Below are 139,936 nucleotides of genomic sequence, written 5' to 3'. Positions count from 1 at the left end.
ACAAGCTTTGAATTTCTTTGTAGCTGAATTTGACTTTGATCTGATCTCCCTGCCTCTTTGGTCCTGGGGTCGCAGGTCTGTGCCACCGGTGCATTGTCTCTAGTGCTTGGGGATACAATCCAGAGCCTCTTACACTGTAGGCAGGTACTCTACCAGCCGAGGTGTAGCCCTGGTCCTTTTGTTTTGATTAGACCGGGTCTCACTATGTTTCTTGGCCCGGCTGGCCTGGAACTCTTTATATAGACTTGGCTAGCCTTTGTTTACGGCTCTGTTTGGCAATGTAAACCTGAGAGGGCAGGGTCTCTAAGTGAGACAGACTAAAGTCTCATGCAATAGGCAGCTTTAACTCAGATCCTCAGGCAAATTACACTCTGAGGGTTAAGGAGCATAGCATGGGTGAGGTGTTCAATTATAAGGCCACACGTGGCAAAAAAAATGTTTTTCCATAGAAGTGCATGAATAACAACAGCTGAAGTAAATGCACTGCTTGTCACTACACTTAGGAGAGGAGCATGAAAACACATTCCAGGAACAGTTCTGTGTTTTGAAGAAACCGAGGTCACAGGAGTCATGCCTTGTTTTCTTAGAGCACTCAGAATTCTCCCACAACTCCATTCTTGCAGTGTGTTCCAGCAGGCCTTGACTTCATGGAGCTCTGCAAATGCAATGCAGGCTGCTGCAGGCAGTGCCGCTCTAGACCTGGCCGTAGATAGGCATCTTGTGCCACTGTGCTTGATCACTAGATTAACTATTTTTAGGATATTAGAATATTAGCTATTTTAGCCGGGCGGTGGTGGCCCACGCTTTTAATCCCAACACTTGGGAGGCACAGGCAGGCAGATTTCTGAGTTTGAGGCCAGCCTGGTCTACAGAGTGAGTTCCAGGACAGCCAGGGCTACACAGAGAAACCCTGTCTCGAAAAACAAAAAAAAAAAAAAAAAAAAAAAAAAAAAGGATATTAGCTATTTTTAGGATTTTAGGATAACTATTATTATGTAGCCCAGGTTAGCCTCAAACTGGATCTGTAGCTAAGAAAAGGAAGAAGGAGGGAAAGGAAAGTGAGCAAGCCCAGCAGGCGCCTGTCATCCTAGAACTCAAGAAGTGGCAGCAGGAGAATTAACAGTTCAGAGTCACCCTTGACATGGTAGAGCCTGGGCTACATAAGACCCTGACTCCATAAAAAGGACAGAACTTAACCCGAGTGTGGAGTTTCGAGGTGATGTCATTGAGGGGTGACTGAGACACATGAAGTCTTCAGAAGGGGGCCCAGTTATTGAATACTGGTGGCTTCATACGAAGAGAAGAGGCAGAGGCAAGCATACCTCTTAGAGCTGAAGACCAGCCTGGTCCATCTAGCCTTTTCCAGTCCAGCTGGAGTTACATAATGAGAAATCCTGTCTCAAAAAGTGTGTGTATCAGGAGGACCCAGAGGACATGTTCCCCATCCCTCGCCATGTGATGCTTTGCACTTACTGGGCACTCTGCCAGCAAGAAGGCATCACTCAGTGTTGAGGCTTTGTACCTCCAGAACATACATTAAGCTGAATGAATCCTTTTTTATAAAGCTACTCAGTCTTGGACATTTCACTATAGTAACATGAAACAGATTAATACACCCAGCCAAGGCAGAGGTAGATCTAAGGCCTTGATTTCTCTCTGCCAACCCCTTACTGCTTAGTTAAGGCTGTTCAGTGAGAGATAATGGGCATGCTACTGACCTTTCTATGACCTTTTGGACTATGGCTTCTTCCTTAGTTACTTACTATACAAGTAGGGTGTTCTTGCTGGGTGAGACCAGGGATCAACTTCAAGGGACCAGTTACAATGTTACAACTTTCTCTTTGTCTTTGATGGTTAATTTTTAAAAGATTTTATTATTATTATTATTATTATTATTATTATTATTATTATTGACTATGAATCCCTGACTAGCCTGGAACTTGCTATGTAGACCAGGCTGGCCTTGAACTCACTAAGATCCACTACTTCTGCCTTCCAAGTACTTGGATTAAAGGTCTGTGCTACCAGGTCCAGATAGTTCTGTTATTTTTATTTATGTGCGGTGTGTGTGTGTGTGTGTGTGTGTGTGTGTGTGTGTGTGTCTGCATATGAGTATGTGCACTTGTGTGCAGTGCCTGTGAAGGCCAGAAGAGGGCATCAGATCTGAAACTGGAGTTACAGGCAGTTGTGAGCTGCCTGCCATGGGTGCTGGGATCTAAAGTTGCTCTTGCTTGCTGGCATTGAAGGCACATGCAACACTTAAGTGCAAGCAAAACACTCATGCACATAAAACTTTAAAATGAGTAAAGGCTTTAAAATGAAAAGGTACCATGGGGCTTCATGTGTAGTTTAGTGGTAGAGTGCTTGCTTAGCATGCACAAGTCCTTGGGTTCAATTCTCATTACTACCATTTGAGAAACAACCCCAGAGCAGTGATGTAGTGATGTGCGCCATGTAAATGCGTTTGCAGCCCGAGAGCTGACTGATTCCCAGGACTCACGGTAGAAGGGGACAACAGATTCCCACGTGTTTTCCTTTGCTCTTTGCATGTGTGTCTTGGATCGTGCTTGAATGCACTCATGCAAGTATACAAATGTAATAAAAAATTTAAAAACACAGAGAGCTGAGGAACACAGCCCTGAGTGGCTGATCTAAACAAATGCTTTCACTGACACCTGTGTGTCCCTTGTACACGATATCGAACACAATTATATTTGTGCACATTCATATGCACATACAAACACATGGGAGCACACATACATGAACAACTTTAAAAAATGTTAACATTGAGGCTGGAGAGATGGCTCAGTGGTTAAGAGCACTGACTGCTCTTATATTTGAGGCCCCAGGTGTCTCTCTTTATCACACAGTCCATAAAATAACCCTAGGAAAATAGTAGAGAGTGCTGGCAGCCAGAGGACCATGCTTCCCATCACCAGCCATGAGTCATGGTGACATCACATACCCTGGGTATGACGCACACAGAAGGCACATGGTCACCTCTCCAGTACTCTTCCCAAAAAGCTTCAGTCAGGGCCAACTTATGAGACCAACTACATAGAGAATCACTGCTGAGGGGTTGGCACGGGGGTCAGGCTCACAATGACTGGAGAATCTACAGAGGTGTGAGACTAAAGGCAAGGAAGGCTCTTAGCTACAACAAGAACACAGTGTGAGGAAAGGACAGAAAACCAAACAGAACCGAGCCCCGAAGCAATCCTCATGAGCCTGTAGCTTAGCAGATAGAGACATTTTCCTGAGCTGGAGGACGTGGGGGTACATGCCTATAATCCCCAGAGTTAGGATGCTGAGGCAGGAGACTTGTGGGTTTGAGGCCAGCCTCGACTACATAATGAGATCCTGTCTCAACCAACTAAACAAACAAAACAAAAAGTCAATTTATTTTTTTTTATAGCAGCTGACATTAAGGGATGGAGAGATAGCTCAGCAGTTAAGAACACTTACTGCTGTTGCAGAGAACCCTAGTTTGGTTCCCAGGACCCCTGTGGTAGCTCACAACCACTTGTAACTCCAGCTCCAGGGATCCAATACCTCTGGATACTGCATGCACATACATACATACATACATACATACATACATACATACATACACGTGCACATACAAACACATAGGAGCACACACACATGTACAACTTTTAAAAATGTTAACATTGAGGCTGGAAAGATGGCTCAGTGGTTAAGAGCACTGACTGCTTTTCCAGGGGTCCTGTGTTCAATTCCCAGCAACCTCATGGTGGCCTACAACCATCTGTAATGGAGTCTTATGCCTTTCTCTTGTAAGTCTGAAGACAGCTATGCTGTACTCATATACATAATTTTTTTAAATGTTAACATAAGCATCTTGGAATAAGTATACACAAGAATCCTGTAACTGGTTTTACAACTCTTCTCTAAAAATTACCAGGTGTGTGTGTGTGTGTGTGTGTGTGTGTGTGTGTGTGTGTGTGTGAGATTCGTATGGGTACATACATGTGTATCAGGTGCCTGTGCCCTGCATGTGCACTGAGGAATCCAGAGGAGGACATCTGGTGTCTTTCTTTATTGCTGTCTTATTAACATAGAACATTAACATGGAACTTGGGTCCCCAGGTTAAGTGAAGCTAGCTACTGTTGTTGATAGGCTGGCTTGATCACCCAACTACCAGGATCCTCCTGTCTGTGCCCAGCTCCTATCCCATGCCTGGCTTTTATTTATCTGTGTTGTTGTTTTGAGACAAGGTATCTCTATTATGTAGCCCTCACTGTCCTGGAACTCAATGTATAGAGCAGGCTGGTCTTGAACTCACAAAGATCCATCTGATTCTGCCTCCCAAATGCTGGGATTAAATGTGTGCACCACCATGCCCAGCTGCTATACCTAGTTCTAATATGGATTCTAGGGATTCAAATTCAGCTCCTTATTCTTAGTGGGTATAAATGCTTGTACCCACTAGACCAGCCTAGAAGGTAAAGGCACTTGCCACCAAACCTGGGGACCCAAGTTCCATTCCTGGGACTCGCCTAATGGAGGAGAAAACATTTCTGCAAGTTGTCCTGTGACCTCCACATACACCAACACACAAATATATGAATGAATGAATAAATGTTAAAAAACGGTTTCAAACAAGCAAGCCTGAGAAGAACCATTCCGATACCTATTACAGAAGGAAATGGAGATTCAGAAAGGTGAGGACAGCTGACCAAAGCCAGGGGGTGGTGCGGGGGGTGGTGGTGGTGGTGGTGGTGGTGGTGGTGGTGGTGGTGGTGCCCGGGTGGTGGTTCTGGGGGGTGGTTCTGGGGCTGGTGCGGGGGTGGGGTGTGGGGGTGGGAGGGATGCAACTGTCATCCTGTCACTCAGAAGACTTAAGCTTAAGTCCATCCTTAGCTACATGTTATGTTACATTTTAAAAGTATGTGACTTTATTTATTTGGGTGGGTCCCGTGTGCCTTGGTGTGCACATGGAGGGCATTAAACGAGTTGGTCTTCTCATGGCTTCTAAAGATAAGATTGAGGTCTTCAGGCTTCATATCAAAAACCTTTTTACCACTGAGTCATCTCAATGGCCCCCATATTGAGTTCTTAATCAGCTTGGGCTACCTGAGACTTGTATTTAAAAAAAAAAGAAAGAAAGAAAGAAAGAAAGAAAGAAAAGAAAAAAGAAAAAGAAGTCGATCCAGAATAAAATCAAGCCGTCTGAGGCCATGAAGCCATGACGTTGGCACACATCCTCTTCCTAGTCGCTGTTTTATTTCTGTGAAGAGACATCATGACCAAGGCAACTTATAAAAGAAAGCATTTACTTGGAGAGCTTGCTTACGGTTTCACAGGGTGAGTCCATGACCAGCATGGCGGCAGACGGGCAAGCGTGGTCCTGGAGCAGTAGCTGAGTGCTCACAGCTGATCCAAAAGGTTGAGTCAGAGCGACAAAGTCTGACATGGACTTTTGAAGCCTCAAAGCCCACATCTAGGGACACACATCCTCCAACAGGGCCACGCCTCCAACAGGGCCACGCCTCCAACAAGGCCACGCCTTCCTAAACAGCTTACCCGCACCAAGCATTCAAATATATGAGCTAATGGATGGAGGCCATCCTCATTCAAACTTCTGCAGCCCCAAAGAGAGCAAAAGATGAGGAGTTCTGTATTTGCTACTGTGCTGTGGCACCTCCGTCTGGGTGCAGCGGAGGCTGTGTGCCCTGGCCCCATGTTTGTGTCCCATCTTCCCTGTTGATGGATGTATGGGAATCACACGGGCACAGCAGTTGTTCCTGCACACATTCACGGCTCTCTATACCCACACTTGGACTTCTTAAGACTACTATGAAAGAAGGCAGCTTGGGTCTGAAGCTGAGGACTTCTGTCAGATGAACTGTCTGAAAACTGCTCACACCCACCAGTAGCATCAGATAGCCTCCGTGTTGCCCGTTGCCACGGAGCCTTGCCTTTCTCTGTGTGAGAGTCACCTATCTTACAAAAACTAAAAATCTGGCAGTGGTGACATGGTTACATGGGGAGTTCAAAACCAGCCTGGGCTACGTGAGACCCTATCTCAAGAAGGAGAAGGAGGAGGAGGAAGAAGAGGAGGAGGAAGAAGGAGGAGAAGGAGGGGGAGGAGGGGGAGGGGAAGGGGAAGGAAGGGGAAGGGGAAGAAGAAGAAGAAGAAGGAGGAGGAGGAGGAGGAGGAGGAGGAGGAGGAGGAGGAGGAGGAGGAGGAGGAGGAGGAGGAGGAGAAAAAAATTAAATGCCAGAGAGCAAGCCTGCGTTTGAACCGCTAGACCTCATAATAGGAGAGAACTGACTCCCACAAATTGTTCCCTGACTTAAATACACACACACACACACACACACACACACACACACACACACACACACCAATTTGTGTGTCATATAAAATAAATGTAATTTAAAAAATTAAAATACAGTCAGGTATGTAATCCCAACATTCAGAAGACAGAGTCAGGAGGATCAGAAGTTCAAGGTTATCCTTAGCTACATAGAAAGTTTAAGGTCAGCCCAGGCTACCGGAGACTGTCTCAGAAATTAAAAGAAAATAAAGTTAAATACAAATAAACTCTCTTTGCTCTTTTAGACAGCATCTCACTATGTAGCCCTACCCAGCCTGTAACTCAAATTATGGAGACCAGACTGGTCTTGAACTCACAGAGATCCCACCTGCTTCTGCCTTCTGAGTCTTGGGATTAAACGTGCACACCACCATGCTTAGTAACCAAGTACTTTCTTTCTCTCAGTAATTTCCTGAAAACCCTGCTGCCTATGAGACTAAGAGATATAGGATGTTCTAGAAAAATGCCAGTCACAGGTCGTGACCCAGTCCCTGTGTGTGCCTCCAGATGCTCTTCTAGGGAGGGGAGAAACAGAAAGTACAAAGCACTCTCACAGCTACTCCCCTTGGTCCCCGCAGTGATGGGAAGCTACACCCCACCTGGTGTGCAGCTCAGAATCCCTATGTCAAAAGTGGGTGAGTGTGAGACCCACATCTCCCACTGTTCTTGCATTTAGGGATGAAATCTCCCTCTATCCTCCCCCAACTTGATCCCTGCCCTCCCTAGCCCCTCCTCCACCCACCCCCTTCCATCCATCCCCATGTCTGTTCTCTTCCCCCTTCTGAGTGAGATCCAAGCATGCCCCCATGGCCTTCCTTGTTACTTAGCTTCTTTAGGTCTAGGGATTGCAGCATGGTTATCCTGTACTTTATGGCTAATATCCACGTACAAGTGAGTGCATTCCATGTTTGTCTTTCTGGGTCTGGGCTACCTCACTCAGGATGATATTCTCAAGTTCCATCCATTTGCCTGAAAATCTCATGATGTCATTGTTTTTAATAGCTGCGTTGTAATATTCCATTGTGTAAATGTACCACATTTTCCTTATCCATTCTTCAGTTGAGGGACATCTGGGTTATTTCCAGTCTCTGGCTATTATGAATAAAGCTGCTATGAACGTAGTTGAATCCTTACGGCTTGGTAAAGCATCTTTTTGGGTAAATGCCTAGGAGTGGTGTAGTTGGGTTTTGAGATAGAACTATTCCAAGTTTTCTGAGAAACTGCCAAATTGACTTCCAAAGTGACTGTATAAGCTTACAGTCCCACCAGCGATGAAGGGAAGGATGCTTGCTTGCTGCATGTCCTCTCCAGTGTGTGATGTCACTTGAGTTTTTGATCTTGGCCATTCTGACTGGTGTCAGATGGACTCTCAGAGTCGTTTTGATTTGCATTTCCCTGATGACTAAGGATGTTGAACATTTCTTTAAGAGAGGGCTGCCAAGAAAAACTGGTGTAGTGGTGTTTAATCACTCAACACACAAAAGGTACCAAAATATGTTGGGAACTGTTTCAGGGAGTCCCCTCAGGCCTAGGGAAAACAACAGTTTTACCTTTCCACCTTTCCTACTTATTCATTTAATATTTATTTATTTATTTAATATTTAATATTTATTTGTTTGTTTAGCTAGTTACTTTTTGAGACAGGGTTTCTTCGTGTAGCCCTCACTGTCCCGGAACTTGTAGATCAGACTCCTTGAGCTCAGAGATCTGCTTGCCTCTGACTCCCCAATGCTGGGATTAAAGGTGTGCACCACCACTGCCTGACTTATTTTTAAAAAAATTTTTAAATTACATTTTTGTTTTGTTTTGAGACAGGTTATCATGTAGCCCAGGCTACCCTGGAACTCACTATGTAGTCCATGCTGACCTGAACTCCTGATGCTCCTGCCTCTACCTCCGGAGTGCTGGCATCACAGCTGTACATCAGCAAACTGAAAGATTCCCAAGCTTCTTCAAGGAATGGGAAACTGAGGCACAGTAGCTGCTGTGGGCCTGTGGTTAGGAGGTCAGGGACCAGGATGGGACCAGCGATGAGCTCCAGGATCAAGACGCCAAGGGAGGCCTACAGAGCACCGCCCCTGGGGTAGCCGGGCTCCCCACCCACCGCCCCCTCAGCCTCCGTGCCTGCGCTCTGACTTCAGAGCTCGCAGGGATTCTATAAATGGCCAAGCCGCGGCGGACCCGGGAGCCCCGCGAATGAGTCAGCGCTGACGTCAGCCGCTCGCCTCGGCGCAGTGCCCTGGCCACCAGGGGGTACCAGACCTCGCTGTAGCAATCGCAGCTCTCTCGGTGGAAGAAGCTTTTGGTTATGAATTAACTCAAATTCCACTCTACTTCCTTCAGGCTATGTGACCCGTACAACCGACTACACTTCTCTCTGTTCCTCCTGCAGGACCCTCCTTAGAGGGCTGTTGGCAGGCACGGGTTACTGCTATCTTATTTGATGCTATTTGATCCTTAGCCCACTGGGTCTCTCTCTCTCTCTCTCTCTCTCTCTCTCTCTCTCTCTCTCTCTCTCTCTCTCTCTCTCTCTCTCCCTCCCTCCCTCCCTCCCTCCCTCCTTTCTCACTCCCTCTCTCCTTCTCTTCCTCCTGTCCAGAGCCTCACTATGTAGCCCTGGCAGGCCTGGATCACACTATGTAGACCAGGCTGGCCTCAGACTCAGAGATCCAACGATCTCCTGAGTGCTGAGATTACAGTTGTGTGCCCCCATGACAAACCATTTCGCTTTTATTTTCTTGTTCTCTCTCTTTTTAATCTTACTAAATTTTTTTGAGATAGGATCTCTCTCAAAACTCAATATGTAAGTTAAATATGGCCTTGAATCTCTGACCCCCGCGCTGCTGCCTCCCAGTGGCTGTGATTAGAATGGCTCTGCTGTGCCTGGCTTGTGCCGGGCTGGGGATGGGGCCCAAGTATTTTATTTTGAGACAGGTCTCTATGCATTAACGGCAAGCACTGTACCAACTAAACCGAATGTTTGGCATTTCATTTTATTTTGTTTGTTTCTGAGACGGATCTCAAGTCACATAGCCCAGGTTGGGTCACTCTGTAGTTGAGGAGGGCCTTGAACTCTTGACCTCCCTGATTGATTGCAGGCATATATCACCAGATATCAAATGGCAACAAGCTGGGTACCCATCCCTCCTTCTCAAGGTTCATTTGACAATGTCTGTACAATTTCTGTTTGTCAACTTATACAAGGTCTGTTGCTGTACACCTGAAACACTAGCACTCAGGAGGCCAGCCTGGGCTACATTGTGAAAGCCTGTCTCCAAAAGAGGAGAGCAGGTGCTACTGGCATTTCATAAAGGCCTGGGATGCTGTTAAAGTCACCGTGTTCAGGATGGGATTACATGGCAAAGAATTATCCAGCTCTAAGCATCAGGGTAATGGCCGAGACACCCTGTTTGAATCTCACAGGATTAGGGACAGAGGGTGAGTTCAAATTCTGCTGTGACATTGACAAAACTATGTGACATTCCTGCAGAAAGGGATTCCACACCCCTGCCTGTGCCTCCAGTCCTCCATCTGTAAAGTGCCCATGAGAGGGCGCTGGAGAGATGGCTCAGCGGTTAAGAACACTGGCTGTTCTTCCAGAGGTCCTGAGTTCAACTCCCAGCAACTACATGGTGGCTCACAACCATCTGTAATGGGACCTGATGCCCTCTTCTGGTGTGTCTGAAGACAGCTACAGTGTACTCATCGTATACATTAAACAAAGAAACATGTTTAAAAGTGCCCATGATAACAGCATCGGCTAAGGAGGCACGGTGATTATCGAGTGGGCTGTATGGTCACAGTTTGGACAGGGCTTGACAGAAAAGCTGTTGGCAAAGTCAGGTTAGGCAATACATGTCTGTAATCCCAGCTACATAGAAGGTGGAGGGAGGCAGATTCCAAGTTCAAGTCCAGCCTGGGAATTTAGTGAGACCTTGTCTCAAGCAAGGTTTTCTTTTTTCTGTGTCTATGTCTCTGTGTGCAGTGACCTTAAAGGCCAGGACAGGGCATCGGATACCTGAAGCTGGAGTTTCAGGAGGTTGTGAGCCACCTTATATGGGAGCCAGGAACTGAGTTTGGGTCCTCTGCAAGAACAATGTGTGTTCTTAGCCACTGAGCCATCTCCCCAGCCCGAGAAGGTTTTGTATGTTTCTTTGTTTAATAATTTATATGATATGAAAGCAGACATGGGACCATTTGGGAAGAGGAAGACAATCAAATATAAAAAGGTGGAGCAGGGAGGGTAGTGGTGGGAGAGTGTATGCTGATGTGCCTGATGTGCCTGGGCGGGATTGTCCATGACTGGCATTTCAGTGCTGGGCTTAGAGGAAGGAGAATTGGGAATTCAAGGTCATCCTTGGCTAGATTGCAAGTTTGATATCAGCCTAAGACATTGTCCCACTCACTGCCAAGAAATGTTGGAATAAACCTTTGTATTTAACTCTTTGTGTGTGTGTGTGTGTGTGTGTGTGTGTGTGTGTGTGTTCACACATACCCCGCCTTGTGTGTGGAGGTCAGAGAACAACCTTCATGTTTCTCCTTCCATCATGGAGTTCCCAGAAATCAAACCCAGGCCATCAGGCTTGGTGGCAAGTCCCTTCATCTGCTAGGCCACCTCATTGGCCCTTCTGTTCCCTGTTCTGTCCAGCATCTGGAAGCGTCTTCAGTCTGCGCTGTACTCCTGCAATGCTGGCAGTTATACTGGAAGATTTTCACATGCTGGGTAAGGGGTTGTCACTGAGTCTTTACCACTGACATGTGTGACCAACCCATTATCAAAATAAAAATGTATCATTATTATTTATTATTGTTTTGAGACAGGGTCTAACCATCCAACCTTGGTCTGGATCTTTCTGTGATCTACCTGCCTCTGCCTCCTGAGTGCTGGGATTAATGGTGTGGACTTTCATGCTTTGCCAGATGTGTCCTTTATATGTGGCCAGGAAATTGCAGGTTCATAAAGTATCATTAATGTGTAAAGATTGATGGCATCTACATGTCACTATCCTGTCTATGTTCCAGATGAGAGCTGTCTAGCTAGGAATACTTACAGGTGTCCAATCAGACCAGCCTGATTTGGATAGAGACTGGGGAGTGTTCATGGCCCAAGATCTGTTAACCTGGGCCACAGTGGCTCAGGAGGCCAGTGAATGGATTTTGGGAACAGATCCAGGATATGTCTTTGTTTGTTTTTTCATTTCAAATAGCCCAGACTGGTCTTGAACTCAGTATGTAGCCAAGGATGACCTTGTACTTCTGAACATCCTGCCTGTACCTCCCGGGTCCTGGGATTACACACATGAATTACCAGGCTTGGATTATGTGGTCCTGGGGATTGAGCCCAGGGTTTTGAGCATGCAAATGCTCTACTAATAGACCTATAGACCTATGTCCTAGCCTCACCTTTTAAAAAAAATTTTCATTACATTTGTGTGTGGGGGTTGTTGGTGGAGGGAGGGAAAGAGAGAGAGAGAGAGAGAGAGAGAGAGAGAGAGAGAGAGAGAGAGGAGAATGATTCACTCTCAAGCCCAGGCTGTGCTGGAATTCTATGTAGCCCAGGCTGGCCCCCAAACTCTTAGGCTTCCTTTTGCTCCAGGTTCTCAAGTGCTGGGATTGCAGGCATGGGTCATCTACGAGCTTAGATCTAGGTTCTTTGCTGCTCCAAGTCCTTGTGAGGGACCAGAGAGGACAGAACTGGGTACCAGATTCTCCGAAGGAAGAAAGCTTTGCTGAGGCTCTCCTTTGTGCCAGCCTTTGTATTGGGCACCCTGGAGGTGACATCTTGCCCCTGACCTTTACTACACCACTGTGAAGCAAGCTCTTTCATTAGCCCTTCTAGAGATATGGCAATAAAGACTGGTAGAGGTGAAGGTTATGTGTAGAGGGGTTGGTGTGTGGAGGTCACTCAGATCATCTTGCAGCGCTAGGGGCTTGGGGTGGGGGTGCAGCAGTCCTGCCTTGGGACTGAAGGAGATCAATGATCTCTGAGGTAAGGAGTCTCAGAGATGGGACATAGACAGTTGGCATGGGGAGACTTGTGGAAGAGGGGTGGGCTGTATGAGCAACTCCCCCCCTCAGACTTCAGCCCCCTAGGTGGAAACAATGACACAGTCAGCTCCCAATACCAAGGCTCTGACATCAGGAGGTGGGGGTGGCCAGAGTATGTGTGGGGTGCCACGCCCCTTGGCAAGCCCCCGTGGCCAATGGGACAGGCTTGGAAGAGTCCAGGGCTGGCTTCTGGAGCTTCAAAAACGCGTGAGGAGGGAAGAGGGTGCAGACGGAGGCTCAGCTGCCTGTTGCGCTTGTCCTGGCACCTCCGCTTTGCCAGAGCCCCTGGCCAGCATGTCGTCTGCACATTTTAACCGAGGTCCTGCCTACGGCCTGTCTGCTGAAGTAAAGAACAAGGTAAGGCTGGAAGGACTGACAAACACCCTGCCGGGACAGAGCCCAGTTCCCTGAACCCCCTCCTACCTGTGTCACGTGTCCTAAGTCCTGAGAAGAGAAGGAAGATAAGGGTAGGGGCTGTTTTTCTGTCCTTGCAATATCCCAAAGACCTCAGTTACTTGAGGGGTGAAGTGACGGGACCCCACAATCCAAAAATAGAAGTAATTGGAGTGCTGCAAAGATTCCCCACCTGCTCAGAGTCCTTGGTCAATCTTCTTGTTCCTGGGAGGGATGTAGGGGGAAAGGACAGATTCCCTACCAAAAAAAAAAAAAAAAAAAAAAAACTCTGCCGGACTGTAGAGCTAAAAGATATTGAGAGACAGCATCTTCCTGCTGGTGGGTAAACTGAGGCTTAGAAAGGAGAAACAAGAAACTAGGGCACCAGGTAAAGCAAGTGCAAAGCCAAACTATCTCCACAATGGGATGGGCAAGCTTCTCAGGACAGGGGACTGCGCGGAGGGGGAGAGGCAGTCCCATTTGACAGAAGGGAACACTGAGGTACTTTCTTTCCAGGATCCCACAGCAGGAGCTGTGGGGAACGAGGAGCAGGGATTGGGACCTGGATCCAGTTGGGGTATCCTGAGGGCTGGAGTTCAGGGAGTGTGGGGGGCGGGTGCTCTGCCGGAGACTGATGGCAGCGCCGCCCCCTCCCCCCAGCGCCGGCCCCAGAGTCACAGAGGAGCCGCCGCGCCTTATAAGGCGGCCTTGGGCAGCCCGGGCCCGCGCTATATAAGGGCCGGTTTGCTTTATAAAGCCGGGCTGGTGAGGAGGGGGGCGACAGGGCTGGGGCCAGGTAAAGGGCTGCATCCCTCCTCTCCCCATGCAGAAGTGAGGCATCTCTCCATCTCACTACCACCAGGGGCTGGGAGGCTAGCATGCAGGAGGATTGCAGAAAGAACAGCGAAGCAGCCTTGGAGACTGGAGACAGGAGACAGGAGAGCAAGCCAGGAGGGAGATGCGAGCTAAGAGGTTGAGAAGGGAGTGTGTGGAATCCCACCCCTACCCGGCAAGATGGGATCAGAGCGGAAGCTTAAAAAAAAAAAAATGAACAGGGGACAGTCTTCAGAGATGGGACACTCCTCCCCCCCAGACTGAATAAAAGACAATGTAGAGAGTTGGGAACAACGAGAGAAGAGACCAAGTGGGGCTGAGGACAAACCTACAGAAACAGCAGGCGAGGCTTAGGGGGATAAGATGCTCTCATTTCTAACTAGAGATTGTATGCATGATGACCTGGGACGCCACTGAGGGAGGTTTCCCAGGAAACCAGCACCCAGGGGGCTTCTTCTTAGGGCTCCTCCCCACCCCCAGTTTAAGGCATTTCCCCTTCCAACAGGAGAGTGGGGAGGGCTAAGCCCCAAGTTTGGCTTGGAGGGGAAACCGAGGAGCCAAGCGCCTCCCCACCCCCCACCCCCACCCCCAACTTCAAGGATCTGGCTTTCCAGTCCCCTCTTGTCTATTCATTGGTGCCAAACCTCAGAATGCCCGGAATGGCCCCCTGGGCAGGTGCCACCTCAACCCTGGCCCTCAGCCTGCCCCCAACACCCCTCCCCTACTGTGGACACTGAGAAAGGATTGCCTTAGTTGGGATGAGGTAGGAGATCCTGCCTATCTGGGCTGGGCTGGGCACCCAGAAAGCCAAAGCCTCTCTCTATTGCCCGGGTCCTCATCACCTGCTCTGCATGTCTGTCTCCTCTTCAGCTGGCCCAGAAATATGACCATCAGCGCGAGCAGGAGCTGAGAGAGTGGATTGAGGGGGTGACAGGCCGCCGCATCGGGAACAACTTTATGGATGGCCTCAAAGACGGGATCATTCTTTGCGAGTGAGTGAGGTTCTTAGGGTGCAGGCCCTGCCTCTAGCCCAGCAGTCCCTCTCCAAAGAGCCCCTCAACGTCCCCGTGATGGTACTGAGCCTGGGGCTGGAGTTAGACACTGATATTTGATGCCGCCCCCATTCCTTGAAAGGCCGAAGAGATTCACCCTATGTTGGTTTCACAGGCAAAGATGACAAGAGTCAGTCAGGTTAAAAACACAGTCAGGTAACACGGAAGCCCTGAGGTGTTACAAGGGCATTATCCAGCTAGCCCACTCTACAGGGCAGGTCTGTCTATGGATTCCAGCATCAGAGCTAAATGGCAGTGGGCAACAGTGGCTGTTTATCACCAGTTTAAATGTCGTTAGGGTGGTGTCACAAGAATCTGTGTAGACCGTGGTGGCTTCCCACTGCCCTCATCATTGGGGAAGATGAAAATTGTCCCCATGGCCTGGCATACGCTCAAGCCTCAGCACTGACAAAGCTGAGGAAGATTTCAGAATTCTAGGTCAGCCTAGGCTGCATAACAAGACTCTGTCTTCTAAAACAAGGAAGGCAGAGCTCTCCTAGCATACAGGAGGCACTGGGTTCATCTCTTGCACAGTATAAAGCCAGGTGTGGTGGTACAGGCCTATAACTCCAGGCACGTTAGAGGTGGAGGTAGGAGAATCAGAAATCTGATGTCACCCTGGCTCCACACTGAGTTTGGGACCACAGGCTACAAGAAAGCCTGCCTTGCAAAACAGAACAACATAACCCCTACACTAGGCCTGGAGAGATGGCTCAGTCAGGAAGGCACTTGCTGTATAGGTCTGAGGACTTGGGTGTTAAAACAGAAGGCAGGCTAGAGAGGTGGCTTAGCGATTGATAGCTCTTGCTCCATGATCAGAAGAACAGAGTTGGGGTCCCAACATCCATGTAGCGGGTCAAACATCCCTGCAAATACCGGCAACCCTGGCTTGGAGGGTTGGGAGGACAGGAAGAACAATGGGGCTTGATGGGTTCCAGCCCAGCTAAGAGAATGTGAGTCCCAGGCTCCCCAGCCTATTTGGTAAGCTTGTCTCAAAAACCAAGGTGGGAGCTAGAGAGACGTCTCGCTGGGTACAGGCGCTGCTGTGCAGGCCTGGCAGTCTGAGCTCCAGTGCTGATCTACAGGAAGATGGAGAGACAGGATGGAATCGACACAGCTCTCCTCTGACTTCCACCCCATCACAATGCCCCCCCCCATCACCAAGGTGAATGGCACCTGAGGGGTCACAGGGGAGACTGGCCTCTACATAAGCTGCACACATGCACACATGCACATACAAGCACACAGCAAGGGTAAACACTCTTGCAACTCCTAGCACCAGGTACAAATTCTTTTTTGTACATGTGTCTGTGAGTGTGAAATGCAGTGCACATATTGTATGTGAGCATATAGCGATGTCAGAGGGCAAATTGTGGGAGCCAGTTCTGTCTTCTTACCCAGGATTTGGGCTGAAGTCATCCGGCTTGGCCGCAAGTGGCCTTACCCACTGAGCCATCTTGCTTGCCCTCTTTTTTGAAAAGCAAAACAACCAAACCTACCTTATTTATACATACGGGTGTTTTGGCAGCGGGTATGTGTTCCCCTGGATGAGTACCCAGTGCTCTTCACTGCTGAGCCGTCTTTCTGGTTCTTTCTTTCTTTCTTTCTTTCTTTCTTTCTTTCTTTCTTTCTTTCTTTCTTTCTTTTTGTAGACAGGGTTTCATGTAGCAGAGGCTGGCCTTGAACTCCTCATCCGCTACCTCCACCTTCTGAGTACAGGCTAGCATGACCACACCTAGACATCCCACTTCCCCCTAACACTGGGCAAGGTCCTGAACCCAGCTGGGGCCTGTGTGCTTCTGAGTCTGACACTGTGAGTTACTGCTCCCCCTTGGAAAGTTTCTCAGAGGTGCAGTACAGCTCAGCTTCTCCAAGGCCAGATGCTCAGAGGTGGGGCTATTTATCTTCTTTCATTCCTATCTACAAGAAACAAGAGTCCAGGACATGCTGGTCCTGGCTTACAGAGAGCTGGCTCGGGCCTGAGTACAGAGCCAGGGTTGAGCTCCTATGGTAGAGGACATACACCTAAGCAAGGGCGCCTGAGTTCCCTCCCCTGCTAATGGACCGACCAGCCATTTCCTTAGTCATTCATGTAATAAGCATTTATAGAAGTCCTGGTATACACAGGCCTTTGCTCAAGGCATGCGGAAAGTGAACCAGACTCCGTGTAGAGCCTACGAGGGAGCATTGGTAGCAGTGGGAGAAACCGTGCTGGTTCCACACCCAGCAATATTATCACCGTGATAAGAAATGGTTATCAACCAACCGACCAACCAACCAACCAGATACTCACACTCATGCTTATAGCAAGAGAGTACAATGAAGAACACCCAATGGGGGTGATGATTGGCTCAGTGGGGACAGACACTTGCCACCAACACCGCTGATCTGAGTTCAATTCCCAGGACCCACATGTTGGAAAGAAAGAACAGACTCCTAAAAGTTGCCCGCCGACTTTCACACGTGTGTGGCTGTCACAAGGATTTCCTGGCTGGCAACTGGGTCTAGCTGTCCATAAGCACGTGCTAGGTACAAAAGGGTCCCCTTCCAGCTGGCAACTCTTCCACCCAGCCTGCATCCTGAAGCATCCCCAGATGCTCACCTACTCCACTCCCCGCTTCTCTTTGTTAGATTTATCAACAAGCTCCAGCCGGGTTCTGTGAAGAAGGTTAATGAGTCAACCCAGAACTGGCACCAGGTAAGTTCAGACACATCGTACTCGTTTGTTTTCTGTTTTAGTGTTGAAGATTGAACCCAGAGCCGTGAGTGCCTGCTAGGCTGGAGCTCCATTGCCTAGCCATGCCTCAGCCCCTCACTGGGGGATTCCAGGCAGGGGCTCTACCTTAGAACCACTCAACCCAAGATTTCCATCGCTGGCTTTGACAAAGCCTCCCCTCACCGACAGAGGACTACTCTGGTCTTGGCCCTCTCCTACTTGTTGACAAAAGGTCTCCATCTCTTCACTGTTGTCCTCTGGGACCAGGCTGGCAGTCTGTCAAACTGAGGACTCTGTCCCTGCTTCTGGTCTCACCTATAGGAGTCCTAGGATTTCAGACATTCATGCCGTGTATGTGGCTTTTACTTGGTTTCTGGAGATTCAAACTCTGATCCTGACACTTGTACAGAAAGTGTTTGCTTATTTTGCTTGTTTGTATTTCTTACCAAAATCACCTTCTTGGCTCCTACTTTTTATTTTGAGACAATGTCTCATTAAGATGCCCAGGCAGCTGTTGAATTTGCAATCCTGCCTCAGCCTCCTCAGGGGGATTCCTTTTTGTGTTTATTAGTGTGTGTGTGTGTGTGTGTGTGTGTGTGTGTGTGTGTGTGTGTACACTTGTGTGGACAAGTGCCCACAGAGGCCCGGAAGAGGCACTGAATCCCTTGGAGTCTCATTCAATCCTTTATCTCCTACCCCCTCAGCCCTCTGACCCACCCTCTCATCTCTGACATGGTCTCTTCTCCTACAGCTGGAGAACATAGGTAATTTCATCAAAGCCATTACCAAGTATGGGGTGAAACCCCACGACATCTTTGAGGCCAACGACCTGTTTGAGAACACCAACCACACACAAGTTCAGTCCACTCTCCTGGCTCTGGCCAGCATGGTGAGTGTGGGGGCTGGGGCTGGGGCCTGACATACATAGGGACACTCAGGCCTCTGAGCCTCACCAAGGGTACAGAGTCACTGAGGGGAAGTGAGGCCTGCTGGAGCCTCATGTCCTCCTTTCCTCCATGCAGGCCAAGACAAAAGGAAACAAAGTCAATGTGGGGGTCAAATATGCAGAGAAACAAGAGCGGAGATTTGAGCCAGAGAAGCTGAGAGAAGGCAGGAATATCATTGGACTACAGGTACGGCCCCTTCTTCACATGGGCTGCTCTGGGCTGCAGGGAAGGTAACCCAGAGCCTGGAGGCTTCGAGGGTCAGAATATTAGTGTGGACTGGGCAGGACACTGGATGGCGTTAGTACTTTCTGTTTACTAACATGGTCCCTCTGCCCATAGTCCTAAGTAGTTCCTGATTTTACAGACCCTTAAGATATTTTATTTATCTTTACGGGTATGAGTGTTTCACCTGCATGTATACCTATAAATCACATGTGTAACACACCTAGGCCAGAAGAGGGCATCAGATCCCCTGGAACTGGAGTCATAGACCACTGTTAGCAGCCATGTGGGTGCTGGAAAACAAACCCAGGCCCTCTGTAAGAGCAGCCAGTGCTCTTAAACACTGAGCCATCTCTCCAGCCTCTAGATCCTTTTTTCAAACACTTTTTAAAAAAAAAATCTTTTTATATTTGCCTGTATGCATGTATGTATGTATGTGCACCATGGTGTGTGTAGTACCCCCAGAGATAACAAGAGGATGCGGTGTCCCCTGGGATTAACTACTTACTTGTCGTTAAGGATTGCTGTGGGTGCTGGGAGTGGAACCTGGATCCTTTGGAAGAGCAGTCAGCGTTCTTAACCACCGAGTATCTCTCCATTTTTTTTTTTTTTTTAATACAGATAGAGAAACTAGGGTTTGCAGACGGAAGCACACTATTCTTCGTCAGTGTTGGGGATTGAGTCTAGGCAAGCACGCTGCCTTAGTTACGTCTCCACCCCCATTCACTTTTCCTTTGTGTGAATGTGTCTGTGTGTGTGCCTCAAGGTCAGAGGTCTCAGCCACTGGCACTCCTCAGGAGACATCCACTTTGTTTGTTTTGTTTTGAAATAGGGATTCTCTTTGTAGCCCTGGCTATCCTGGAACTTTCTATGTAGACCAGGCTGGCCTCCATCTGCCTCTGCTTCCAAGTGCTGGGATCAAAGGTGTGCGCCTTCACATCTGGCCATCTTGCTTTTTGAGACAGAGCCTCTCACAGCGTTTTCTAGTTTGTGTTCTGATGTAATAAAACACTAACCGAAGCAAGTAGTAGGAGGAAGGGGTTTATTTGGCTTGCGTTTCCACATCATAGCACACACTGGGGAGAAGTCAGGGCAGGAGCCTGGAGGTAGGGACTGACGCAGAGACCATGGGGAAACATTACTTACTGGCTTGCTCTCTGTGGCTTGCTCAATTTTCTTATCTATCTCAGAACCACCTACCTAGGGATAGCCCACTGACCTGTGGCCTGGGTCCTAGGCAAGCACTTGAGGCAGGGTCTCCTATAACCCAGGTTAGCCTTGAATTCACTATTCAGAGCTAGCCTTGAGCTTCCATTCTGATCCTCCTGCCTCTACCTCCCCAGTACAGTTTTTATCCTGACACAGGGTCTTGGTGAGTTGGCCAAGCTGATGGCCAGTTTGCTGGAGGCAGGGCAGGCCTCTACCTTGCCATCCTCCTCCCGTGGCCTCCCCATCAAGTAGCTAGGACTATGGACCTATGCTGGCAACCCCAGCTTGATCTACCTCTCTTTCTCTTTTCATTTATTTTATTGTTTGAGGCAAGTTCTCACTGTGTGGCCCAGGCTGGCCTGGAACTCAAGCCATGTAGACCAGCCTGGCTTCAAACTCACGGAGATCCACTTGCCTCTGCCTTCTCGGGTTCTCTCCTTTCACTATGTGGGTCCCATGGGTCAGACTCAGGTCATCAGGCTTGGAGGCAAGACCCTTTACCCACTGAGCCATCTGTCCCTCGGGGCTGGAGCTTAAACTTCTCAACCTCTTGGGGTTACAGTTGAAGTTCCCTCCAGCCAGCATTCCAGCTGACACGATGTGGGCCACATGTTGAACCTAAAAACCTGCTCATGTAATATCCCCACTGTTTCTGGCCTCCTGCTCTTGTGTCTCACAGGGACACTCTGTAATCCTTATTGATTAATTAATCTCTTTCCTAGATGGGCACCAACAAGTTTGCCAGTCAGCAGGGCATGACGGCCTATGGTACCCGGCGTCACCTCTATGATCCCAAACTGGGTACAGATCAGCCCCTGGACCAGGCGACCATCAGCCTGCAGATGGGCACCAACAAGGGTGCTAGCCAGGTTTGTGTCGTCAGTGGGACACCCGGTGAGATGCGGGGGGGTTGGGGGGGGAAGTGGAGCTGCTACCCCTGTGGCTTGACCACTGTTCCATCCTTTAGGCTGGCATGACTGCACCAGGCACCAAGCGGCAGATCTTTGAGCCAGCTCTGGGCATGGAACACTGTGACACACTCAACGTCAGCTTGCAGATGGGCAGCAACAAGGGGGCCTCACAGAGGGGCATGACAGTGTATGGGCTGCCTCGCCAGGTGTATGATCCCAAGTACTGCCTGACCCCGGATTACCCAGAGCTGGGTGAGCCCACCCACAATCACCACCCGCACAACTACTACAACTCTGCCTAGGCTCCTCCCCCAAAAGGCTGGCTGCTGCTCTTGGCTGGACCCAGCTGGCCCAGCCAACCCCATCTCCTGCATGGCGTCCCCCCAGCCCCCTGGCACCTGCCTATAGGGTTACAGTTTGGGGAGATCAGGCCGAGGGAATGGGAAGAAGGGGGCCCCTCATCCCTGGAGCTTTTGCAGGGCCCAACATAGAAATGGGTGTCCCCAACCGCGCCCAAAGGAAGCACTGAGTAAAGCTATTCCAGCTGCCCCCCTTTACTCCCTCACAAGTGAGTACCTCCCAGAACCAGAAACCCTTCAAGCAAAGCCCCCAGAACCCAGGCTTGGCCTGACCCCTGCCCCATTCCTGCAACGGGAGCAGAATGCATGCCTGGAAACGCAGTGGACACACGCAGTTTGGTTTTGCAGTGACTGGCGTTGGTGGATGTGACAGCAGCGTTTGTAACTCGAACACTCTCTTTTTCTATTTCACTGGAGCACAATAAATGGCTGTGACATCATCGGAGTCTTGGGGCCAGTTGTTTAGGAGCGTGGCTTAAATAATCTCCATCCTCCCACACATATAGGAGGTATACAGACCCTCCTATATACACTAGGGCCAGTGAGATGGCTCAGAACTGATAAAGGCACTTGACACCAAGTTTATGACCTGAGTTCAATCCTTGAGACCCACATGGTCGAAAAGAATCAGTTTCTGCAATCTCCTCTGACCTTCACACAGGCCATGTGATACATAGCCTTCCTTAAATAAATATTTAAAAAATTAAGTAGATACACCTACAGACCTCACACCACAACACAGGGTAAGCACATTGCAAATGCCACATACATTTAAACAAAATGATCAGGAGTGTCCTGGGAGGGGTCCCAGATTGTGTGCAAGTGGTGTGCACTGGTACTACTGGGCCAGGTAATGTACCCACTGTTGGCAGAGATGTTGAGTGATTTACCTTGGGGCATGGCTTTCTCTCTATGCCTGCCTTGTACCCAGAAGTGTCTCTCTTTTTTCTCCTCAAAACTGAATCTCATGGGCTGGTGAGATATCACAACTGTAAAGACATGTTACATGAAACAAAGGTGTTTGCTGCCAAGTCTGACAACTTTGAGTTCAAACCCTAGGTCCTACTCGATGAAGGACCAACGCCATTAAACTGTCCTCCACCTCTGCCACAGCACGCATGTACCCACCCACACTTTTTTATTTTTTGCTTTTTGAGACAGGATGTGTGTTTGTGTGTGTGTGTGTGTGTGTGTGTGTGTGTGTGTGTGTGTTGGGGGGTTAGTCCTGGTTGTCCTAGAACTTGGTTTTTTTTTTTTTTTTTGACCAGGCTGGGTTTGAACTTACAAAGATCTGCCCACCTCTATCTCCTAAGTGCTGGGACCACCACCATCCAGCAATAAATGTCTTTGAAACAAACAAACAAACAAACAAACAAACCCAAAAACTGAGTCCCAGAGCTGGCCTAGGATCCTGAAAGTGTAGACAGGTCTTTGACATTACCTTGCTCAGCAAACAGAAACAGGTCTCAGCAAAGACCCTGTTCTCTTGAAGAAGGCTCTAGATGTTCTGCCTGAAAACTACCTGTCTGCTGGTCAGGGCTTCAGAGAATGCAGAAAGATGGGAGGGAACCCAGTCTCTTCCCTACTCCATCACTTCCAGGACAGAGGTTGAGGCTGTAACCCTGGGAGATATCTGAAATTTTACAGACACAAAGACCATGGCCTCACCAACTGGACTCCAGGCACCTTAGCCCCCTTTGTTCTGGGGAAGCTGTGCTGAAGGCATGAGCTTAGCCCAGGCTTGGCCTGTCAGTCAGATAAGGTGGCAGAGGCACCTGTCCAATAAGAGGGCTCTGATGCCAGCTCTGGGTGTCCCATCTGCTGAGGATACCAATCTAGAAGCCTACCTACCATTGTTGCCTGGGGACTATAGCTCTGGCCAAGCCTAAGGGACCTCAGTGCACCAAGGGGCATATCACTGAAGGATGAATCAGGAGTTATGATCTAGCAGCCCAGCCCAGCAGCCATCATTTCTGGGTCAGCTTAATACCTGCTTTGGCTGTTTACCTGCCCTGGGGTGGCCACAGAACCACCTGATGCCAGGTTCTGCCACCAGCCCATTCAGCAGGACTCCGGCAGTTTCCATGTGTGGAATACACAACTACTTGTGTAGGCATGTGCATGCATGAGCACGAGGGCAGAGGCTGATGTCACACCATCCTTGGTTACCCTGTATTTTTTTTCTGGAGACAGGGTCCTCTCTGACCCCAGAGCTCACTGATGTGGTGAGGCTGGCAGGCCATCAAACCCCAACGATCTGATCTGTCTGTCTCTCCTGTCCCAGTGCTGAGGTACAGAGACGGGCTTTTACATGGATGCTAGGGACTTGATCTCAGGTGAAGTACTTAACTGGCAGCCACCCCCTGAGCTCTCTACAAGAGCTCAACCATGAGGAGCTCTAAACCACAGGTGAGGAGCTAAGTCCAGGTCACTTGGTACAAAGTCTCCCATCACCCTGAGACCCTGTGAGGGCATATGGGGCTCTCACATACTTACCATAAGAGTGTCCTGGCATAGCTTCCAGCCTTCAAGAACCCTCACCACCCTTAGAAAGTATCCCTTCTGTGACCATTACTTTTCCAGTGGCCCAAAGTACCCGGGGCTTGAGACCTCAGCCCAGGATCTGGACTTAGGAATTAAAATGGTGTGTTGTGAAGCCAAGCTTCCTGAATTCAAGGTCCTCCTGTTCGTTTAAGGATGCAGGAACTTGGGCATCGCCTCCTCTCTTATCTAGGCACCTGCTTCACCTTCACAGGGTGACTGCCAGCACACAGCAAGATATCCACTGTAGGTACCAACTTTTGAGTGTCACCTCCTTGGTCACCTGTGGATGGACAAGTGTGCCAGAGGTCAACCTCAGCTGCTGATCCTCAGCTGCTGATCCACGTTTTCTATTTTTAGAAAAGTTATTTTGGGCTGGAAAGATGGCTCAGTGGTTACGAGCACTATCTGCTGTTGTAGAGACCCAAGTTCAGTTCCACGTCAAGCAGCTCATGACTGTCTGAAACTACAAGTTCACGGGACCCAACGCCCTTTTCTGATCTTCAGGGACACATTCATGTGTCACAACCACCTGAAACTCCAGTTTGAGGAGATAATACTTCTGGACTCCTCAACACTGTATGCATGTGGTACAGGCACCAGGAAAACGTCATTACACATAAAACCCTTTCTAAAATGTGTACAAAATTTTAATCTTTCTTTAGCGTATGGGTGCCACAGAACATGTGTGCTCAGATCCCCAGAAGTTGGTTCTCCCCTCCCACCACCACGTGGGGCTCGAGGACGGAGCTGAGATTGTCAGGCTGACACAGCAAACGCTGGCCAGCTAAGACCTTTGGTTGGCCTAGTGTTTGAGATTTTAAAACAATTTTGTTATTATTTAGTGAGTGTGATGTGTGTGCTGCAGGGGTTTTGTGTGCTACAGGGCATATGTGGAGGTCAGAGGTGATAGAAAGTTCAGGAGTCAGCTCTTTCTTCCCAACATGAGGGTCCTGGGGACTGAATTCAGGGTACGGCTGAGACATCTGACTTTTTTTTTGAGACCAGGTCTCACTGTGCAGCTTTGGCTGGCCCAGACCATGCTGTGTAGACCACACTTGCCTCAAACTCAGAGCTTCCTACCTCTGTCTCCTCCCGAGTGCTGAAAACCGGCCTGGTGGTTAAGAGCACTTGATGTTCTCCAGGGGGCCTGAGTTCAGTTCTTAGCACCCACGTCAGGTCACCCAGAATGCTCTGGGCCTCTCAGCTCCAGGAGATCAAACACCTTTGACCTCTTCAGGCACCTTCGCTCACACACACAAGCTCATACACGTGTATGTGATGAGAATAAAACCCCAATCTTTCAGTGTGTGCTACCATGCCCAGCACAATCATGCTTTTTTTGAGACAGGGTCTCTCACTGGCTCAGAACTAGCCAACTAGACAAGGCTGTCTGGTGGGGAGCCCCAGGGATCTGCTGTCTGCCTCCTCGGCACTGGGGTTACAAGTGCACTCAGCCATACCCAGTGTTTTGTGTGGTTTCTGGGGATCACCTGTGGCCTTCATGTTGGTGGAGTGAAAGCTTTACTGCCTGAACTGTCTCCCTAGTCTCTGTGGTCTTTACTGCTGCTGTACATACAAACCCAGATGCCCGTCTGGTTCACTGATGTCCTCAATACCCAGAATCATCCAATTGTGCAGTGTTTGAAGTGGTGTTATATCTTTAATTTTGCCACTTAGAAGGCTGGGGCAGAAGGATGAACTTGAGACTATTCTGGGCTGCAGTGAGATCTTGTCTCAAACACTACCACTGGTTGGGTGTGGTGGCTCACACCTTTCATCTCAACACTTGGGCAGAGGCAAGCTGATTTCTGAGCACGAGGCTAACCTGGTCTACAGTAAGATCCTTTTTCACCTCACCTCCCTCCCCCAAACCAAACCAACCAACTAGGAAAAACTGACCAAGCCATGTATCATAGAGCCACCATGATCTCTCTTGAATGCCTCAGCCCTGAGTCTCCCACTCCCCTTCTGACACCAGGGCTACCTCATGACCCAAGAAAGTACAGGGAGGCAGGGATACACACTGGCTGCTTTATTGACAGGCTCATGAGTGACAGCTGTACCCCAACTAGCCCCTACCTTTTCTACAACAGCAGAAAAAAATGGTGCTCCCCAGCAAAGCCCAGCCAAGGCACCTGGGTGGTCATTAGCCTCGACTCCCAGACCACAAGCACTAGGAGGCTGGGAAGGACAGAAAATCCAGGTCCCCAAGGGCAAGGTGCTGGTGAGGTAGCTGAGGAGACTGGAGGTTCCACAGCTATTCCTTGCCTGGGATGTCAGGAACCGTCACCAGAGAAGACAGGAACCTGAAGCTTGGGGCAGGGTGGGAGCAACTCCAAGGCTTTCAGTCATCTGAAGTGTAGGGTTCTGTGAGGCCACCCTGGGCTGCTTGGTGAGGCTCAGCGTCGCTCACCTCCGTCACATCTGCAGCCATGCACATCTACTCACTCACACCCACTCCATACACACAGAGGGAGGGCTGTCAGCCCTGGACCTACACCCTGGAGCCCTGGAATGTCTCTGGATTGGCAGCCAGATCGGGGGCTGCAGAGGAGCAGGTCCTTGACACTGCTACTGATTGGCTGCCTCACAGGCGTCTATCCAGTCGCTGTACACATCCACCGGTTCCGACAGGTACGTGATGGGGGTCTGAAACTCCTCTAGGCACACGGTACAGGAGATGACTCCAGTGTTTCGAGCACGGTCCCTGCAGTGAGACAAGGTCATGTGTGACAAGCGAGCCCTGAGCCTGTGGAGGCCACCTTGATGGCAGGAAGGCCCAGGATGAGCAAGGAGGGGGACAGAGGCCTGGATGCCCACCCAGAATCCCACTTACATCTTCACATCACAGGACTTCTCGTGGTTACAGAAAGGGCAAGTGAACTGGGTCTCTAGGGTGCCTGTCATCTTCTTCTTGGGGGGCGGCTTCCGTTTGGACTTCCTTCGGCCCATAACTACAGAGGGGATAAAACCTGTGGTGCAGAGGACAGGGGTCAGAGGCTGGTAGCATCTGGCCACTCTCTGTCTCCATCCCCTAGAAGCAGGACAGAGGCAACCAGCAGTGGTCTGTGGAGAAGGAAAGATGTATACTCTGTCATCACCCAGGCTCCTGGGCCTAGGCACAACAGTCCCTGTGTACACTCTGGGCAACAGGACCAAGAACAACCTTTAACCTTGGTTTCCCAACTTCCTGTTCATCTTTAGGTAGGTCACTTATGGTCTTTGTGCTCAGGTTCTCAGGAAAAGGTACGGGTAGATAGCTGGCTGGAGAAAAAGCAGGGACAGAGAGAGGGCACTGATGTAATGATGCATGCTGTTAAGAGATGAGGGAGGTAAGTCCCAAGAGTGAGTAAAGATGAAGTCAAGGGCAGGAAGATGGCTTAGTACCAACCATGACAACATGACAACCCTAGTTCAATTCCAGGAACCTATACAAGGCCAGGCACAGTGAGTCAAATCTGAAACCCCAGCAGGCTGACTTAGAGGTGGAAGGCGTTGTCTGGGAACTGCTGACTACTTAGCCTGGACTACATAGGGATGGGCCAAAAACAAGATGAAAGGTGAAGACAGACTCCCCAAATTCTGTTCTCTGACCTCAACGTGCACTATACATAGGACGTGTGCCTCCTCTAACCAAATACAGTCTCAATTAGTGCCCTACCCCAGCCTCCCTTTGAGACCGTCTCACTGCAGTGCAGGGCTGGTCAGGACTCACTATGTAGGCCTGCCTCTGCTGTCCACGCGTGGAGATTAGAGGAATGCATCACCACACTCAGCTGCTGCTTTATTGAAACAGGGTCTCACTGTATAACTTTGATTGACCTAGAATTATCTATGTAGAAAAGGCTCGCTTCAAACTCAGAGAGATCTGCCAGCTTCTGCTTGGGATTAAAGGTGTACATGTGTTATCACACTTGGCTTTTGTATTAAAAATAAGAAATAAAAGAAAACACCAGCATGTTAGCATATGCCAGAACCCAGGAGGCTCAGAGAGGAGGGTGGAAAATTCCTATCAAGTTGGAGTCTAGTCTGAACTAGCCCACCCCACACTGTAACCCCAGCACTTCAAATCACTGAAAGCTGGAGGTCAGCTTGGGCAATAAAACAAATTTAAATCTACTGTCCAAAACAAAACAAAGGAGTATACAGACATATATGTAGGCAAAGCATCTATCTATCTATCTATCTATCTATCTATCTATCTATCTATGATAAAAAATAGATTTAAAAATCCATGTTAATAAAGATGTACAGTTCTTAACATGAAAACTGGCCTCGAACTCAGAGATCCGAGTCCATCATCCACCTGCCTGACTCTCACAAGCTGGGATTAAAGGCACTAGCACCACCATCTGGTAACAGGTGCATGCTTAACTGGATGAACTCAGCTGGTTGGAACCGAGCGTGTATAAGGTTCTAGGGCAGAGGTCCTCAACCTGTGGGTTTGGGGGGGGGGGGAAATATATCAGATATCCTGAATCCAGATATCCCAGACATAAGATAAAAATAAATAAATCTTCAGAATATCTGTATTAATAGTTACAGATGACAGCTCTTAAGGACACTTGTAACTGGATGGATCCTATTTCTATGAGGTTATTAGAGTTAGATTTCTAAGGTGGGGCTACTTTGAGTGAAGGGACATCAGGAAGGACCTTCTCTTCTCCAGTTATTTCAGATGAAGCCTGGATGACAGAAGGCAGCTTTGATGCCAAGACGGTCAGGAGGAGGGGTGTATCTGAAAAGTCTGAGCCAGATGAAGGGTTTTCTCATTGTTTTACTTCAGAACGAATGGCTAAGGCTCTGGGAGCAACAGGGATAAAGTGTGAAAGGCTCAAAAAGAAAGGCCAGACCCTGACGGTGAAGCATAGCCTGGTCCCCAGCTCAGTTGTCAACTATGTAAGCAGATGTGTTTGTGTCCCCTCCCATTTGGACCTGGCAACCAGCTACAACGGAATCACGGACTGGACATCTTGGTCGATCCTGTCTCAGTTGCTACAGGCATTGCTGCTAAGCCTGAAAAGCTGAATTTGGTCCCTGAACCCACGTAAAGGTAGTTGCATGTTGTCAATTAACTTCTATACACATTCTACATACATAGAAAAAATATAGGACAAAAGATTTCTAAAACTTTCAAAACAGGGCAAGGAAGATGGCTCAGCAAGTGAAGATGCTGGCTGCCAAGCCTGATAGCCTGAGTTCATTTCCCTGGGCTCTCACGGTGAAGAGAGAACCGACTCCTGTAAGCTGTCCTCTGTATACACACACACACACACACACACACACACACACACACTATTCAAAACAAACTCACGATCACTTTAAAACTCCTCCGCCATCTGCAACCCTGCCCATCAATCTCTGAGGAGGGATTTCACTCGGTCACTGCTCGATCCCTAGCACCCACAGTGCCTGGTAAACCTTATGCACTTAGTAACTACTTGTTGAACGAATCAGTGAGTTTTCCTGAATCTGTCTCAGTGTGGCCCCAGAATCCCACCGGCAAACCGAAGCCTACGAACGAGCCATGGTGTCCCCGGGCGACTGGGACGGCGGGAAGGGGTCTCGGCGGAGGAGGGACGGCGTCCGCCTCACCCAGGCTTCGGTGGCGCCGCCCGCTCGCCCAGCTGCAGGGGTCCAGGGGTCAGGTTCCCCACGCGGCCGTCCTCAGAGCCATGCCTCGGCCAAGCCTCCACACACTGATCTAGAGAAGAGCGCCTGTCCCGCCTAGCCCAACGCTCGCCCGCGAGACCCTAACACTTACTTTGTACCAGTCCTGCTTCTCAGTCAAGGCCGCTTCACCCAGGAGACGCTAACTTCCGGTCCCTAACGGAAGCGGAAATCTCTCTTTGGGTTTCCCGCCCACTTCTTAACCAAGTAAAAGGATGTGTAGACCCCGCCTCCAACTGGCTGGCTCCACGTAATTGTTACGGCGCATGCGCCACCGTCCCGCTCTTTCGCGAGTAAATTCCTGGGGGTGTCGGTGAGCAGTGGCTCCGTCTGTACTCTTCCTGGTTAAGGTCCTCACCTGTAATCATCTTCCTGGATTCGTCTCACTTGTCTTACCCCCTTGAAACCCTAGATTTTCCTAACCTCCATGCTCACTCCAATATCCTAGCCCTAGAAGAGACTAGGAAGAGGCAGGAGATCAGTGGGCGTGAGAGACAGGAGACCCCGTAAGGGGATTAATATGGTCAAAATACGTTGTATTAGTCAGGGTTCTCTAGAGTCACAGAACTTACGGAATGTCTTCAGTATTGAGGGAATTTATTGTGATGAGTTACAGTCTGTAGTCCAACTCCCCAACAATGGTCAGCTATGAATGGAAAGTCTAAGAATCTAGTAGTTAGTTGCTCAGTCCCACGAGGCTACTTGGTTCATCTGGTCTGCGGTAGAAGTAGGTTCCAACAGATGTGCTGCTTGCAGTACATGCACGCAGGCGAAGAAGAGTGTCCTTATGCAGGCCTCCAGCAGAAGGTGGGGCCCAGATTAAAAGTGTGTACCAGCCATGCCTGGATCTGGGACTTGCTTCGTCCCAGGCCGATCTTGAACTCAGAGATTTCTTTGCCTCAGTCTCCTGGGATTAAAGGCACGTGTACTGCCTTGCCTGGGCCTAAGTTTTTCATGGCCACTATGCCTTAAGATCTCCATGCAAGGATCCAGGTCAGAAACTTGTGTATTCCAGCCTCAAGATCTGGATCACAGGTGTGCCCTCCAATTCTGAATTTTAGTTCGTTCCAGATGTAGTCATGTTGACAACCAGGAATAGCAATTACATTATATACATACATGGAGAAAACCTGTTATGTATGACTAATATATGCTAATGTAAAACGCAAAACACTCCAAGGTGAGAAGACATAGGTTTTTAAATCAGATCTTTCCCTCTCTCCCTTCCTTTCTTCCTCTTGCTCCCGGCCCCTGCTCGTACTGGGACCCGCTTACTCTGGCCCAAAGTACATTGTAGCTGTCTTCAGACACCCATATGAGGGCACCGGATCTCATTATGGATGGCTGTGAGCCACCATGTGGTTGCTGGGACTTGAAGTCCTCCTGAAGAACAGTCAATGCTCTTAACCACTGAGCCGTCTCACTAGCCCTTTAAATCAGATCTTGAGGCAGGAAGACATGTGCTTTTGATCCAGATCTTAAGGCTGGAAGACATAAGCCTTCAATTCAGAGCCTACCTTTTTTTTTTTTTTTTTTTGGTTTTTTTGAGACAGGGTTTCTCTGTGTAGCCCTGGCTGTCCTGGAACTCACTCTGTAGACCAGGCTGGCCTCGGACTCAGAAATCTACCTGCCTCTGCCTCCCAAGTGCTGGGATTAAAGGCGTGTGCCACCACCACCCATCGCCGTCAGGTTTTTAAATGCGATAAGCTCATGTCTGTAATTATATCAATTATTGCACTATCAGGAGGTGTGGCCTTGTTGGAGTAGGTGTGGCCTTGTTGGAGTAGGTGTAGCCTTGTTGGAGTAGGTGTGGCCTTGTTGGAGTAGGTGTGGCCTTGTTGGAGTAGGTGTGGCCTTGTTGGAGTAGGTGTGGCCTTGTTGGAGTAGGTGTGGCCTTGTTGGAGTAGGTGTGGCCTTGTTGGAGTAGGTGTGGCCTTGTTGGAGTAGGTGTGGCCTTGTTGGAGTAGGTGTGCCACTGGGGGTGTGGGCTTAAGACCCTCACCCTAGCTGCCTGGAAGCCACTCTTCTCCTAGTTCAGGTGAAGATGTAGAACTCTCAGCTCCTCCTGCACCATGCCTGCCTGGATGCTGCCATGCTCCCACCTTGATGATAATGGACTGAAACTCTGAACCTGTAAGCCAGCTCCAATGAAATGTTGTCCTTGTAAGACTCGCCTTGGTCATGGGGTCTGAGGTGGAGAAGGGAGACACAAATCCTCATTAACTCCATGGACTGAAGTGCACATGAAGAGTGCACTAGGCAACGTCTGTACAGCAGGGAGAGGCATGCGGGGCTCTGAACATTTGATGCTGGTAGAATAGCCAGGCCATTGGAAAGGAGGAGGCTTGGGGCTCACAGACTGATGTTCAAGTTGAAGTAGAAGCCCCAGGAAGAGTTGACTAGGCAGAGGTGACAGAGTGGAGGAGAGGATCCCCAGGGCAAGGTGGCTACCCAGATGAGGTGAGTTCTGGGTTCAAGAGAGACCCTGCCCCAATATGAAAGATGGAGAGATGTGAGGGTCTGGCTTTTACAAGCAGACCCTCACAAATATACCTGCTGAGGACATACTTCTTTTCTTAATTAAAGGCTTCTGGCCAGCAAGATGGCTCAGCAGCTAAAGGCACTTCCTACCAAGCCTGTCAGCCTGAGTTCGACCCCTGGAAGTTACATGGTGGAGAGAACTGACTCCTGCATGTTGTACACTCACGCATGCACACGCGCAAAGTGCTTAGCTGCGTCACACATCCCTTGTGCTTTAAAGAGAATGAAGGAAGTGTGCTGAGTGTTGGCGTTGGTGAGTGTTTGCCCTGGGGACTTGACCAAGATTTATATCTTTAGTGAGTTTCTGGAAACAACTTGTATTTATTTAGAGTGGATGGATCTCCAAGATGCCCTATAGGGGGCAGTGTCATCCTTGGAACTGCCTTTTTCTGAAGACCATTTCTCTGTGTTGGCAGCTTCTACTCACACAGAATGGGAATCGGAGTGTAGTGGCTCAGGCCCAAAATCCCCACACTCAGAAGGCAGAGACAAGATCTTTCCTAGTTCTAGGCCAGTCTGGGCTATAAGAATACTTCAGAGCTAACCTTGGCTACAGTGTGTGACCCTGGCGCTCTCTCTCTCTCTCTCTCTCTCTCTCTCTCTCACACACACACACACACACACACACACACACACGCACACACACGCACACACACGCACACACGCACACATGCACACACACAAATACAAACGCACAAATGCACGGAGGATAAGTCAGTCCATGTATGTTGTCACCCTGTGCTGTCTTATTTGCCCTCATCGTCAAGGCACATGCAAACCTCTTGTTTTCAGTAGTTGTTCTGGTTAGTTTTCATCGGCTTGATGCAAGCTAGAGTCAGGATCTAGATGGGAAACAAGCCCCTGGGCGCATCTGTGGAGGACTGTCTGGAATAGGTTAATGGATGTGGGAAGACTGACCGTGAATGCGAGCAGCACCTTTTCTGGGCTGGCGTCCTGCACAGAATAAAAAGAAAGCGAGCTGAGCACCTGCATCCATCTCGCTCTGCTTCCAGATTGCCGTTGATGTGATTGGCTGCCTCAGCCCCTGCCTCCAGCCTTCCCAGTCACTACAGACTGTGCCCTTGAATTGTGAGCCAGAAGAAACTCGTCCACTCTCATGCCGCTTTAAGCAAAATATTTCATTACATCCACAAATATATACCATGAGGCATGACAGCTGGCCAAGGGCACCAGCATCACAGTCCTTGTGGTTAGGTGTCAAAAGCCAGGCATGGTTGAACACACCTGTAATCCCAGCTCAGGAGGCTGAGACAGGAGAATTACATTGAGTCAGAGATCAGAATGGGCTACATAAAGAGACTCTGCCAAAATAAAATCACAGAATTAAAATAAACAAGATGGTTTCTTAGCCTGGCTTGTTGTAGGCTGTCATTCCAGCCACTGTGGAGGCTGAAGCCAGAGGCTCAAAAATTCAAGGTCAACCTGGGCAACTTAGATCCTGTCCCCAAATCAAAGATAGGCATGGTGAGTCGCTCCTTTAGTCTCCACACTCAGGTTGTGGAAGCAAGAAAATCTGCACAAACCAGAGGCCAGCCTAACTTCATAGTGGGCTCCAGGAAAACCCAAATAATACAGTGAGTTCTTGTCTCAAAAAAACATGGGGTGAAGAGACAGCTCACAGGGTAAATAATTGCCCTGCATTGGCTCAAGTTCAATCCCCAGAGTTCATAGTAGAAGAAGGGAACCAGTCCTTGCAAGTAGTTCTCTGGCTTCTGTGTGTGTGTGCAGTGGCGTATGTGTACACACACAAATACACACACACACCAGTAATAATAATCTGGGTGTGGTAGCACACAGAATCAAGGAACAACCAGAGGCAGGCAGAACTCTGTGAATTTGAAGCCAGGCTGGTTTACATAGTTAGACCATATCTAAGAAAAAAAAACACCCAGGGACTGTGGACTGCATGGTTGAGTGCTTGCTTAGCACGCACAGGGCCCTGGGGTTCATTCCAATTGCAGGGGACAAACAGCATTGACCTCATAACCAGCAAATGGTAGCTGCTGTCACCTCAGTTGGACAGAAGTCCATCTGCAGGGGCACAGCATAGCCTCCAGTGTCCCTCTCCGTGTCTCTGAGAAATCTTTGTAACATTTGGTGCTTACTGGGATAGGGAACTTGGTTTGCATTCTCCATGTGACATTTACGATGTCACTTCTCCTTTCTAGACCCTGGGAACAGGGACACTGGGTGAAGCTGACTGCTGATTCAGAGCTCTGACTGCCAGGAGCCTCTGAGTCAGTGGGAAGAGGCTTGTCGGCTGAGAATTTCCAGGATGGTTGAGGTTAACACGGAGGGCCAGACTGTTCACAGCAGGTTGGCAACCGGTGTTGGCTGGGTGCTTTCTTGTTTTGTTTTTGTTTTCAACTTGACACACAACTAGGGTCATCTGGGGACAGGGAACCTTGATTGAGAAAACACCTCCATCAGACTAGCCTGCAGGCAAGCCTGTAGGGCACTTTTTTTATGACTGATGTGGAAGGACCTGGCATACTGTGGGTGGTGCCATCCCTGGGCAGATGGTCCTAGGTGTATGACAGAGCCATGGAGAGCAAGCCAGTGTGCAGCAATGCTTAACAGCTTCTGCTTCAGTTCCTGCCTTGACTTCCTGTCCTGACTTCCCTCAGTGATGGACTGGGGTCTGAATGTAAAAAGGCAAATAAACCCTTTCCTCCTCGTGTGTTCTTGCCCAGAGTGGTTTATCACCACAGTAGAGAGCAAACCAGGACAGACATGATGCTGAGACCTGTCTGGGTCTCTGTAATGTCCTAGGAGAAACAAGGATGAGTCTAACCTTTGCCTCAGGGTCAGGGTCAGAAATGATTTCTCTTTAAGGACAGGGTATCACGTACTCCAGGCTGGTTACAGACACACCACTCTGCTGTTTGACTTTTTTTTTTTTTTTTTTTTTAAATTAACTTAGTGTGTGTGTGTGTGTGTGTGTGTGTGTGTGTGTGTGTGTGTGTGTGTGTTCACAGGCACGCTCCTGTAATTTCAGGGACTGAATTCAGGTGGTCAGCTTGGCAGCACACTCCCTTACTATCTTAAGTCCTCTCACTACCCAACCTCTCAAAACAAGGTTAGGGAGGCCAGCAAGGTAAGTTTTCTACCTCATAGTCAGACAGGCCAAGTAACCTCCTGCTGGAATCAGCTCACAGTTGACGCAGGGTCGGATCCCTTCCCTGTTTTGTTTTGAACAGGATCTGTGAGACAGGGTCTGTGGTGATAGTTTTCTGAAAATATCTCTTCCCTTCAGAGGGACTGAAATTTTTGCAGACCTTGCAGCTAAGCTAGTAATATGCTTTGAGATCATTCAAGACATGTAGTCAAACTACGATCCTATTGTGTACTCAGCCCGTTTCCAGTTAAGCTGTTTTAAGAAAATGCAAACATTTTACTGTCCATTGCATTTCCCATGTAGTGAGCTTTTACAACCTAAACTAAATGCATAGCTTTTAATCTTTAACCATGTCTTTTCTCATGCCTCTGATGAGAATAGTGTGGTGCCTGTGTGTGTGTTGTTATGTGTGTTGTGTGTGTATTGTGTGTGTATGTGCATGTGTTGTTGTATAGTGTGTGTGTGGTATATATATGTATATGTTGGGTGGTGGGTGTGTGTATGTGTTATGTGTATGCATGTTGTGTGTATGTCTGTGTGGTATGTGGGGGTGGTATATATGTGTTGGATGGTATGTGTGTGTGTGTGTATGTGGTATTGTGTGGTATATGTATGTGTGTGGTACATGTGTATATGTTGTATGTGTATGTGGTATGTGGTGTGTGTATTCTGTGAGTGTGGTGTATGTGTGTGTATGTCTGTGGTATCTATGTGTGTGTGGTATGTATATTTGGTATATTTGTGTGTGATATGTGTGTATGTATGGTGTGTGTGGTATATGGTGTGTATATGGTGTGTGGCATATGTGTGTGTGTATGTGTGGTGTGGTGTGTGTGGTGTATGTGAATTGTGTGTGTATGGTATTTGTGTGTGTGTGGTATGTGTGGTATATGTTTGTCTAGTGTGTGTGTATGTGTGTATGTGGTGTATGTGGTTGGTTATATGGCATATGTGTCGTGTGTATGTGTAGTATATGTGTGTGTTGTTGTGTGTGATGTTTGTGTATTTACTGTGTGTATATGTGGTGTGTGGTGTATGTGTGGTATTATGGTATGTGTGTGTCGTGTGTATGTGTAGTATATGTGTGTGTTGTTGTGTAAGATGTTTGTGTATTTACTGTGTGTATATGTGGTGTGTGTGGTGTGTGTGGTATGTATGGTATGTGTGGTGTGTGTATGTGTGTGTGTGGTGTATGTGTGTGTTGGTGTGTATGATGTGTGTGTGGTGTGTGTGTGTGTTGGTGTGTATGATGTGTGTGTGGTGTGTGTATGGTGTAAGTGTATGTGTAGTGTGTGTGTAGTATATGTGTGTGTTGTTGTGTAAGATGTTTGTGTATTTACTGTGTGTATATGTGGTATGTGTGGTGTGTGTGGTATGTATGGTATGTGTGTGTGTGGTGTATGTGTGTGTTGGTGTGTATGATGTGTGTGTGGTGTATGTGTGTGTTGGTGTGTATGTGTGTGTGTGGTGTGTGTGTGGTGTGTGTATGGTGTAAGTGTATGTGTAGTGTGTGTGTAGTATATGTGTGTGTTGTTGTGTAAGATGTTTGTGTATTTACTGTGTGTATATGTGGTGTGTGTGGTGTGTGTGGTATGTATGGTATGTGTGGTGTGTGTATGTGTGTGTGTGGTGTATGTGTGTGTTGGTGTGTATGTGTGTGTGTGGTGTATGTGTGTGTTGGTGTGTATGATGTGTGTGTGGTGTATGTGTGTGTTGGTGTGTATGATGTGTGTGTGGTGTATGTGTGTGTTGGTGTGTATGATGTGTGTGTGGTGTATGTGTGTGTTGGTGTGTATGATGTGTGTGTGGTGTATGTGTGTGTTGGTGTGTATGTGTGTGTGTGGTGTATGTGTGTGTTGGTGTGTATGTGTGTGTGTGGTGTGTGTGTGGTATGTATGGTATGTGTGGTGTGTGTATGTGTGTGTGTGGTGTGTGTGTGTGTTGGTGTGTATGATGTGTGTGTGGTGTGTGTGTGGTATGTGTATGGTGTAAGTGTATGTGTAGTGTGTGTGTAGTATGTATGTGTGTCATGTGCTAATCATTTACTAAGAGCAGCCAGTGGGTTGAAAGCAATCTTAAACAAAACAAATATCTCATAAATGTTGGCAGCAACTTGAGGACATAGACTGGTAACACCAATGTGGCATTTAGTGCTAGTCTAGGTTATTTAAAGTTAGTAAAGTAATTTCCCTTGCAAATTCTGCAAACCATCTCTGTAAGGATCCCTTCTTCCTTTCCCATGCCATGTCTTCTGTGCTATTCAATAGATGCAGAACAGAGGCCCTTGCTTGGGACAGACACAACAAGACACACAGGCACAGACAACAGGGTCAGATCAGACGCACACAGCCGACAGGCTGGGGACTGGCTAGTAACCAGACTATAGAAACGTGGACGACACAGGGAGAAACATGGAGAATTCAAATTTGGGCTTATTCTTGGTCAAAGTAATCAAGATTACTCTCTATTTATTCCTTAATGTGACACTGATGCAAGGGCCACACTGTAGCCCAGGCTAGCCTGGAATTCCTTTTGTAGCCTGGGCTCCTCAAACTCACAATGATGATCTTCCTACATTAGCCTTTCAGGTGTTATAATTACAGACATGAGCTTATCGAATTTAAAAACCTGACATCGATGGGCAGTGGTGGTGCACACCTTTAATCCCAGCACTTGGGAGGCAGAGGCAGGTGGGTTTCTGAGTTTGAGGCCAGCCTGGTCTACAGAGTGAGTTCCAGGACAGCCAGGGCTACACAGAGAAACCCTGTCTCAAAAAACAAACAAACAAACAAACAAACAAACAAAACCCCAAAAACAAAACAAAAAAAAAAAAAGAAAGAAAGAAAGAAAGAAAGAAAGAAAGAAAAGAAAAAAAGAAAAACCTGACATCTCAGGCAGTGGTGGTACATGCCTTTAATCCCAGCATGCAGGAAGCAGAGTCTCTGAGTCTGAGGGCAGCCTGGTCTACAGAGCTAGTTCCAGGACAGCCAGGCTATATAGAGAAAGCCTGTCTTCAAAAAGGAAATTCTTTCTCCCTTTCTCCCTTTTCTCTCCCTCTCCCTCTCTCCCTTTCTCCCTTTTCTCTCCCTCTCCCTCTCTCCCTCTCTCCCTCTCTCCCTCTCTCCCTCTCTCCCTCTCTCCCTCTCTCCCTCTCTCCCTCTCTCCCTCTCTCCCTCTCTCCCTCTCTCCCTCTCTCCCTCCCTTCCTTCCTTCCTTCCTTCTTTCCTTCCCCCTTCCATCTCTCTCAGCTTAAGGAACATTTTATAAAGTCAGAGAGAAAAATAACAGGGCAAGCAAGCTGTAAGAAATCACCTCTCAGGAGGAGGAGGAAGATAAGCATGCTTTTTATCTTCGGGTTCAGGAAGGCAGGCAGGATTAGGAAAGGAGGTCGCCAGCAGCTGTGTGGGGTTGGATGTCTTCAGAGAAACAGAAAAAGGCTAGTTAGACGGAGCTGTAGAAGCAGACCACTGCAGAAACTGTTTTTTTTTTTTTTTGTAAACAAACAAACAAACAAAACCCAAACAAACCCTTCAGATATTTATTTTATTAGTAGAAGTTGTATGCAGGTGAAGGTCAGAATACAATTTGTAAGTTAAATCCCTCTTTCCACTGTGTTTGTGCCAGGCATGGAATTCATGTCCTCAAGCTTGACTGCAATCACCTTTACCCCCTGAGCCATCGCCTCTGCTCCGCCCCCATCCCTTTCTGAGACACAACTTACAATATCTTGTGTCTCAGGTTCAACAGTACCAACACAGGGTAGCACATGATAGCTCCTCTGCCATGCTCCTCTGTGGAGGAAACATCAATGGAATGCTGTCGTTTGTCACTTGACTCTGCCAGGCAGCAGACAACCCAGCACTCCTGTCGTGACAGTTGAAGCTGTGACTTTCCTCCCACCAATGGTTTAGGCAAATATGTCTGCCGGCAAATGTTACTCAATTCCCCACAGAAGGGAACTGGGCTCCCGGTGGCTGGCAGACCAGCTAGCTTTTTGTGTTTATTCTTTTTCCTGTCTATCTCTGTCTCTGTCTTCCTCTCTTTTTCTTTCTTCTTGAGATATAGTCTCACTATAGCCCTGAAATGCACTATGTAGACCAGGCTAGCCTTGAACTCACAGAGATCCACCTGCCTCTGTCTTGAGTGCTGACATTGAAGGTGTGCACCACCAGCAGGCTCTGTATTCACTCTGGGCGGGGCTGGGAGGGTGGTTTGTGAGCAGAGTGCTTGCCCACATGGGTGAGGCTCTGGAGTTCATTCCCAGTGCAGTCAAAAAGAAGCTAAAATGACAGTGGTTCTTCCAGGAGCAAATCCAGTTTATCCAGAAGCAAGTCTGAACACAGAGGATGTGAGTACACAAGGCAGCCCTTGCAGTACTGTTTGCAGGAAGATTGCAAAATGAACCACAAGCCACCCAAGAGATCCTTGCTAGATGGAGGGTTAGAAGTTTAGGATCAGGTCCCTGTCTCTAAAAGAAAGATCTCCAGTGCTCTCCCACCAGCAGCTGGGGCAGATCTTCAGATATAAATCGTACAAACATTAAATTGTAAAAAGAATTTTGGAGGGGCTGATGAAAATTCTGGGCTCTTTTGTGTGTGTTTGGGATTAGGGATGGAACCCAGGAACTCAAGGATGCTAGGCAGGTGGTCTACCATGGAACCATCTCCATCCCTTACTGGGGGATTCAAGGCAGGAGCTCTGCCACTGAGCCACAACCCAGCCCCTCATCAGAGGCAAAGGCTCTATTGCTGATCCATATTCCACCGAAATGTTACATGTGGTGGATTTATGACTTTGCCAAAACTTACCAGAAGGGTTGGTGTAGATCAGTTGGTAAAGTACTTGCACAAAGTCCTGGGTTTGATCTGATCCCCAGTATCACATAAACTGGGTGTAGCTGGCACAGCCCTATGACCTGAGGTCTTTAGAGGTAACAAAAGTGTGACAGGCACCAAGAACCACATGCAAATACAGATATCTTTTTTTAAAAAGCAGTTTAGGCCAGCTGGCGAGGGGTGTGGTTAGGATAGAGTGGGTACTTAGTGTTCTCAAGGCTCTGGCTTGATAGCTGACATGCACGCACACATCAGCATGCATGCATGTATGAAGGCATGCACATACACACTCAAGCATGCATGCATGTACGAAGGCATGCACATACACACTCAAGCATGCATGCATGTATGAAGGCATGCACATACACACTCAAGCATGCATGCACACACCTTGTAAGACGGTACATTTAATGAGTTTGAATTATGTGTGTGAATTACACGTCAAAAAAGTGGACTTAGAAGAAAAGGAAGGTTAAAAAAACAAAGTGTGGTTCAGTGGGTAAGAAAAAAACATATTCTGGTTTGTTTCCGTTTTCGTAAAAAAGTGTACAAACGAAGCTAGGTAGAAGGACACGTACTTCGAGTCAAAACTTGAGAGGCTGGGGCAGGAGGGTGGAGTTGGAGGCCCAGCGGGGCTGCATGACAGACAGTGAGAGCCTCTTCCTATGGGGAAAGGGAGGAGGGAGGGAGAAAGGGAGAGGAGAGACAGAATGATTATGAGATGAACAGAAAGGGAAGCAGTTTCCTGTCAGGATAGAATAAAGAGGCAGACTTGGAGAGTGGAACACGGTATACCTTTTAATTTTATATTTTATTTTAATATTTACTTTGCCTTAATTTTTATCACACTCATTTATGTGTGTGGAGGGGACATGCATGTGTCACAAAAGTGTGGGGGTCAGAGGACATTTGCAGGATTCAGTTTTCTCCTTCCACTTTGTGGGCCTCGGGGATTGAACTCGGGTCGTTAGGCTGTGTGGCAAGCAGTTTTTTTTTTTGTTTGTTTGTTTTTTGTTTTTTTGTTTTTACGATTTTTTGTGTTTATTTTATGCACGTGGATGTTTTGTCTGTGTGTATTTCTGTGTACCTTTCACATGCCTGATGCCTGTGGGGGCCAGAAGAGACTGTTGATCCCCTGGAACTAGAGTCACAAGCAGTTGTGAGCTGCCATGTGGGTGCTGGAAATCGAACCTGAGTCCTCTGGAGAGCAGCCAGTGCTCTTAACCGCTGATCTGTTTCTCCAGCCCAGGAGCAGGCACTTTTACCTAGCTGGTTCCTTGTTTTTTTTTTTTGTTTTTTTTTTTTCCCTAGGATGACAGACATGCAAACCCAGCCAGCCAGTTGGTTTTATATAGTTCTGCAATGGAACCCAGGGCTTTGTGCATGCCTAACAAATGTGCTAGACTCCCAGCCAAGAGTTTTCTTATTTCTAATTTTTGGTGTTTTTGAGACAGGGGTTCTCTATGCAGCCCTGGCTGTCCTGGAGCTTGCTGTATAGACCATGTTTGCCTGAAATTTACAGAAATCCACATGCCTGTACCTACCGAGTACTGGGATTAAGGTCATGTACTACCATCCTGCTTTACATATATGTTCTAAAACAGGGTGTCATGTAGCCCAGGCTGACCTCAAAGTTATTATGTATCAGAAGATAATCTTGAACTTCTGATCCTTGAGACTTGACTTCCTGGGATTATAAATCTGTACCCCCAAGCCCTGCTGCACTTTCCTCTAAACTTCAGATCTTTGAATGTGTGAATATTCCCAGCTCCATGTTGAACGGTCAAAAGTTAATGTGAAACAAACCTGTGAAGAACTGTGGTAAAGTAAAGGGACCTTGAATAGAGAGCTGTGTTCACCTAGTGTCCCTAACTGTGAAGAATGAGCGCTGAGGACAGGTAGCAGAGGAAAAGAAAAAAGAGTGGTCTGGGGTGTCGCTTAGTGGTAGGGTGTTCAAAAAGTCTGAATTCCACCCTCAGTACGGAGAGGAAAATGGAACCTGGTGCTGTGTGGTAAATTACACGCTTAGAGTCTCAAAGCCTTCAGTTTGATTCCCCAAAGCCCCTTAAACTTGGAGCCTTCGATGGTGGTATAGCTGCTATTCTGGCCCTCGTGAGATGGAGGTAGGACAATCAGGAATTCAAGCTCATCCTTGACTACTTAATGAACTACTTGGTGGCTAGCAAATGCTTGTAATTCCAGTCCTGGGGGACTCAACGCCCTTTTCTGGCCTTCGTAGGTACCTTCAAGTACAAGGTATACATATAGACAAGCAGGCACATGCACATACACATAAATAAAAATAACATTTAACAATAATAAAAATAATTTTAAAATTGGACTAGAGAGACAACCTTGTTGGTGGGGTGCTTGACAGGCATTGGCAAAGCCCCGGGCTCCATCCTCAGCACCACTGAAACCAGTGTGGTGTGGAGAGCCTGTCAGTCCAGCCCTTGGGGATTGAAGTAGGGGGATCCAGAGTTCAAGGTTACTTCTGCTATATAGCAAGTCTGAGCACACAAACTTTATGAGTCCTTATCCTCAAACAAGCAAACAAAACAGGGAAGTGAGGATGGCTGCAGGGGGAGGGTTCTGCCTGAGGGAGGGTGGCCATAGACAGGAACTTGGAAGACTTGCTAGGTCCTTCTTTCTGATGGTAACTGATTGACTGATACATTCATTCATTTTTTTTTGAGACAGGGTCTCACTATAAGCACAAGTTGGCCTGGACCTTGACGTGTAGGCCATGGTCCAAAGGCATGCCATACCAAGCTGGCGGCTCATTTTCAGCAGGACCTCGATATGCTGCCAGGCTGGCCTGGGGAGATCTAGATCCAATGGTCCTCCTGCTTCACTCTCCTGTGTGTCTGGGAAAATCACATCTGCAGCCAGACATGATGGTAGTTGCCTATAATCTCAGTGGGAGGTTGGGGGTGGGGAAATGGGTGTGTGGATCAGAGACAGGAGGATCTGAGTTCAAGGCCAGCCTGTGCAACGTGAGACCTGGCTTCAAAAGAACAAAGGTGAAGAATGTAGTTCTGTGGTAGAGCGACTGTATAGCATGCAGGAGGCCTGGATTCCACAGCTCCTGGATTTCTCAGTCTCATAACTGGGGAAGCAGGGTTAATGTCCAGGTGTAAAGTTAGTTGGCTATGTAGCAGACTAAGAGATGGAAGAGGGGGGCTGGAGGCATGGCTTAGCAGGTGACGGCACTTGTCATCAAGTGGAACCTGTTGTGTTTGATCCCTGGGACCCACATGGTGGCTTTTAACTTCCACATGCCCAATGGGGCTGCATTTACCACATGTGTACACACACGCATTTTAACTTTGATGACACACCCATTCTGGAGACAAAGTACAGCCTTGTCAACTATTGTTTTATTGAATAGCAGTGACAGTAAGATGTTTGACTTAAAAGGAAGCCCCACTCCCAAGAAAGCTCTACCCTAAAACCTCAGGGGTGAGCCTGGCTGTGGGGGGCCAGTGGTGTGTGCATACTTCTTTCCTGTAGGTGAGCCCCTCTGTTCCCCTTCCCACTCTGCCAGAGTACCAGGGCACAGATAAAGCTGCCGGTGGGTGAGGTCCTCACAGGGCCCACCCACCATGCTTGCAGAGGCTTCCTCCCTCAGACCCATTAGGGGACAAGCAGGACCCTTGTAGGTGTTCAGGGTCTGGGTCGCCTTGGGAGGCTGGTCTTGAAGAGTGATTTTCCAGAGGCTTCCACATATGTGATGCTCATTTCTTTGGGGCTTATCTCCACGTACGTGAAGCCACCCAGGGAGTCCTCAGATCCATAGTGAAAGCGCAGGTAGCCATTGGGAACCTTTCGTTGATGGCGCACAGAAGGATCCATGAAGTTGCCGGCCCCACTCAGCACATAGCCCACACCGTTCTCATCCTGAAGATACTGGGGGCAGAGGATACAAGGTTGGTCATGCCAGCCCTGGCTAGGGGATGAGCAAGGACTTCACCTAGATCTGCCTCAAAAGCAGGAATAGGTCCACCTCTGACCACAGAGCTACCTTGAGCAAGAGGTGGATAGCCTCTCTTTGCTTCGGTTTCCCCGTCTGCGGCAGTGGATCCTACTTCACAGTCACAACTGGGAGTTACTTTGGCATTTAGGGAGCCTTTTTGGTTTTGGCAGTGTTAAGGATGAAATCTGTGGCTCCCTGCTTGGTAACAAGGCAAGCACTCTATTTCTGAGTCCCAGACTCAGGCCCTCACTGGAGGATTCTAGGTAGGAGCTCTAACACTGAGCCACACCCCCAGCTTCTCATTGGGGGATTCTAGGTAGAAGCTCTAACACTGAGCCACACCCCCAGCTCCTCACTGGGGGATTCTAGGTAGGAGCTCTAACACTGAGCCACACCCCCAGCTCCTCACTGGGGGATTCTAGGTAGGAGCTCTAACACTGAGCCACACCCCAGCTTCTCATTGGGGGATTCTAGGTAGGAGCTCTAACACTGAGCCACGCCCCCATCCCCTCACTGGGGGATTCCAGGTAGGAGCTCTAACACTGAGCCACACCCCCAGCTCCTCACTGGGGGATTCTAGGTAGGAGCTCTAACACTGAGCCACGCCCCCATCCCCTCACTGGGGGATTCTAGGTAGGAGCTCTAACACTGAGCCACACCCCCAGCTCCTCACTGGGGGATTCTAGGTAGGAGCTCTAACACTGAGCCACACCCCCAGCTCCTCACTGGGGGATTCTAGGTAGGAGCTCTAACACTGAGCCACACCCCCAGCTCCTCACTGGGGGATTCTAGGTAGGAGCTCTAACACTGAGCCACGCCCCAGCTTCTCATTGGGGGATTCTAGGTAGGAGCTCTAACACTGAGCCACGCCCCCATCCCCTCACTGGGGGATTCTAGGTAGAGCTCTAACACTGAGCCACACCCCCAGCTTCTCATTGGGGGATTCTAGGTAGGAGCTCTAACACTGAGCCACACCCCCAGCTCCTCACTGGGGGATTCTAGTTGGAAGCTCTAACATTGAGCCACGCCCCCAGCCCCTCATTGGGGGATTCTAGTTGGGAACTCTAACACTGAGCCACGGCCCCAGCCCTTCACTGGGGAACTTTAGTCCAGTATTCGGCAGAGGCCCTCTGAACAAGAGTACAGCTATGTGGCACCTTGTAGTATAGTAAGAATTCCTTGCTAGATTCCCCATCCTATCCACAGAACACTCACCTGCAGGTTGTGGTCATGTCCACACAGGTAGGCAGTGACCCCGTATGTGGCCAACAGTGGCCGCAAGTTCTTGACGAGGCAGCGGGTAGGCCCATGCTCAGCGATGGACCAGATGGGGTAGTGGCCGGCCACCAAAACATAGTCTTCCTTGGCTGCTGCCAACTGCTTTTTGAGCCAGGACAGCTGAGTGCGGGCCACTCCCAGGTCTCGGGGCATTTTGGGCTGTTGACTCGCAAAGTCATCAGAGTTGCCACACAGCATCACTGTGTCCAGCATGAAGATGGCCACAGTTACATTTGTACGTGGAATTTTGAAGCGCAAACGGTAGTAAGGGCTGGGGAAGTTCCTGTGGAGGAGACAGAAGCCATGGGTAAAACATTTTAAGCAGAGACACACTAAGGTTGGTTCTGTCCAAAGGACATCCCATTTTAATTTTTTTATTTTTTTTTAAAAAATCTTAAAACATTTCTTTTTAGATTTTATGATTTATTGTCTTATTTTACATGCATGAATGTTTGCCTGAAAGTGTGTCTGTATATCCCGTGCACCCTGTGCCTGTGAAGGCCAGAAAAAGTTCCTTTGGGACTGGAGTTACAGATGGTTGTGGGCTACCATATGGGTGCTGGGAAGCAAACCCAGAGGCAAAGGACCTCTTTTTAAAATTTGTTTGCTTGTGTGCTCACATATGTTCATGTTTGCACATGTGCATAGGAATCAGGGTTGTCAGAGTTAGCTGTTGTTTCTCCAGAGCCGTTCATTCATCTTGAGTTTTCTGGTGCCTTTCTTTATGTGTGGTGGGGCAGACACACAGATGCATCCATGGAAGCCACAGCGGGGGTGGGGGGTGGGGGTGGTGATCAGTGTCCTCTGTCACTCTCCACCTTGTTCACTGGAGACAAGGTCTCTTGTTGACCCTGGCCTGTATCCCACCCCAGACTAGCCTGAACACCAGCAAGCTCCATCCATCCATCCTCCTACCCACCCCACCTACTTTGTTTGTTTTGGGTTTTTGTTTCCATTTTTTGATTATTAGGATGCATAGATGAGGGTTACAGGACAACTTTTGGTAGTGGGTTCTCTTTTCAAGGTGGGTTCCCAGGATTGAACTCTGGTCCTCAAGTTTACAAGGCAGTGCTTTTGTATCCACTGAGCCACTTCACTCAGCCCTCAATCTTGGTTTCTGAGGCAGGGCAACTCACTGAGTTGTGGGGCTCAAGGATTCAGCTAGGCTGGCTCGCCACTGAGCCCCAGGACCCTCTGCCTCCATCTCTCAGCGCTATGATGACAGGCATGTGTCTCCACTCAGCTTGTAACCAAGTGCTTTCCTGACTGCGAGTGCCCCTCCGCCTCACAAGGCTTCTTTGGCTGGGCACAGTGGCACACACCTGCCATCTCAATACTTTGAAGGCTGAGGCAAGAGAACATAGCAAGACCAGCCAAGACTACATAGCACGATCCCATCTCAAAAACAAGCAGCTAAGTGTGGTGGTGATTGTCTGAAATCCTACCCCTCAGGAGTTGGAGACAGCAGGATCAGGAGTTCAAGATTATCCTTGGCTACATAGCCAGTTCATGGCCAGCCTGGGCTACACAACGCCCTGTTTAAACAAAACAAAACAAAACAAAACAAAACAAAACAAAAGAAAACACAGACCTTCTGAGGGCCTTGTCATGGTTCAGTGAGCAAAGCACTCACTGTCTGATGACCTATACTCCATCCCTGGCAGCCATACAGGAGGAGGAGAAAACAGATTCCCATAATCTGTCCTTGGCCTGCACACATGTATTGCCCCTCCCGCATAAATAAAACACAATTTAAAAAAAAAAAAAAAAAAAACTCTCCCCAAAGCCAAAGGGACTCTTTGTCTCAGAGTGACAACCTCTTCAGGGAAAGAGGGAAGGCTCACCAGCGCTTGGAGATCTTGGAGTAGGCAATTTGTGCCGAGACATTGCCTAGGTGATCGTGGTTTCCAGCCAGCACATACCAGGGGATGTTTCGGAGGGCACGGTCAGAGAACACGTCCTCAAAGGTCTCCTGTGACGGACAGTAAGGGCACCCTCCTCTGGGTCAACAGCCCCTCAGCTGCTTTCCAGTGGAAGGAAACGACTGGATGCTCAAGTTACAGGTAGGAGTCCTGCCTTCTGCCCTCCCCAGAGGAAGGTCCCAGTGTGGAGTGACCTCGCCACTATCACCTCTGACTCTGTTGAGCACATACCTGGAACCTCTTGTCATTGGCATCATGCACTCCGGTGAAGTAGAAATTGTCCCCCAGGGACATGATGAAGTCAGCACCCATAATCTGAACGGTTCTGGCAATTTCTTTAGCATTGGCAATTTCCCGGGCTGTGTGGAATGGGGCATTGGGGACTCCTCCCCAGTCACCCACAGCCACAAATCTCAGGGTGGAAGTGGGGGCTGTACAGTGAGCCAGGAATGGGAGCGACATGATTTGCAGGCCCAGCAGCACCATCCATGCATCCATCTGTGAGGAAAGAGATGGAGTCTGGAGTCTGTGGTAAAGACAGAGAGCAAGACCCTGAGAACCCCACCTTCCCTGGTCCAATCAAAGACCAGCCAGCTAAGCCTAGTCTGATGGTGCATGCCTATAAACTCACGGAGGTGGAGCAACAGGATCAGAAGTTCAAGGCCAGCCTCAGCTACATTGGAAGTTTGGAAAATGGAAACAGAAAGCCTGAGGTAAGAAAGACATAAGACAGGTCCCAATTCAGGACACACACACACACACACACACACACACACACACGCATGCACACACACACAAACACATGCTAGCCATCTACAGCTGTCAGTTCCATGGACACACCAGCAGCAGTTGGGCCTGCAAAGAGCTGAGGAGGTAGGGAAGGTGGCCCCCCAGGCCTCTTCCACCATCTTGCTCCTCTGGGACTCACCCTGGTGGAAGCGCAGGTGGTCAGAGAGGCTGCAAGAGGCAATTAAGCTCCTGAAACAGAAGCGGTGATCACTGAGTCTTTATTCTCTGGGGCAGACATGCATCATTAGGAAAGATGATGCATTTTCTCCGAGGACTGTCCAGAAGCCCTCCCCTTGGGTCATGTGAGCACTGGACTTCCCCAGACCTGGAAATGGGGTGGGGGTGGGGGTGCACCCAGGCTAGGCTGGGCCGTGAGAAGTTTCTCGAAGCTAGCACAGCCTGGGGCTGCAGGCCAGCCAGGGTCTGATGGTACTATGTGCTGGGCATCTGTACATTGTGTTTGACTGTACTCTAGGCTGAGGCTGTTCTGGGCCTGAACTGAACATCTGTGCTCTTACACCCTTGGCAGCCTGTAACTCGCTGTCACTTTTTCTGAATGGGTGTCTCTAGCATGGTAACCTCAGTGGCTTGCCTGTGACATACATACCAATTCTATTTTTGTTGTTTGTTTGTTTGTATGTTTTGAGACAGTGTCTTAAGAAGCCCAGGCTGATCCCTAACTCCCTCCCTATGTAGCCAAGGATGACCTTGAGCCAGTGCTTTCAAGTGTTGGAATTACAGGCCTAAATAATTCCTCTGTGGTGCCCTGTCTCGTCTGTGTTCTGTGCTTAAGTCCTGCTGTATCCCTAGTGTAAAATGTGTATCTGAAGTCATCTAAGTGTGGGACTGTCTCTGAGTTCCCCCTCACCCCCATAAACAGTAGCGACGATTGTCTTTTCCAGGAAGTTCTCTCCACACTCTTCCATGGCCTTTCCCACGCCCGGTTTCCAGCCTGAGGAACTCCCAGAAGGCACACACCACGTGGTTGTAGCCTTTTGACCTTGGCACCCACAGCAGCCACCTGCAGGCCCTTTTGGCCGCAGAGCCCAGCGCCACACCAGTGGTAGGTGTGGCCAGCTTCCCACCTCCTCTCCTCCCTCCTAGGCGTCACACACCGCCTATTCTTTCCAGACGCATCCCTTCAACACTCACCACCAATCCCTCTGGTCCCTGCACACAGGGATTCCGATTCCGTGCGTTGCATAAAGGCTCAGAGAGGGTCGGCGACTCACCTCGGGTTACCCAGCGAAGGGTTGCTATGCATTCCCCACTCGCACCTCTCAGTAGAAGCGAACAGGAAGGAAGTGGGGTAGCCTGAACAGACAAGAGACCCCTCCCCCGTGGCAGGCAGAGCGAGGGCCTGGCCGGGCGAGTCTCACCTTGGCGGTAGGTCCAGGGTCCAGGACAAGCTGTGCCTACCCAACTGAGCTGCGGATCCGCGGGCGGGTCGCTCGGGGCTGCACGAGTTGTGAAGAGGCGGCGCCCGCCAGCCCTCGCCCACGGCTCCCTGCCTGCCCTACTGAGTCCAGAGTTGCAGAGGGCGGGTGCCTCGGTTTCCCCGCCCCAATCCTGCCTCAGCCATTACCTGGCGCCTCGCCGCCAAGGTTCAGAGTCCCAGGAGTTGAGGGGGTCCCGGGACCTGACTTCAGTACCACCTGCCTTCGACTCTTGGGGTGCTCACAGCCTCTGGTGGCTGCGCTGGGGAGGTTCAGCCACGGACTGAGCCGGGCTAGTCAGGTGTGCTGTCTCTAATGGCTCTCCGGGTCTTTAAAATGGGTGGGAAGGGGCTAGGGTGGCAGGTCAGCGGCGGAGGGCTTGCCTGGCACCAGAGCGGCTCTAGGTCCATCCCAGCAGTGGGTTTGGGCGCGCGGGGGTGCGGTGGGGTGGGGGTGAGGGTGGAGGCGTGTGATCTGACTGCTGTAAGTGCCAGGTAACAGCCACCTGTAAAACAAGCCTCACGATCGATCGGGAGAGGAGGAATTTAGGCAGAGAGGGACCCAGAGGGGCGGAGCAAAGCCATCCTCTTCCGCACACTGCAGGTCTTTCCTGTTACTTCAAACAAGAAAATTTTGCCGGTTTGCAGGGAGGCTGAGGATGTGACTTGCCAACTCGTAAGAAGCCCTAGGTCACAGACGCAGGTCGTTATAAATCTGGTGCACACCTGTAACCTTGGGCCGTGGAGTGACCCAAGGGGGTCAGAAGTTCATGATAGATCTCAGCTCCACAGCAAGTTGGAGACATGAGACTGTCTCATTCATAAATAAATAGGCTGTTTTTAGAATTCCAAAGAATAAAGCTGGGTCTGCATGGGGCTCACTTCTTTAATCCAATCACTTGAGAGGCAGAAGCAAGCAGATCTAGCAAGTTCCAGGATAACCAAGGCTACGTAGAGAAACCCTGTCTCTAAAAACAAAACAAAAACCAAACCCAAATAACAAAGGAATCCCAAAGAATAAAGTCTGGGGATGGACGGGCCTTCAAGATGGCTCAGATGGCATTTCCTGGCAAGTCTTGAGAACCGGAGTTCCATCAGGTGGAAGGAGGGAACCAACCCCCAAAGGTTGTCCTCTGACCTCCACCTATGGGTTGTTGCCCTCCCAATAATAAATAGTAAATAAATGTAATAAAGATTTAAAGAGTCCTGGTGTGGTAGATCATGTCTGTTAATGGCAGGAGGATTGTAGTGAGTTTGAGACAGCTGGGGTAACTAGGGAAGACTGGGTCAACCTGGGCTAAAGTGTGAGATCCTGTCTAAAAAAAAACCCTTCCCAAAAAATGAATTTCTGAGAAAAAGAACATCCCAGGGGCCAGAAAGATACACCAGTGGTTATCTTTCATATAACCCAGTACACTTATAACTGTACACTGCTCTTGCAGAGGACCAGGTTTGGTTCCCGGGACACATTCCAGGCTGCCCACAACTGCCTGTAACTCCAGCTCCAGGTCAACTGATGCCCTCTGCTGGCCTCTGAAGGCACCTGAACTTATGTGCATATAAACTCACACAGACACACAAGTGAAAAACAAAAATCTACACAGGCCGGTAGTTAACCAGAACTGGAGGATGGAGAGGTGGTTTCTTCAGTGGTGAGGTTTCCATGCTCCTGTAAGCAAGCCTAAGGAAAGTCACTGGGATACACACACACACACACACACACACACACACACACACACACACACGCCCCTACTGGGGGAAGTCTTCATCTGATATCTCAATGATGTCATGTGGCTTTGAGCTAAGGTGTGAGTTCCCCCACCCCTACCCCTCCTACCCCTCATTCCCCCCCCCATGCCTTAACCCCCCTCCTCCCTGTGTGCCTCCTCCTGAACTCCACAGCTGCCACTGATGAGAAAAATACCAGCTAGGGCTGGTGATCTGGCACAGTGTGTAAAAGTGCTTGTTGGTGAAGATAGATCGACAGAACGGGCCTCCAAGTCGTGTACACACACACACACACCTACACTGTCGTACTTGCAATATGAAGCAAATGGCCAGAGACCAAGCTGGGCGAGGTGGCCACACCTGGGATCCATGAGCTCCAGGCCAACGAATTCCAGACCACCAAAAGGACACGTGTAGAAAGCTGGTAAAATCTACAGACATTCTTGAGACCAGGCTGGCCTCACTTCCTGTGCAGTTAGGGATGACCTTGAGCTCCTGGTGCTCCAGAGCACTGGGATTACAGGTCTGTGTCGCAAAACCTGCTTGTTTGTTTGTTTGTTTGTTTTTAGGCAGTGTCACGGGAACTTGCTGTGTAGACCTGGCTGGCCTCCCAAGTGCCGGGACCAAAGGCATGCTCAACCATGCTGTGCATGCTCAACCATGCTGTGCATGCTCAACCATGCTGTGCTCGGCCTAGTAGATGTTACATGCTCTTCATTTGTAGTTTTTGAGATTATGATTTGTAGTTGGTCCAGGCTGCCCTGGAACTCCTGGCCTGAAGCCATCCTCCTGCCTCAGCCTTCCAAGTAGCGGAGACAACAGGTATGGCTCAATGTCTATTCATTTTCCTGTGCCTTAATTTGCCTTCAGGGAAAAGCAGGGCGCCATTTCATAATTGTCTTTTTGTTTTTAGCTTTAATGACCTGAATTGTATTTAAACGCACTAGATAGCAGAGGCTGACCTTGAACTCTGCCTCCACCTCCCTAGTGCCAGGAGTACAGGAAGAACAACCGTGCTGGCTCCCCATCTAATCCACCCCCACCCTGCACTGCCAGCCTCAGAGGCCGACACCCCGTGCTGGAGCTCCTCTCCAGCTGTATGTGTTCCCTTCCTCCTCCTGTCCTTTCTTTTTCCACTGTCTCCCAACCTGGCTTCTCTGATTCACCTTCCAAGGGAGCTGCTGACCTCTGGCCTCTGACCTCTGGCCTTTGACCTCAGGGCCTTTGCCCCCAATGTTCCACCCACTTGAAGACTTGAAGGCTCTTCTTCCAGTGGTGCTTCAGGGTTCCTACCCTGTCACTCCTTTGACTTTCTTTCTCTCCCTCCATGCTCCACCCCCACCCCCACCCCCACCCCCAAGTGCTGGCTGTGGAACCCAGGGTCTCTTGATCTACCGTTGAGCCACACCCAAGCGCCCAGACTTATCATCTTGCTGTAGTTTTTCTGTACAGCATTATCAATGCCTGACCAGTGTTGTGTGTAGTTATCTTTCTTTTTCTCCTTCTCTCCACCTGTGTGGCTGTTTCACAATAACTCTTTCTGCCTGTGAGTTTTGTTTCTCTGTTTCTTTGTTTTGGCATTTGAGACAGGGTTTCACATAGCCCAGGCTAGCCTGGAACTTTGTGTAGCTGAGTATGACCACCTTCTGGTTCTCCTGGCTGGGATTCTAGGGATACCCCATGGCACTCCATCCTTTCTCTGTGGCATTTCTGGCTGTGCCTCTGGCATCTCTCAGGAGCACACACAAGTGTCTTTGGCACTGACAGGATGAAGCGAAGCCTTTTGAACACTGTTTTCTCCATCCTCCATCAAGCCTGAATATGCAGCGTCCTGGGCACCTCTTAACTCCTTCCTCACAAAGGTCCTCTAGGGGAACAGAACGGAGTGTGTGTGTGTGTGTGTGTGTGCGTGTGTGTGCGTGTGTGTGTGCATGTGTACGTGCACATGTGTGTGCGTGCGTGTGTATATGTGCGTGCACGTGTGTGTGTATGTGTACATGCGCATGTGTGTGCATGCTGTGTGTGTATATGTGTGTGTGCATGTATGTGTGTGTACATGTGTGTGCATGCGTGTGTGTGTGTGTGTGTGCCTTAGGGGATTTCATAGCTGAAGCAATGGCTCAGTGATTAAGAGCACTGGCTGTTTTTCCAGAAGGTCAAGTTTATGGTGGTTCACATCTGTATGAAACTTCAGTCCCAGGGGATCTGATGCCCTCTCTGCCCCCACAGGCATCAGGCATGCACATGGCACACATACATACATGCAGCCAAACACTCATCAACAGAAAATACATCTTAAAAAATCAAATAAAAACACCCAATGTGACTCACATGACGGAGGCTTGCTGTCTCACTCCGGGGAGAGGGAGATCCAGGTGGCTGCTGCAGTGTACAGGCTGAAGGAATGCTTCAGAAGTCCCAGTCTCGTGGTGAATCCCTGGGCAGCCGCTGGCCTGTGAAAGGTGGAAGACAGAAGACGTGGCCGTGACAACATCAGCAATGGAGGCACTCAAAAGGAAGGAGAGGCAGGCGAGTGGGAGAGCAAGCAGGTGGGTGGACGGTGGGCAGCTTTCCAGATCTGGGCCACTGCAGGAAGGCACCACCCATCCAGGTGAGAGAAGGGTTCCCGACCTCTGGTAACCCTTCCTGAAAACACAGGTTTATCCTGGGGAGTCACATCTTGGTCCAGATTCCATCAGGTTGACTTGAGGAGTTCATTTTTCATATCCCATTTTGTCTCTACACAGAAACTAGGCCGTGGACCATTTGCTATCTATTCTGGGTGAAAGGTACTCTGCAGCTGACTCTCTGGCTGAGTCACTTGAAGTCTGGCTTCTGAAGCCTCCTAGCATCTCAGAGTGACACAGCGGGAGGCTAGGTAAAGCCTCCAGGGAACTGTGATTCTCAGCCCTTTGTTCTCAGTTCTTGGATGACTCTCAGAGCCTGTGTTCACGTGGCAAAAAACTGCACTGTGGGTCAGCACGTAAATTCAGTCATAAACTGAATATGAGGTTATAACAGAGAATACCTACATGTACGTCCACTAGGAGCAATTATCTGGCTTAACTTTGACCATTTGTTACTGGCTTGCAGGGTCACGGAGAAGTTTTAGACTATAACTAAGCCATCCTTGAAGTTTTGCTTAGACAGACCCAGTCGGCATCTTATCTCCTGTTTTCGCACCTGGGGTCCCGTAATGTACATCTTCTCTATGACCTTCAGTTAGTGATTTCTGCAAACCCTTGGGATGTGCCCTAAGTTTTAGAAGTCTGATGTTATCGCAGAAGCAATTAAGTGGACCCATTATAAAAGAGACTCAAATGTCTCTGTGCCAGTTGCCATTTGGAAACAATGGTAACCCTTGCATGCTCAGCCTTTATAGACTGTCAATCCAGTTGTCTGTCTAGGACAGTGGTCACACTTACACTGGAGTCTACCGCCTCCTACCAGCTTGACCGTATTTTTTTTATTTTATTTTCAGGCAGGGTCTCATGTTCCTCAGCCTGACTTCAAACTTACACTATAGCTGAGGCTGGCCTTAAACTCCCAATCTTCCTGTCTGTGCCTCCCAAGTGCTGGGATAGCAGGCAGTTGTCACCTCCCACTCCTCACACTTAGTTCACAAGAGTGAGTATGCACAGACGGTAATCTGATGGCCGTCTGGAAAGTAAGGACCTACCCAGCTTGGCATAGAAACAACAGAGTCGTTTTCATTTTAACCAAAGGCTTGAAGAAAACTGTCTCCAAAGGTATATTTTATTTATTCAGTTCTAACTTATTTTATGAAGATAAAGTCTGGCTTATAGGTCAGGCTGTCCTGGTACTCAGAATCCCCCTGCCTCCGCCCCAATGCCAGGCTGTTCAGGTTTTTTTTGTTATTGTCATTGTTTGTTTTTTGATCTTTTCAGTACTGGAGATGGAACTCGGGGCCTCAAACACGCTAAGCAACCACTCTACCTCTGAACTGACCTCTTCCTCTTCCTCCTCTTTCCTTACCTCCTTCCCTTCTTCCTCAGTAAAGGGAAATTAGAGATGACCGGCAGCCAGAGTTCTTGTAACTGGCGCTCTGGTCTGCCCACTGCTGCCCCATGTGGCCAGTGTTGGAACTGCAATAAATTTAATAATCCAGATTTGTTCTGATGAATGACTAAATACCTAGTGCTAGGCAGGAGCAGGTGGGACAAAGTCCATCGTATAGTAGAACCAGACAAACCCAGAGTGGTAGTGTTAGCATTCTGTCTAAACTCCACCCCCACAGTTACCTGGCAACAGCCAGGTAGGCCTGGCCCACTATGCCCCCTCCTCTCTCTCTTGCTTTCTCTTGCTCTCTTGCTCTCTCTGTCCCCTCGCCCCTTCCCTCTCTCCACATGTTCATGCTCTCTCTCTCTCTCTCTCTCTCTCTCTCTCTCTCTCTGTCTCTCTCTCTCTCTCTCTCTCTCTCTCTCTCTCTCTCTCTCTTTGCCTCTACTACCTCCTGGCTCCCCTCCCTATACCCTGAATAAACTCTATGCTATACTATACAGGGTGTGGCTGGTCTCTCAGGAAGAAGAGATGCCTCAGCATGGACCTGCTGAGACATCCTCTTCCCCCACACCTCACCACATGCCTCCACAGGGCACACTCTCTCTTTATCTTTTTATAAACACATCAGGTAGTGTAAGCTGCCATCCTACTATTGAGTAGGCAGGGGAGGCAGGAGATCAAGGTTATCCCCTCCTGATTCAAGGCCAGCCTGGGCTACTTGACATACTGTTTCAAAAACACTAAAGAGGTTAGGTATGGTGCTGCGTGCCTTTGATCCTTTGATTCCAGTGCTTGGTAGGCAGAGGCAGGAGGATGTCTGTGAGTTTGAGGGCAGCTTGGTTTACGTAATGGCAGGCCAGCCAGGGATATATAATGAGATTCTTAGAAAGAAAGAAAAAAAAAGAAAGAAAGAAAGAAAGAAAGAAAGAGAAAGAAAGAAAGAAAGAGGGAGGGAGGAAGGGCAGGTAGGCAGGCAGGGAGGCAGGCAACATGGCTCAGTGGATAAAAGCTTGCTGCCAAATCTGAGACCTTAGTTCCAGGTCTTGTAGAAGGAAAAATTACTCTTGCAAATTGTCCTCTGACCTCCATATGGGCATTATGGCGTGCGTGCATGCACAAGCACACACACAATACATATACATACACATATAAATGTAAATTAAAAATGAAAAACTCCCAAAAAAAACCCTCTAACCATTGAACACCAGTTCGCAGGTGCTCCCCCTTGAGTGAAGCCTGAACTCACCCATGAGCCTTCAGCCTTCAGTTCCTGGACATTTACCCTGGTTCTGTATCTTTCCCATCTGTTGCCTCCTCACACTTTCCTAGGACACCCAGGACTCTGGCCAGCAAGTTCTTAAGCCTGGACCTGAGGCTGTAAGACCTGTCCACATCTGACTTACTGCTACAGACAACTTTAGTCACAGGGACTGGCTCTGTTCTTTCCACTGAGGGCTCACATGGAATTAAGACAAATTCCAGGCTGTGGGAAGACAGCTTTACAACAACTTATTTTGAGAGAGGATCTTCTGTATTCCAGGCTAGCCTTGGGCTCCCCGTGTAGCCAAGGATGACCTTGCTCTCTTCTGCTTCCCCCTTGGGTGCTGGGGTGGCAGGTGTGTGTCACCGCAATCTGGTTTCTGTGGTACTGGGGAATGGAACCCAGGGCTACATGCATAGTAGGTGACTTAGTTAGGATTTCCATTGGTTTGATAAAACACTACGACCAAAAGCAACTTGGGGAGGGAAGGGTTTATTCCATGTATACCCCAGGCAACAATCCATGATGGCATTAAAGGCATGCACCATCACACCCACACACAGTCCAGCCAGCTTTCTGACTCACTCTCTCATTTGTTGGCCGTGGGTCCCCGGGATCTTTGCTGTCTCCACCTCCCCCGTGAGGCACTATAGGAGTGCATCACCACCATATCCAGTTTTTATTACTATTATTCTAATATTATTTTAAATTATGCATGTGTGTGTGTGTCTACACCCACATGAGTCCATAAGCAAGCCATCTGACCTCTTGAAACTAGAATCACAGCAGTTGTGAGCCACCCAGCATGGACTCTGGGAACCAAACTTGGGTCCTCTGTAAGAGGCTCTTAACTGCTCCTTTAAATATTTAAATAAGTGAGTGATTAGGGTTCTTGAGAGTTTGGCTTCTCACCGTGCCCATGGCAGCTCACAACTGCCAGCTCCAGCTCCAGGAAGCTCATGCCTGCTTTTGACCCTCATGGGTACTGTGGGCATGGGATGCACATTAAATTCTGGGAAACACACACACATACATATGCATACTTAAAGCCAAAATCTTTTAAAATTATTTTAAAATCTTTGTTTCTGTATTTGTGTGCTCACACACCACGGCATGTGTGTGGAACTTGATGGGTGACTTTGAGAGACAGTTTTCTTCTTTCACTGTGTAGGTCCCAGAGATGGAACTCCAGTTATCAAAAATTGGTGGCAAAAGCCTTTATGGGTGGGGCATCTTACTGTCCCTCCTGTGTCCTGGGATCCAGCTCAAGTCTATGCATAATAAACACTTTGTTGACAGAGACATCTCCCATCTCTTCCAGAAAAATGTATTTGTGCCTCCCTATATATAATTGGTTATTGTATTTAATCTGTTATTATATGTAACCAGTAACAGGGCAAACATGTCTTGTTAGTGAGAAAGTCCTGGGGTGTCTGTAGGAAACTCCTTTTCCTGTAGTTTTTAAAGTCTCTTTATATGCACGCAAATTTTATGTACTCTTCTAGAACAAACACTTGGGAGGGGACATGTTCTCATGTAGCTCAGGCTAGCCTCCAACTCCCTATGTTATCAAGGATAACCTTTGAACCTTTTTTTTTTTTAAAGATTTATTTATTTATTTTATGTATATGAGTACACTATTGCTCTCTTCAGACACACCAGAAGAGGGCATCAGATCCCATTGCAGATGGTTGTGAGCCACCATGTGGTTGCTGGGGATTGAACCCAGGACCTCTGGAAGAGCAGTCGGTGCTGTTAATCGCTGAGCCATCTCTCCAGCCCCCAACCTTTGACCCTCTTATCCTGGGATTACAGGCTGTGTGACCAGACTTGACTAGCTACTCACTAAAAATAAAAGAACTGTGGCTGGAGAGATGGCACAATGGTTAAGAGCACTGGTTTCTCTTTTAGAAGACCCAGGTTCAATTCCCAGCATTCACAGGGCAGCCATAACCATCTGTAACACCAGACTGAGGGGGTTTGATGCCCTCTGCTGACCTCCTGAGCACTAGGCATATATGTGGTCCACAGACGTACATACAGGCAAAATACCTGTATACATAAAAGAAAAAGAAACAAATGTAAAGAATAATTTAAAAAGAGAAAAGATAAACCATATAGTAGAATAATAATACCACGAGGAGGACTTCGGTTTCATAAGAGAAGCCCAAGTGAACGGTGTCGGCTTTACACCCAGCAGCAACCGTTATTTCTGTCTATGTATTAACCTCACCAAGGCTACAAGCATGGAGGTTCACGTCTGTAATCTCAGATCTAGGGAGGCTGAGACAGGAGGATTACTGAGTTTGAAGCCGATCTGGGCCAAGCAGACAAAAGTTTTCTCTAGCAAACTGCTTTGAGCCATTTCTCTGGAAGAGAAAGGGAGCTAGCGCCCTCTTGTGGGCGGTACCATCCCTAGGACAGTGGGTTTGGATTGTACAAAAAAGGTAGCAAACACATCCTCCGAACTGGATGATGGTTAGCGCCGAATCCGAGTACCCTAAACCAGTGACAGGGTAAGAAGAACAGAAGCAGGATAAATGGATGTGGCCCTACCCCAGATATCACAGTCCATTCTGGAAGGCAAATTCACATTAATCATTTATTGATTTATTTAGCTTATGGCAGGGTCGCGGGACAGGGAGCTGGAGAGATGTCTCAGCCATTAAGAGCACTTGCTGTTTTTGCAGAGGACCTGGTTTCAGTTTCCTGAACCCAAACGGTGACTCACAACAGCCTGTAACTATAGTCCCCGGGGGCCTGACCCTTCTTCTGACCTTTGGGTGCTCCTGCATGAACATATAACGCACATGCATACACTCAGGCACACAAGCATAAAATAAATATATAAATCTTTTAAAAATATTGGCCTGTGTATATATTTGTGGATCATTTTATTGATTTCTAGTTGATGTAGGAAGGCTTGTCCACTGTGGGCAGCACCATCCCTAGGCAAGTGGGTTTGGACTGTACAAAAAAGGTAGCTGAACAAAACAAAGAAAGCAAGCCAGTAAGCAGTGTTCCTTCCTGGCTTCTGCTTCAGTTCTTGCCTCTGGGTTCCAGCCTCTGCTCTGGCTTCTCTTGATGAGGAACTGCAGCTTGTAAGCCAAATAAACCCTTTCCTTCCCCAAGCTGGTTTTGGTCAGTGTTTATCACAGCAACAGAGAAGAAAACTGTCACAACCCCTCCAGGGGGTTTCACAGGAAGTGAGCTCTCGGTGACATGGTTATCCTCTGGTAATAGGAAGTGACTTAAAGTTAAATCATATGTGGATAAAAAGCATTGAAAATGAACAAAATTGCATAGCAAAAATGTACTTCCAGGGAAAATTTATCAAATTATACAAGGATGATCTAGTTTATTGGCAGTTACTCAAGGATAAAAAATTATTAAAACCTGGAACACGACTTTACTCCCAGCACTTGGGAGACAGAGGTAGGTAGGTCTCCGTGAATTTGAAGCCAGCCTGGGTCACACAGTGTGGTGGTCTGTTTCCAAATAAGGATAGACAATGACGACAACAGTGGAATCCCCACCAGCCAGGGCGGTTACAGTTTGGAACCCGTGATACAGCTGGTACCACTGAAATGAATTGTGCCGTGTGTCTAAAACCACGTCACGACACAAGCTTGCTGGTTTGTGGTGACCACTCAGAATGTTGGACTTTGAAAAAGCCAGAGCAAGTACAAAGTACCCCTGACATGAGGAGCCTTCTGGAGGACCCCTGAGGCCCAGGCCTGTGGAATCCCTCTGTGAACTTGATCTGTGAGTGAGGGATTCCACAGATGAAGTCCACGGACTGTGACCTGACTTCTTGTTCAGTATCAGAAAGACGAAGTTCAAATCTAGTTGGTTTTCTTTTATAGGTTTTTAAATTGAAAACAATTTTTCACACAATATACTGTGATCACCCTTCCCCTCCCACTCTTCCCACCTCCCACTCACCCAACTCAATGCACCCCCTCTTTAAAAAGCAAATAGCTGGATGGTGTTCTCACACACCTTTAATCCCAGAACTCTGCAGGCGGATCTCTGTGTTCAAGATCAGCCTGGTCTACAGAATGATTTCCAAGACAGCCAAGGCTATGCAGAAAAACCCTGTCTCAGACAGACAGACAGACAGACAGACACAAAGAAGACAACATAAAAAAAAACCATATGGGCAAAAGACCAATAAGACAAAAATGCTCAAACAAAGCAATTTGAGACAAACAGTCTCTAAAAATACAACTGAGTTCATTTTGTGTTGGCCATCTACTGGGGAACAAGTGGTCTACCGTAACGTGTGGTTTATAAGCTCAGTAGATTTCTTTGAGCATCAGTCAGCCACACAGTTTCTTGAGTCTTGAAGGGAGGGGCTTGATGAACACCAAGTATTCCAGAGTCTCTCGACCCCTGCACACTGTCCATTTATGGGTCTCTGTTAGTTCCCACCGATTGCCAGAAGCTTGTCTGATGATGGCTGAACAAGGCACTGATTTATGGGTGCAGCAGAGTGTCATTAGGAGTCGTTTTATCACTGCCCTGTCTCAGGTTCTTTGTCAGGCATGTCAGGTTCCATCTTGTGGAGCGAGCCTTAAATACAATCAGAGTGGCTGGTTACTCTCACAGTGTTTGTGGCCCTATCGTACTAGCATATCATGCAGGTATCCACCGCAGATGGCAGGTTTTGCGGCTAGACTGGTGGCTCCCTTTCTCTTCTGGTAGCGTGTAGAGTGCTTGCTGTGAACACCAGTCAGTAGGGGTGAGGGCTTTAGGTAGACACCAGCTCAACTTCTCTGTGTTCAGTGAGTTTTGTGGGTGTTAGTTTTAGCAGTAGGACCTTCCCATTAGTTTGTAGAGAGTAGCCAATTTCCTTGTCAATAGCTTGAGATGTTTGGGGATTCCCATGGGGACAATCTGACTAATTATTCAACAAGGTGTGATCCACTCCTGGCACTGGAGGTTTCACTTGGTGGGGAAAGATGTCTATTTGGGGTATTCTCCAGTATTTGACGACTCCATTTAGATTTCTTTCATATATATATATATATGTTTTAGGAAGCCTCTACAGTAGCAGGGTTTTATATGGCCCCCAAATGGCCCTTAGTACTAGTTGTCCCTCCCCACAGTCCCTCTGTCACTCCTCCACATTGAACCACTCCACTCCAGTCCCCCCACCCCCACCTGTAACTGCTTATTTTATTTCCCCTTCCCTGGGAGAGCCTCCCCTCCCTCTTAATCCCTTACTCCGTACCTAAGTTCTGTGGATATACAAATCATAGCACAGATAAGGCAGGCTTAAAAGCTCACACACATACAAGAGAAAACAAAAAGACAGCATCTGTCTTTTGGGGTCTAGCTTATCTCACTCAGGATGATTTTTTTTTCTAGTTTTATCCATTCACCTGTGAATTTTGTGATTTCATTTTTCTTAACAGCTGAATAATATTTCATTGTGTACACGTTCCACGTCGCCACCATCCATTTGTTAGTTGATGGACGTCTAGGCTGTTTCCAATTTCTGGCTCTCGTGAATGGACCAGCAATGAACATGGGAACAAGTGTCACTAGTAGGATCTTGAGTTCTTTGGGTATATGTCCCAGAGTGGTACAGCTGATCTTGAGATAACTGATTCCCAGCTTCTTGAGGAACCACCACACTGATTTCCATAGCAGTTATACAAGTTTGCAGTTCTACCAGCAATGGATGAATGCTTCCTTTACCCCACATTCTTGACAGGGTAAGTAAGCTGTCATTTGATACTAACCTTCTGTCAGATGTATAATTAATAAAGATCTTTTCCCATTCTGAATCCTGACTCTTTGCCTGAATGATGGTGGTTGTTTCCAAAAACATTTCAGCTTCACAATATGCCAGGAGCCTCCCGGTCTGGAAAGGGCTGGACCGGGCACAGAGTAGGATTCTAGTGTGGCTTTAAAGTCTGAGGGTCTCCACATGTTCTAGCTCTCTAACTGTACCAAAATGCTGATGATAACTTCTGGAAAGTCCTAAAAATTTCTCGCTCTTTTTGAGGGTAAAAACTGCCGGCTTAGGCGACTGACACCTGAAGAGTGTGCAGGAGGGGGACAAAGTAATGTGGCCTTTGTTCTATCTCAGCAGGAACTTCGATGCTCTAACTTTCAGCCTGCTAGTCTGAGGTCGCAGGAAGCAAAGGGGACACTTGGAAAAGTGATTAGAGCATTTATTACTAAGTTGTAAATAGTTTCCTACGAAAGATATTTAAGAAAAGGGGGGAAAGTAGAAAGGTCCTAAGTGGGACAAGCGAATTTTTTTTTCTCTTCTCTTTGTCTAAGAAGTGTTCTGTCCAAAAAAGTTCTCCTTGGCTCAGTTCTTCTGACTCTTCAATTTGTCCTCAGCACTTAAACATTTTTCAAAATGTTTCAAAATACATGATCACATGGTAAAAGTTCATCACAAGTTCACAACATAAAATCAAATCATAAGTTGAAACACAAGTTTACAACAGAGAGTGTTTACATGCATGTCCATTAGGAGTCATTATCTGGTTAAACATTCATCACCTGTCACAGTTCCAAAGGTTCATGGAGAGTTAAAAACCATAATTAAGTTGTTACTGAAGTTTTGTACAGATAAACCCAGGCAATATTTTATCTTCCGTCCTAGCACCTATAATAAATCGTTAGCTCCCTTTTTATGACCTTTGGTTAATTGTTTTACAACCTCGTTGAACGTGCTCTGAGTAGTAGAAACTCTGGTTACTATCTAAGAGGCAATTAACCGGAAACACAAGGGGGACTGACAGAGTTCTCACTGCAGTTTTGACTATCAGAAAAAGATCTAATAGCAGTCCCACTATAAAACAGCTTAATAATCACTGATATAATTTTAGTAATTCTTATAGGATCATCATAAAGAATTAAGAAGTCATCTATTTGTTTATATAGCATCACTACAAAACAGTACATCTTTGTAGATCTGCAGAGATCTGCTCAAAAGGGTGAGCTAATACCTAGTGATTATCATATGTGTTTAATAATAACAGGAAAAGCACATTAATAGCAGGAATTTTTCCTAAAATGATTTTCTCCTGGGCCTTGCCAACGGAAGCAAATCTGTCGTGGATTACAATCCGAGGCAGACCATCTCAGGAAGGTCACCTGCTAGTTATGACCTCGTCCCATAATGGCTCCTGACAACATCATATACTAATTGTTGGTCGTGCACTATTGGTGTTCTGTTTAGAAAGTCGTTTCCTACCAGAGAGTTCATACCTATTCCCAAGTTTCCCTTCTATTAGATTCAGTGTATCTGGCCTTATGTTGAGGTCTTTAATCCATTTGTAGTTGAGTTTTGTGCAGGGTCATAAATATGCATCTATTTGGATTCTCCTACATCAGCCATCTAGTTTGAGCAACAGTTTTTGATGGTGCTGGTTTTTTTCCAGTGTGTATTTTTGTCAAAAACTAGGTCCTTATAAATGTGTGGACTTATATCTGGGTTTTCAATTTGGTTTCATTGATCGACAAGTCTGTTTTTATGCCAATACCATGTTGTTCTTATTACTGTGGATCTGCACTACAGCTTGAAATTGGGGATGGTGAAATCTCAGCAGTTCTTTTATTATTAAGGGTTGTTTTAGCTATCCTGGGTTTTTGTGTTTCCAAATGAAACTAAAAATTATCAGTTCAACTTCTGTGAGGAATTCTGTTGGAATTTTGATGGAGATTGTCTTGAATCTGTAGAGTGCCTTTGGTAAGATGGCCATTTTCACTATGTTAATCCTAATGGTCCATTAGCATAGGGAATCTTTTCATCTTCTAATGTCTTCTTCAATTTCTTTCTTCAATGTTTTTATTATACAAGTCTTTCACTTGCTAGGGTATTGTGAAAGGTACTGTCTCTCTGATTTTTTTTTTTTTTTAGCATTTTGTCATTTGTATTTAGGAGAGCTACTGATATTTGGGTGCTAATTTTGTATCTTGCCACTATCCTGAAAGTGTTTATCAGCTGTAGGAGTTTCCTGGTAGAATTTTGGGGGTCACTTATATATACAATCATATCATCTTCCAATAAACATATTTTGACTTCTCCCTTTCCTATTTGTAGCCCTTTGACCTCCTCCAGTTGTCTTATTCAAGTGGTATACTGAATAGTTATGGAGACAGTGAACATCCTTGTACTGTTCCTCATTATAGCGGGAATGCATTGAGTGTAGATTGATAATGACTGGCTCGCTCTAAACAGCCTTAATTATGTTGAGGTATATGCCTTGTATCTTTAGTCTCTCTAAGACTTTATTATGTCAAAGATATTTTCTGCATCTAATGAGGTGATCATGTGGTTTTGGGGTTTCAGTCTGTTTATATGGTGGAATACATTTATTGATTTCTGTGTGATGAATCATCCCTGCATCACTGGGATTAAGCCTATTTGATTATGGTGGATAATTTTCCTATGTGTTCTTGGACTTGGTTTGCAAGTATTTTATTGAGAATTATTGTATCTATGTTCATAAGGGATGTTGGTCTGTAACTTTTTTGTTGTTACTGTGTCTTTGTGTGATTTTGGTACCAGTGTAATAGTGTCCTCATGAAAACAATTAGAAAACGTTCCTTCAGTTTCTATTTTTGTGGAATAATTTGAGCAGTATTGACGTTCTTTGTAGGTCTGGTAGAATTCTGCGCTGAATTCATCTGGGCCTGGCTTTTGTTTACTAATTTTATTTCACTAGAGGTTATAGGTCTGTTTAAATTGCTTATCTGATCTTTATTTAACTTTGGTGGGACACACGCACACACACACACACACATACACACACACACACACACTCTCTCTCTCTCACAGATAAATTAATCAATTTCTTTTAGGAATTTCCAGTTTGGTAGGATATAGATTTTTTTAAAAATATGTTTTTAAGATTCTCTGGATTTTGGGAGGCTATTTTTGTAACTCTTTTTGTCTCTAATCTTATTAATATGTATCTTCTCTCTTTGTCTTTTAGCTAATTTGGCTAAGGGTTTGTCCCCCACCCCCACCCCACCCCCGACAGGGTTTCTCTGTGTAGCCCTGGCTGTCTTGGAACTCACTCTGTAGACCAGGCTGGCCTCAAACTCAGAAATCTGCCTGCCTCTGCCTCCCAAGTGCTGGGATTAAAGGTGTGTGCCACCACCGCCTGGCAGGGTTTGTCAATCTTACTGATTTTCTCAAACAAGAAAATCACAAAATGCTTTGTGTCATTGATAAGTTCTTTGGCCAGTTTCTCCCTATGACGTCACCACAAGTGAAGCTAAACAGCACAATGTAAGGTGAGCCAAGACACTCATGTGGTCAGTGAAGAACAGTGAATAGCAGAGTGGAGCAAAGCAAACCAACACCCGAGCTCCCACCGTCTGTGGGGTCATACTTACGTGTCCTCTCACCTGTGTGCCCCAGCAAAACATCATTTGACATAACTGACTTTCCAAAGAAACCAGAAGTTTCCACTTCAGATTTATCATTTCTTTTACCATTTTCAATGCTTGAGATTCCCTCTTCCATGTGTTGTTCTGTTTGTGAGTCCTCTTCTGAAGTTTTTGTTTGACATCCTATACTTTAACTTTTCAGTTTTACTTCAGCTTGGGTTTTCTTTAGTGAGTGTATTTCTACTTTTATCTGTTGTCAGGATATCAGCAGCTCGGTTCACAGGGGTCAGCAGCAAAATCCACTCACAAACACCATTCAGCTATTCATGAACCAGCAATGGCAATGGCAGTTTCATTCAGAAGAACCCCCCAGGCTCTGCCAATTGGCCTGAGTCTGCAGAAGCTGCAACCAACTGCCAGAGCACCATCAGAAGTTCCTTGATGTGTCGCTGTCTACGAAGTCATGATAAACATTGATCAGCAAAGAAGGCAAGGTGAACCAATACCATGCAGCATGTCAGTGAAGACCAGCGTCAGCAAATCCCGATGAAGATCAGCAAGGAATGGTAGGGCAACTCCACTGTCTGTTGGGTTATATTTATACCCTTTCCAAAAATCACAGTCTCCAACTTATTGAGCTGCCTGCAGGCTCAACAAGCCTAAGCTTCCAAGCTTTTGTGACACTGTTTTACTGCTGTGAGCAGACACCATGACCAAGGCCACTCTTATAAGGATGACATTTAATTGGGGCCAGCTTACAGGTTCAGAGGTTCAATCCATTATCATCAAGGCAGGAGCATGGCAGTGTCCAGGCAGATATGGGGCTGGAGGAACTGAGAGTTCTACATCTTCATCTGATCTGAAGGCCACTAGAAGACTGGCTTTGAGGCAGCTAGGACAAGGATCTTAAAGCCCACACCCACAGTGACATACCTACTCTAACAAGGCCACACCTCTGAATAGTGCCACTCTGTTGGGAGACAACTTCTAGCAGAAATCGGCTATCATCTTTGCAGCCATCTCAGGCCATATACCCTGACAAGAGACTTGATTTTTAACAGCCCACAACAGCTGGGCACACTCTAATAAACATCTTGTTTTTCTCACATATCTTGTTTTGTTGTATAGTGCCCACAGCTACAAGGTGCACGTGGTATCCACGCCTGCAAGGCACGTGGCAAAGTGTCTTCAGCTGTGTTCCCCTGCTTGTGCCTATAAATACCCAGGATTTCCTTTCAATAAAAGGGACTTGAACAGACTCTCTGTCTTGTCTTCATTTTTTTCGTCTCTTGTCCCTCCATCCCCACTTTCTCTCTTGCTAGACCCTGTGTTGACTGACCCACGGACCGGAGAACTTGGCCCCCAAGTGGGACAGCACTCCCTGGCCCAAGTATATACAAACCATCACAGCCACCCGTGCTGGGATGAGCTTTGGTGATGAAGTTTGTTAGCAATCAGGCATTTCCACCAGCCTGCCCTCAGGGCCCTACAGGCAGCTTATGTTACCCACAGGTAAGGTGTACAAAAACCCCTAGCCACCACAGATCTCTCTCCCTCTTGTTCACTCCCTTCTCTGTCTCCCTGATGTCCACATTCTCCTCCCTCCCCCAATAAACCTCTTACACCAGATCTGTTGTGTGGCATCATTTCTTAGTGGCACGGCCCACCAAAGGCACTCTGCCCGTGGCTTCATCCTATCACACTTGTTTCGAGTAATTTCTACACCTGTAAGTAACCCCAGACAAACTCATTGGTTCACCACACAGGTGCTGTCTGTACTTTGGTTTGTAGTGGGGCCACTTTCTGGAGAGAGTAAATGTGTGTGTGTGTGGTATCTGCACAAGAAAATCCTGTCACACAAGTACCAAGGTCTTTCATTCTTAGCCTAATGACATCTGTCAAACACTGAGGTGTATTTATTTAATGTGTGTGTGTTTCTCTCCACGCAGAGGCCAGAGGGCAACTTGGAGGAGTCAGGCTATAGGGACTCTAGTCATGGCAAGCAAGGCTCTGGCAGGCCTGGCCCTTTTATTCCCATTCCTCCTGCCTTTCTAAAAACCTCTACATTACATTCCTCAAGCTAGCCACCAAGGACTGTTCCCTTATTTGGCCACTTCCTCTTCTTGAGGCTGACCACCAAGGTCCAGCTGCCAGAGTACTGGATCCAGCAATCTAAAGCTCCCTTTGGCTGCCCTATGTAAAACGCCCAATTAAAATTAAATTCCTTATCCTAACACGGGTTTTCCCCTTTATAAACCGCTATTTCCCTGTGTACCACATCTGTCTCCTCTCTATCCAGGCCTTTGTTGTGTTGTCATCATCCTGTTTGCTGTGCACCCCCCTTCCCCGCCCCCATCCTCTTTTTCCCTGCCCTTTGTCCTTTGGGGCAAATCTCCTCTGTGCTGAGAACTTGGTCTTGGGACTCTTGTGCCAATACTGGCCCCTTCACAGGCTTGTGTAGTGAGTGTCTTTACCTCTTGAACCGTCTTTCTGGCTATTTTTGTTCCGATTTTAAATTTTTTTAATTAAAAAAAATGTTTATTCTCTGCTCTGTGTAAACCGTAGGATGGCTTTATCCTCAGCTCTCTCCTGCCACCTTGTGGTTGCAATAAAAACTTCATGGACTGTATACCTCTGCAAAGAAAACTTTCTGATTTATTTGCTGGAAGATTAAGGGATGGAAGCCCTTGTGTAGTACTGCATAGAATCCTAGCTCAGCCTCATTTTTCTTTACGCTGGGATCGAGATAACACTGTCTTAATAGGCAAAGCAGTGGCCGGCCCTGTGGACATTTACGACCTCCCTGCTCCGCGCCCCCCACCCCCATCGCCTTACTATGTAGTCCCAATGACCAGGATCTTGCTATGTAGACCCAGGCTAGCCTCGAACTCACAGAAATCCTCCAGCTTTTGCCTACTGAGTGCTAGGATTAGGAGTGTATGCCACCATGCTTTTTGCACTTTTTGCGCGAGTACACGCAGGTGTGCCACAGTACATTCGTGGAGGTCAGAGGAAAGAAAATAGGTTCTCCACAATGTGGGTCTCCCCAAGGATCGAACTCAGGTCGTCAGGCTTGGCAGGAAACGCCTATACTCGCTGAGCCATCTCATAGGCCCAAACTATTATTTTGACATTCACCGATTCATACGTAAAACAACGAATCAGACTCCTTTCCTGCTGCTTCAGAGGCTTGGTGATGGTGGCTGCGGCCAGGTGCGATTCAGGCTTCAAGTTTATAAATTAGAAGTGAGCTCCAGAGGGAGCGCCGTGAATAAAACTGCGGCAAATACGTTTGTCTCGTTCGTCCAGCAGGACTGGAATACAGGACGCCCAGCCGGAGGCGATGGGGACGGCGGCAGGGACAGATCCTTATCTATCAAGGTCCTCAGAGCCATTCTGGCTTCACTCAAGACCAGGGGCGGAGCCTGAGCGCCGGAGCGAAGGCGTGATGCGCTGCCCAATGAGCAGGGGCGGATTGGCTCCATCGCGGGATCTGGGTTTCTCGCCCCGCCCCTTCAGGGATTTGATTGGGCGGCTGGCCGAGGTGGCCCGCCTTCGTGGAAAGGTGACGGTCACGGTCAGGTGCCGCTGGGACCCGGACGTCTACAGGCCTGCGAATGGTGAGTTCAGGGTCTCGAGGTCCCGAGATACGGGCGGAGGAACTGTTGGGACCGGCTGGGACAGGACTCGCGCCAGCTAGGCGTCTGCGCCACGGTCGCCGCCGGTTCCGCTTGCCTAGAGTTCGCTTTCGGCTTGGCCGGGCTCCCCTCTGCCCTGCTCGGCTTGGCTCGGTTTTTTCCGGCTCGGTTCGGCACGGTTCGGCACGGTTCGGCTCGGCTCGGCTCGGCTCGGCTCGGCTCGGCTCGGCTCGGCTTGGCTCTGTCCTGCCCGGCCCCGCTCGGCCCTGTCCGGCCCGGCCATCGCTCCCCTCTCCGCCAGAGCCTGCAGCGGGTCCCCGAGGTGGCTGGGCCCAGGGCTGGCGCTGTCTTCGGTCTGTGCATTGACGGCGAGCGGCTCGTGATGAGGCTCCGGGTTCTGGTGCTGGTCCCCAGCTGGCCCTCGTCGTATGGGAAGCCTCCACTCAGATGTCGGAAGTGAATCTGGATTTATAGGTCTTATTCTGCTTCCTCGGTTCACAAAATCATTATCAGTCCACTTGTCCTTCATTCTGCTTTTCAAATTGCTTACTTCCCAAATTAATGGATGACACTTGTAGTGTTTTGAGGCATGGACTGGCTGCTGTTCTTCTGCCACTGCCTCCTCAATTCTGATACCCCTGATAGGGGTCACCACAGGCAGTTTTGGAGGACACTCCTTTTAAAAGGATTGTTTTCTAGTCGGGCGTGGTGGCTTGGGGAGGCTGATGCAAGAGGGTCACAACATTGAGGTTCCAGGTTGCAGGTTCCAGCAGTCCTCCTGTCTCTAGACTGCTCAGTACTGGTACAGGCTGCTTCGCCTTCCTTTCCTCTACTTTCCCCTCTCCTTCCCCTCATCTTGTCATCTTGCACTTTTCTCATACAGTTAAGAATCCTTTAGCCTGCGCTACGAGGGACACGTGACTTGTCTGCAGTCCCTGGTAACTGGTGCAGGTGACTGTGGATTGGATCAGAACGAAGCTGTGCAGCCGACACCTTCGGCCTGGGACCGCTGGAGTTTTTTGTGTGCCCTTGGGAAGCATGCCTGGATGAATGAGAAGTCGGGACAAAGGGAAGATAAGACAGGATCGGACCAGCACAAGAACATAACTTTTAAAACAACTGAATTTTCTTGATACTGTATACCTTTTAAGGGAGGAGGATGATCCTGTCTCTGCCCACCATGACTGTCCTCATCCCGCTGGTCTCCCTGGCAGGCCTGTTCTACTCCGCCTCTGTGGAGGAAGGCTTCCCAGAGGGCTGCACCAGCGCCAGCAGCCTGTGCTTCTACAGCTTGCTCTTGCCTGTCACCGTACCGGTGTACGTGTTCTTCCACCTGTGGACATGGATGGGCCTGAAGCTCTTCAGACATAATTAGGGTAGCCGAGGCCCCCATGCTGGGGCTGTGTGTGGAGTTGTGCTTGAGACAGGAGGTTCCTGGTTGTTGGGTTCTGCCCTCAAGTGTTGCAGATTTTCCTGTTCATGCTGTAGCCAAAAACCACTTTCAATAAAAGGTCTTTCGGGAGAGGAGGATGAGCAGTCTTCATCTGAAGACTGTTTCTTCTAAGATTTATTCTTAATTACGTGTCTGTGTGTGGGCATGTGCATGTGAGTATGGGTGCCCAAAGAGGCCACAAGAGTGTTGGATCCCTGGAGTTGGAGGTACAGGCAATTGTACGCGGCCAGAGCTGTACCCATGTCCTCTGCAAGGGCAGCAAGTTCATGTCCTTAACCCCTGAGCCACCTCTCCGCCCGCCTGTTTCCTCCCTTCTCTTTTAGTTCTGGCTAACCTCAGACTGTGAGAGGCAGATCTTGACCACCTTACCTTCCTTCCTCTACCTCCTGAGTGCTGAAGTTATAAGCAAGCACTACCACATCCATTTATATGATGCTAGAGGCACCCAGGGCTTCACGAATGCCAAACCAGCACTCTGCCAACTAACCACACAGGCCCTAAGGACTGTTTTCTTGTTTTGTTTTTTGGTTTGATTTTTTTTTTTTTTTTCTTTTTTAGCTCATTCATTTAAAAGTCATTTGGAAGCTGGGCAGTGGTGGCACGCACCTTTAATCCCAGCACTTGGGAGGCAGAGGTGGGCCTCTTCCATTCCAGGCCAGCACAGTGAGACTGTCAACAATAATAAATTGGGATTTTGTTTGAGCTTCAAGGTCAATGGTGAAGTGTTTGTTAGGGACGACTCCTCAGAGAGGAGTTGATTGGGGTGGAACTAGTGCCACAGATAACAATGTCTGGAAGCTGGAAATAGCACTTACATCAGGTCTGAGCTTGTGGCTGGGCAGATGGCTCAGCAGTTTCTTGGACCAGCAGCTCTTGAAAAGGACCAGTTCAGTTTCTATTCCCCGGGTTGGTGGCTCATAACTGCCTGTAACTCCAGGATTATGGACTCTGGGGACCTGCACACCTGTGGTATGTATATTTATTCACACACACATTAATAAAAAAATATATTTTAAACATAAAAGAAATATGACTTTATAAAGTTACCTTTTTTTTTTTTTTAGGTTTATTTATTTTATTTATATGAGTACACTATTGCTCTCTTGAGACAGACCAGAAGAGGGCATCACTACAGAGATCCCATTAAGGATGGTTGTGAGCCACCATGCTGGGAATTAAACTCAGGACCTCTGGATCAATGCTGTTAACTGCTGAGCCATCTCTCCAGCCCCTACCATCATTGTTTCGGTGTCAGGTGTGCAAGGTCAGTGTTGGTGTTTCCTGGTTCTCGGATTCTTATTCAAGGAATAAAAGCCCATATACAGATTTGCAAAGTTGCAAGGAAGCTTCACTCAAAGCAAAGCTATAGATCAGGCATGGAGATAGGAGCCTGAGGGGGCTATTCTTATCAAACCACCACACCTGCTCTCCCAGCCTAAGTTTCTGACCCTCCTTGTGACTCCCTGTGACTCCAGGTTCAGAGGTTCTGCCTCTGAAAGCACTAACACACACTCCTAAAAATAAACACAGAATCTTGAAAAAAGAGAAAACAGCGTTCTCTTTGGCTGAAAGTCATCCACCCTTGCAGGTAAGACAGAGATGGGAAGTCTTGGGTGTGACCATTGCCAGTTCTTGATGTCTGCATTGGACACAGAGTTTAGATTCATTCAGTACAGAGGCCTCTGGAAGTCCTAGACACCCTGGAAACAGGATTAAAGAAGTCAGGGTGCTGGAGTAATGGCTTAAAAGTGTGTCCTACTTTTCTTTTAAAAAGTGTGTTTTATGAGTGTTTTACTTGCAGTATAAATTAGGACCATGTGCTCGAGATGCACTTGGAGGTTAGAAGCCAGTATCGGATCCTCTGGGACTTGAGTTACTGGAGTCACGTGAGCCACCATGTGGGTGCTGGAAACTGAACCTGGGCTTTCTTCAAGAACAGCAAGTGCTCTTAAGTTCCAAGCCATTGCTCCAGCTCCTGGTTTGTTTTCTGTGATAAAAAAAACCCCAAGCAACTTGGGGGAAGAAAGGGTTTGTTTGACTTCTACTTTTAAATTACAGTTCATCAATGAGGGGGGACATCAGGGCTGGAGCTCAAGGCGGGAGCCTGGAGGCAGGAATTGAAGCAGAGACCATCGGTGGCTTGCTCCCTAGCTCACATCCAGCTGTTCAGACCAGGCCTACCTGCCTAGGGATGGCACCACCCACAGTGGGCTGGGCCCTTCTGTGTCAGTAATTAAGAAATTGTGTCATAGACATATCCACAGGCCAATTGATTAGGCCATTAACAGTTCCTTGAGGTTCTCTCTTTGTAGGTGACTAGTCAAGATGCTGAAACTCACCAGCACAGAATGTGCTCTTACAGAAGACAGTGTGGTTTCCAGTGTCTGTGTATGGTGGCTCACTGTTGCCCTCTCTGACATCCTCAGACAACTGCACTTGTGCACATACCCAAGTACCGAAACAGACATATCTACAATAAATCTTTTTCTTGTTGTTAGCTTAGGGGAATCAGAAGTCCCAGCTGGGAAAGGGGCCATGGAGATGGGGTCATCTGCCCCAACCTTCCCACCACCTGTGCTTGCCCTTGAGCAGCTTGCCCTAGTTCCTTCCCATGTGAGGGATGGGGACCAGCAGAAAACACCCTGCACCCCCAGATTGTGTGAAGTCTCACTGTCATGGACAGGAGGATCGGTGGTGTGTGTGTATCTGGTCTTCCTTTGTTCTCTCTGTAGCCCTTTGCCTTTGAATCTTCTAACAGTTCAGGAAGCAGTCTCACGTCCACAGCCCTGTCCCCCTGAGGCCTAGCTCTTCCTTCTTCTCTCTGGACAGGCTGAAGGGCCTTTTCTGCAACTGTTTGAGGAACACTGAAGCATACCTGTGCTGCACAGGAGGGATGAAAAGGCTCACTGTGAGAGTGGTTATAGGCCTGTGATGAGTGTGTAAAACGTGTTTGTATGTTTGTGTTGTTAGTCATTACTTCAGTTAAAAAAAAAACAGCAACAACAAAAAAGCAAATAAACTCTAAACATCTGTGGCCTCCCTTGGGGCTAACATTCTAAAATTTTTTTTCTTAAATCCAATTTGATATTACTCAACCAGGTTCTGTTTGCCCATTTGAAACAAGTTTTGCAAAGACAAGAGACAGTTGGCTGTGAGATGGGAGACCCGCGTCTTCAGTTGGCCTTCCCTGGGGTAAGGCTTAGAGGTATTACAGGATAAAGAAGCAGGACTCTGAGGAGAAGCAGCATTAGGTGAGAAGACATCTGAGGTCAGACCACCCCTGGGAAAAGTGATGCTGGTGTGAGGAGAGGGGGGATTTTATATTCTGGTCTCAGAAGCTTAGCCCTCAGGGCAGTGAGATGGCTCACTGGGGTGAGAGCTGGCTAGCAAGCCTGATGACCTGAGTTAATTCCCTTGAAACCAAGGTGGAAGCAGAAAACCAGCTCCTGAAAGCTGCCCCCTGGGGGCTGGAGAGATGGCTCAGCTGGAAAGAACACTGGATTTTCTTCAGCACCCACACAGCAGTTCACAACCATCTGAAACTCCAGTCTCAGAGGATCCAATGCCCTCTTGTGGCCTCCACTGGCATGCATGAAGTACACAGTACACATGCAGGCAGAACACCCAATACATTTTTTAAAGAAACGTATGTCACACCCATGCCATGGTGCACATTTCCCCTCCAGCAATAATTTAAAAGTATTTTATTTATTTGAAACATAGACTGTGTAGCCCTGATTGGCCTGGAGCTTGATACATAAACCAGTCTGGCCTCAAGCTCAGAGATCTACCTGCTTCTGCCTCTGCCTCTGGAAGGCTGGGATTAAAGGAATGCACCACCACATTGGGCCTTTTTATTTCATTTTTTTAAATCACACTGCTGGGGACTGAACCCAGGGATTTTTAAATTCTAGGCAAGGAAGGAGTCTGTTAACTGAGCTACATCTCCAGTTTCCATCAGACATTTTGCAGGCCCTTAGTGATGAAAAGTAGGTGTTTTCTGATGGGTTATTGATCTGAAAGCCTCTGGGGAGCTGAGAAGCTTGAGACAGGAAAGTTGATATGCTGATAACATTTACACACAGGAGCTGGGAGCACATCAGCATTCCTCTGTATTGACAACGTTGAGACTGCAAGGAAAGAAATTCGCAGATGAGATTGGGATTGTCCACCCCAAACTTCCCTTTGCTGTCCTATAAAGGCCCCCAGCTCCCAACTGTTGCGCTTCATTGTCCTGGCTAAAGGACAGTTTGCTTCTGTGGAGGTCGGTCTCTTACTTTCATGTCCTCTCCATTGATCCTGATCTAACATTTTTAGCTAGTTTGAGATGGACAAAAGCAAGCTCAGAGTTTCTGAAAGACAACACAGTTGATCTATTAATACCATGACCTATCTACCGTAAAGCTAATGGTACCACACTCCTTAGTGACCTGGAAAGGTGTCCTGGCGGCCCATGAATGAAAGCTAGTACTCGGGTTGTTGGAAGCCAATGATAGGCTGTATAGAACCAGCCCTTTTACAAAAAAGGAAGAGAGGGAACTAGGGGTTTAGCCTTTTGGGTAGAGTGTTTGGCTCCCAGGCAAATGCCTGCGGTAGCATCCCCAACATAACATAAAAACAACAACAGCTGAGTACGATAGCATACGCCTGTAATTCCAGCATTCAAGAGACAGAAGCATCAGGAGTTCAAGTTTATCCTCGGCTACACAACTTAATTTGAGGCCAGTCTGGGCTATATGAGACCCTATCTCCAAAACAGAAAAAAAGTCTTTATGTTTCTCCTTAGTTGCCCCAATCGGCTTGAGTTTCTAGAGCAGTGGTTCTCAACCTTCCTAATGCTGCGACCCTTAAATACAATTCCTCATGTTATGGTAACCCCCAACCATAAAATCATTTGTGTAGCTACTTCATAACTATGATAGTCTTATGAATGTAATGGAAATATGTGTTTTAGCTTGGTGACAGTGGAACACTCCTTTAATCCCAGCAGAAGCAGGCGGATCTCTTGAGTTAGAAGCCAGCCTCTACTACAGAGTGAGTTCTAGGACAGCTAGGGTCACACAGAGAAACCCTGTCTTCAAAAAACAAAAAACAAAAAAACCAAAAACCTGCGTCTTGAGATGTTCTTAAAACGACCCTTTTAACAGGGTCTTTCGACATCGCCCCCGCCCTCCCAAAGGGGTTGCGATCCACGGGTTGAGGATGGGTTGAGAATCATTGTTCTTAGTTGCAGCTTGAGCAAATTTATCCCCAGTTTTCCCCCCCTTGGCTGCTCCGGGTGAAGGGGCGGGACTGCAGTAACTGTCCAATGAGACGCGCCGCTAGCCGGGGAGGGACGCCACCACGCAAAGCCACCGAAGAGACTGAGACGCTCACTCGGGAGGCTCGGGTGGTCGTGTCTGTCTCGGTAGTTGTCATTCCTCCTCTGTGCTTCCGCCCGGGTCCTGCTGTGCCCTGCTGGGAACCGGGAACCCGGAGGGGGGCATCCCTAGGACCTCCGGGAGGACGTGATGGTGAGTGCAGCCGGGGATGGAAACGACTGCTGCGTGACGCTGCGTCACTCGGAGTCTGCGCTGGACTTTGCCGCCCGCTCTGGTCAGCTTCGGTTTGGCTCCGCCCGCTCTGCTCTCCGCACTGCTCTCCGCACCGCCGTGGGGTGGGCGGGGCGGCAGCGAGATCCTGGCTGTGCAGAGGCTGCAGAGCTGCCTGCGGCCTGAAGGTCCCCAGTCCATCCCTGCTCCCTAAGTGGGGCCGACTTTCTCAGTGTTGTCCCTGTTTACCTGCGGTCTCAAATTAGCTACCCTATTCCAGCATAGCTTTTCAAACTCAGGTGCCAATGAAGGCCTTCGTTTCCGGTTCCCCCTTTCCATATCTCCAGTAGCAGCTTCCCCTCTCCAGGTCACTTTTTTCCCCCATCTCGTTTTTCTCCACTACGTTCCTTCCCTTCCCCTTCTTCCCCTTACCCTTCCCCTTCTTCCCCTTCTTCCCCTTCTTCCCCTTCTTCCCCTTCTTCCCCTTCTCCTTCCCCTTCTTCCCCTTCTTCCCCTTCTCCTTCCCCTTCTTCCCCTTCTTCCCCTTCTCCTTCCCCTTCTTCCCCTTCTTCCCCTTCTTCCCCTTCTTCTTCCCCTTCTTCTTCCCCTTCTTCTTCCCCTTCTTCTTCCCCTTCTTCTTCCCCTTCTTCTTCCCCTTCTTCTTCCCCTTCTTCTTCCCCTTCTTCCCCTTCTTCTTCCCCTTCTTCTTCCCCTTCTTCTTCCCCTTCTTCTTCCCCTTCTTCTTCCCCTTCTTCTTCCCCTTCTTCTTCCCCTTCTTCTTCCCCTTCTTCTTCCCCTTCTTCTTCCCCTTCTTCTTCCCCTTCTTCTTCCCCGTCTTCTTCCCCGTCTTCTTCCCCTTCTTCCCCTTCTTCCCCTTCTTCCCCTTCTTCTTCCCCTTCTTCCCCTTCTCCTTCTCCTTCCCCTTCCCCTTCCCCTTCCCCTTCCCCTTCCCCTTCCCCTTCCCCTTCCCCTTCCCCTTCCCCTTCCCCTTCCCCTTCCCTTTCCCCTCCCCCATTCGTTCTCACTTTCTCAACGGGGTTTCTAATCCCATCTAGCATGGGTTTAAGCAGTGCTGGTCAGTACTCTCTCCATGCTACATTTAACTCCTCATCCTCTGGCCTTCACCTCCCAAATCCCAAGTACTCCGATTACAGATCTGTGCAGTCTCATCTGGTGACTTTTCTACATCCTAAACACACACCTTATTTTAAGTACAACTTTTCTTTAGGGCAAGGTTGGTTTGGTTGGTTGGCTGATAGGACCCAGGGCTTTGAGCTTTATCGTTGAACTGTATCTGCAGGGCGTGTGTGTTTATTATTAGCAAGTATGTATTGTACAAGTTTCACTTTGTAATTCAAGATGGTCTCAAACTAATAATCCTGTCTCAGCTTCCCTGTTGGTGGGATTACAGGTATAGCCATTCAGGTTTGGCTGAATGGCTGTTACAGAGCTAAAAAAGCTCTGCCTTGTTGGCTGTCTGCATGAAGCTTTTTGGAACTGTGTTCTCTAAGATGCATAGACCTCTCAGTGTCTTCCTTGGGCACAGACAGATAATGAGATTAAGGTTTGTTTTTGTTTTTGTTTTGCAGACTTTTTCTGGGTCAGTGGCCCTTGAGGTACAATTCCTAAGTACTCCCTTTCCCTGTGGGGTGTTACCTTTAAGGGCTTTATTTATTTATTTGAGTCACAGTTTTTCAGTAAAAGCAAGTATTTAATCAATAGAGATTGAAAGATGACACAGTCTTTTCCTAAAATCAAGAAAGGTGGTCTGCATTTCATTAAAAAGGGAAACGAAGGGCTGGAGAGATGGCTCAGTGATTGATTAAGAGGACCCAGGTTTGATTTCCAGTATTCACATGGTTGTTCTCAACCGTCTGTACATCCACAGCCCGGGGACCCATCTCCTTTAGACACGCATGCAGACAAAACACCTATGCACGTAAAAATGAACAAATACAGAGGCAGGTGGATTTCTGAGTTCCAGGCCAGCCTGGTCTACAGAGTGAGTTCCAGGACAGCCAGGACTACACAGAGAAAGCGGTTCTGCTTGCACTCTTCCACTCCAGCCGCCCGGCATGCCACCTGCTGCAAGCTGGAATTGAGGGTCCATTCCTTATGTTACTGTCTCCACACCCTTTGTGGCATGTGTACGCCAATAAATAAATGCAGTTTTAAAAATGGGCGGAAACATAGCTGCTAACCTGTTTCCGTGTGAGCCAAGCCCCACTAGGAGGAACTTTTGCAGTGCCTTGTTTCAGCACAGTGTCTCAGTGCTGGTGAGGGAGTAGGCAGGGCGGAGGCTGCTCTAAGGCTCAGGACTGTGAAGATCCTGTCTGCTCTGGGTGCCCATGCTTCTCCCTTCCGTCTGCTCTCTGGCCGGCTTTCTGCTGATTTCCTTGTACAGTTTTATGTTTAAAAGTTGACTTTTATTTTGCATGTGTTAAGTATCGTGTTTTGCCCTCAGAGGATAGAAGAGGGCACGGAACTCCTAGAACTGGAGTTCCGGATGGTTGTGCGTCACCATGAGAGTGCTGGGAACTGACCCTGGGTTCTCCAGCAGTCAGCAGGTGCTCTTAAGGTCATCTCGCCAGCCCATCCTGCACGATTTTAAAGGGAGGCAGAGAGAGAGAAAAAAATGGGCCTGTGATAAATCTGTCAACAAGTTCGACTTGGTGGCACCAGCTGTCATCCCAGCCTTGAAAAGGATTGGAAGGAAGGTCTTGAGATGGCAGTTGGTCTGGGCAACAGCCAGACACTGTCTAAAGCCAACACAGCATCTAGGGGGATGCTTAGTGGGCGAGCGTGTGCTGTGGAAGCGTGGAGACCTGAGTTTGGATCGCTAGCATCCATGAAAGCCCAGTGTGGCTGTACCATCCCTGTGCTGGGGTGAAACCTGGTGAGCTTCTGGCTCAGTGAGAGGCCCTGTTTTGGTAACAGTTCAGAAGCGGTAGAGCGCATGTGCATGGACCCTCCACACTTGCACGGGTGTGGGTAAAGCAAACAAGTGAGTGTGAATGAATAAGCCAGCAGCTAAAGTGAACAGGTCAGCTGCCAGTGCTTTGGTGCCACTGCTTTATGAGAAAGGGAATGCAGTCTGCAGCCCGCCAACTAAAGGTGTGGAGACCACAGAAGTGTATGTGAACGTCTTCTTAAAGGGAGATTTACTTTTATTTATGTGTACGTGTGTGTGTGTGTGTGTGTGTGTGTGTGTGTGTGTGTGTTAGAATATGCTGTGTGCTGCCCTGCCCCACTGCAAGGAGACCAGAAGAGGGTGTTAAATCTGGAGCTGGTGGTTGTGAGCACCCAGTGTGGATTCTAGGGACTGAACTCAGATCCTCTGAAGATCCTCAGAAATGTTCCTAACCGTTGAGCCGTCGCTGCAAGGCCTCATGGGAATGCTTTATGGACTGAATGCAGATGTCTGTGTTTCCTATGTACTTCTCTTCCTCTTGTAAACACGTGGGATGTTTCAGGACTTAGTGACCTTCGAGGATGTGACTGTGAACTTCACTCAGGAGGAGTGGGCTCTGCTGGACACATCCCAGAGGAACCTTTACAGAGAAGTTGTCGGGGAAATCTTTATGAACTTGGCCTCTATAGGTAAGGATGATGTCTCCCCCTACTTTCCCAGTTAGGCAAACACGCTCTACCCTTCATTGCTGGTCCATGATTGGAAATGTGAAAAAGGCACATTCTGATAATAACCATAGCATCATTGCAGTGGATCACGAACCTGGAGTCTGATGCATTCTCTCTAATAATTCAGTTTTCTCCCCTATGTGTTCCAGGGGAAGGATGGGACCGGAATATTGAAGACTGGTACAGAAACCATGGCAGAATCCTAAGGTAACTCACTTGAGAACAGAAAGGATTGTCCCACGATACAAGGGTAGGAGCTGGGTCAGTAGGTGGTGAAATGCCTTCTGTGTTTGCTCCCTGGGATCTATGTAAAGAGCCAGGTGGGTGTGGGGACATGTGCTTGTCATCCCAGCTTTGGGGAGATAGGGTGAGGTAGATCTCTGGGGTCACTGGCCAGCCAATCCATTCACATTGGCTAGATCTTTGTGAAAACAGAAGACTTTGTCTTGGGAAGTAAAGTTAGCCAAGTAACGAAGACACGTGAGATTGACTTCTGGCCTCCACATGTACACACATGTACACACATGTACACATATACACACACATTTACACATACACAGAATTTTAATTCATCATGAAGTTTCAAAAATAAGCCCACCTAACAATAGGCTTACTTATTTTCACATTTTACTTATTTATTTGCGTGTATGCGTATGCACGTGCACATATGCAGCCATGATGGCCAGAGGCATCGGATTCCTCTGGAGCAGGAGTTAATTTAACAGTAGTTGTGAACCTTCTGACATGGGTGCTGAGAACTGAACTTGGGTCCTTTGTAAGAACAGTACACATTCTTTGGGCTGGAGAGATGGCTCAGAAGTTAAGAGCATTTGTTATTCTTGCAGAGAACCTAGGTTCAATTCCCAACACCCACATGGCAGCTCATAGCCATCTGTAACTCCAGTTCCAGGAATCTGCTGTTGTCTTCTGACACCCAAGAGGTGTACAGACATACATGTAGGGAAAACATATAAACACATAAAATTTAAAAAATAAAAGCATTAAAAAAGCGGACAGTACATACTCTTAACTGCAGAGATCTCTCTCCAGCCCCCAAGTAAAAATATAAATTTGAAGCATATAGGTAAATATGAAATTGTGAGCAAAGCATTTATAATGTGTTCTAATTATTTTTTTTTTTAACAGCAGCCATATTGTGGAGAGACTTAGTGACAGCAAAATAAGTAGCCTTTGTGGAGAAACCATCAGCCTAATTCTTGACCCAGACTTGAAAAAGAAAAGCTCTCCTGGAGTAAATGTCTGTGAGTGTAGTGTGTGTGGACTAGCCTTCACGCCTTGTTCATCCGGGAAGCCCAGCAGTGCACACCCTGGACAGGAAGTACGTGACTTCAAATGCAAACACTGTGAGACAGCCTTCTGCAATTACTCCTTCCAAGTTGATGGCAGGTCTCACCATGAAGACAAACCATGTCGGGACCATGAGGAAGACTTTCTTTCTTTTACCAGCCTTGGTGACTTCGTGATAACTCGTACTGAAGGCGGACCCCACAAATGTACCGTGTGTGGTAAAGGTTTACACTACCCCAGCTCACTTAGAATCCACGAGAGAATCCACACAGGAGAGAAGCCCTATCAGTGCAAACAGTGTGGAAAAGCCTTCAGCTGTTGGGGTTCAGTTCGAAGACATCAGAGGACCCACACTGGGGAGAAGCCCTACAACTGTAAGGAGTGCGGGAAAACCTTTAGTTCTCTCTCAGGCCTTAAAGGACACATGATAAGACACACTGGGGGTGGGCCTTATAAGTGTAAGGTGTGTGGAAAAGTCTTTAACTCGCCCAGTGCACTTAGTAAACACGAGAGAACTCACACGGGGGAGAGGCCTTTTCTGTGTAAGTACTGTGGGAAAGCGTTCATCTGCTCCACCTCAGTCCGCAAACACGAGAGGACCCACACTGGAGAAAAACCCTATGAGTGTCAGCGGTGTGGGAAGGCCTTCATTTCTAATTCAGGCCTCCAAGGACACATGATCAGACACACTGGGGTTGGGCCTTACAGATGTAAATTCTGTGGGAAAGCCTTTGGCTCTCCCAGCGCGGTTTTGAGGCATGAAAGTGCTCATGTTGTGTAGGGAGAACCTTCACTCTGAGGACACGAAGGTCCTGAGAAAATCTTTTACTATCCTAGTTCAGGTACAGAAAATGGTTGCTGGAGGGAGACTCTTGTTTTGAGAATATGGGAAAGTTATAGATCATCAAATTTTATGTGGAAACATGAAGAGGCTGAAGAAAAACCTTATAAATAAAAGAATAAAATCTGTGTGTGTGTGTGTGTGTGTGTGTGTGTGTGTGTGTAACAGCACATTTTGTTGAGATGGGCTGGAAGATACACAGGTAGATTCTTTGGTTAGGTGTAATAGCACAGGCCTTTAATCCCTGTACTTGGGAAGTGGAGGCAAGAGAATCTCTGTGTGTTCAAGGCCAGCCTGGTCTACATAGAGATTTCCAGGACAGCCAGAGCTACAGAGAAACCCTGTCTAATGAAAGGGACCAGGTGCTCCTCAGTGGTTAAGAGTGCTTGCCGTCCTTCCAGAGAACCAAGCAAGTTTCTGTTGTCAGCACCCAAGCCTGGGGATCTTACAACTGTGAGTTCAGCTCCAGAGGATTTGAAGGTCTCTCTGGCCTCTGTGGGCTTTGCACTTAATATATAAATACATGTAAGTTTAAAAAGATGGGATGATTTCTCAACTTAGTACCCAGGGGGCGTGAATTACAGTGGTTGCTATGGAGAAGGCTTTGGGATGGAATGTAAAATGGTGAAAGGCACTATTCTAATATGCACAAAGCCCATGGGAATGAATCCTGTCTGTCTGTCTGTCTGTCTATCTATCTGTCTGTCTGTCTATCTATCTATCTATCTATCTATCTATCTATCTATCTATCTATCTATCGGTCAGAGGACAACTCTGTGGCATTAATTCTCTCCTGCTTTACATGGAGTTCAGGGGTGGAACTCAGGTTATCAAGGTTGGCAACAAGAATCTTTTCCACCTGATGAGCCATTTTGTCAGCCTGCCCACTTCTTTTTTGTGATTAGCTCTTGCTGTCAGGATGGCCTGGAACTCGATAGTCCTCCTGCCTCAGCCTCTGCAGTGTTTCCAGGAAAACATTTGAAAACATTTTTTTCATTTATTAATGTGTGGGTGGGGGATGGTGTGCTTGTGTAGGGCAGAGGACAACTGTCTGCAGTCCATTCTGTCCCTTCTTTACATGGGTTTTAGGGACCAAGCTCAGGTTGCCACACATGCCCAGCAAGTGCCTTTATCTGCTGAACCATCTGGTCAGCTCTAATTAGTTGCTTTTAATATTTGTGTGTGTGAGTTTGTGCCAGTGCAGGTGTGGAGAGCAAATCCCTTGAGAGCAATCCAGGTGTTGGCCTGTTGCAAATCCTTTGAGTCTGAGTCTCTTAGTTTGCATACACTACACTACCTGGCCCAGGAGCTTGGGGGGTTTGGGATTCTGGTCTACACCTTCCATCTTGCTGTAGGAACATGGCAGTTAAATTGCTACTGTGCTGGTTGAAATAGAATGGCCTCATAGACCCATACATTTGAATACTTGGTCCCCAGTAGGTAAAAGTAGGAAGGATTAGGAGGTGTGACCTTGTTGGGGGAGGTGTCGATGGGGGTGGCTATTCTGAGCCTCTCTGCTTCCAACTTTCAAATCAAGATATGAGTTCTGGGATGGGCCTGCCACCAAGCCTCTGCTCCACCATCACCGTCTCACCTTTTGAAACTGTAAAGCCCCAAATTAACTGTTTTTCTTTTATAAGTTGCCTTGGTCAAGGTGCTTTATCACTGCAAATGGAAAGTCACTAAGAAAACTGCCCATGCCAGGCGGTGGGGGCGCATGCCTTTAATCCCAGCACTTGGGAGGCAGAGGCAGGCGGATTTCTGAGTTCGAGGCCAGCCTGGTCTACAGAGTGAGTTCCAGGACAGCCAGGGCTATACAGAGAAACCCTGTCTCAAAAACCCAAAAAAAGCAAAAAAAAAAAAAAAAAAAAAAGAAAGCTGCCCGCTCCCGGCTTTTACGTGGGCTCTGAGGATCAAGCTTGCATTTTCATACTTCCATGGCAAGTATTTTAGCGACTAAGCCATTTCCCCGGATTGTGGAGCGACTCTTCTGGTAGAAATTTGTGGTGCAGGGAGGCTGCTCTAAGGTGTCAGCAACCCTGAGGACTAGAACAGAGCTCTGGAGTTTGGAATCCTCCTCCCCTCATCAGTAGGGATGGAGCTAGCATCATGCATATTCTAGGCAAGCCCTCTAACCCCTGAGTAAACCTAGCTGTAGATTGGAATTTAAGGGTCTACAAACTCATTTAAAGGTTTGGTTTCCAATGTGACACTATTGGGGTGTGGTGGAACCTTTAATAAGTCAGCCTAAAGAGGTCTTTGGGGTTTTGTGGTTTTGTTTCTGTTTTTTGTTTGTTTGTGTTTTGTAGGGGCAGCGGTGTTGAGACAGATCTCTGTGTAGCCCTGGCTGTCCTGAACTCAACTCTGTAGACCAGGATGGCATCAAACTTGAAGTCTGCCTCAGCCTCCCAAGTGCTGGGACTAAACGTGTGTACCACCATGCCTGGGTTATTAATTAATGTGTGTATGTATTTGACCCTGTGCGTGAAGGCTTGTGCGAGTGGTCACAGAAGCCAGAGAAGTTAGAAATTAGAGTTACAGGCAGTCGTGAACAGTCTGGGGTGGATGCTGGGAAGCTAATGAGGGCCCTCAGGTGAGCAGTATGTGCTCTTAACTTTGACACTATCTCTGCAGCCCCTGGTCTTTGGGTTCTTGACATGCTCAGTAAGGAGACAGCGGGACTTCAGTCCATCGTCGCTTTCCCCTCTTTCACTTCCCAACAGTGAGGTGAGCTGACTTCACTGTGCCAGGATCTTCTGTGATGTGTTACACCTCACAACAGGCCTGAAACAACAGGCTCATCTGTCATGGCTCAGAGCCTGCTAAACTGAACCAAAGTAAGCGCCAGCATTATTTGTGGGGTGCACTTCCATAGCTAACTGACTGACTTCTTGGTTGTGATTAATCATGAAGGAGCCTGCAGACATCAAACATAGATACCGTGTACCATAAACTTGCCACATAAGGATTTGTTGTCACTATTTATCTTCCTGGAATTCATGCTTTGTGTGGTTTGCCTTTAAAAGACACGGAAAATACACTTGCTTGTTGGCATGGTATTAGCCGGCGGCCCTCCCACCTCTGTCGCTGGCATCTTCTTTCTGCCTTTCCTCTAATCATCCTCACTCCCCAGTCGTCGTCGTGGTTCCCACGATGGCTAACTGGCAGGCTCCCACAATTAGGGATTACATAATTACATACTTACCTGTGGCTGTGTCTTTCTGTGTGTGGGTGTGTCCATGTGAGTGCGGGTGCCCTCGGTAAGCAGAGGAGGATATCAGTAGCAGGTGCTTAGGAGCTGTGCATGTTGGGAACTGAACTTGGAGCCCCAGCAAGAGCAGATCTCTTAACTGATGAACCATCTCTCCAGCCCCACTACAAAAGGTTTTATAAGGTAGGGTTCCCATCAGTGAGGATGAAGACATCTTAATCACCTCTCATGGCTCCCACCTCTTAATCCTGTTGCTTTGAGAATTAAGTTTCAATATTAACCCAAAAACTCAGGTCATGAAAAGATTTTCATAAAGTCATGTGCCACCAGATCTAGCTAACATGTAATTTAAAATAGTGCGTTTGCATGGCTATTTGAGGCGACTCAGCGTTTAAAAGCACTTGTTGCTATTGCAGAGGACCCAGGTTCAGTTCCCAGCACCCATGTAGTGGCTCACAACCATTCATGACTCCAGCTCCAGAATCAACTGACTCATGGGGGCCTGAAGAGATGGGGGAGCACTGGCTGCCCTTCCAGAAGTCCCGAGTTCAGGTCTCAGCATCTTTATTGTGACTTACTTCCAGGAGATCCAATACCCTCTTCTGACCTCTGTGGGCACCAGTCACACATACACATATGTGAGCAAGTATTCATACATGTAAAATAAATCTTTTTGTCTTGTTTTTGAGATAAGATTTCTCTGTGTAGCTCTGGCTGTTCTGGAACTCACTCTGTAGACCAGGCTGGCCTCCAACTCAGAAATCTGCCTGCCCCTCTGTTACTACAGCATGACTAAAATAAGTCAAATTTCAAAAAAAAAAAAAAAAAATTCAAGGACATACATTTTGAGGGCTTCCTCATGAGGTTTCGTGATAACAGGAGTTCATGGTGGGAGTATGTTTGTTTTGAGACAGGATCTCACACCTCAGCCTAGGCTGGCTTCAAATTTGTGGTGATTCTTTGATCTCAGCTCCTTGTGAAGCCAGTCTGGCAATGAGTCACCTAGTTCCCTACAAATGCAAACAGGCCAGCAGCAGATCAAAGTTCCCAGGCTAGCTCCTGGGCTGATCCCCACTCCCAACACTTTGATTCCCAGGCTGTTCCAACTTATATGCTGCCTTCCACCTCAGCACTCCCCCTTGGAGAGCAAGGCTCTCCACCTTTTCCTATTCTTTCTGCATCTTCACAGTTTCACTATACCAGGAACTCACTTTGTAGACCAGGCTGGCCTCCGACCCGGCCCTGCCTTCGAGGGTTCTTTAAAGTGTCTATATTTAGATGTGTTACACTCACTTTTTAATTACATTTGTTTGAGGTCATTTTTAAAAATGCTTTGCTGTGCTAAGGGGGTCAAACCCAAGTCTTCATGTTAGAGACGTGGTCTATTGCTGAGCCATATCTGAGCCCACCAACATTTAAGATAAAGATTTATTTATTTAGTGTATAATGATTCCCTGGAACTGGAATTAAAGACTTCATTAGCCACCATGGGGGTGCTAGGAGACAAAGCCAGATTCTTTATAAGAGAAGTGCTTAACCACAAAGCCAAGTCTTCAGTTTGTTTTATTTTATTTTATATTTGAGACAGGGTTTCATGGTGTAGCCCTTTCTGGCCCATAACTGTCTATGTAGGTATGGCTGGCTTGAACTCACTGAGATCTTCTGCCTTTGAGTGTTCGGTTTAAAAATTTGGCATGCTTCACCACTTTATTTTTAATTTAACTTTAGAAAAGAATTATTTTTATTTAATGTGTTTCGAGTGCTTTGCTTGGATGTATGTAGGTATGTGCACCATGTGCTTTCGGTGCCCACGGAGGCCAGAGGAAGGCACTGGATGTCATGGAGTTGGATCTATGGGTGGCTATGAGCTGGAGTGTGGGTGCTGGGAATTGAACCAGGGTCCTCTGAATGCTTTTAATCATGGGTCCATTTCTTCAAGCCTGTTGAGGGCAACTTTTAAGTGTTCGTATTTCAGATATGGTGAGTTCACTTTGAAGTAAATTTGGATCATGCATAGTTTGTGAGGTGCTGTTCAGACTGTGTTAAGCCTGAGAGTACATTAGTAGAACCTTTTCATTTCAGGATTCAAACAAACACGGGGTGTGTGTGTGTGTGTGTGTGTGTGTGAGAGAGAGAGAGAGAGAGAGAGAAGAGAGAGTTTCGTGAGTCTCCTTTTCTTGTCTGGTTCATGGTGCCTCATCCCTGCTGAACCATCTCGCAGGCCCTGTTCATTCTGTTTTTGTTTTGGCTTTTTTTCTTGCTTTGGACAAAGGTGATCTCGCTTAATATAGAAAGGAAAACTGTAATTTCCTGCGCCCACTCATGTCCCTCATTCGAAGGGAGCTGAGAAGAACACCCAATGAGCAGTTTCTGGTCGGAGAATTTATTCTCATTAAAACGCAAAGATGCCTCTACTAGGCGACAAACTCCAAGAGGACCGCTCTGAGTGTCTTGGTGCTCAGCTGTCATTCAGGCAAAGGGGCGTGCCCGCGCCAGCTGTCCAATCAGAGACGCCGGCGTATAGGCGTGGGCGCGCCAGTGGCCGAGGGTGAGGACAACGGCGCTCTCCTGACTCTACTTCAGTCAAGTTCGCACTGGGTCTAAGCCGCGGAGGCGGGAGCCTGGGAGGACGCCAGGAAATGGTGAGTGAGGCCCGCTGGCCGAGGGCGGGGAGGGGCAGCTCTAACCCGACGCACCCGGCACGACCAGAGCGGGCCTCTACCTCAGTGTTGGAGTCTGCGCAAGGTACAATCGCTGGCTCGGCCAGGTTCGGTAGCACTCGGCTCTGCCCGGCTCCGCTCGGCTCCGCTCGGCTCCGCTCGGCTCCGCTCGGCTCCGCTCGGCTCCGCTCGGCTCCGCTCGGCTCCGCTCGGCTCCGCTCGGCTCCTCTCGGCTCCTCTCGGCTCCTCTCGGCTCCTCTCGGCTCCTCTCGGCTCCTCTCGGCTCCTCTCGGCTCCTCTCGGTTCCTCTCGGTTCCTCTCGGTTCCTCTCGGCTGTGCCCCGCTCCTCTAGGCTTCAGCCAGCGTGCTCTGCCCGGCTCTGCAGTCCTCTGCCGGCTTAGCCTCGGCTCTGCCCCCGACTCTGCGACTCAGCGCAGCCTTGGCTTCGACCGGCACTGTGTTGTGACTCGGGTGCAGAGTCCTAAGGATTCCCAGCCTCCGAATAACGGGGACCCGTTTCCCTTTAAGATTTCCAAGTTTGTGGGCGCCAGGGTCTCGAATGCACGATTCCCTATTCTCTCTTAGCTCGCCTTAAATCCGGGTTTCCAAATGCCAGCTTTGTCTCCTTTGGACTGTATCTCTGTCAACTGTCACCAGTCTGCATTCCAGCCAGAGGCAGTGGTTTAATTATAGTTTTAGAACAAATGAATTGGCTTTCCTTTTTCAAGATCTTTTTTGACTTCTTTTGAAATTATTTTCTTATTGTGAAGGGTGTGTATAAGTGTTGCAGCTGAAGGGAAAGGCATCCCCTCCAGAAGTGTTAGCCCTGCTTGGGCTGCTGCAGGGGAAGGTTTCCCCAGCAAAAGTTGTGCTCCAGGAGGGGAGCCCCGCACCCAGAAAGTTCTGCTCCAGCAGAAGTGTTACAGCTCTGCTTACATAGGTATCCTGGCAATCAGGGACCAGGAAACACTACAAGGTTATAAAGTGCAACAAACCTCACAAGTCAAGTGTGGGTCAGAGTGTTCTTTTCTTTGTCCTTTTATCATATGGCGGTGCGGAGGAGGGGTGGGTTGGGTGGGGTGCGGGAGTTGTAAGAGGCGTTGGCAGAGTTAGTGTGTGGAGGGAGGTCAGAGGAGAACTTGGTGGATTCAGCTCTCCTCAGGTTGGAACTGAGGTCCTCAGGCTTGGTTGCAAGCGCCCCTACCTGCTGAGCCATCTTGATGTTACTGTGACTATTAAAATGTTTTTTTTTCTGTGTGTCTGTGTTGAGTGTATGCCATGTATGTATGTGTGTGTGTATGTATGTATACCTGTGCCTGCCCATGCGTTTATGTGTCTGTGTCCATGTGTGTGCATATGCTTGTGCACCCACCTATTTAACATATTAAAGTGGACTTTGGCTGCCAGTCTCCCTCAGCAACAACCTGTTACAGGGTCATTCTGGCTGGCATACCCTTCCCCCAGCTTCTCCTATTTCAATATTACCTCAGTCATTTTGGCTAGTAGCCCCTTTGCCTCTAGATCGCTGGGTTCCCAGGTACCCTCATTGCTCCCTCTCTCTGCCCCTCTTGCTCAGCATTCCCGCCCCTTCTATGGGCTGGCTGAGTCCTGGACTCTTACAAATGCTGTAGAAACTTAAAATTAATAAAAAGCTCTGATTTTGGTTTTAAACTCAAACATTAACTTCCCCCAGGGACACTTATTTTGGTGTTTCTCTCTCTCTCTCTCTCTCTCTCTCTCTCTCTCTCTCTCTCTCTCTCACACACACACACACACACACACACACACACACACATATACTGTGTGTTTGTTTGAAGGGTCCAGGGTCCAGGAGCAACCATGGAAACACACTGGAGCAGAGAGAGCCAGACCAATACTAAAATCCCGGGGATTCTGGTTGGGAGGTGGCCAGAGTAGCTTAGAGGAATAGAATAGATCAATAACTGCAGAGCTACTGTGCTGTAATGCTTGATTAAGTAAAGCTCACAGTCTCTGTCTCATTTATCTGGGAGCTAGCTGGGATAGAGAAAAGATTATCACTTATCACTTTTAAAATTTCTTTAACACCAAGCCCAAGCCCAGTGAGAGGACAGGCATCAGATGGTAAAGTCTCAAGAGTTCTGTTTACAGAGAACATCGGTCTTTTATATAAATGTTGCTGGACAAGCAAGAGCAAGCAGGCAGATTACACGAGCAAGGAATAGCAGTTAGTTTGAACTATACCACACATTTTTTTTTTAAGTTTGAAATAACAGACATGGCTCTGAGTATGACTCAGTCTGAACAACTTTAAATGTTATTTCTTTTCTATATATCTTCCTCACAGAGCATTGAACCTGGGGACAATTTAACTTTCAGGTTGATTTCTCTTTTGGATATGTTTTTATCCTAGACAACTGAGGGTTGTCTCTCTTTCTTTCTTTCTTTCTTTCTTTCTTTCTTTCTTTCTTTCTTTCTTTTCTTGTGGTCTGGGCTGTCAGCATTGCCTGCCTCTGGATTTATCATCTTGAATGAACTTATATGCGTCTCATATTTCCCGAATGTAAAATATATGTAATCTAGAAGCATGTGAAGTATTTCCAAAGTTTGTCTTGTAACACTTTTCTTTACTGGCCCTCGCCTCCTAAAGATTTCCCTCCTTCTATGGTACTTGGAAAATGCAAAGTTTCTCTTTAGAATGTGGCCATTGCTGGCTTCACTGAAGGCCTGCCCTCTCCAACACTGTGCCACACTGTGGGTTTTGTTGCTTTGATTTGTTGTGGGTCAGTCTCTTGTAGCCCCACTGGGAAAATTGCAACTAACCTTTTCCTCTGGAATCCAGTGTGATTGAGGTGCGTGGCTGAGGTTCTTGGAGGAGGTGCCGCCCTAGTACCTGATCTTCTGTCTTGCAGTGCTAAGGGCTGGGGAGGAGCTGCTCAAGGCCCCGAGTACAGGGCCTGGGGGCACTTGTGCTTGTGTTCTGACTTTGACGTAACCTCCTGGCTGCATCAAGTGGGAGAAGGAGAGCAGGAACATTTGAATCTGTGATACACATCACATACATGTTACAGTGACTGCTTCTCTAAAAGAACATTATCATTCAACTAAGTTTGATCTATTACTTTCAGTGACCTAGCTAGCTGGGTGTTGATACCAGCTGAAATTCCATATACTTTCTGATCTCTCTCTCTCTCTCTGCCCCCCCCCCCCCCCCCCCCGTTTTGTTCTTTGGTTTTTTTTTTTGTTCTGAGATAGGGTTTTTCTGTGTAACAGCCCTAGGAATTCACTTTGTAGACCAGGCTGGCCTTGAACTCAGAGAGACCTGCTTTCTTTAGTGGGATTAAAGGTATGCCTCACCACACCCAGCTGGCCTCCTATTTTCATGTGTATAACTATAATAGAAAATATTCTCTCTCTCTCTCTCTCTCTCTCTCTCTCTCTCTCTCTCTTGCTCTCTCTCTCTCTCTCTCTCTCTGAGTGTGCCATTAAGCCATCATACAGATTTGATGTATTTTGTGGAATGGTTTGTGATATGGTTTATACTAAAGCAGGAGATGAAAGTTTTTCTAACCTAAAATGAAAACTTTTAATTTATATAGAATTTCTCCAGGATGTTCTGCATCCATCCATCCATTTATCCGAGTGCAGTGAGACTTGCATTGGTCATAGTCCTGCAGTAGAAATAACTTGCAAGTACTTGTGTTGTTAAATTTATGAGCAGCTGGGTATAGACAGATCTTGTAGTTAAGGACCTTGTTACAGGGCGCACAGTCATGTGAGTCTCTTCATGAGATGAGTGTGGTCATGGTCACCATTCCTCTTTCATGGTATGTTTTAGGACGCAGTGGCTTTTGAGGATGTAGCTGTGAACTTCACCCACGAGGAGTGGGCTCTGCTTGATGCTTCTCAGAAGGAACTGTACCGAGATGTGATGCAGGAAACCTTCACTAACTTGGCTTCTATTGGTAAGAATGAAATTCCTTAAACCTAGTTAATTAAAGAACAAATGTTTCTTGCTCGTTAATGGGATTTCACTGTTCAGTGCATGGAAAAAGGAATACTTTGGTAAGTAAGTATGCTTAGATTATGATGGTTCCACGTAGACCTAGAACCTATGAATTTTTCTGTTATTTGTAATTTTTTTTTCCTTTTAGGGGAAAATTGGGAAGACCAGAGCACTAGGGATCAGTGCAGAACTCAGGGAAGAAACAGAAGGTGAGTTGTACTCATCAAAGAAACTGGAGTCCTATGATGGAGTCTTTGTATGTCGTTGGAAGTAACAAAACTCCAATTTTGTGTTTATTTATTTTTATACATTTAAATATATTATTAATTATATATTATTTTTATCATAAAATATGTATATATACTTATTTATTTGGTTTTTTGAGACAGGGTTTCTCTAGCCCTGGCTGTCCTGGAACTCACTCTGTTGACCAGGCTGGCCTTGAACTCAGAAATCTACCTGCCTCTGCATCCCAAGTGCTGGGATTAAATATTTTTATTTTAAGTAAAATATATATTACATCTTGTTGTTGGAATTAATATAATTTCAACCCAGAGTTTCTACCCCACTTTGACCCATTAGTTTCTGGACAAAAGACACATACATCCTTTATATTTACAATAAGCCTTAGATAGCACAGGAGCTGGGCAGATGCCTACCCTCTATGCTATTAGAATCTACTTTCCTATCCATAACCCCAAATTATTACTTACTATTTACTATGTTTCATCTGGGCTGCTGTTAACTCCAGTTGACCAGCCCTCAGGGCCGTGTTCTTATGGCTCACCTAGCCCACGGCAGCTTCTCCTTCCTCCCCTGCACCTTCTTCTCCTAGGACCCCAGGCCCAGGAAATCTGAACCCACCTACATCTCTTCTGCCCTGCTATTGGCTGTTGGCATGTTTATTTACCAATCAGAAATAACTTGGGGGCAAGGTCTATATGTGGACTCTCTCATCTCTGGGACAACAGGCCTCAGGTCCTGGGGTCTGCACTTAGATTACAATAAATAACAAAAGACCAAACCTCAACATCTATTTTAGAAGACTTCCATGATTTTTTAAGACTTTGCTTTTGGTGCTGGAGGGTTGACTGAGTGGCTAAAGGTACTTGCTGCTCTTGTGATGGACCCGAGTTCAGTTCTAAGCACTGAAATCAAGTGATTCACAACCTCTAGTAACTCTCGCTCCAGGAGATATGATGCCCTCTACTGGCTTCCATGAGTACTGTACCCACATTTTACACATACAGACAAGCAGGTGCATATACATAAGTAGTTAAATATGTAAATATTTGTTTTAAATTATTTGTCTGTATGGGTTTGCGCATATTTGTGCATTGCCTGAAGATTGTCAGAAAAGAGTTACCTGGAGTTACATGCCATTGTGGGTTGCCCAGTGTGGGTGGGAGCCAAACTCAGGTGCTGGAAGATCAGCAGGTAGCCGTAACCACAGAGCCACCTCGGCAGCCTCCCAAGATGATGACGTCATTTCTTTTCTTTTTTTAAAAGTTTTCTTTCTTTCTTTTTTTTGGGTAAATATTTATTTATTTATTTATTTATTTATTTATTTATTTATTTATATGAGTACACCATTGCTTTCTTCTGGTGAGAAGAGGGCATCAGACCCCTTTGCAGATGGTTTTGAGCCAACATGTGGTTGCTGGGAATTGAACTCAGAACCTCTGGAAGAGCAGTTAGTGGTCTTAACTGCTGAGCCATCTCTCCAGCTCAAGTATTTTTTTCTTAATTTATGTGTCTCTGTGTGGGCATGTACAGTCAAGTGCAGATTCCCACAGAAACCAGAGAGCATCAGATTCCCTGGAGAGCCAGAGTTAAAGGTGATTATGTGCACTGCATGTGGATGCTGGGAGCCAAACTCAGGTCATCCGTAAGAGTGGCCAGTTCTCTTCTCAATAGAGGTTGTTTTCCTTTGTTGTTGTTTTTATTTTTTTGAGACAGGGTTTCTCTCTGTAGCCCTGGCTGTCCTGGAACTCATTCTGTAGACCAGGCTGGCCTCGAACTCACTGAGATGCACCTGCCTCTCTGTCCCCTGAGTGCTGAGATTAAAGGTGTGCACCAGTCACCCAGCTCACTACGAATTTTTCGAAATGACACCGTTGTGCAGTATTCAAAGGATAACTTCCTTTGAAACAGTATTAAGAAACTGCATGTGAAAACAGAAAAAAAAAAGAAACCACACATGAATATCACTTAAATCTTTTTTAGGTGTACTTATTTTTTGTGGATGTTTTGCTTCCACGTATGGGTATGTACATGCCTAGTACATGTGGAGTTAGAAGGTGGTGGCTCCTTCAGATCTGGGTTCACAGGTTGTGAGCTGTTACACGGGTGCCAGGAACAGAACCTCAGTCGTCTGAGGAGCAACAAGTGCTCTCAGCTGCGGAGTCACCTCTCCAGCCCCAGGATCTCCGCTTTTGTAATATCTGTGTGTAAACTCTTTCTCAGTACTCGTTTTGTACATGCCCCTTGAAAATAGAAAAGGCATACGGTATGTGTTTGACATCCTTAATGATTATAAAATTATTACTAATATGACTCTCATTCTCACAGTCCTCGTGTAGAACAGAGACCCTGTGAATGGAGAAGTCCATGCACAGAACTCTTCACCCAGGTTCCAGTTCTTAAACAGAAGAATGTTCTCCCCGGAGTAAAACCCTGTGAGTGCAGCATATGTGGGAAAGTTTTCTCCTGTCGTTCCTCTCTTAAAAGGCACATGCAGTGTCATACTGAGTACATAGAGTGGTTGAGTTACAAATACGGAATAAAGTCATACCAGTGTAAGGAGTGTGGGAAAACATTCAGCTTTCGAAGCTCCTTCCGAATACACGAGAGGACCCACACTGGAGAGAAGCCATATAAATGTAAGCAGTGCGGGAAGGCCTTCAGCTGGCCCAGTTCCTTTCAGATACACGAGAGGACCCACACTGGAGAGAAGCCCTACACGTGTAAGGAATGCGGCAGAGCCTTCATTTATCACACCACCTATCAAGGACACATGAGGATGCACACCGGAGAGAAGCCCTACAAGTGTAAGGAGTGTGGCAAGACATTCAGCCACCCCAGCTCTTTTCGAAACCATGAACGGACTCACTCCGGAGAGAAACCCTATGAGTGTAAGCAGTGTGGAAAAGCCTTCAGATATTACCAAACCTTTCAGATCCATGAAAGGACTCACACCGGAGAGAAGCCTTATCAGTGTAAGCTGTGTGGGAAAGCTCTCAGCTGCTCCACGTCTTTTCGAAGTCACGAGAGGATTCACACTGGAGAAAAACCATATAAATGTAGAAAATGTGGCAAAGCCTTTAGTTTCCCCAGCTCCTTTCGCAAACATGAGAGAATTCACAGTGGAGAGAAGCCTTATAATTGTAAGGAATGTGGGAAAGCCTTCATCTCTCTCCCAAGCTTTCGAAGGCATATGATAATGCACACTGGAAATGGGCCCTACAAGTGTCAAGAGTGTGGGAAAGCCTTCGATTGTCCCAGCTCATTTCAAATTCATGAGCGAACACACACGGGAGAGAAGCCCTATGCGTGCAAGGTGTGCGGGAAGGCCTTCAGCTGCTCCAGCTCCTTTCGCATGCATGAGAGGACCCACACGGGAGAGAAACCCCATGAATGTAAGCAGTGTGGGAAGGCCTTCAGCTGCTCCAGTTCTGTCCGAATTCATGAGAGGACTCACACTGGAGAGAAGCCCTATGAGTGTCAGCAGTGTGGGAAGGCCTTCAGCTGCTCCAGCTCCTTTCGAATGCATGAACGAATTCACACTGGAGAGAAGCCCTATGAGTGTCAGCAGTGCGGGAAGGCCTTCAGCTTCTCCAGCTCCTTTCGCATGCATCAGAGGACTCACACGGGAGAGAAGCCTTATGAATGTAAGTGGTGTGGGAAGGCCTTCAGCTGCTCCAGTTCTTTTAGAATGCATGAGAGGACCCACACGGGAGAGAAGCCCTACGAGTGTAAGCAGTGTGGGAAGGCCTTCAGCTGCTCCAGCTCCATTCGGATCCATGAAAGAACACACACTGGAGAGAAGCCCTACGAGTGTAAGCAGTGCGGGAAGGCCTTCAGCTGCTCCAGCTCCTTTCGCATGCATGAGAGGACCCACACTGGAGAGAAGCCCTATGTGTGTCAGCAGTGCCACAAGGCCTTCAGCTGCTCCCGTTCTTTTCGGATCCATGAAAGAACTCACACTGGAGAGAAGCCCTATGAGTGTCAGCAGTGTGGGAAGACCTTCAGCTGTTCTCGCTCCTTTAGACTACATGGAAGAACTCATAATGGACAATGATCCTTTAAATGCAAATCATGTGGTAAAACTTTCCGTTGTCCCATTGCCCTTTGAAGATATGAAGATTGTTGCTTAGAGAAACACTGTGAACAAAATAAAACTGGAAAACCTATCATTTCTCTAGTTGTGAATCCCAGAAAAAACCCTGTGACTGTATGTGATGGGGAAACCTTCAGTGGCTATGCAACTTAATGAGGCCACATAGATACGTGCATAGGGGAAATAAGCCCTGTTCCTTAAGTCATGTGTAAAAGCCTCAGCTGCTCAGTTATCTGGGAATCACAGACTTGTATTACAGAGCAGCTTGAATTCGAGCATTGTGGGAAAGCATCCATAGTCTGCATCGTTCAAACATGAAGAGGTTCACTGCATAGAACCCTTAAAAGTGAGAAATCGTGATCCTTATCCCATGTTCCTGAATGCTCACATGATACTTGAGAAATTGTGAATTCATGAAGACAAGCGTTGGAAAGGAATTCTGTAAGTGTGGACAATATTAGGAAGTTCCATGTAAGTTTGTATATATATATTCTTGAAAAGTCATAAAATGAAAGAAATGGAATTTTCTTTTGTCAGATGCTCATTCTTAAAACTGTGATTCTGGACCATATATTTCTGTTACTATTGCTTTTATGAACATTGAGGTTAGATTATTCTGAAAGTCATCATTAATCAATAGTACATACATTTAATAAATAGTATGTTGGGTTTTTTTGTTTTTGTTTCTTTGGGTTTTTTTGTTTTGGCAGTTACTGTATTTTTAAAGATTTATTTATTTATTTCATGTATGTGAGTACACTGTTGCTGTCTTCAGACACACTAGTTGAGGGCGTTGATCCCATTACAGATGGTTGTGAGCCACCATGTAGTTGCTGGGAGTTGAACTCAGGATCTCTGGAAGAGCAGTCAGTGCTTTTAACTGCTGAGCCATCTTTCTAGCCCAGTAGTGGGTTTGTTTGTTTGTTTGTTCTGAGACAGGGTTTCTCTGAGTAGTCCTGGATGTCCTAGAACTCACTCTGTAGACCAGGCTGGCCTCAAACTCAGGGATCTGCCTTCCTCTGCTGAGTGCTGGGATTAAAGGCATGCGCCACTGTGCCTGGCTTTATAAGTAATGCTTTTATTAAACTTGTTACTAATTTTCCTTTTCCTTTTTGAAGTCTGTTAGAATCATCAGTGAAGGGAAGTATATTGCCAATATAAAAAAATTCATTAAAAATTTTTTTTTGCGATGAGCTATTAAAAAATCAACAATTTAGTTAATGGTGAGAATTTTCTTTGTGTCCTAAATCTTCCATATATAAAAATAATATTTGTATTATTTTTAGTTGTACATATTTGTGTGTCTGTGCACATGAATGTAGGTGTCCAAAGAGTCCTGAAGGTTTTAGATCCCTAGGAAGCAGAGTGACAGGAAGTTGTGAGCCACCCAGCATGAGTACTGAGAATCAAACTCAGGGCCTCTGCAACAGCAGTGCCTACTCTTAACCACTGAGCCGGCTCTCTGCCCTGCCATAGATTTCTAGTCATTCTTTTTATTATTTATGTAATTTTTAGGGGGTGGGGACATAGATATTCTGTCTAGTACTAGTGCCTCAAATCTGTGATCCTTCCGCTTCAGAATCCCGAGTCTTGAGGTTATGGGCGTGTACCATCAGGCCTGGCTCATTCATTTCTCATCCAGAGAAGCTTATTTAGGGCAGGAAAGAAGACCCTTTCTCTGCCTTCTGTGTAATTATTTGCCATAAACATGTGAATATGCTGTGTTTATTCTTGTATATTCTCAGTTATGGCACTTTTTGTGTTTTTTAAAATCTTTTTATTGTTCGTTTCTGAAGTTGAGAATGGAACCCATGTCTTTGAACATGCTAAATAAGTACTTTTCCACCGAGCTGCTAGGGTCCAGCCCAGCATCACCGGGTAAACTGAGGCTGCGACACTAACCCCAGTAGAATCTGTTTAACAAGTTCCACAAACTGAGGTGAAAACTTCAAAAGAAGGAGCCCTTCTGGAATTGGTTGTGGAAACTCTTTCCCGAGCCATAGTTCTCATGACAATTTGTCTGTTTTATTTTCTTTTATTCCTTTTCTTATTTACGAAATGTTCTTGATAGCCTAGGCTAAGATCTTAAGTGAGAAAAATGGGTAAGAAACCGTCCCTTGAGATGGGGTCAATAGCCATGACCTTAGCTCTGGGAAAACCAGTGCTTTACTTCATAAATCATTTACAAAATTACATAACAGTATTATGATAGATAAAAACTTTCCCAACAATAAAACCTCATGTGGCTTCACGTGTGTCATCAGAAGTGGGCTTTGGTATATGGTAAAGAAAGCCTTAAATAAAAAGAATTAAAATAGTTTAAATTTATGCTGTGAAGATTTACAAAAAAAAACAGGCACTAGATGTTAAACAATAGCTGGCCATAAAAATGTATTAATTTGCTCTTAGATATATGCCACTGGCCTTAGATGACTGCCCCACTGAATACACCCTTCCAGAGTTGTAACACTGGATGATTCTTAAATACCAATGATGTTACCTGTTCTATCCGTGATTGCTTCACTGAATACATCTTTTTAGAGTTGTAAGATTTAGATGATTTTTGTGCTTTACTGTGCCAAACGATGTTATCTGTCCTATTTGTGATTGCTTCACTGAATATATCTTTTCAGAGTTGTAATACTTGTTTTTTTATGAATAAAAATCCTTGCTTGAGAACTGCAAAATACACTCAGATTCAAACTGCCTCTGTGTTTGTTTCTGTTTGTCACTCCCAAATCCTTACTCACCTAGCCTTCAAGGATCCTCGTCCCAGGGACCCCCATACCTGACTGGGGTGGTCCATGGTATGAGGCAGACAGCAAAAGGGGAGTGTGGGGTCAGGCAGAGTGAAATGTTTGTCAGGTCCTTGGTCACCATCTGTGTAGATAGATAACGGTACCAGAACGTTAGGAATGCCTGCTTCCACCTCATTTTCCTGATGCTTTGCCTGCTGGTTAAGAGTATGATCATGACCAAGTGTGGCGGCCTGTGCCTTTAGTCCCAGCACTTGGGACATAGAGATAGGTGGATCTTGGAATTTGAGGCCAGACTGGCCTACAGAGTGAGTTCTGGGATAGAACACACAGGCAACATAGAGAAACCCTGTCTTGAGTCCCTTCCCCCTAAAAGAATATGCTCATGGGACTAGAGATGTAGATTGGTGGCATTTGTCTAGTATGAGGGAGGCACTGGGTTCTAGCCCCGTCATTACAGAAGTGAAACGGCACCAACTCCAACTGCATGGTAGTATTGGGTCCATGATGGTTTGCATATGTGATGGCCCTTTAGATTATAATGGACTTGAAAACTATTTAGTGACAGTATAGCCACTCAGATCTTAACATATAGTTTGGTGATATTAATGTAAACAAGTTTTATAAAAATGTAGCACACACAATTAAGGATAATACACAGTACTTGCCAGTGATAGATAACTACTGGTGGTGTTGGTTTATGTATTTAGTGTAGTTTTGTTGTTAAAGTTTTTTACTACATTTATTTATGTGTGTAGACATTCGAGTGTCATGGCATTCATGTGGAGGGAGACCCGTGGGAGTCTACCCTCTGCCTTTACCAAGTGTGTTCTGGAGATGAACTCAGGTCGTCAGGCTTGACCCCTTTACCTGAGGGGCTGAGCCAGCTCAGTCCTTTATCATTTGAGTTTGTTTTTCCAAGACAGGGTTTCTCTGTGTGGTCCTACCTATCCTGGAACTTGCTCTGTAGACCAGGATGGCCTCGAAGATCAGAAATCCTCCTGCCTCTGCCTTCTGGGTGCTGGAAATAAAGGTGTGTATCACCACTGCCCAGATTTTTTTTTTTTTTTGTGATAGGGTTTCACATATAGCTATGGTTGGTTTATATATTAGGGTTCTCTAGAGGAACAGGATTTGTAGAATGGATATATATATATATATATATATATATACACACACACACACACACACACACACACACACACACACAATGATTCATTAGAGTGGCTCACAGGTTGTGGTCCAGCTAGTCCAACAATGGCTGTGTACCACTTGTTCAGTCCATGAGGCTGGAAGTCTCAGCTGCTATTTAGTATACATCAGAATCCCCAACAAGTAGGCTTTAATGACACTGAAGGAATGGACTTGCTAGCAAGATGAAGGAGGCAAAAAGCAAAACCATCTTTCTTCTATGTCCTTTACACAGGCTGCCAGCAGGTATGGCCCAGGTTAAAGGTGGACCTTCCCACCTGAAAGATCTGGATTAAAAGTGGGAAACTGGGTCTTCCCACTTCAAAAGTTATTGGTTTTTTGTTTGTTTGTTTGTTTGTTTGTTTGTTTTGGTTTTTCGAGACAGGGTTTCTCTGTGTAGCCCTGGCTGTCCTGGATCTCACTCTGTAGACCAGGCTGGCCTCGAACTCAGAAATCCACCTGCCTCTGCCTCCCAAGTGCTGGGATTAAAGGTGTGCACCACCACTGCCCGGCTCAAAAGTTTTAATTAAGAAAAAAAAAATCCCTCACAGATGCACCCAGCTGCTTGGTTTTCAGTTAATTCCAGATGCAGTCAAGTTGACTGTAAGACCCCCCACGAAGGGAGGACCTCCCTCAAGCCTCAGGAATTCACGGCCACCGAATATCTCACAAGACACCATTCTTGATGCAACAGCAAGAGGTATATTTCGGGATCAGTTGACTGATGGTCAGTTCATAACCCACACAGGAGCAGAGGAATTGACAAGACAGCCTGGCCAGGGGCGGTCTTATATAGGGGAACTTATAAAGGGGCGGGGTGAAGGGGTAACCAAGGAAACATAACATAAAAACAGTGGAAAGTCTCAAGTAGTCCCAACCCATAATTTAGCCAGAGTCATGCGGGGAAAACATCTTGTACACTCATCTTTCACAAGAATGTAACCTTGCCCAACCATCGGTGCTTTGGGCCTTCCCCACCTGCAGGTGGGTTCTCTTCCCTGAGGTCTGAGGAATGTTAATCAGCCCCTCCCTTCCTCCCTGAAGTTAATCCAGCAAGTGTCCTCTGACTCAGGGATAATGTAGAATGTATCCCAGGGCAGTGAAGGCCTAAAATCTTACATTCAGTTTCGTTTTCTTGGTGGAACTAGTATTTTTGTAAGTTTTTTATACCTTTCATGACAACCAAATATAGTCACCACAGCCTGGAACTTGAGGTGTAGACCAGGCTGGATTCAAACTAACAGATCTGCTTGCTTAGGCCTCCAGGGACTGGGATTAAAGTCTTATGTCACCACACCTGGCTTTATTATTTTAAAGTACTTTCTTCATACTTCAAATGTTAAATGTTAAGTCATGATAGGTGGTACCTCTCTTTAATCCTATCACTTGGGTAGGAGAGGTAGGCAGGTTTCTATAAGTTCAAGGCCAGCTAGCTATAAGTTTAGACCTTGTCTTTTTTTTTTTTTTTTTTTTTTTGGCTTTTCAAGTTTTTATTTTTATACATTTTTTTTTTTTATTACAAAGAAAAGCATAATTGCCACCAATTACAAAGGAATTGAGCAGGTCCAGAATAATGAATGAATCACTCCAGCCTGGGATAGACCTTGTCTTTTTAAAAAAGGAACAATGGGGTAGCTTCAGGCAAGTCTTTCAGGAGATATTCCAGCAGAAGAAAATGTCCCTACAGATGACAGTGCCATGGGTTAGTATTCTGACCTTTTTGTGGAAAACCAATCTTGGTTCTGTGTATGCCTAGGTTAAAGTGTATGTTTGTGTCCTAGTGTGTGGATGCATGTGTGTGGCTGCACATGTAGAGTTGTGTGCATATGTGGTCTTCCACAGTCTCGTGGTCAACTTCACAGGGGCAACACGCTTTAGGAAACTGACTTCCTCTCCAGCACCTACCACTTGCCAACAGTACCTCTGATAGGGTATGTCTTAGTCACTCTGTTCTAGTGCTGTGAGGAGACATCATGACCAAAGCAGCTCTTATCAAACCATTTCACTTGGGGTCTGGCTTACAGTGAAAGACCCCCGCAAGGGGATCCCCACTCAAGTCCGGACAAACGTGCATCCAATGACACATGAAGACCCTCTTGATGCAAAAGCAGAGGAGGTTTAATAGAGAGGGCCCTCGGATTGAACTGTATCTCACGCAGGAGAAAGCAAGTTCGATCTAGAACCCAGAAAGCAGGGGGTATTTATGGGCAGGGATTGGGAAAGGTGGGGAATTCCAGCGTGGTTACATGTGATTGGATATTTCAAACATCAGCAGTTTTAGTCATACAGGCAGGATGTTGAGTTGGCAGAATGCCTGGTTATTTTTAACTACGTGCCAGTACGTGTCCGGACATGTCCTTGCATGTCCTTGTGACCGTGAAGTTTTGGACTTTCCCAGAAGGGTGGGAAAGGAAAAACACCAGATGGCCCATTACTCACTTGGGCATGTTTAGACTTGTCTAGGGCATGTTCCTTTGTTCTCGGTCATCCTGTTCCTGGCAGGTCTGAGTGTTGTTATTTCAACTATTTTTATCATAACATAGGTGATCCTTTGCTGACCATGAATTTCTAAAATTACTTCAATATGCTTCAATATGGGTGTTTTAAAATTTTGTTCTCACAACAGTTGCAGAGATTTTTAGTCCATTAACATCATGTTAGGGAGCAGCACATAGGCATGCTGGGACAGTAGCTGAGAGCTACATTATGATCCATAGGCAGAGATGGGGGGGGAGCACAAGAGAGAGATAGAGACAGAGAGACACAGAGAAAAACAGAGATAGAGACTCTAGGCCTGGGATGAGCTTTTGAAATCTGAAAGCTCACCCCCAGTGATACAATTTTTCTAACAAGGCCACACCTCCTAATCCTTCTAATCCTTTCCCACAGTTCCACTCCCTGATGTCTAAGCATTCAAATACATGCATCCTATGGGGACCATTCTTACTCAAACCACCCCAAGATGAAACTTTATGCCACATGATGAAATCCATCCTCCTCCAAGGATCCAGAGCCCTTTCTGGTCTCCAAAGGCACCAGGCATGTACACAGTGCACTTACATATGTGAAAACAAAGCATTCATACACATAAATATTTTTACTTGAATCTTAAATGGTTTTTTTTAAACCACACATTTTGGATAAGAAAGAACATCCTCCTTAAAATTTTTTCCTTTATTTTTCCTTTATGTGCATGAATGTTTTGTCTGAATGCATATCTATGCACCATGTCTGTGCCGGGTGCCCTTGGAGGTTAGAGGAAGGTGTCTGCTACCCTGGGCCTAGTGTCACATAGTTGTGAATTTCTATGTTGGTGCTGAAAATCACACTTGAGTCCTCTGGAAGAGGAGCCAGTGCTGTCAACCTCTGCCCTTCTTCCAGCCCCAAGATCCTCCTCTGAAAACTGATGGTAAAAATTCAGTCACTATACCTTAAAAGTACCATTTTCTTGGAGGGGGGGGGGAAGTTCTCATGTAGCCCAGATTGGCTTCAGACTCCCTGTGGATCAAAGGTGACCTTGCACTTTGAAACTTTGAAAGTTTTGAGGAAGAATAGAAGGACAGGAAGAGACGAGCATGGTGGTACACAGCTTTAGCCCCATCACTCGGGAGGCAGAGCAGGCAGAGTTCAAGATCAACCTGGTCTACAGAGCAAGTTCCAGGATATCTAGGGCTGCACAGAGGAAACTCTGTCCCAAAATACTTCCCCTCACTCCCCACAAAAAAGGACAGAAGAGTTAAGGAGATGGGAGAAAGAGGCCATAATTCCCCTGGAGCTGGGTTAAATCTTTCACTGTCAGGAATTTTGATACAGATGACCAAATATGCAAAGAACTTTTCTGAGAAGCATCTCAAACTACCGTGTGGCCAATGAGCCATGCTCTAAGCCAAAACTAGCATGACCTTTGAGCTTAACCTTGCCAGCACACCCTTCTTGAGCAAGCCAATTCTGAACCATGTTTACAGTCAAAAACATGTTGGGCCAGTGAGACGGCTCAGTGGATAAAGTAATGCTTAGACCACGGGGTCCCCACGGACCAGCAAGGACCACCAGAAATCTAACTCATATGCAGAAGGAAAGAGTCGAGCTCGGACCTCTCTAGCCTCTTCACTGAAGCACGTGGGTGTGGATGATGCTGAACTGGGTCAGCCTTGCTACGTAGTTTAAGCAGGGCAAGGGGGTTTCCAGCTTGGTAGTTACATGTTTGGTTGACATTTCAGAAAGCATAGCTTGCACAAAAGTTTTGCTATGGTTTTCATGGTTAACCTGCGTCATTTGCCTGGAGACAGGACACTGGGTATTTCCTGTCACCAAGGGTGGAGTGGCTGTTGTTTGGGAGGTGTCTTGGTCTGGAACAAGCTATGGTTTTTCCAGTTACTAAGTACAAACTAAGTAAGGACAAGCTTAACATAAGATGGAGTCTGAACACAAAATAGAATTAGCTAGGCTGGGTCCTTCAGTTAAAAGCACTAGCCACGCAAGCCTGGTGACCTGAGTTCAATTCCTGGAACCCATGTGAAGGTAGGAGAGAATGGGAACCAGAGTTGTCCAGTGACCCCCACACATCCGATGTGGCAGTTGTGTTCACACAATTATTCACACATCGTCTTCATCAAACCTCGAACTGTGCTCGGAATTTCCTTCAATATTTGTCTGGCCCATTTTTCATCATTTAAATACCTTTTCACTTTTATGTTTCTTATAAGAATTTTTTAAAAATGCGCACACATTTGTGCATGCGTGTGCTCACATGTGCCATAGTGCCCATGTCAGGGGTAACTTTGTGGGAGTTGATTGTCTCCTTTCTCCATGTGGGTTCTGGGAATCTAAGTCGGGTCACCAAGCTTTGTGGCAAATATCTTTTCTTTTCTTTGTTTTTTTTTTCAAGACAGGGGTTCATTGTGTTCCCTTGGCTGTCCTGGAAGTCACTCTGTAGAACAGGCTGGCCTCAAATTCACAGAGATCTGCCTGCCTCTCCCCTCCGAGTACTGGGATTAAAGGCATAGGCCACAATGCCTGCCTGTGGTGCATGTCCTATGTATGGTGCCATCTCACTGCCTCCTCTCCTCTGGCTTTAAAGGTCTCACTTTTTAGCTCAGACCTGGCCTCGAACTTTTGATCCTTTTGCTTCAGTCTCTGGACTTCTAGGATTACAGTTTTCCTCAGTTTCTTTTTGTGAGGTGGAGGTTTTGTGATGGTGTATAACTGTTCCAAGTCCTGCCATCTGGACTCATCCTTAACTGACGGGACAGGGCTTAGTAACACATGTAAGCGTTCAGCCATGATTCATGGGTTGTTAAATGACTCACTATAGGAATAATAATGAAATGTATGTGTGTACATGTGTATGTGTGCGTGTGTATTCCAGTGTGTGTGCATGTGTGAGTGCCATCACACTGGGCACAATGTGGGGCTTGTTTTCCTAGTTCACTATGCAGTGAATGCATTGACCAAGCCCCATGGCAGGTGTAGGAAGGAACATTTCCATTACACATGCATACGTGTTTCTTGTTGCTTTGCTTTGTGTGAACGTGTGCGGTATGTGCATGCTTGTCCATGCACAGACACCAGAAGAGACTGGTAAGTGTCCTGCTCCACAGGGCCTTTGTGTGTACAGACACCAGAAGAGACTGGTAAGTGTCCTGCTCCACAGGGCCTCTCACTGAACCTGGAGCAAGGTTGGCAGCCAGCAAACCCTCCTGGCCCTACCTCCCAGAGCCTGGCTTGCAGATGTGCATTTTTATTAGATGCTGATGTATTGATTTACTTAAAGCACAGCATGCCTTCGGTTTGCTGCCTGGAACAGAATGACCTGGAGAAATACCGGAAACACAGTAGGTTACCCTTGGCAACCCGACACAAAAGCCTATACCTGTCAACTGTAACATGCCTTTGAAAACTCAGAGCCCCCAAACTAACTGCCGTGTGTGCTTCTGTTTGCTTGCCTGCTCCCCCAACCACGGAGTTTTAGAGTATAAAGTAAGAATGCAAACTGGCCTTGAGATTTCTGGAGCATCCTGGCCTCAGGCCACAGGTGAAGTCTCCTCTCTTCCTTTCTCACTGCTGTCAGACTGCTTGTTCCAGAAAGATTCCTGCAGCATTTTTTGAGCCTCACCCAGTTACTTGAGAGAGGCTGCCTTTCCTGGGTCTCTCAGTGCACCCAAGGTCCTTTGAACTGGGAAGAGCATGTTCCTTGTGGCATTCTGAGATCCCTTTCCAGTGGCTACGGGGATTGTAAGACACAGGACCAGAGTCTCCAAGTGGAAGAAGACTAGGGTGGCCCCCCAGACCAGGTAAGGGCCACCAAGAAGATAGGCAGGAAGAACTGGCCACCCATTTGATCACCCCACAGGAGATTGCTTTGGAAACCTCGGTGGGACACAAGATGGCATTGATACAGGTCTTCAGAGAATTAGGCCAATTAGGAGCTTGATACAGGAATGTACAACTTCCGGACAAATGATGGATAAGCGTGTGCGTGATTGAAATGGTCCCACAGACCTGTGGGGATCTGAACGAGCCCCAACGTGACCTGCAGTTCTGCTGAGGTTTGTTCATCTAAACTGGCACTCACCTTCAACATTAGTCTACTAGGCATATGGAGATACATGTGTGGGCCTACGGTGAGATCGCTTAAGTTGCCACAAGGTGCCTGCTTGAGGGAGAAGCTGGTCTTCTCCATCCCACCCTACCTGCCACATGGGATGAGGCACGTGTGAGACCCATCTCCGGTTTACGGAACTTTTCTCCGCACAGGGTTTGCACAATCCCGCCGTGAGACACACATAGCCCTGCATGACTGAAGACACTAAGAAAGTCCCCATTAGCTTCCTCAGAGGATGACATTTTGTCTATGATGCTGCCTCTGTACTGGTTTCAGTTGCCAGTACCACGCGGCTAGCAGGCATGTCACAAGACCTCCTGATCACATCCGCCAGAGCCCTGACACAGCGCTCATCAATCTCCAGCTAGCCAGCTCTGCCACTGCAGATTTAAGCTCAGCTCTTTGTGTGTTTGTGCAGCACGTGCTTTGGAGATGAACCATTCCCGGCAGCCTGCCTGCTACCAGTCTCTCCCAGGCTCTCAGAACGTTTCCAGCTATATTCTACGGTGTGGGATTAAAGACTGCGAGCTGCTTTCCTCCAAGTTTTTTTTTTTTGTTTTTTCCCTATCGATTTCTTAGAAGCACTTTATTAACTATTTCCAGATAATCTGTACTAACTCAAATATTATCTTTCCTTTTCTTTAAGGATATATTAAATTTCTTCATTGCAATTTTACATTTTCAGATTATATATTTTTTCAAGTTAAGCAATATTATTGCGTCTATACATTGTGTATAGAGTAGTGTAAACCAAGGCCAATGGAGGGAGGACACGGGATGGAAGGGAGAACACAGCCTTGTCAGGGGAACAGAGTTACTGTGTGCTCTTTGATCTTCCTCCAGGACAAAAAAACGCCCCTCCAGCTCTTCCACATACGGGGTCACTTTTAAATGTCTGTTTATAAACAGTGGAGGTCTCGAAGAGACCAGGGAATTATTGGGCCTCTGAGGACATCAGGTCCGGTTATTCAGGTGTGGCCTTGGCTGGAGTGTCTACTATCCGTGTGAGAGTAGAGTCTGGAACTCTCTGCGGACACTGCCTGCAGTCCATAAGGATTCTTTCTCTATGTGCTGGGTGTTGGGGCTGTCAGGGTCTGTCTGATTGAGGAAACGTGGCTCCTGAGACAACTGCAATGTGGCAGGACCTTTGTCCCTGAGCTGGGTGTTCTGCAGTGGGAGAGCCCATGCCAGCTGCCCAATCTTAAAACAGGAATGTGACACGCTGGGCGTTCGTGTCTGAGACTATTGACTTTGAGCACTGCACGTTCTCCCTGTCCTCTTAGAACTGTGCAACATCCCTGGTCCTGCAAGACCCATCCGTGCATCCTCCGTGGACTTTCCGACGCTCTGCTCCATAAGCCAGAAATGGAGAGTTTGCGGTCGGAACTGGAGGCACTGACAGATCTGGGCAAGCCACTGCCGGCTCAGCGATGCTGTGTGGACCTGTGCTGCTGCTCCCAGCTTTCTGACCATTCCGGACCAGGCCAGAGGCCCCTGGGGGGAGCAGCTCGGCCCGTGCTCACGCTCACTCGTTTACACACCTGGTCTTGTGTGGGTACGCAGAGAGGAGAGAGAGCCTCTCACTCTCTGATGGAGTCTGCTTCCCCTCCATTTATTTATTTGGAGATAAGGTCTCTTTAAGTTCCCTGGCTAGCATGGAACTCACTTTGTAATCCATGCTATCCTCGAACTCACGGAGACCCTCTTCTGCCACCAGTGGGCCGGGATTAAAGGTGTGCACCATCAGGCTGTACCAGCCTCCCTCAAATTTTTCTGAGTACTCAATGTCTTTGTCAGGTCAGGGATGTGGTCAGTCCTGCTGTCCCAGTGGTGACACACACCCGCAGTTATTCCTGAGACAGCCAGGAGGGGGCAAGATTTGAACTGCTCCTTTATTGTATCGGGCAGCTGTTGAGTCCACCATCAGAGTCGGTGGGGTCTCTTTTCCATGTATCACCCCCAACTTGGGTAGGAGAAATACTAGCGTTCAAACTTCTCACCAACTAGCAGGTAGGCGATGGTAGACTTGAGTACCACAAAGAATCAAGGTGTAACCGGCTGCAGGGGACTGGAGCTGAGATGAGGTATCAAGGGTTATGGTTTTGTTTCAGTCTGGGGACTTAATGCCCCTACAGATTGTGTCCCAGATGCCTTAAAACAGTTTGTCATGCCAAAGAGGGTGATATGAAGGCAGACAGGGAGTCATGGCAACACCGGGCTCAGGGCAGTTGGTGTATGGCAGGGTAAGATTATTTGACAGGGTCACAGGAGAAGCTGTGAGTGGCAGTTCTGAGCTAGTCCCAGGAGGAACACACAGCCAACAATCACTAAAGCGGCCAGCCTGGGTGACATGTAGGAGCCGTTAGGCCAGGGGTCAGAGCCTGAAGCAGGAGATGAAATGAATGACAGAAGAGGGGATGGGATGTTAGAGGCGATGACTTTGGAGGAATGTTACCCCTTGTAGCTCCCCTGTTTCCAGGGCCTGGGTAATCGAGACATATTTTCTCTGGATATTAAATGTGCTTACCGGAAGTGGGGTTGGAGTGACGGTCGAGTTTACAAGCAGTGTTGGTTGGTCTCCACCTAGAATCCCATGGGTCCAGGATATGGGATCCTAGCATAGAAACAGAGGGAACCAGGGCAAGGTTTTAAGTGTGCCGAATGGTATCAGTACGAGCAGTATGGGCGTTCTTTACAATAACTTCCTGTCTGGTCAAAAAGTCAGTAAATGAAGAAGGAGGGGTGGATATAGGGGCAATGGGAATTTCAGTCAGCTCCCGAGAGCCTGCTATGGAGCAATTTCCTGACCCTATGTAAAGAAACTGTTCGTTGTGAGAGATTCTTGAACTAGCTGAAGTCATTTCCTGTAAAAGCCTGCTACTCAGATAATCTAGAATAGTGTAGACCTAATAATCCTTGTTTGTTTGTTTTTGCTCGTGTGTGTGTGTGTGTGTGTGTGTGTGTGTGTGTGTGTGTGTGTGAGCTATCCAACACACGTTCTGACTTTATTTTTGGAAACTGGTCCTTGCACTTGTTTCTCAGGCTGCCCTTGAAGGCCCTGGGCTAAAACGACCCTGCCTCTGTAGGAATGAAGTTGTATACCTCTGTGTACATTCAGATCATTGGCTTTTTTCTTTAAAAAAAAAAAAGTTTTTTATTATTATTTTAAAAATTATATGTGGGTTTGTGCACATGAGTGCAGTGTTCCCAGAGACCAGAAGGAGGTGTCAGATACTCTGGGCCTGGAGTTACGGGCTGCTTGTTATGAGTGTTGGGACCTGAACTCAGAGTCTCTAAAAGAGCATGTGCTTAACCACTGAGCCATCTCTCCAGCCCCCCAGTGCTTTTCTGAGCAGAAGCCTTTGACTAGGATTAGACCTTCCCTGTGGTATTTTTCCGGCACTTGGGGTTATATCTAAGCCTTCACTTGTGATAACCTTCTCTTCCACGGAATCAGTTCCTGGCATTTGGTACTCCTTCAGTACATTTGAAAAGAGGCTTTGTTGGTTCCTAAAATGTTTCTTAGAGAATCTCCAGAATTTTATACATTCTTTCACTTGTTGACATCTTGGGTTTTTATAAAATTATGAACCACTTCACCTTTCTTTATGCACGTCTGACAGAACTTAGTAAGAATGTCACCTTTTCTGTTAGAAGAATGAAGTTATATTATGTAACTGGCTAAAATCCACATGTATGAACTTTACAATGTTCCTAAGTACATATGTAGTTTACAGACTAAGAAGGGAGGGTGTGTGTGTGTGAGTGTGTGAATGTGTGTGTGAGTGTGTGTCTGTGTGAGAGTATGTCTGTGTGTATGTGGGTATCTGTGAATGTGTGTGTGTGTGTTATACAGACAAGTCTCTCTCTCAGTGTGTGTGTGTGTATGTGTGTGTGTGTGTTTATATCTGCACCATGGCTCATATGTGGACATCAAAGAACAACTTGTAGGAGCTGGTCTCCCTTTCCCCCATGTAGTTTCTCTGGATTGAACACAGGCTGTCAGGCTGACAGCAAGTGCCTCCGTGCTTAGCCATTTCTGAAGGAAAGCATTCTAAGTATTGTGAGACTAGCTCTCTCGTGAACAGAGCTGTTCTAGAATAGAACTAGATATTTGTAGAAAAAGAAACTACAAGTGACTCAGGCTCAAGTTTTACTGCACTTCCCACTGCTTGGGGGATGTTCATGCTTTGCTATTGCCCCTATCAACACTTCTTTTGTGGATTTGTTTCTTTGAGGCAGTGTGAACTTAGAAAGTAAGAATCATGGAACAGGCCAGAAGCTGGAGAGATGGCTCAGTGGTTAAGAGCACTGACTGCTCTTCCAGAGGTCCTGAGTTCAAGTCCCAGTAACCACATGGTGGCTCACAACCATCTATAATGGGATCTGGTGTGTCTGAAGACAGCTACAGTGTACTCATATACATAAAATAAATAAATAAATCTTAAAAAAAAAGAATCATGGAATAAACATCTGTAGATCAGAATCAAAGAAATTGCTCAGAAACTAAGTGTAACGCCCAGCGCATCCTCCTCTGTGTGCCCGGTGCCGCCTGTCTCGCACATTCTTTCCTATCATCACTTGAAGAAAATCGTGTCTTATTAGCCATGGTGTTCAGTGACTTAGCAAATGGAAGTGTATATTTTGGATGAATCAGCAGGGATCATTGGATCATGAAAAGAGAATTGAGTAACTTCTACTCGGTAATTTACCGAGTCTAGTCATTTCTACTGTTTGCCCTGCTCTGCATTTTAGGAACACAGTGGGAAGATCAGCACACTGAAGATCAGGATAACATTCTTAGAAGAAACCTAATGTGATTTGTGTTCACTGGGGCAACTAGTTCCCACTAGTATGAAACAGAGTAAGGCATGAATATATATGATTATTGAAAGCATAGATCTCATGGTTTATCATGATGTCATTAAAGTTGGATTCAACCTGTAGGGTCTCATGATTCATCTGTTTAAACCCTTTAGTATCTGGGAATATGAATATCTATCTATCTATCTATCTATCTATCTATCTATCTATCTATCTCAACAAAAACCTAAATCATACAAGTAATAAGTCCTGCTTCAATTAACTTATCCTTCAAGTTTTTACAATTGTATTTTTTAATTTTTATGTATATGCTGTTTCAGTTTTAGTCCTATCAAGATTCCCCAAATCTAAATACTAGCGTTTTGATATTAGTTGCATTCAAACACTTTCAGAACCATTACCTAGTTTATGCTCAAGAAGTCCCAAGAGCCTTTCTTTTGTTTTGACCGTTTTGACAACGCCCGTGTAGTTCCTTCTAATGAATTTAAAATTTTAAGAAATAAAACACTAGTCAAAAGCAAAATGAGGAAGGAAGGGTTATTTCATCTCCCACTTCCAGACAGCAGTGTGTCACTGTAAGAGCCATGACAGGAACTGAGTCAGGACATTGCCTGCTGGCTTGCCCTCTCAGCTTGCATTCTCGTATAACTGGGACCACCTGTGTGGGAGTAGCCATTTATAGTGAGCTAGCCTTCTTGAACTTTAATCAAAAACAATACCAGGTAGATAAGCCCACAGGCCAGTTGGTGAAGGCAGTTCTCACCTCAGGTTACTTTCCAGGGATTCTAGTTTGTGTCTAGTTGAATAACGCATCTCATTTTTTTTTTTTTTTTTTTTTTACAGAAGTCCTGTGGTAGAGAGATTTCCAGAAAGAAAATAATATGGTTGGTATGAAGAAAGCCAGATTTCAGACCTTATTCTGAGCAAGGAAACTAGTGACAAACCCTGGGAGCACACTGTGTGTGGTAAAGTCTTTACTGCTCTTTACCAATCTCTTCACAGGCACATGGGCGCCCACACTGAACACAGTCTCTGTGAGCATCAAGAAGATGGGGAGAAGCCTCTGCCAGCTAAGATCCATGAAGAAGAGAGACACACTGTGAGTGCCAAGGTTGTGGTGCGCTGTTTATTTCATTAATAAACTTTCAAAGACACTTGAGAATACACAGTGGACATGGACCTTGTAAATCTATGGTATGTGGAGAAGCCTTCAAGTCCCCCAGTTTGCTACGGGCACATGAAGAAGTACATATTCAAGATAAAACCTGCCAACCTGGTCAAGATGCAGGCACTTCCAAAACTTTTCAAATCCTGAAAACGCCCCCACTAGAGATAGATGCTACGTTAGGAGGGTGAGAAGCCTTGCATTGCTCAGGTCCCCTGCGAAGACATTTGAGGACTCATACAAAGAGAGGCCTTACACACACCACACATGTGGCAAAGCCTTTGGTCGTCAGAGTTCTCCTCGAATCATGTAAAAGTCCACGAGAGAGGGGATGGATATTGTGGATGTAAGGAGTGTGGGGAGGTCTTCCTCTCTCTCACTACACTTCAACGGCTCACAATAACTCACACTGGAAATGGGTCTTATCAGTGTAAGGAATGCATTTATTTCAATTACATGAAAAACTGCACAGAGCAGAAAATCCCTATGAATGTAAACACTGTGGTAAAACCTTAAGTAGTTCAATTTCCCTTCAAAGACACAAAAGAACCCACACCAGAGAGAGACCCTACTCATGTAAGGAGTGTGGGAAGTCTTTCAACTGTCCCAGTTCCATTCAAAGGCATGAAAAAACTCACACTGGAGAGAGATCCTTTGAGTGTCAAAAGTGTGGTAAAACCTTCACCGTTCCGCATACCTTCAGATGCACGTTGACATCCACAGTGGGGAGAAACTCTATGAGTGTAAAGTGTTTGGGAGAGCGTTTACAAGCTCCAGTTCTCTACACGCTCAGGAGTGTGGGAGAGCCTTCAGTTGCCCCAGTGCTCTCCAGAGACATAAAATTATTCACACTGGAGAAAGACCCAAAGTGTGGGAGGGCCTTCAGTCGCTTCAGCTCCTTTCAGAGGCACCAGAGAACCCCCACCGGATACAAACCTTTTGAGTGTGGAGACTGTGGAAAAGTCTTTACTAGCTGCAGTTCCATTCAAAACCAAGAACTCACACTGGAGAAGCCCTCTGCGTGCGCAGAGTGTGGGGAATCCCTTCAGTTGCTCCAGTACCTTTCAAAAACAGGAAAGAGTCCACCGTGGAGAGAAACCCTGTCAGTGCACACAGTGTGGGAAAACCTTCAGACGCTCCAGAAACAAACTACCAGTTGCACATGAGGTCGAACAAGGAAAGACTTCACTAATGTAGCAACCTCCTTGTGATAGTTTCCGTCAAAAACCCGAAAGCACATGTACCCCGTGTGAGGGACTACAAGCAGTCTCTCATTACACACCTTTGCAACATCCCTGAAGCTGTACAGTGGGAAAATCCGTATGCATATCGAGTGTAGCGCCCATTTGACTTCAGTTTTACAATGTGAAGAAACTCAGGTGGAGGGAGCATGCGCAATAGAACGTGGCCAGTGAATGGTAACCTCCAATAGGCTCCTATTGCCTATAAACGGCAGAGGACAGGAGGGTAGCGTTGTGGTCGAATGCTTGTCTACCAAGAATAATCCTACCACTGCCGAAGACACTTGGGTAAGATTAGTCCATCCATGCAACTACTCCTTAAATTAAAAAGACTAGTACATATTAGATCAATTTTTTTTTTTTTTTTTTTTTTTTTTTTTGGTTTTTGGTTTTTCAAGACAGAGTTTCTTTGTGTAGCCTTGGCTGTCCTGGAACTCACTCTGTAGACCAGGCTGGCCTCGAACTCAGAAATCCGCTTGCCTCTGCTTCCCAAGTGCTGGGATTAAAGGAGCATGCCACCACTGCCCAGATCAAAAAGTTTAAAATGTTAGAAATAGAAAAAAATTTAAGACTTGTTTTTAAATTTATGTGCTGTTTTGTGTTTTATTTATTCTGTGATGAAATATATGGTGTTATATGTGCTCATGTGTACGTGACCAAGGGGATCAGAAGAGGGTATTGGGTCCTATGAAGTTGGATTTACAGGTGGCGTGAACTACAAGACATGGGTGCTAAGAACTGAACCTGAGACCTGCAAGATCAGTACGTGGTCCACACCATTGGCCATCTCTAGCCCAGAATAAAATTACTAGTCACTTTGACTGAACATTGTGGATTATGCTTTTAATCTTAGTGCTTAGGAGATACCGACAGACTTACCATGAATTTGAGGACATTCCAGGTTATGTACTGAGAATATAATAATAATAATAATAATAATAATAATAATAATAATAATAATAATTCAAAGCAAACAGATTAAAAAGCAAAACATAAGTCAGGTCATGGTGGTACTTGCCTTTAATCCCAGCACTCTAGAGGCAGAGGCAGGAGGATTTCTGTGAGTTTGAGGCCAGCCTGGTCTACAGAGCGAGTTCCAGGGCAGCCAAGTCTACACAGAAAAGCCCCGTATCCACCCCACCCACATCCCAAACAAAACAAAACACAAATCAAGAAGAGCTGATGAAATGGCTTATCAGATGAGAGAATTGGCTGTCCCTTCTGATGGTGAGTTATTTCCCAGGACTCACATGGTGACTGGTGAGAACTCCTGACCTTCACTTGCAAACCATGGCACACACTGGACAAGCACACAAATGTAATAAAAAACCAAAGTAGCAGAAAAGGAGCCATTTTTAAACATAATTTCCTATTTTGAAATACTCTCATTCTATAGGCCAGGCTGATCTGGCTGATTTGGAGTAAGTATGTGCTGTTGAAATGGCCTTGAACTCAGAGATCCTCTACCCTTCCATCGCCGAGAGCTGGGATTAAAGGTCTGACCACACCAGCCATGCTGGTTACTTTTAAAGTCACATGAAAACTTCAAATTCAGAAAAAAACTTACGAGTTAAAGCAATACGAGAAGCTGGTGCAGTAAATACATCCTGTTCCATGAAGGATGTTCTTGAGGGAAATAGTATAAAAGACAATGAGCATCTGGAGAGGTGGCTCAACCCCGAGGCTCTCGCTGAGGACCAAGGCTTGTCCCCCAACACCTACTTAGTGGCTCACAAACGTCTGTGACTCCACTTCCAGGATATCTGATGCACTCCTTTGACGTCAGTGGGTACCAAGTGTGCGTGTGGTGCCTGTATGTGTTTGTTGGCAAACATGCATACACACAAAACCTATAGAAAGAATATAAAAGTTACAGACTGAATAATAATCTCATGTGAGATCTCTGTATTATGGATTTTTCACTATTCATTTCCAAAGAATCATTCCGTAAGAAACTTGAGTAGTTAAGCAGGTCATGTTGACTACTTTGGGTTTGTTTTCATCTCAATAAATGCTGTCTGCCTACTCTGGAGTGTGTTGGATCCATGGCTGAACTGAAATGTTTCTAACTCATGGGGTTCAAGGAATGCTGGAGTGCTTTTGTCTCATAAAATGTACTTCACAATGTGCGTTCTTACTAATACTTGGAGAAAGGTCTGTGGCTGGTTGTGTTGGTGCATGTGCACACACACTTATGCAGGCACCCTCGTGTCTAATCCCAGCCCTTGGGAGTCAGAGGCAGGTGGATCTTCATGAACTTGAGGTCACTCTTCCCTGGTCATCATTTCTTTTGATATCTTTGTTACACATTACCATCTTCCCCCTCAGTCTGCTGTGAGAATGGTTGTGCTCTCTCCAACATCACTGAGTTCTTTGTGCTCTCTCATTTATTCTCAGTGTGTTCTCTTTCTTTAGACAGTACTTTGTGATACCCATCTGTTTGCAAATTTGCCAATCTTGCCAGCTGAAATCTGATCATGAGGCCCATTGCTTTAGTCAAAAACTTCCTTCCTGCCGTGCCTTTAATCCCAGCACTTGGGAGGCAGAGGCAGGCGGATTTCTGAGTTTGAGGCCAGCCTGGTCTACAGAGTGAGTTCCAGGACAGCCAGGGCTACACAGAGAAACCCTGTCTCGGAAAAAAAAATGAAACAAACAAACAAAAAAGACTTCCTTCTTTGATTCTGTTAGCTTTTGCTGAGCTAGGGATTTAAACCCAGGGGCCCTTTTCGTGATAGGCAAGTGCTCTGCCACTAACCTATAGCCCATCTGCATAAATTACATTTTTAAATTTACAGTGTCAGTGTTTTACTGATTCCAAGTTAGCATGGAAAGTAATCCTCTCTTCCTTTCCTCTCCAGACAATGTCCCTTCTGCTTTATTATCACGTATTCTATTGCACCCCACTTAATGCCCTCCTAATACTACAAACACATACATACATCTTAATGCAGGTCCATTGCCAAAGGAAAAGCATGAAGTGTTTGTCCTTGCCAGTCTGACCCATTTTAGTAAAATGTTTTCCTGTTTGCTTGATTTTCCTGAAGATTTTACTTGATTTTTCATTATAGCAATATAAAATTCTGCTGAATTTTATGAATGGGCTTGTTTGTTTTCAACAAGGTCTTACTATGTCTTAGCTGGCCTGGAACTCATAAACATCTGCTTGTCTCTGCCTCCAGAATGCTGGGATTAAAGGCTGTGCCACCACACACATTCATTTGCTTTATGCATTCATTTGCTGATGGACACCTGGCATTTTCTGGGTACTGGGATTAGTGCAGCAAATGTGCCAGTGTCTCTGATAGGTTGACTTAGAGTCCTTTGGATGTATATCCAAGGATGGTATAGCTGGGTCAAATTAGTTTCAGTTTTTTGAACAACCTCCATACTGATTTCCATAGTGGCCAAACAAGTTGAACTCCTGCCAGCTGCACTGAGGGTTTCTCTTTCCCTAGGTGCTTAACTGTTTTCCAACAGTTATTCTGCCACCTTCTAGTGTCTCTTCAGTTTATTTACTTGTTTGTTTGTTTATTGTTGTTGTTTTGGTTTTTCAAGACAGGGTTTCTCTGTGTAGCTCTGGCTGTTCTGGAATTCACTCTGTAGACCAGGCTAGGCTATCTGAAACTCAGAGATCCATTGGTCTCTGCCTTCCAAGTGCTGGGATCACCATGCCTGGCATTTAATTATTTAGTGTCTTAATTTTTTCATTGCGAAATCTTTCACCTTCTTGGTTTGGCTGATTTTCTCTGTGGTTGGCAGGCTGTGTTAACTGGATTCTTTTGCTATTTTTTGTTCCTCTCAAGTAGTTTCTTGTTTTTCTGTAGGAAGTTACTGGCTCTTGCATGTTGTCTATATCCTGCTCTGTTGAAATGGTTTATCAGGTCCAAGAGTTTTCTGGTAGAATCTTGGCTTTTAAATCTATGAGTTTATGTCATCTGCAAATGAGGATAGTTTGAAATCTTCCTTTCCATGTTGTGTCTGTCCTATTGTTCCAGGAGAGACTCTGAGCACTGTACTGAAGAAGAGTGTAACAGAGAGTGGGACCCTGCTTTTGAAGACCCCCCCCCATACTCGGGAGACCCTTCCTCAAGCCTCCGGATCGCGACCACCCAAAAATCACAAGAAACCATACCTGGATGCAATCAGCAGAGGTTTATTAGGGGAGGAGCCGGAGGTCAAAAACGACAAGCTCTTTAGCTCCAAGAGCAGGGTTTTTGGCCCTGAGTGATGGGTACCGGGGTCTTTTAAAGAGCAAAACCACAAACCAGGGGAGTGGGGAGGGGGTAAGAGGTTGCCAAGGATACATAACATGAGAATAGTGATACATTCCAAAGAAACCCACCCTAAAAGGTTAATGGCCATGGAAATTACCCAGTACAATCATTTTTTCAAAAATGTGGTTTCACCAAGTCACTGCCCTACCTTGTCATTTATCAACTATTTATTCTCACTAGCTCCAGCTGTAAAGCCACAGTCCTGTCATTGTGTTTTTACCACCTGAATGACTTTCACTCCTTACAGCCAGTTCCTGGAACTGGCCTGGCTTGTTTCAGAGAAAATTTTCCATGTCCCTAAAAGAACTTGAAAGGCATCTATATATGTATATATTCTATAAAAATGATTTTTATAATTTTTCATTCTTCATTTCCCCATTTCCTCTAATGACATTTTTAATCATAAAAACTTAGATTTTAGTAACATCAAATCGTCATTTTCTTGACCTAAAGTCCAATATTGATGTCGCAGTACTAAAAGTTGAACAGCACTTATTCTCTCTCTAACAAAAGTTACTAATCTATTTAAAATGCAAGGGCCTATGGTTAAAAGCAAAAGTAAAATCACAAGAGGTCCAGCAAGGGAGGATAACAGGGTTCTCAACAAAGGGGACTTATTGAACCAACTTTCAAACCAGTTCTGCTGTTTCTCTCTATCTTTCTGTCTCTGGTCTAACCTTAACATTCTTCTCTTAGAGTAACACACTTCTTTAAGAAACAGCAAGTCTAGTAACAACTTAACTTTGTTGCTGACTGTTCTAGGGCTCTCAAATCTACATCAGTGGCAGCTCTCAGCTGATGAAAATAATGAGGTGTCTGTATCAATGTAGTTACACCTGTCTCTATATCTATGGCCACTCCTAGTCACAATGTAACAGCTAGAGTCAAGGAAAATAGGCTCTCTGCCGAATCATCTAGGGTGTATCTCAAACTCAGTTCAAGAGTACCTGCGGGAACTAGCTGGACAAGTATATAATAATCTTTGTTCTCATCAAAGATAGCAGTGGAAACACATGGTGTTAACCCGGAGCTGTAAGTCTACCATTTATCAATTTTAGGCACTAAGTATCTGTTAGCAGGGGTTCTTGGGCTCTATTCTATTTACTAGGAGTTTCAAAACATTTCCTTTTCTTTGTAACACACTTTCAAAGTTGTCTTCTGACTTTTCCACATTTTGTGGCACATAGCTGTCTATATATATATATATATATATATATATATATATATATATATAAAATCACATATATAATAAAGAGAAATTGCAAAAGGAACAAATCTATATAACTCTAGATTCACATTTCAACTTCAATCTTGTAATCACAAGCTGTCATTTAATCTTGGGTGTATACACACTAAGCCCCATCCTCTAAGGCAGCATTGCCCCCGTGCCTCTAGGGTGGGATGTCTCAGGAGTCAGGGCCTGCTCTTTGGCCTTGTAGAATAGCAGACGACCTTGAGCTAAACAGCAGGAGGTTGCTCTGGCATCTGGATGTTCAGGCACGTGTTGGTGGATTTCAAGGAGGTCAGATGGTCAGCAGCACCAGGAAGTCTCTTAGTAGCCTGAAAAATCATTTCTCACACAAAAGGGACATTCTGGGTATGGAACAAGGACAAGGGACACTCTAGCCAGCGCCAGTTCCCAAAGGTAGTTTAATTTTAGGGTTCTGTATATTCTCTCTACCTGTCCTGAGCTTTAGAGACAGTATAAACAGTGGAGCTTCTAATATCTCTGACAATTCCTGACCTACCTTAAAACTGCTCTCTGATCTAATTACCTAGGACACTTGAAACCTCGAGAAGGTCCCTATTCTAGGCTGTTTTCTCCTAGGTATTTCTTATTTACTCTAAGTCTTATTATTTCTCTGGCTCAAAACCTAAGGTCCCTTATACGCTTTAAGTCTCTTGGCTGCTTGGTTGCACTAATATCTTAAGAGTTCATCTGTGTATTTAGCCTGGTAAATCCTTTGCTTTCTGGGGAGTATAGTTCTCCCTTCTTGTGTGCGACATTGTCTATTTTAGGCCCCAAACCTGGGAGGGCTCCTGTATCAAGCCACTTGATCTGTCCTGTTATTGCCTCAGGCCGGAGTCTCCTCCCTTTTTGGTATCCTGGGCAACAAATATTTACAGCTTCCGGTTTCATCAGGGTTTCCTCTCTTGGCATATAGCCTTGCAGGCATGGACTGTGGCAAAAGCATACCTGTTGTCCATGCAGATGTTGGCTTTCTTGTCAGCCCCAAGTTCCAAGGTTGTTCTCTGCACCGATGATCTCAGGGGTGGGGAGTCAGTCCAGATGGCATGTGTCCACCACAGTAGCGCTGGCTTGTCTCTGACCAGCATGGAGAAAACTGCTCCCGTCTGTAAAGCAGGTTACCTCAGCTCCTGGCTGAAGTCAGTCTTCTATCCGTTGAATTCTTGTCAGCTAGTTGCAGCCCAGGAAGTGTTGTATCTGGATGTCCATCCTAGGGGGTATCCCCTCAACCAGACAGGGGATAGGAGCAGCCTAGGATGACCATAAATGAATGGGATACCCAGCCCATCTCTTAGTCCACCATTTTCGGGTAGTCCATGAATACGTTTTGACTCATTGGCCTGGAGGAAGCCCCTGTGTCTATCAAAAGTTGGGTGGCCCCATCTATCTCAATAGCCGTCTTCACACAGAGCTGTTATCTTCGCCACTTGGGGTATTTTTCCAGGCCTGGGATTTTCTGGCCCTGGCTTCTATTTGTTAGGGCCCTCTTGGACCCTGAAGCTGGCTCCTTTACTTGCAATGCGCACACTGGTCATTTTCAAAGAGTTTTATCTCTCTTTGATTGGAGTCCCTTTTTTCTGCTTTCTGTAAATTCTTTCCTGTCACCTTTCTCTTTCTTCACCTCTCTCTAGTCTCCTCTATTCCTCTCGATTCCTCTGGACTCACAGCAACTTATCTCTATTCTTCTTCTCTACTCTTTTCTTCTAGACTTACACTAAACCTTCTCTTTTCCTCTTCTCTATTCCTTTCTTTTAAATCTTCTCCCACTTGCTATTACCATCAATAATTTTAATATGTAGTATACTTCCTAAATCTTTCAATGACTTATCTTGTAGTCTCTGTAGCCTCTGGAGCCTTGTCTACACTGACAGAATGTCTCTATGAGCTAGTCTAGAAAGGCTGTGGGTAACTTATCTGATCTCTGCTTAACCTCATGTGTCCTGATCAAACTTAGTGGGGTCTCATGTAACCCTCTCTCTCAAGATCTATCAGCGGGATCTGGCGTGGGCCTTTGGGTGTCCCTTACCTTCTGTCACATGAAGGTCTCAGTCACATCTGGTCCGAATTGACCCGCTGCTGACCACGTCCTGATCAATTGATGAAGTCCCCATGTCTGAGGCTTCACTCCTGAAGACCAGAACCTACAAGGGTCTTGTGGAGAAAAGGCTTTTACCTTATTTATTGCTTTGAACTCTGTGTAGACTGATGCATTTGTGAGGCTGCATGACTGCTGTTCACATCACACTAGAGACCATAACCTAATTCAGTCTGCAAACAGTACCTTGTCCACAGGTGTAATGTGAGCTCACCTCTGAAGCTCTAAGAAAGAAACCAAATCAGAATGAATAGCCTTATCTATAGCATTTCACAGTAAGGACTATTAAGATGTTGAAGGTTCACACAGTATTAACAATTTTTAAAAGGTAACTTGAGTTACATTTGACACTTATTTGAATTTAACTTTTAACAAAATAGAAACTTTGGTAGAAGTGATATACAACAAGAACAACAAAGTAAACATTTTTATGTCTAACATAAGAGCACAAGTCTTCACCACTTCTTCAATTTTATCTTGTCATAACTCTCATCTTTGAACCAAATCTTAATGAAAATCTCATATAAATAATGAAATTGACTCAAACAGTAATGGCTAGAAAATTTATCAAAACTGAAGCCTATATATATATATATATATATATATTTCTGACTCAGGACAGCCTGTAACTTTTAAGCTGTAATTTTAGAAAAAAAGCACTCCTTTACTTATTAAACTGGGAAAAATCATTATCAACTTTCTTTTTCTGCTGGTGCCCTTCTCCTGGCCACAAGAGCAGGGCGAATTATCAGTTTTTCTTGTGTAAATCAAGACTGCCTCACAAGTAAGTTTTAAACTAAATTAAGTAAGCAGTTTTAACCAGTTCTTGTCTCTCGCTCTCTCTCTTTTTTTGTTTTTTTTTTAAAAAGTAATTAACTCTCAGGTGAACAATCTTGCTGTGGCTGTTTGTCTAGCTGTCCTGACTCCACTGCCAGGGTTTTTTTTTTTTCTTTTTCTTTTTTATCACCTGGGTTCTCATCTATCTTCACAGGCGGCAGGTGGAAAACGCCGATTTGTTGCACTAGTGACCTCAAGGTACCCAGTACAGCCAGGAATACCAAACTAGGTAGCTGTTGCACGCTGTTGCTGTGCTGGGGAACCACGAGTTGTCGCCCGCCAAGTGCAGGCTGGGTGAGGGCACCCTCCATGTACTATTACCTGAAGCATACCCTACATGCGGTAGGCGGACTGTAGGAACACGAACCGCGAGCAGGAACCGAGGTAGCTGCCCCTTATTAAAGGACCTGCCCGCCTTTCTGCAGCTGTATTCTTGTACTGGCGGCTTCATTCCTCTCTCTGCCGCCAATCATGTTACCTATTTTTAACTCAAGATGTTTAACACAGTAGATCAAGTCTACCAGATTTCTAACATGCCAGCAATGAACAACCCAAAAATAGACACACTGCCATGAGAGCATAACATCCACGGTGGCCATTTCTGACCTTTTCTCTCTAGTTTCATTGTTAACACACAAAAAGACTAACAAAAAACCCGTCTCAATCGCCAGTGCCAGCCAAGAGGGATTCCACGTCCTCTCCGGCACCTAGATGCAAACCTGTGCCAGCCTAGAGGGATTCCACGTCCTCCCCGGCACCTAGATGAACTCCCAAACGTCTCTGGGGGTGCAGCAGCTAGTGACTCTCCAGCACGTCTGCTAATCACTCATTTGTCTCCTCTCGAAACAAAAACGGTTTACTGCCCCTCACGAGACAGAAACAGCTGCCAGTCCAAACCGAAGTGCACTTTTCAGAAACCAAATAATTCAGACAGACGGGCACAAACAACTTAGAAACCAAATAACTTAAACAAACCTAGACAAAACAACACACGATTTAGGCAACCCTAGCACACGAGAAATCAGACGATTTAGGCAAACCCGCACATGAAAAACCAGAAATCAGTACATGAAAAACCAGGCAATTTATACAAAAGGTCACACAACAACCAGACAGAAAAACCGCGGTGTCCCTTTACCTCCCAGCGTGGTTCTTGGATTAAGGTGGTCGCATATCCCGGACGAGCCCCCAAACGAAGACCCCCCCCATACTCGGGAGACCCTTCCTCAAGCCTCCGGAATCGCGACCACCCAAAAATCACAAGAAACCATACCTGGATGCAATCAGCAGAGGTTTATTAGGGGAGGAGCCGGCGGTCAAAAACGACAAGCTCTTTAGCTCCAAGAGCAGGGTTTTTGGCCCCGTGTGGTGGGTTAAAGGGTCTTTTATAGCATGGGGTCGGGGGAGGAAGGCATTTTTGTGCGCTTACACATGATTGGTTGTTTTACAAATTTTGAACATAGCACTGGGAAGACCAAGGGAGGGGTAACCAAGAACAGTGGAACATTTCAGAGAATCTAGCCCAAATGATCTAGAGTCATGTGAGATCACTCTGCACACTCATTCTTCTCAAAAATGTGGTTTTCACCATGCTATTGTGTCCTATTCTGCCATTTCAGATTACTATCTTTACTTTTTCCTGCTATAGGGCTATGGCCCCACCTAGGTGATAGCATCTTTATCTGTAGTCAGGAATGCCTTCCTGCCTTGGGCGAGGCTTGGGGAATGTAATCCAGCAAGTGTCCTTCACCTGGAATGTGAAGGCCTGAAATCTTATTTTCAGTTCCGAGTTCTGTAAGGCGAAAAAGTCTACACATATTTCATAAAATGGCCTTTATAATTTTTCACTCTACAATTACTCGTGATTTTAATAAACATTAAACACTAGCAATTGTAAGTGGAACATTAGCCGTGGTTTTAATTTAAAAAAAAAAAGTTTTGCAGTCCTGTTTTAAATTTTGTGTAGAAAATTGCTTCTCATGTAAAGCCCCAGAGGGTCTTTACCAACTGGGAGACCCTCCAGTGAGAGGAGACACAGATCCAGTGCACTGGGATTGACTTTCAGCAATCTCTCAAGCAAGAGACCGGAAGCGATCCGGATTCTAATTTACAAACACCTTTTATACATTTTTTAGAGTGCAGATTACAGTGACAGCAACGTGGCACTTGGTGGTGGGAAGTTCGGCTGACCTTTTTGTTGACTGGCTTGGCCAATGTGATCATCCTGGGAGAGTACTTTCCCAAAGGGACCAGGTGGCCTTCTGGCCAGTACATTTTATGGTTTTTATGACAAAATGTTTTGTCAGAATCGTTTCTGGGAAATCGTCCTGGGACCGGGAGCATGAAACTCTCTCTTGGAGCTTAACGCCCTTCCCTGGAGCCATCTCAGGATTGGGGGGCAGAGTTGCTTAATCTTATTCATCCACATCTCAGGCCACCTACACACAGACACACAAATCACAATAAGAAAACTTCACGGGAATTTAAAGCAAATTATCGTGATACTATTATTTCTGTAGGTTAAGAATTTTCTTGTAATCAAACAGCCTTATGCCCCGCCTTTCGTCATTGGATTGGTGCCTTCGACTGTCACTCAGGCCCTGTTACTCGACCGCTCTGAAAAGAGGAAGTGGGGAGGATATAAAATGTTCAGCGGAGGTCTGAGCCTGCCGTCTTGGGGTCTGTGGGCCCGAGGTCCGTTGGTGGCAGCTGTGCCGGTGGCGGAGATCGAGTCGCAGGACGCTCCCAGGCTGTCATGGTGAGCGCAGCGGCGCCGGGGACGGCTGCGGGGTGGGGGCTGGGCGGGCTCCGGGCACCGGGGGACCCTGCGTGGGGACCCAAGCGGACTGCAACGCCCTCCGCAGCTCTGCCACCCAAAGGAAGGCAAGAGACAGGAATCGCCTGACTGCTGGGTCGCTTCAGCGCGGTGCACACTAGAACTCTGGGCTTCAGTTACCTGGAAGGGCGAGGTGGGGAACTCTGTGCACTGTTTGGAAACTCGGAAGCTGGGTGCAGGGAGCTGGGTCTAGTAGCCGGGACTCTCCAGCTGTCTGTCACTCTAGGATAGGCGGGTCAGTGTCCTGACTGTCACCGAGCTGGTGAAGCCCATATCTGCTCAAATCAGGAACTTTTATAAACTTGGGAGATATTGCTATAACTCAGCCTCTAAGGATGGGTGGGAGACTAATCTGTGAAGAGGAGCCCTGAGGATTAAATATTTGCATATTAGTCGGCGGTGGTGGGGAAGAGAAAAAGATTTCAATTCCTTGTCCTAAACAGTAGTTTTATAGTATCTGATAGACTTAATCTTAAAATTGCTGAGGTCCAGGAATAGCCACATACTGAGGTGCAGAGTGTGACGCGGTACGGAAGAGAAGGCAAGGGGGAAGCACCATGACTGTGACTTGCTGTGTGTGTGTGTGTGTGTGTGTGTGTGTGTGTGTGTGTGTGTGTTTGTGTGTGTAGTTCTGGCTAGCCTGGAACTTAATATGTAAACCAGGAACCAGGCCAGCCTGTGAGCCACTGGTTCTGCCTCTGAGCACTGGGATTGCAGTGATGCACACATACCAAGCTTGCTTTTCGTTTTTGACATTTTACTTTTTTGCATTTGAAGAATGAAAACTTATAAAGGGTCATTTTATAAAATATATACAGGCTTTTCTTTAAAGGGCATGGAAATTTTTCTCTGAAACGAGCCAAGAATGTAGGCCAGCCTGTTGCAGGAACCGGTTGACCACAAAAGAAGGATATAAATCGTCTGGGTGGTTCTGAAAAATAGTTAACCAGAAATAGCTGACCACAAAGTAAATGACAGGGCAAGGCCGCATTTTTGAGAAGATTGTTTTCCACAAGACCCTGACTCAGGTAGCAAAAGTAAGAGATTTATTATTATCTTGCATAGGGATTGACTTTCAATTAGTCCCACAAGGCGAGTGACCAGAAGGAGACCCCGATGGCTCTTACAAGTGGTTTTTATGCTTTTTAGGAGCACAGGTTACATCAGCAACAATTTTATAGTTTAAAATTATTGGCCAAGCATGTTGACCTTTAAATCTATTGGCTAGCAAGCACGGGCAGATCATGACACGCATTTGAACTGTATCTGGGACTTTCCAGAGGGCCAGGTGACTGTCAGTCTGTACATTCTGCAGCTTTTCTCAAGAATGTTTCTGCTCCTCCTGAGAACTGTGGGTGCAGAATGGAACCGGGGCTAGCCTTGACCCCAGGCGGGAGGAGAAGCTGTAGAGAGGGGGTGAGTGTAAGACTGGCAAAGCCCTCAGGGTCCTTCACAGCCCGTGCTGTTATTTTTTGTCCATTTTACCTGTATTTTCCCACTGATTAGCATAGTCAAATTGATGAAAATGGGTGAAGATTTTCTTTCTTGGCAACTGCTTTGGACAGTGGAAGGGTATGATTGAGCCCCCGTTGGGAGAGGGCATGAGTGGTTACCTCAGGAGATTGAAGTGGGGTTGGACTGTGGCATTTCTTGGAATTGAAGAGGTCCTCAGTGGTCAGGGTTCTCAAGAGTCACAGAACCTTTGGAATGTCTCCATATATTAAGGGTACTTATTTTAATGAATCACAGTCCACAGTCCTACTAACCCAGCAATGGGCAGCTGTGGATGGGAAGTCCAAGAATCTGAGAGTTGCTCGGTCCCATGAAGCTAAGTGTTTCACCTGGTCTTCTGTGTCAGCTAGAATCCTGAAGTGGGTCCCAACAGATGTGCTGGCGAGTAAGGGCGAGCAGGGGAAAAAGAGTGAGCCTTCCTTCTTCCAGTGTCCTTATGTAGGACTTCAGCAGAAGGTGTAGCCCAGGTTAAAGGTGTGTACTGGCAAACCTGGATTTGGAACTTGCTCTGCCTCAGGCTGCCCTTGAACTCAGAGATCTGCTTGCCTCTGTAGCTGGATCCCAAGTTTGGCAAGATTTCCCAGAAAAGCCTGATGTCTACAAGGAAGAATCCAGTGTTGTTGACTTTTATCTCAGACTTGTTGAGTTGAGAACTTTCAAGGTCAGATAAGGTTTTTTAAGTTGGCTGGAGCTGGTTATTTGAATGACTGTCATTGTAGGGACTGTAGATACCAGAACACAGAACATGGTGAGGATGAGAGTCCTGGTTGGGAGCTGGTAGATTTCATATTGTAATACTAGTTGGGATTAGTCTTTTCTATTGGGTGTTGAAGACCACAAATGTGCCCCGGCCCGCGGCCCGCGGGGATTCGACGAGACCTGAGGGAAGGGAGCGAATGTCCTTTCTTAACCTTGTACTGACTAGACTTTCTAAAACAGCAGGTAATTTCCTGGGTTTGGCTCCCCGGCATCTGCTCCCTTTTAACAATTTTAAACGAGGCTGGCAGGCAAATGCGGACATTAAGAAATCTCATTGGCAGATAAATGGGCATTGACCAGAGGGGGAAAGCATTGACCTGATCCTCCCAGTATCGTTTGTAAGGGTGTCTTTTTGGGGAGGAGAGGGTTATTTATCTCATGGGCCATGTAGGATATTGAGGGTCCTAGTTGGCTCCTTTGAGACACAAGAAATCAACACCAACCTCTATGCAATCAGGTTTGCTTTTCAGGGGACTCAGAAGCAGATAATTTGGGTCCTCCCCCTGTGGTAACTTGTCATGCACCCCTTGCAGGTACCCACGTTGTGTCTGTGCCATGCCGAACTAACGTGCATAGATCTGAGTTCTGTGCAGCTCCTAAAGGAGATATGTTATCGCAAGGCTCAGCCAAGCCTCTATCAGCCGAATCAAGTCTATGATAATGTACTTTTAGATGCCAAGGAGTCAATTTGTTGTTTTATAAAGCCAGTGAGTCTGTTAAAGGCCCACGGGTGGAAAGCCAAAAGGCGAAGGGGACTGATCAGTGGGCCCAGGATGGAAGGGAGAAGGGTAGTAAGCCAAGGAGAGGCAGAAAACTAGTTTCTCTTGTTCTCACTGTTTCTTTTGACATTCTAATCTCTTTCTAATTTTGACCACACTATCTCTAACTACCCCAGTGTAGTCAGTCAGTATAAAAACAGCATTCCTCCTTGGGGGTGGCACAGAGCCCCCCTTGCTGAAGGAAAAGCAGATGAGAGATTTTTCTCTGATGCCAATCTCTAGCTGTTTGATGTCCTTGTCAATGGCCCATCAAGGTTCTGAGTAGTAGTAGTAGTCAAGGTTCTGAGTCCCGAGGCCTGCATCAGGATCAGAACTTCCAACAGCGAATACCATGGGTGGCTCATTTTTATCTGGAAAGGAAAAAGAAGGGAATTCTCAGGGAGATCTCTCTTCCCTGGATTTCAATTGTTATCCATTTTATCTACAGTTGGGTCTGGCTTTGTGGAGGTATCTGTTTTGCCAATCTTTCTGGCAACCATCTAGCCAATGCGTTCTTTGGTATCAAACAGATCCCTTCTTTGGATCCTCAGCCCCATATGAGAACTGAATCTAGGCAGTTCCATTTAAAGGTAAAAAGGTCCTTCCACATAACTGTGGCATAATTTTTATTAGTCTCAGGGTGCCAGAGGTGATCGGCAGCAGATTTGCCATGAGCATCCAGATTTAGAAAATTGAGAACAACAAAGCATGATGGAGAATATTTCTAGGAGACCCCTTCTGGGGGTATAACTCCCACTCTTTGGTTTTTTAAAAGCCAATTTTTTTTTTTTGAGTTCCTTGCAAAACCAGGGCAGAAGCAACAGTAGCTGCTCCGTCCACACTCAGAGAGTTATGAAGATTTTATTTTAAAGTTCTACAATACCTGTTTCACAATACCTTGTCCTTGAAGATTATAAGAAATCCCAGTAATATGGGTAATATTAAATTATCAACAAAACATCTCAAATGTCCAACTGCAATAGCCAGTTCCATATTCTCTCTTAATCTGATATGGAACACCAAGCATAGAAAGATAATGTAGGCAGTAATTAATTACATTTTTAGTTGCTTCTCCTCTTAAAGCAGTTGCAACTAGAAAGCCTGAAAAGGTGTCAATTTACATGTACATGTTTTTATTTTCCAAAATCAGAATTGAGTAACATCCACTTGCCATAATTGATTAGGTATAAGTCAAGGATTAACACCATTATGAAAAAATTGAGGACACAGAGAACAAGTTTTTGACTTTGACTTGCACACTCTCTAGAAATATCAAATTATTGTCTCAAGGTATTACTATTTTGATGATATAAAGAATAAGATTGTTTGGCCAATTGTTACTGTGAGGCTTATAATCTGCCTGGTATACAAATCTGCTGTGGCATTGCCCTGTGGTCCAGGCAATCCAACATGAGCTCTTAAATGTCTTATAAAGTTAAGGAAAAGTACATGTTTCTTAAATTAAGCTGTATTTGTAAAACTTGAGAATTAGAAATATCTTTTTTTTTTTTTCTCATTTTTTTGGTTTTTCGAGACAGGGTTTCTCTATGGTATAGCTCTGGCTGTCCTGGAACTCACTCTGTAGACCAGGCTGGCCTCGAACTCAGAAATCTGCCTGCCTCTGCCTCCCAAGTGCTGGGATTAAAGGCGTGCGCCACCACTGCCGGGCTGATTACTAAATTTCTAATAGTTAAGCATTTATCTTCTTTTAAAAACTCTAGTGAGAATTTCATATGTAAATATAATGTTTGTTCAAATCCTCTCTCTAGCTCCTTCGGTACCCACCACTTTCCTTCCCAACTAATATAGTTTAAAACAAAATCAAAACCTCACACTACTTATCCCTGCCAGTATGTGAAGGGGTCTAGGGTCATTGCTGGAACACAGACAGCCTATGGGCCACAGCCAAGGCAAACTATCTCTCCTTATCCTCACAGCCGTCGATCGCCAGTAGCCCCTCAGCTGGGAGTAGGGTTTTACGAGCCCCTCAACCCAGCCATGTTGGAATTTTACCCGACTTCATCTTATGTAGTCATAGCTTCTGCGAGTTCATGAGTCCAATGCCCCTGCCATGACTGGAAAGCAGTGTTTCATAGCAGTCCTCTGTAGCAACTGGCTCTTAGAATCTTTCTACCCCTTCTCCCAAGATGATCCTGAGCCTTGGGCGTAGGGAATGTTTTAGAGACCCGCCATTCAAGTCTCAGCTGTCCGGTGTCTTGTTCGCTACACTTTGACCAGTTGGAAGTCCCTGTATTAACCACTGCCGGCTGCAGTGCAAAGCTTCTCGGGTTTAGAGGGGATGTTGGGAGCCAAAGTTTCGTATCTTGTCTGTGTAACTAAGTGATGGTGAAGACCCCCATACTCGGGAGACCCTTCCTCAAGCCTCCGGAATCGCGACCACCCAAAAATCACAAGAAACCATACCTGGATACAATCAGCAGAGGTTTATTAGGGGAGGAGCCGGCGGTCAAAAACGACAAGCTCTTTAGCTCCAAGAGCAGGGTTTTTGGCCCCGTATGGTGGGTTAAAGGGTCTTTTATAGCATGGGGTCGGGGGAGGAAGGCATTTTCGTGCACTTACACATGATTGGTTGTTTTACAAATTTTGAACATAGCACTGGGAAGACCAAGGGAGGGGTAACCAAGAACAGTGGAACATTTCAGAGAATCTAGCCCAAATGATAGCATCTTTATCTGTAGTCAGGAATGCCTTCCTGCCTTGGGCGAGGCTTGGGGAATGTAATCCAGCAAGTGTCCTTCACCTGAAATGTGAAGGCCTGAAATCTTATTTTCAGTTCCGAGTTCTGTAAGGCGAAAAAGTCTACACATATTTCATAAAATGGCCTTTATAATTTTTCACTCTACAATGGTAGTTAGTTCTTCCCTAGAGCTGTGTGTCTTTATGGCTTGAAAAAGATGCTTATGTGCCCGGGTCCCTTCGTTCCCAGAGCTTTGTGGAGTTTAACCTATATTCCCACAAGCCAACTGTTGAAGATAGGGCTGGAAGTATCTGGGCAGACTCCTCTGGTGGGAACTGGAGGGCCTGGATCTGTCTATGCAGTGAACAGTGGTGAGCTCAGGAAGTGCCCTGCTTTCACCAGGCTGCCACTAATGATCCCTGGAGCAGGATAGAGGAAAGCTCAACCATCAGCAGCGGCGGTTAGCAGAATTCCCTTCTAGAGAGCAATGAGACCTTTAAGGTCAGTCTTTCAGGACTGACCAGGAAGCTCGTGGATTCTTTCCCACTAGCATGTAGAACTGACCTAGATAGGTTACTGTAGATCTCTGTGCACTGGACAGTAGGGTTCTAGCTATCTGTCCGAGGCCTTCCTTCCCCTGGGGTGGTGTTAGGTGTCTAGAGTCATTTTCCAGATCTCTGGCATGTGGGTAGAGTTTGATGTACTTGTTTCCTTAGTGGTCGGTGTTAGTTGTTAGAAGAAGTCCGATTGCAGTTCAGAACAGACCACTCCAGACCACACGGTTCCAAGAGGGAGGAGGTTTATTCAGGAGATAGGGCAAAGGTGGGGAGAAGAAGGTGGAAGGATAAGAGAGAAGAGAAGTAGAGGCCAGCCATGACCACGTGGAGAGAGAGGAAGAGGGGGAGGGGACAGAGAGGCAAGAGGGTAAGAGAGAGGGTAAGAGAGTAAGAGATTAAGAGAGTGAGGAGGGGGCAAGCAGCCCCTTTTATAGTGCACCAGGCCTACCTGGCTATAGCCAAGTAACTGTGGGGGTGGAGTTTAGACAGAATGCTAACAGTCAGCATATTAAAATCTGTCAACTCATGTTTGCTTTTGAGGGGATACACGCATACATGTTTAGTAGCCTGCTTGAGTTCCTGCCCTCACTGCATTTGACGATGAACTCTTATGTGGCACTGTGAGTGAAATAAACCCTTCCTCCCCAAGTTGCTTTCAGTCATGGTGCTTCATCACAGCAACAGTGACCCTAACAGACTTGTCAGACTTGTTCTGTGGTAGGTGCTGAGAACCTTCTAGGTTCTCCTTCTAGGCATACACTGAAACAGTGTTTTGACATCAGCCTCAGGATTTGCATTTCTTTCTTTGGAGACTGTTATTTTTATACAGTAAGGGTTATGTATTCTTTCTGTTTGCTCTTAATAACACCTGGCTTATATACCCATGTGCTCTGGGAGCGTCGTCTTTGCTGGAATTAGAAAACTCTAGTTATGTTTACTTGAATCACTTTGTTGACACACAGATAAAGATGTTTGTATTGATTTTTCTTTTTCCCATGATATAGAATACAATCAAGTTGTACTTTCTGTAAGAAACTAATAACACACACACACAGGCACACAGGGGTTGGGGTAGGAGGAGTGGACTCCCATTTTGTGTTCCTTGAGCTGAAGAGAAATGTCTCATTCCAGGGGCTGGTGTCATTTGAGGATGTAGCCGTGCATTTCACCTTGGAGGAGTGGCAGGACCTGAATGCTGCCCAGAGGAGTCTGTACAGGGATGTGATGCTGGAGACCTACAGCAACCTGGTGTTCCTGGGTGAGTCTGAATCCCCCTTCAGCCTTCAGCCTTCAGTTTTCCTTGATTCACAAATATAGAAATCATCTGCCACTTTAGAGATGTGTTCTTTCTTATTTGTAGCTATGTATGTGTGTCTGTGAGAGTGAGCACCCAAGTGTGTGGACACCTGAGAATACTAGAAGTCACTGAATCACAGAACTGAGCAGGCAATTGCCAGCTGCCAGGTTTGGATACTGGGAACTGAACTTTGGTCTCTGTGGTGGTTTGAATGGGAATGGCCCTCACAGACTCATGTCTTTAAATACTTGGCCCATGGAGAGTGGCACTATTAAGAGGTGTGGCCTCATTGGATTAGGTATGGCTTTATTAGAAGAAGTGTGTCACTGTGGGGACAGGCTTTGAGGTTTTACATGCTCAAGCTATGCCCAGTGTGGCACACGGTCCCCTTCTGCTGCCTGTGGATCCAGATGCAGAACTCTCAGCTCTTCCAGCACTATGCCTGCCTGCATGCCGCCATGCTTCCTGCCATGATGATGATGGGCTGAACCTCTGAACTATAAGCCAGCCCCACTTAAATATTGTCCTTTATAAGAATTGCTGTGGTCATGGAGTCTCTTCACAGAACTAAAACCCAAACTAAGAGAGTCTCCTAAGAGCAGTACTTGCTCTTAGCCTGAAAGATAGAAAAATCATAAGTTGATCCCCTGAACCCTACTCTTAAAAGCAAAGACATAAAAACCTGTAAGTCAAACACTGTGTTGCCTCAGTCCCAGGAAATTAGCTGACCATTTGAACAGATGGCCCTAACTAAACAAACCTTAAGATTCATGGTGTCAGGATGCTATGGGCCCGAGATTAGCTTGGCCGGGCTTTGAACTAGCAGCCCTGAGACAGTTGGTGCCAGGATGCTAAAAGTTTGAGATAAGCCTGACCCCCTTGAACTGGAGCTCATGATATATAGTGTGAAACTGGTTCGAAATAGCCAATTATAAAGTGACACACCATCCATCTTAGGAATTTGAGATCAAATGTATCGATGACCTAGTGACCTGTTCCCCCTCCTTCCCCCTTCCCTAACTCCACTCTCAGCCTTCCCCCTTCCCTAACTCCACCCCCACCTGGTTTGTAGATTCCCCCTTAAAAGCGGTAAACTTCTTTTGTTCTTTTGCTGAATTCCGCTGCCCCTGCGCGGCTTGAAGGAAAGACAGCCCTGGCTAGCCAGTAAACCTCTTGCGATTTGCATCAAGTTGTGTTTCTCCTGAGTGATTTGGGGTGCGTCTGCAGTTCTCCACGGATCGGTGAGGTCCTTTTCATTTGGGTTTTACAAGCCCTAGAGCCATCCATTCTAGCCTGCTGAACTTTGTCAATATTATTATTTTGGGTTATCTATCCTGCAGTTTAATGCCATATGAGGGTGCTCTTGCAGCCAGTGAAGAGTGAATGTAGATCCTCTCTGACCAAAGTCTCTTACTCATGAAAGACCAGTTCCCGATGGAGCTGTGGTTTCCTGTTGGGGACTGTGCCAGTGCTTTGGCACCACTGGCTTTACTATTTCCAATTTACAGACCCCTGCATTGCCAAACCTAAGTTGATCTTCAAGTTGGAGTGTGGATTGGGGCCATGGAGCCTAGCAGAAGCTTCAAGGTGGAGCCTCCCAGGTCAGTAAATATGTGCTAGGAAGTCAGCAGCAGATAGAACGCTCATTAGATGGTGGTCATATTGAGCTGTTTTTTATAGAATTTCATCCAGACCCAGTCCTGAAACAGCTAGTCACATGCATTTTTTTTTTTTAAATCATTTTTATTTTCTTAAGTCCAGTTTTAAAAGAACATTCTTGGAGTTATTCTGTGTCTCTGTTTTTGTTGCTAAACTGTAGTTCCTTTTCATTGCTGGGTCCCACACAGTGGAAGGAGAGGACAGACTCCCTTCAAGTGGTTCTTGGACTTCCACGTCATGTGCTATGTGTAACACACACACACACACACACACACACACACACACACACACACTGAATGAATGAAATTCAATGAAAATAACAAAGAAATGCAGCTGTGAGTCTGGCATACAGAAGAGAAATGAAGACCTAGAACAGAGAAATGCAGGCACACTCATCAGTATCTAAGTGCCTGAGTGATGTAGGCACACTTACCAGGTGTTTCAACCAAGCTCAGCAGGTGGTCTATTCAACTCAGCTCCTGTGGCAGACTGCAGGTCTCCAAGGCTGGCAACGCCTCCCAGGTCCTATTGTTGCTTGGTCTATTGTGGTAAACAGCTCAGCCACCTCCTCCTGACAGTTACACATGGAAGTGAAGAATTGCAGCTAGCCCACTCCTACAGGTTCCTTGGTCTGAATGTGGTCTGGGTCTAAAAGAGTGTGCCAGTGATGGCCGGATAGTCAACGATGGGTAAGAGGGTTTTGAGCTCCTATAAACCTAAGGCAGAGGCATACACCAATATGCTATGTATGATTTCCTCAATGATGGGTAACTATAGGAGCAATATAAACACCAACCTAAGCTAGGCACGGTCGCCCGGCCACTCAAGACCCTAGACGGGATGAAATATTGTGCCCCATCCAGTTATTGACACTGCCATCTTAAAAAGTTAATTGGGGGAACTGTACCCTTCCCACAGGCCACCAGCTTGTCAGGCTGAGCAGGCCGGAACACGCTGTTTACCACTAGAGACCAAATAACAAAGGACCTGGGAAGCTGCCTGCATTGGAGACCCATTTCAGGCCCACTTAGGCTGGGGGAAGGGCACACACTTCTGCAGCACCTTCCTTCACTGAGGGAAGTCAGGGTTGTACCTCAAACAGCAGGGCCTGGAGCAGAGACCTTGCTGCTCACCGGCCTGCTCCCTGTGGCTTGTTTTCTTATGAGGCTTAGGACCAGCAGCCCAGTGGTGGCACTGATCACTGGCCCTTCCACATCATTCAAGAAAATGTACTGCAGGCATGCCCACAAGCCAGTCTGGTCAGAGCATTTAATTGAGGTCCCCTCTTTCAGAATGACTTTAACTTTGCTAAGTTCACATAAAACTAAGGAGTACAATAAGCATTTGGCAGTATGAGTTGACTTTTATGTTTACAGTTTATAGACATATGCATGTATTATTATTGAGTCGTGATATTTCTAATAATAGGTGTTGATAACGTGAGTACTCTGATTGACACCAGCAAGGAAATTCCTAAGACACGTTCGCGGCAACTCAGAAAAGCTAATCAAAAGACACCAAATGAAGACACGATTGAAGTGAGTAAAACATACAACTTGAGGTCAATAGGAAGCAATTTGCACACACACACACAAGTGAATATGAAACATTCTCACACTTAACCCTGGCTGAAGGTGGTGCTCTCCTGAGCCTGATTTGATGCAGGCTGCGGAAGAACCATTGTCGTCTAGTGAGTAACTCAGACTCCAGCATCACGGTTTGCATCACAATAAGGTTCATAGTGTTATAGTCAGTGTTTTCAAAGAGGGGCAGCCTTTGAAACAAAGGCGATGCATAAAGAAGTTTCATGTCCAAGAGACTTCTAGTAAACTCTGTAAAGAGTTGAAATATTTTCCTTGCCCAAGATGAGGCTTATGTGGAAGCAAAGTACTGAGTGTAGTATATGTGGAAATGTTTTGTAAGGAGACTAAATCAGCAAATGGTGACGTGCACACAGGAAATTTAGTGGTTATTAGAAACCTTTCATTAAGAAATCATAACTCAGGGCTGGGCTGTGGTGGCACATGCCTTTAATCCCAGCACTTGGGAGGCAGAGGCAGGCAGATTTCTGAGTTTAAAGCCTATAGAAGCCTATTTCTGGTCTATAGAGTGAGTTCCAGGACAGCCAGGGCTATACAGAGAGACCCTGTCTTGAAAAACCAAAAAAAAAAATAAAATAAAATAAAATAAAAATCATAACTCATAATATCAAGTGGCTCATTCTAGGAAAAACAGCACCAAGGAACCTAACAAATTCTTTTGTTTCAAGGCTGAGCTACTGACTCAACAGGAAGTCTCCGAAGGGACAACATCCTGGCGTGGCAGAGCACCCGTAAAACCTTTGTGCGGCATGTTACGGAAAACCAAGCTTCAGACACTGTACAGTGATGGGAAGCTCTATGAATGTAAGGACTGCGAGAAAGTTTTCTGTAATAATTCAACCCTAATTAAGCACTACAGAAGGACTCATAATGACTACAAGCCCTATGAATGTGACAAGTGCAGTAAAATGTACTACTGGAAGTCAGACCTCACAGCTCATCAGAAAACTCACAGACCTGTAAGTGTAGTGGAAAGGACCTATAAGTGTAGAGGATGTGAAAAAGCCTTCTTCCGCAGGTCTCACCTCAATGCGCATGAAAGAACCCATTCCGGCGAGAAGCCTTATGAGTGCACAGAATGCAGGAAAGCTTTCTATTATAAGTCCGACCTTACTCGACATAAGAAGACTCATTTGGGTGAAAAGCCATTTAAATGTGAAGAGTGCAAGAAAGCTTTTTCTCGAAAGTCAAAACTCGCTATCCATCAGAAGACCCATACGGGCGAGAAGCCATATGAATGTACAGATTGCGAGAAAGCTTTTTCCCATAAGTCACAACTCACTGCACATCGGATCGCTCATTCCTCTGAGAATCCTTATGAATGTAAAGAATGCAATAAATCTTTCCACTGGAAGTGTCAACTCACTGCACATCAGAAAAGGCACGCAGTTAAGTGCGGGGATACCTGCATGAATGACAACTGAGAACACTCCCGCGGATGTATCCAATAAAGTGAGGCAAATCTCTGCATATTACAATAGAAAGCATTTAACTGACAGTATGCCACACAGTCCCACAGGACAAGCAGTTATAAAAAGAGCCAAGTGTACCTTAAAAGAGATGCTTATTACACAAAAAGAGTAATAAGAACTTCCAGGGACAGACTAAATAATGTCTTGTTAACTCTAAAGTTGCTTAATGTTGGTGAGAAAGGAACAAGAGCAGCTGAGAGACACTGGGTTAATGAAAAAGCCGAGGAACTGGGCCAACCAATGTCCTATAAGGATGTGTTGACATGAGAGTGGAAGCCTGCAATAGTTTTAAGATGGGGACATGGTTATGCTCATGTTTCTACAGGGAATGAGAAAATGTGGTTACCAACACAATCTATAAAGATTAGATCTGACTAGGAAAAAGCTCTTACCAACTGAGACATGAATGTCTTCACAAAGCAAATAGCCCAGGTGATTCACTCTCACCCACAGACTGTCTCATTTACTGATTTCTCCAAAAAAAAAAAAAAAAAGAAAGAAAGAAAAATGCATGCAAATCAACCTCAAAAGGGCTTGCCCAAATGAGCAATCCCTCAAAAACTGGGCAATACATAGACTTAACAAACAACACAGGACTGGACAGATAACACTGAGAATACACAATACAAGAACTGGGCAATAAATGATACAACTTGCTTTTTAAAAACTAACCAAGCCAGGTGGTGGTGGCACATGCCTTTAATCCCAGCACTTGGGAGGCAGAGGCAGGTGGATTTCTGAGTTCAAGACCAGCCTGGTCTACAGAGTGAGTTCCAGGACAGACAGCCAGGGCTACACAGAGAAACCCTGTCTCGAAAAAACCAACCCCCCCCCCAAAAAAAAAAAAACCCTAACCATTTCCCCCTCCTTAGGCCATCAACAGACATTTTTCACTCCAATTCAGCAGGAAGTAATTACATATAAAAAGACTGTTGTCCCAACCCCTTAAGTTGGAGTGGGTGGTTTTGGTTATTTGATGTATTATGGTTGTTATCATCTACAGTGGTAGGCTGTTTTGTTTAGTTATTCCATATTAATAGAAATTTAAGATTGATTTGTTTAATTATTGTATATTGATAAAAATTTAAGATTGTTTTATTTAGTTATTATATATTAATAAAAATTTAAGGTTGTTTGCTAAATTATTTATTGATGGAATTTAAGGTTCTGTTGTTTGACTACATAAACTGTTTAACGTATGATGTAAAGTTCTAGTTTTATGGTTTTTATTTATTTTTTATTTATATGAGTACACTGTTGCTATCTTCAGACACACCAGAGGAGGGCATCAGATCCCATTACAGATGGTTGTGAACCACCATGTGGTTGCTGGGAATTGAACTCAGACCTCCTGTAAGAGCAGTCAGTGCTCTTAACCACTGAGCCACCTCTCCAGCCCATAGTTTTATGGTTTTTTTAATTGTTTCTATTGTGTGTAGATTGTTAGAAAAAAAAAGAAATTTTCAAACAGAAAGGGGGATATGAATTGGAAATTTCTGGTTTCTTTGGGTACTCAGTTGTGTCATGTGATGTTTTTCTGGAAACTGTCTTATGAGAGGATGTTTTACTGAGAACAGACACCTGGTGCTTTTCTGGAAGATTCCTGGAAAAAGGGTGTGTGACTCATTTGATCATGGCTGCCTTAGGAGTTTGGCTGTAGCCTGGCGGTGGTGGCGCACGCCTTTAATCCCAGCACTTGGGAGGCAGAGGCATGTGGATTTCTGAGTTCGAGGCCAGCCCTGTCTACAGAGTGAGTTCCAGGACAGCCAGAGCTACACAGAGAAACCCTGTCTCGAAAAACCAAAAAAAAAAAAAAAAAAAAAAAAAAAACAAAAAAAAAAAAAAACAAAAACAAAACAAAAACAAAGGACTATAGAGACTTGGGATTAAAGATGTACATTCAGGGCTCTGGAAGGTTAAGTGGGTAAGTCACTTGCCATGCACTCCTGACAACCTTTGTCCACATTTCCATAACCCACGGAAGGCCAAGTGAAATGTAGCAGCAGAGGCACCTCTAATACTTGTGTAGAGGTAGAACCAGCCAGAAGCTTAAGAGCACAGTGGCAGAAACGAGAGATCCTACCTTAAAAAACAAGGTGGAAGGAGAACTGACTTTAGAGAGTTGTCTTCTACATGTCCCTGCATACACACAATAAACAAAAACCTAAATCTATTTCTTATTAGTTACTTCCAAAAGGTTAACAATGTAGTAATTTTCACTATTAAATATTATTGAGTAAGTAACACTCTCTGTTTGTTGGGTTATCTATGCATTTTTCAGGGATAACATACACACACTCTTAAGAGGTTGTTTTACGTCAGATCGCAGCATCTGACTGGACTGGCAATTTGAATGAGAATGGCCCTCATAGACCACTATGGGCTTTTGGCACGTGGCCTTAT

At 46.5% G+C, this 139,936-nt stretch overlaps 7 protein-coding genes and 1 long non-coding RNA gene across 18 annotated transcripts; 6 read left to right on the top strand and 2 right to left on the bottom strand.

The window, feature by feature from the left end:
* The first annotated feature begins 12,586 nt into the window (after positions 1 to 12,586).
* Positions 12,587 to 21,476, top strand: Cnn1 (calponin 1). Its single transcript, XM_034511114.2, has 7 exons — positions 12,587 to 12,750; positions 14,491 to 14,612; positions 17,304 to 17,370; positions 18,140 to 18,277; positions 18,411 to 18,521; positions 20,489 to 20,635; positions 20,734 to 21,476. Exons 1-7 carry the CDS (start codon positions 12,688 to 12,690, stop codon positions 20,977 to 20,979), a joined length of 894 nt encoding a protein of 297 aa, XP_034367005.1. The 5' UTR covers positions 12,587 to 12,687; the 3' UTR covers positions 20,980 to 21,476.
* A 4,121-nt stretch (positions 21,477 to 25,597) lies between these two features.
* Positions 25,598 to 29,452, bottom strand: Elof1 (elongation factor 1). 2 transcript variants are annotated; one of them, XM_034509676.2, is made up of 3 exons: positions 29,345 to 29,452; positions 26,417 to 26,552; positions 25,598 to 26,287 (listed from the first exon to the last, which is right to left on the bottom strand). In XM_034509676.2, exons 2-3 carry the CDS (start codon positions 26,530 to 26,532, stop codon positions 26,152 to 26,154), a joined length of 252 nt encoding a protein of 83 aa, XP_034365567.1. In that variant the 5' UTR covers positions 26,533 to 26,552; positions 29,345 to 29,452; the 3' UTR covers positions 25,598 to 26,151. The 2 variants fall into 2 exon arrangements, with proteins under 2 accessions (XP_034365567.1, XP_076795860.1); XM_076939745.1 differs by lacking the exon at positions 29,345 to 29,452 and adding an exon at positions 29,176 to 29,310.
* A 13,671-nt stretch (positions 29,453 to 43,123) lies between these two features.
* Positions 43,124 to 49,271, bottom strand: Acp5 (acid phosphatase 5, tartrate resistant). Of its 5 annotated transcripts, none has more exons than XM_076939743.1 (6): positions 49,110 to 49,266; positions 47,870 to 47,919; positions 47,173 to 47,467; positions 46,864 to 46,991; positions 44,957 to 45,302; positions 43,124 to 43,674 (listed from the first exon to the last, which is right to left on the bottom strand). In XM_076939743.1, exons 3-6 carry the CDS (start codon positions 47,437 to 47,439, stop codon positions 43,432 to 43,434), a joined length of 984 nt encoding a protein of 327 aa, XP_076795858.1. In that variant the 5' UTR covers positions 47,440 to 47,467; positions 47,870 to 47,919; positions 49,110 to 49,266; the 3' UTR covers positions 43,124 to 43,431. The 5 variants fall into 5 exon arrangements, with proteins under 5 accessions (XP_076795858.1, XP_076795856.1, XP_034366341.1 ...); XM_076939741.1 differs by having other exon boundaries at positions 47,173 to 47,439; positions 49,110 to 49,265; XM_034510450.2 differs by lacking the exon at positions 47,870 to 47,919 and having other exon boundaries at positions 47,173 to 47,439; positions 49,110 to 49,271.
* Positions 49,272 to 64,077: 14,806 nt separating this feature from the next.
* Pigy (phosphatidylinositol glycan anchor biosynthesis class Y) lies at positions 64,078 to 70,703 on the top strand. 2 transcript variants are annotated; one of them, XM_034509642.2, is made up of 2 exons: positions 64,078 to 69,163; positions 70,065 to 70,703. In XM_034509642.2, exon 2 carries the CDS (start codon positions 70,341 to 70,343, stop codon positions 70,554 to 70,556), a length of 216 nt encoding a protein of 71 aa, XP_034365533.1. In that variant the 5' UTR covers positions 64,078 to 69,163; positions 70,065 to 70,340; the 3' UTR covers positions 70,557 to 70,703. The 2 variants fall into 2 exon arrangements, with proteins under 2 accessions (XP_034365533.1, XP_034365535.1); XM_034509644.2 differs by lacking the exon at positions 64,078 to 69,163 and adding an exon at positions 69,182 to 69,655.
* Positions 70,704 to 70,852: 149 nt separating this feature from the next.
* LOC117714278 (zinc finger protein 441-like) lies at positions 70,853 to 82,081 on the top strand. 4 transcript variants are annotated; one of them, XM_076939738.1, is made up of 5 exons: positions 70,853 to 71,603; positions 71,699 to 71,898; positions 79,639 to 79,765; positions 79,954 to 80,011; positions 80,954 to 82,081. In XM_076939738.1, exons 2-5 carry the CDS (start codon positions 71,800 to 71,802, stop codon positions 81,891 to 81,893), a joined length of 1,224 nt encoding a protein of 407 aa, XP_076795853.1. In that variant the 5' UTR covers positions 70,853 to 71,603; positions 71,699 to 71,799; the 3' UTR covers positions 81,894 to 82,081. The 4 variants fall into 4 exon arrangements, with proteins under 4 accessions (XP_076795853.1, XP_076795852.1, XP_034366871.1 ...); XM_076939737.1 differs by having other exon boundaries at positions 80,951 to 82,081; XM_034510980.2 differs by lacking the exons at positions 70,853 to 71,603; positions 71,699 to 71,898 and adding an exon at positions 74,740 to 76,147 and having other exon boundaries at positions 80,951 to 82,081.
* A 5,450-nt stretch (positions 82,082 to 87,531) lies between these two features.
* LOC117714277 (uncharacterized) lies at positions 87,532 to 98,851 on the top strand. Its single transcript, XM_034510977.2, has 4 exons — positions 87,532 to 87,806; positions 91,642 to 91,768; positions 91,958 to 92,018; positions 94,381 to 98,851. The coding sequence occupies exons 1-4, from the start codon at positions 87,804 to 87,806 to the stop codon at positions 96,107 to 96,109; spliced, it is 1,920 nt and encodes a 639-aa protein (XP_034366868.1). The 5' UTR covers positions 87,532 to 87,803; the 3' UTR covers positions 96,110 to 98,851.
* Positions 98,852 to 107,786: 8,935 nt separating this feature from the next.
* On the top strand, positions 107,787 to 115,943 carry LOC143443398 (uncharacterized). The gene is made up of 3 exons (XR_013112354.1): positions 107,787 to 108,432; positions 112,367 to 112,407; positions 112,526 to 115,943. It is a non-coding gene; the product is annotated as an uncharacterized LOC143443398 (long non-coding RNA).
* An 8,901-nt stretch (positions 115,944 to 124,844) lies between these two features.
* Positions 124,845 to 138,678, top strand: LOC117713468 (uncharacterized). 2 transcript variants are annotated; one of them, XM_034509651.2, is made up of 5 exons: positions 124,845 to 125,142; positions 132,636 to 132,762; positions 134,310 to 134,402; positions 135,889 to 135,998; positions 136,730 to 138,678. In XM_034509651.2, exons 1-5 carry the CDS (start codon positions 125,140 to 125,142, stop codon positions 137,483 to 137,485), a joined length of 1,089 nt encoding a protein of 362 aa, XP_034365542.1. In that variant the 5' UTR covers positions 124,845 to 125,139; the 3' UTR covers positions 137,486 to 138,678. The 2 variants fall into 2 exon arrangements, with proteins under 2 accessions (XP_034365542.1, XP_076795851.1); XM_076939736.1 differs by lacking the exon at positions 124,845 to 125,142 and adding an exon at positions 126,486 to 126,636.
* Positions 138,679 to 139,936: the final 1,258 nt, after the last annotated feature.

This window comes from Arvicanthis niloticus, chromosome 8, assembly GCF_011762505.2.
Source record: "Arvicanthis niloticus isolate mArvNil1 chromosome 8, mArvNil1.pat.X, whole genome shotgun sequence".
NCBI classification, from domain to species: domain Eukaryota; kingdom Metazoa; phylum Chordata; class Mammalia; order Rodentia; family Muridae; genus Arvicanthis; species Arvicanthis niloticus.
This window is presented reverse-complemented; position numbering and strand designations above follow the sequence as displayed.

What these genes read in the sequence shown, in the direction of transcription:
- Cnn1 (XM_034511114.2), top strand. Translation starts at nt 12,688, where the DNA reads ATGTCGTCTGCACATTTTAACCGAGGTCCTGCCTACGGCCTGTCTGCT. An exon ending in CTGCTGAAGTAAAGAACAAG is followed by an intron (nt 12,751 to 14,490) that starts GTAAGGCTGGAA and finishes TCTCCTCTTCAG; the next exon opens with CTGGCCCAGAAATATGACCA. An exon ending in CCAACAAGGGTGCTAGCCAG is followed by an intron (nt 20,636 to 20,733) that starts GTTTGTGTCGTC and finishes TCCATCCTTTAG; the next exon opens with GCTGGCATGACTGCACCAGG.
- Elof1 (XM_034509676.2), bottom strand. Translation starts at nt 26,532, where the DNA reads ATGGGCCGAAGGAAGTCCAAACGGAAGCCGCCCCCCAAGAAGAAGATG. An exon ending in AAGTCCTGTGATGTGAAGAT is followed by an intron (nt 26,288 to 26,416) that starts GTAAGTGGGATT and finishes GTCTCACTGCAG; the next exon opens with GGACCGTGCTCGAAACACTG.
- Acp5 (XM_034510450.2), bottom strand. Translation starts at nt 47,439, where the DNA reads ATGGATGCATGGATGGTGCTGCTGGGCCTGCAAATCATGTCGCTCCCA. An exon ending in CCAATGACAAGAGGTTCCAG is followed by an intron (nt 46,992 to 47,172) that starts GTATGTGCTCAA and finishes TGTCCGTCACAG; the next exon opens with GAGACCTTTGAGGACGTGTT. An exon ending in TCCAAGATCTCCAAGCGCTG is followed by an intron (nt 45,303 to 46,863) that starts GTGAGCCTTCCC and finishes TCTCCTCCACAG; the next exon opens with GAACTTCCCCAGCCCTTACT.
- Pigy (XM_034509642.2), top strand. Translation starts at nt 70,341, where the DNA reads ATGATCCTGTCTCTGCCCACCATGACTGTCCTCATCCCGCTGGTCTCC.
- LOC117714278 (XM_076939737.1), top strand. Translation starts at nt 71,800, where the DNA reads ATGCTGGGAATTAAACTCAGGACCTCTGGATCAATGCTGTTAACTGCT. An exon ending in TTCGGTGTCAGGTGTGCAAG is followed by an intron (nt 71,899 to 79,638) that starts GTCAGTGTTGGT and finishes GGGATGTTTCAG; the next exon opens with GACTTAGTGACCTTCGAGGA. An exon ending in TATGAACTTGGCCTCTATAG is followed by an intron (nt 79,766 to 79,953) that starts GTAAGGATGATG and finishes TATGTGTTCCAG; the next exon opens with GGGAAGGATGGGACCGGAAT.
- LOC117714277 (XM_034510977.2), top strand. An exon ending in CACTAACTTGGCTTCTATTG is followed by an intron (nt 91,769 to 91,957) that starts GTAAGAATGAAA and finishes TTTTCCTTTTAG; the next exon opens with GGGAAAATTGGGAAGACCAG. An exon ending in ACTCAGGGAAGAAACAGAAG is followed by an intron (nt 92,019 to 94,380) that starts GTGAGTTGTACT and finishes TCATTCTCACAG; the next exon opens with TCCTCGTGTAGAACAGAGAC.
- LOC117713468 (XM_076939736.1), top strand. Translation starts at nt 126,583, where the DNA reads ATGGAACCGGGGCTAGCCTTGACCCCAGGCGGGAGGAGAAGCTGTAGA. An exon ending in GGAGAAGCTGTAGAGAGGGG is followed by an intron (nt 126,637 to 132,635) that starts GTGAGTGTAAGA and finishes GTCTCATTCCAG; the next exon opens with GGGCTGGTGTCATTTGAGGA. An exon ending in CAAATGAAGACACGATTGAA is followed by an intron (nt 135,999 to 136,729) that starts GTGAGTAAAACA and finishes TTTTGTTTCAAG; the next exon opens with GCTGAGCTACTGACTCAACA.